General features: G+C 48.3%; 1 protein-coding gene across 1 annotated transcript; it reads right to left on the reverse strand.

The window, feature by feature from the left end:
- Positions 1–16,515: 16,515 nt before the first annotated feature.
- Positions 16,516–96,934, reverse strand: JAG1 (jagged canonical Notch ligand 1). The gene is made up of 26 exons (XM_060262249.1): positions 96,853–96,934; positions 96,080–96,385; positions 75,299–75,350; positions 60,096–60,350; positions 57,749–57,809; positions 50,347–50,477; positions 49,968–50,087; positions 47,977–48,090; positions 46,229–46,342; positions 43,182–43,295; positions 40,631–40,677; positions 39,338–39,511; positions 38,780–38,933; positions 35,950–36,114; positions 34,778–34,891; positions 30,662–30,775; positions 28,994–29,107; positions 28,756–28,872; positions 28,228–28,255; positions 27,629–27,714; positions 26,514–26,627; positions 25,790–25,899; positions 25,467–25,703; positions 23,381–23,512; positions 22,464–22,614; positions 16,516–18,711 (listed from the first exon to the last, which is right to left on the reverse strand). Exons 1-26 carry the CDS (start codon positions 96,928–96,930, stop codon positions 18,254–18,256), a joined length of 3,660 nt encoding a protein of 1,219 aa, XP_060118232.1. The 5' UTR covers positions 96,931–96,934; the 3' UTR covers positions 16,516–18,253.
- Positions 96,935–143,681: the final 46,747 nt, after the last annotated feature.

Raw genomic sequence — 143,681 nt, forward strand, 5'->3', positions numbered from 1 at the left:
TACCTCAGACAATATTGCCTCAGTGGCCACTGCAAATACCAAAAATTACCTCAGACAATATTGCCTCAGTGGCCACTGCAAATTAAGATTGCCATCATTAAAATCAACCGGGGTCGCTTCACGTGGAAGGTGTGATGGGGCAGGGGGGGAGCTGAGAAAGTACCTGGCCGCCACACCTGTACCCATGGAGCAGTATTCTGTTCTGCAAGGTGTACTGGACTTTTAAAGAATCAAAGAAGGGATGGTCATTGTGCGTGCTGCTGACAAGAAAAACCCAGTTTCCATTTATTTTGCTTGTGGAGTTTCCGGTAACCCTTTCTGCACTGCCGCAGCTTCCATAATTGGTGTACAAAAAGGACATTGCCGAACATACAGAATTTATGTGTGAGAAAGGACACTGCAGAACCGGAAAATAGAGGTTGGAGCACCTATCTTAGGAGGAAAGACTGAAAAGCCTGGGACTTGATATTTTTAGAAAAGAGACAACTAAGGAAGAAGAAGATATTGTATTTATATCCCGCCCTCCACTCCGAATCTCAGTGGCTCACAAACTCCTTTACCTTCCTCCCCCACAACAGACACCCTGTGAGGTGGGTGGGGCTGAGAGAGCTCTGACAGAAGCTGCCCTTTCAAGGACAGAGTCTCAGAGCGGCCTACAATCTCCTTTCCCTTCCTCCCTCACAACAGACACCCTGTGAGGTGAATGGGACTGAGAGCTCTGACAGAAGCTGCCCTTTCAAGGACAGAGAGCGGCCTACAATCTCCATTCCCTTCCTCCCCCACAACAGACACCCTGTGAGGTGGGTGGGGCTGAGAGGGCTCTCACATCAGCTGCCCTTTCAAGGACATCTCTGCAAGAGCTCTGGCTGACTCAAGGCCATTCCAGCAGGTGCAAGTGGAGGAGTGGGGAATCGAACCCGGTTCTCCCAGATAAGAGTCTGCACACTTAACCACTACACCAAACTGGCTCTCTGCAGGAGGAGGAGGAGCACAATAGAGATTTATAAAATGATGCACAGGATAGAGCGAGTTCACAAAGAGACCTTTTTCTCCCTCTTCCAAAATACTAGTGCATGCAATGAAGCTGAAGGGCAGTAGGTTCAGGATATGCTTCTTTACATAGAGAGGGATTAAAATGTGAAATTTGCAGCCGGAAGATGTAGCGATGGCTGCAGGAATAAACAACTTTAAAAGAGGATTTGATTCATGGGTGATAAGTCTATCAGTGGCTACTGGTCTTGGTGACGGAGGGGAACCTCCACATTCAGAATCCTCTCAATCCCACAGCCAGGCAACAACATCAGGGGAAGGCCTCGGCCTCTGTGTCCTGCTGCTGGACCTCCAGAGGAACTGGTCAGCCATTGGGTGAGACAGGAGGCTGGACCAGATGGACTATGGATCCAATCCAGCAGAGCTCTTGTGATGTTCTTATGACCCCTCAAAATATTTCTATTTCTATATGCAATCAAGCCTGAGTTCTCCCTATAATCTAAACTGAGGCTTTGGTGTTTTGGTCACGTTATGAGAAGGCAGCTTGCAAAGACAATAATGCTAAGGAAAGCTGAAGGCCCATGAGATGGCTCAATAAAAGAAGCCCCGTGTCGCCTGCAAACTTCCACGCCAGAGTGGTGATTCAAACCTGGGTCTCCAAGATGAACGCTCCAACCACCACACCACGATGGATTCCTGATATGACTCTTTACATCGCATAATGCGTGTCTTCATCTCCAATATCCAAGCAGGTGGAAGTGTGCACCCCACACATCACATCGCAGATCAGGTAAGTGTAACATCCGTGTGGTCTTTAGACCAGACCCGCAGCCACAGAGCATTTCTCAAGGGCCACATTCTGGCAGGTGCTTTGTAAGAAGGCAGACTGCTGTTTGTCAACGAAGAGGAGAATGAGAAAGGTATCCAGGTGGGCAGGTGCATCAGAATGCGTAACCCGATGTGCCTGCAGTGAGGATAGAAATCAGGAGAAAATGGAGACAAAATTGCATTACCACTGTCTAGGTCAGGAGTGGCCAAACCAGTTTGGGAGCCACATGTGGCTCTTTCACACATATTGTGTGGATCTCGAAGCCTTCATCAACACTTTGGCTAGGTGAGAGAAGGCATTTGTTTATTTGAATCTCTCCTCCAAACCAAGCCAGCTGGTGGTTTGAAGAATGCATTTAAAGTTGCTTTCTTTCCACCCTCCACCCTCCCCAAAAATATCTTCCTGCTTGCCTGTCTGCCTTGTGGCTCTCATACATCTGACATTTATTCTATGTGGCTCTTACGTTAAGCAATTTTGGCCACCCCTGCTCTAGATTCTACTTTTTCTCCCAAGATACTAGAACTCAAAGGCACCCAATGGCATGATAGAAGTTTATATGCACGGGGTGCAGGGAGATGACAGAGGCCGTTCCAACGCTAGATTTTAATCCTGGTTCAAGCTTGTCCCTGAACTGATGTTTCACACTACACTCAAGTTCACCCCTGTTTTTACCTTATTTCCCCCCTCCCCATATTACAATGAATTCACCCCAGCTTTGCCCCACAATTGATCCAGGATATATGGATGCTGTTTTGCCCAGCGTTTCCCAGCAAGGTAAGTGAATGTGAGTCAAACTGAAGAGAAAACTGAGGTGGAAGTCCAAGTATGTAAAGGGTCAAGTTCACACAAAAATTGAGACCAGAAGGGAAATGGGTGCAATAGCCCTCTATAGATGATATTGCATGTGTTGAAATTAATGTGCAGAGATAGAGAGGCAGGGCTTTTTTTTTTTAGCAGGAATGCGCAGGAACACAATTAGGGCTGGCTTGGCATCAGGGGGTGTGGCCTAATATGCAAATGAGTTCCTGCTGGACTTTCTCTACCCAAAAGCTCTGTGTTAAACAATGGTGGTGTCAGGGGGTGTGGCCTAATATGCAAATGACCAGATAAACCAGTTGCCTAAACTGTTCTTCAACCTGTGTACAAAGAGGCAGTTTCCATTAGCTGTGATTTTGGCAGGGAAGGCTGCTGTGGGAGGGATATTCTCAGCAAGGATTCAAAGTTCTGCTCTGAGCTAATTATAAAGTTTCACCCAGAGCTTATCAGTTGGATGGTGAACTTATTTGCTTAAGAAGGTTTAAACACACACACACACTTGAGTGACAGTATGCGTGTCACTCAAGGAGCTCTGCTCTGCCTTCCGGCGTTTCTGAATCCACATAATACATTTTTTTTTTAAAAAAAAATTGCATTATGAAGCAAAACAAGGATTTTGTTGTTAAGTCGCACAGCTGAGTCCGACTCTTTGCGACCCCATGGACCATGTCATGCCAGGCCCTCCTGTTCCACCATCCTCCAAAATCTGCTCAAATTCATATTAGTTACATCAGCAACGTTGTCCAGCCATCTCCTCTTTTGCCGTCCCCTTCTTCTTTTGCCTTCTGTCTTTCCCAGCATCAGGATCTTCTTCAGGGAGGGCTCCCTTCTCATTTGGTGGCCAAAGGCTTTGAGCTTCAGCTTCAGCCTCTGACCTTCCAGAGAACAGTCTGGGTTGATTTCCCTTAGGACTGACTGATCTTGAGAGTCCCTTGCAGTCCAAGGGACTCTCAAGAGTCTTCTCCAGCACCACATCTCAAAAGCATCTATTCTTCTGCACTCAGCCTTCCTTATGGTCCAACTCTCACAGCCATAATTTACTACTGGGAATGCCATTGCTTTGACTATACGACTTTTGTTGGCAGGATGATGTCTCTACAAAGATACAAACCCTCTAAAGAGGAGCTGTTCATATGGACAGAAATTATCCTGGGGGAGCAAAACACATTATAAGCCTTTAAAAGCTCTGCCAATGATAAAACGGGGGTGAGGGTGGGATTGTTAGTTGCAATAAGAGCATACTTTGAAGTCCAGTGGCACCTTTAAGATCAACAAAATTTAATTCTGGGTGTGCATGAACATGAAAGAGAGAGAGCCAATTTGGTGTAGTGGTTAAGTGTGCGGCCTCTTATCTGGGAGGTTTGATTCCCCACTCCTCCACTTGCACCTGCTGGAATGGCCTTGGGTCAGCCAGAGCTCTCTTATCTGGGAGAACCGGGTTTGATTCCCCACTCCTCCACTTGCAGCTGCTGGAATGGCCTTGGGTCAGCCAGAGCTCTGTTATCCGGGAGAACCGGGTTTGATTCCCCACTCCTCCACTTGCAGCTGCTGGAATGGCCTTGGGTCAGCCAGAGCTCTCTTATCTGGGAGAACCAGGTTTGATTCCCCACTCCTCCACTTGCAGCTGCTGGAATGGCCTTGGGTCAGCCAGAGCTCTCTTATCTGGGAGAACCAGCTTTGATTCCCCACTCCTCCACTTGCACCTGCTGGAATGGCCTTGGGTCAGCCAGAGCTCTCTTATCTGGGAGAGCCGGGTTTGATTCCCCACTCCTCCACTTGCAGCTGCTGGAATGGCCTTGGGTCAGCCAGAGCTCTCTTATCTGGGAGAACCGGGTTTGATTCCCCACTCCTCCACTTGCAGCTGCTGGAATGGCCTTGGGTCAGCCATAGCTCTCTTATCTGGGAGAACCGGGTTTGATTCCCCACTCCTCCACTTGCAGCTGCTGGAATGGCCTTGGGTCAGCCAGAGCTCTCTTATCTGGGAGAACCAGCTTTGATTCCCCACTCCTCCACTTGCACCTGCTGGAATGGCCTTGGGTCAGCCAGAGCTCTCGTAGGAGTTGTCCTTGAAAGGGCAGCTGATGTGAGAGCCCTCTCCAGCCCCACCCACCTCACAGGGTGTCTGTTGTGGGGGAGGAAGGGAAAGGAGATTGTGAGCCGTTCTGAGACTCTTCGGAGTGGAGGGCGGGATATAAATCCAATATCTTCATCTACCTCACAGGGTGTCTGTTGTGGGGGAGGAAGGGAAAGGAGATTGTGAGCCACTCTGAGACTCTTCGGAGTGGAGGGCGGGATATAAATCCAATATCTTCATCTACCTCACAGGGTGTCTGTTGTGGGGGGGGGGAAGGTGAAGGAGATTGTGAGCCGCTCTGAGACTCTTTGGAGGGGAGGGCGGGATATAAATCCAATATCTTCTTCTTCTATACCCAGAATTAAACTTTGTTGGTCTTAAAAGTGCCACTGGACTCAATTTTTTCCCTCTATTGCTTCAGACTTACATGACTATCAACTTGCATCTAGTTGCAATAAGGTTACATTTGAAAATGACTGTTGGTCTTAAAAAGGCAGGTAACAGTTGTTACCTGTGAGAGAAAATAGTGTTCATTTTAAGCTCAGTTAAACTCAAATTTATTAAAATAAATTTGAAATGTGTCAACAGAAAAAAATATCAAGCAAGTTCATACAGTATAGTCAAGAGGAAACTAAAGGAAGCATTGTATGACTATATAGTTTTTTTTTAAAAAAAAGAATAAGTCTATAAACAACTCAACAAAGCGTTAGTCAAGTTTCTTCATAAAAATGCCACCCACAGAAAAGCAGAAACATAGAGGCACCGTGATAAGGACAGAATCTTCAAGTTCAGGCATTCATAGTAGTCCAAAGCCAAGTTGCATAAAGTTATGAGGAAAAAAATAAAAACGGATGTGGTGAAAAGGGAAGTTTCTAAAATAGACTGTGGAAAAATTGAAATGATGATGTTGTGCAGATAGCAAAGAGAGAATCATAGGGGGATTTTGTACAATAGACAGAGGGTAGCTGTCTATATCTGGAAAGCAGAATTATATATATAAAAAAGCAGAAACATGCGAATAGGGTGGCCATGTAAGATGTGTACATGCATGACTTAGAAAGGTAGAGTCTTTGCCCCATCCGCAAATGCATGACTTAGAAAGGTAGAGTTATTGCCCCATCCGCAAAGGCAAAAACAAAGGGGAAATGCTGAACAGATTTGTATCTGTCAAGCAGAAAAAAGGATCAAGAATGTGGAGGACAGCAATATGACAAGAGTTTGTATATTACTGGAGCATACAATATACTATTACATGGTTAAAACCCCAGAGTCCTTCCACATACCAGATACATAATTAATTTTGGCATATTAGCCTATTTGGGAAGGATGGGATATAAATAAATAAAATATGCCGTTTGATAGCACGTGTGTGTGTGTATTGCTTAGTTTAACAGTGAGAGAATAAATGATTAGTTGTAGATTTTCCAGGGTGTATAGCCGTGGTCTTGGCATTGTAGAACCTGATGTTTTGCTGGCAGCTGTGACCAGCATCCTTAGAGGTATAACACAGAAGGTGAGTGTTCTTTCTGTGTCTTTTCTTCTCTTACTACCCCATCAGTTTTCCCATTAGTGCCTTAAGGCAGGATACTGCCCAGTATGTGGAAGGAGGTATAAAGATATGCTCTACTGTGTTAACAGTCAATCTTCCCAATCTCAACAGGCGTGGTAATTAGCTATGTGAGCAGGTTTCTAGTCCTAGAGTGCATGGACCTTATGATGCTGTGATGAGCTGCTAATTGTTGATTCCTCTTGTAGTTCCTTGCAAGCCCATAGTTTGTATGCTTCTAGGTATCTATCTTCCCACAAGGGTCATTACATAAGCTAGTTTGTGGAATGGTTTGGTCCAAAGCATTAACTTTAGTGAAAGTTCTCAGAATTTCATTTATTGGGGTGGCAGCCATATCTTTCATAGAATCAAAGAATCATAGTTGGAAGGGATCTCCAGGGTCATCTAGCCCAACCCCCTGCACAATGGAGGAAATTCACAAATACCTTCCCCTAAATTCACAGGATCTTCATTGCTGTCAGAGGGCCATCCAGCCTTTGTTTAAAAACCTCCAAGGAAAGAGAGCCCCCCCCCCCCAAGAGGAAAGCTGTTAGAATCATAGAAGAGTTGGAAGGGACCTCCAGGGTCATCTAGTCCAACCCCCTGCACAATTCAGGAAACTCACAAACATCTCCCCCTAAATTCACAGGATACTCATTGCTGTCAGATGGCCATCTAGCCTCTGTTTAAAAACCTCCAAGGAAGGAGAGCCCAGCCCCCCCAAGGAGGAAAGCTGTTAGAATCATAGAAAAGTTGGAAGGGACCTCCAGGGTCATCTAGTCCAACCCCCTGCACAATGCAGGAAACTCACAAACACCTCCCCCTAAATTCACAGGATCCTCATTGCTGTCAGATGGCCATCTAGCCTCTGTTGAAAAACCTCCAAGGAAGGAGAGCCCACCACCTCCTGAGGAAGCCTGTTACACTGAGGAACTACTCTAACAGTCAGGAAGTTCTTTCTAATGTTGAGCCGGACACTTTTTTGATTTAATTTTGTATGAAAACTGGTCCTTGCTATGCATTTGTGCACATGTGTTCCAGGAGAAAGGGCGGCTGTTTTCAAGATAGCAGAAGGAGATTGTTTTGCCTTTCCCTTTCTGGGGGAGAAAAATACAGTATGGGGGAGTAGTCTGGCAAAGTTTTGAAGACTGGGAATTGTATAGATCTGAAGGTTTAATCTTTGGCTCCTTATGCTTCTCCGAATTGCTAGCTCAAAACAGGAATGCATCGCTGGTGATACCTCCTTAGCTGTTTAGGTTGTGGAAGGTGACAGGAATATAGGCCAGTGCTCAAAATACTTTAAATTTGAGTTTCTGTGTCTGAGGCTTCTTTCGTGGTATAATTAAAGGCAATGATTTCAACTTGACCTCTTGAACTCCAGTGATCAGATCCCTTAGACTGGATTTTATTCACACAATACAAGGTCCTTGTGTCTTTTCTTCTCTTACTACCTCCTCAGTTTCCCCATCGGTGCCTTAATGCTTGCCCAAATGTCTGGAAGACCTCCCAGATGTCTAGTTTATCTTTTTTTTTTAAAGAAGACTGCAGATTTATACCCTGCTGTTCTCTGTGATTCAGAGACTCAAAGTAGCTTACAATCTCCTATATCTTTCTCCCCCACAACAGACACCCTGTGAGGTGGGTGGGGCTGAGAGGGCTCTCACAGCAGCTGCCCTTTCAAGGACAACTCCTGCAAAGAGCTATGACTGACCCAAGGCCATTCCAGCAGCTGCAAGTGGAAGAGTGGGGAATACAACCCGGTTCTCCCAGATAAGAGTCTGCACATCTAACCACTACACCACACTGGCTCTCGAATTAAAGTGCTCTTGAATTAGTATGCAGATCAGTTGAATTCAGCATGCATCACTTGTTGCAAAAATCAGAAATCCCCCAGATGTAGTTTTCAGCTGATTGCATAAATGGTCTTAGAGAGGGACTTTGTGCATGACAAAGCAGGAAGAGAAGGGCAAGAACATGGTGATGTGAATGGGGAAGTAGTCTCATTAGTTTTCATTTGAGCTAAAGGCTGTTACTGAGGAGGCTAATTAGCAAGAAGATTTGGGGTAGGGAGGCTGCTGTGTGGACAGCAGCCTTCCTAAGTGAGACCAGCCTGACCACTGTTTGATAATAAACCCCTAGAACTGTCATGAGAACTGCTCATCTCATGATGTGCCTCCAGATCTGGGGGAAGGCGGAGGATAGGTAGATAAGGAACTCCTTAGATGAGCATCTGAGCAAGGTCTGTGCAGTTTTCTATATGCAGGGGTTTTTTTCCCCACCTTTCATTTTGTCTTACACAAAAAACAGCTTCGGACTGTTCTTTATTTTTATGCCCCATTGGAATAGTGAGAATGCTTTCCTAATAAACCCAGACGTTCAGCGTTGGGACGTCAAACACACAGTTAATTGATATTAAACCGAGGCATGCAATAACCTGACTTGTTGCAAAGAGAATTCTGTCAAGAAACTAACTGTGCTTATCCACAATAGATTAATTCTGGCCTTGAATTCAGCAGGAGCTCACAGGAGCACAGCTCCTGAACCTTTCTGAGGGTTCCCCCTCCTCCTCGCCACCTTCCTTTTCCATTGAATAATAGGTGCAGCTGCATAACAATCGCTGGATGAGCTCCACCACCTATTTTTCTACAAAACAACCCCTGCATTAACTGGAGTTCAAACCTCTGAAAGAAGCTCCAGTACCTTAAACCAGGGTTTAATCAAGGTTAAGAAACTTGATTTATGGGGGTTAGTAACTGCAGTACTGCAGTCCGAACTCTCTGCTTACGACCTGAGTTTGATCCCGGCGGAAGCTGGGTCCAGGTTGCAGGCTCAAGGTTGACTCAGCCTTCCATCCTTCTGAGGTCGGTAAAATGAGTACCCAGCTTGCTGTGGGGAAAGGGCAGTTAATTGGGGAAGGCAATGACAAACCACCCTGTAAAAAATCTGCCAAGAAAACATCGTGATGAGACGTCACCCCGGAGTTGGAAATGACCAGTGCTTGCACAGGGGGCTACCTTTACCTTTTTAACTGGGGTTAGCTTCTAAGTGGGGTCTCCACATGAGAAGGGAAAGGGGAGGAGATGGGAGTGAGGTGTATATATCCCTCCGGCACCTAGCCAAACTCATGCATATTCCAGATTAATGTTGATGCCTTTTCAGAAGTTTGCTCAGTGACTGTTCCTACAACTACACCAATCTGGTGTATGCTGTTCCTTTGTGCTCCTCATTTTCTGTTGGTTCTAACTTTATTCCCTCTTGGAAGTCTTTTATTCTTAGAAGCCTAAATTAAACATAGAAGAGAGGTGTTTGCATGATATCTTTGTATTAAGTGCAAATAGCCATTTGGGTAGCTTGGTTTTGAATGGGAGGAATGGTTGGTTAGATATCACAGGAACAAAGTTTACGGAAAACAAGTTTGTTTGGGAAGTAACTGTAAAAAGCAAACTTTCCCTATCCTGCCAACATACAAACCTCCCTTATTTTGTGTGAGTTCTTCTCTGACAAAATGGCCTTGAGAATCTGTTCCAAACTTGTATACTGTGAAAGGGAAGTAGTCAATTCCTATATTTCTGTTGTCTCTTAATTGAAAACATTCTTTTCCTTCCTCTTCTCCCCCCCCCCCCTCCAGTAATAGAAATCACTAGCCACAATAGTAGCTTCATGTTTCAAAACCCTGTTTTGTTTTGATTCAGTCCCGAGGCAGTTTTGTAGCTGTTACGTTGCCCAGGCCTCTCTCTTACGTTCTAAATGCATGTTGGTCTGTGTGTGTCCAGTGGCACCTTTAAGAACAACAACGTTTTATTCTGGGTATCGGCTTCCATGTGCAGACACACTCCTTCAGAAGTTCTGTTCTTATATTGTGGCCCTGTTGAAGGTGCTGTGATTTATTTAGAGTCATTTTGTTTATTTTCTACCAGCCTGCAGATGGGAAATTGAACCTGTTTAGGGAATAGAAGATAGAAGGTCGCTAATCTAGTCCAGCATCGAGTTTCAACAGTGGCCAACTAGTTACCCTGGTGAGAGCACCAAAAAGCCTCTTTCCCCACTACTTGATCAATAAATCAAGCCCGCTTGCAGTCAAGGCAGGTCCAATTAAAGAAATATCTGGGGGCTTTGGGGGTGGAGCCAGGAAACTTTGGGGGTGGAGCCAGGAAACTTTGGGGGTGGAGCCAGTAGCAAGGGTGTGACAAGCACAATTGAGGTACAAAGGGAGTTCTGTCCGTCAAAGAGATTCTGGTGGCCCTTGCTTGGGATGACCTCTGAGAGAACTGACTGACTCCTATTCAGTGTCTCATCCTATCCCTCATCCCTTTTCATGAGGCATCAAGAGCCATGTTGTTTCTCCCTAGAGAGGGTAGAGAAAAGAACCATTGCAGAAAGACAGACTCACTCGCCATCCTCAAACCATTTCTAACTCAGCACCTCTACAGAGGTTCTTTGTAGAGGGAAGGGATGCTTTTTGCCTATTTCCCCCCTCACATTTCAAAAGGTTTTATTACATAGATATAGCCAAAGGGGAAGGGGGAAAGAAGGATGAGAACTTCTCATATATTTCTTAAAACAGTAAATGTCTTTCAGCCCATAAGTGGTAAACTTCCAGATTTGATAGAAAAATAACATCTCAACACCTATCAACACCTTTAAACTCTTTTTAAAAAGTTCCATATTCTTTATCCATTCATAAAGCATCTTCTTTATCCATTCATAAAAAGGAGTTCATCTCTGCAACACTTCTTGTTTAGATTTATCCTTTAAAATGTCTGTCAATATGTCCATTTCAGTTGTTTCTAATATTTCCTGTACCCGTTCTTCTATGGTTGGTATTTCTCTCTTTTTCCAGTATCTGGCAAAGATGATTCTAACTGCAGTTACAATATGTGTTATCAAATATCTACAATTCTTATTGGTTTTTCATGGCATCATATTCTCCACATTTATGACTGAGAGGACAAGCAATTGGTCTTGTACTTCGTAGTAAAAGTGGGGAGAAAGGATAAGATGGCACATTAGGGAAATATGGAGCAGGAAGAAATGGTGTAAACAAACAACTGCAGTTTGAGTCATTCAGAGCATCTTGGTGACTTTCAAAAAAGGAGGAGGGGTCTTTTTGCATTTGCTTCTTCTGCATTAAGTCTCAGCTGATGCATTGCCACTATGTTGCACAGCTAATTATGTCTAATTGGTTTGTTTGAACCAAATGCACACAGGTCTTGCAACTAGGGAAGATACAATCCGATGGGGAGAATAAAACTTTGGTTTGCCTGCTGAAGCGGGGAGGGGTGGGGGAGTTTCATGGGACAGAAACAGGGGCTACTTCTATAAGCAAAGGAGGTAGAAAAATTGGTGTTCCGATAGGGAAATCTAACCACTCTTCTTAGCACACATTTGCAAAGCTGCTGGAGATCCCACCGTATCCTGCTTTTGATAGAAACACACTTTGCCACAGTTGCCTTGTTAACCAGGGCTTGTGCCAGCACAGTGCAGTGAGCAGAGTGTTGTGTTTAGACATGAAAGACCAGTGTCGGATCTGAATTCAGCCAGAGAAATTCACTAGACATGTCATTACCTTTGAATTATCGCACCAAAGAGGATACAGGATAAACTGGCTTGATCCCAGTGCAAAAGCGATCTCAGTAAATTATACTTTTTTGTGTGTAAGTAGCTCTTTAATACTTTTGCAAAACTGCAAAACTCCAGCCATGACTGTTACTTTGTGGTTATCAGGCCTGGGGCTGACCCAAAACAGGGGCTCCTTCCCCTCATGTCTTCATGGTCCCTAAAAACTACGCTCACTTCCAGTAGCTTATCAGGAAGATGGGCCAGAAATGTGTAAAACATCCATGCTCTTAATGCAGTGACAGCTGGGATAATGATAGATCAAAACGGGTTGCTGTGTTAAGTCTGTCTGCAGCGGTAGAAAAAGCAAGAGTCCAGGAGCAACTTAAAGCTCATTTATTATGAGGGCTGGATCTGACATAAATGGGACCCTGTCGGGCCGGGCTGGGCCAAATCAGGGCGGGCCATGTGTATACCTATTTAAAGTTGGGTAGCAGATATATAGACTTTTTAAAGGATGCAAACGTGACTAAAGATTTTTTTTTTAAAACTTAAAATAAAACATGCTTAAAACAGTAGTGTTGGTCTTAAAGGTGTTTTCTTTGTATTTCTCCCATGGGATCCAGGAAACTGGGCAAAGGAAACTCTGACTCTTTCCCTCCCTCCCCAGAGGACCAGGAGGGGAAGGAGCCTCAACCAATAGAGAAAACAGAGGTTTTGCTCTGTAGCTCCTATGCGATTGAGCAAGTCTTGCAAAGCAAGCTGAGATGCAGAAGGAAGCAAGAGAGAGGGAGAAGGAAGCAGATGACAGCCAGTTGCTCGGGGGCCTGATAGGAGCCCTCCGGGGGCCTGATTCAGCCGCCGGGCCACATGTTTGACACCCCTGCCTTAAAGGCTAACCACATTTGCAGCAGGGGAGGAGCTTTCCTGAGTCACTGCTCACCTCTGCAGGTACAGGTAGAACGTCAGTCCACCCATCCTTATATCTTGGAAAGTGGAGCAATTTCAGATCCAAGATATGAGGACAGACAAACTCACGTTCTAGCTGCATCTGAAGAAGCAAGCAGTGACTCCCAAAAGCTCATCCCAACACAAATTTTGTGAGTCTTTAAGGTGCTTGTAGATTCTCACTCTTTTCTAGAGCTGAGATAATGGGGAGGGACGGTGGCTCAGTGGTAGAGCATCTGCTTGGGAAGCAGAAGGTCCCAGGTTCAATCCCCGGCATCTCCAACTAAAAAGGTTCCAGGGAAGTAGGCGTGAAAAACCTCAGCTTGAGACCCTGCAGAGCCGCTGCCAGTCTGAGGAGACAAGACTGACTTTGATGGACCCAGGGTCTGATTCAGTAGAAGGCAGCTTCATATGTTCATATGTACTTACAATGCATTTGCCTACAAGCTCATTCCTTCGGCACCCTCTTATCGTTCTGCGGAGGTAAGAACGGGTCCCCCTCCCATGTTAGGCAAGTTGGGCCTGTTTTTCTATGCTGGATTGTAGAAATTGGGCATGAATTCTCCTGAACAACAAGCCATGGACCACAGTGCTGGTTGCTCTGTGGCCCCCCAGTTCCTTCTGGCTTAAAGGATCTCTAAAAGCATCCTCAACAGCCTTGCTTCGGTCTTGCAAACTGGTAGCAATCTAGAAATCCTTCTCCTTTGAAGTAAAGGTAACATATGGTCTGCTTGCTTTTAGCAGCATCAGGGCCCCATTGTGATTGACCACAGGCCACTGGGATACCTACTCACCATGGAGCTCAAAATCTGCTATCCATCCCCAGACCGAGGGAGACCAGACTAAGCTCTATACGGCCCAGGGCCTTCTCAGTGGCAGCACCAATGCTGTGGAATGCTCTCCCAGATGCCATAAGAGCCCTGCGGGATCTCTCCCAATTCCGCAGGGCCTGTAAAACTGAGCTTTTCTGATAGGCCTATAATAACTAAGTGGGAGAAGGCTGCCTTTTCTATGCTGCTGAGCAATACCACCAGAAGGACCACTAACAGATAAGTCAGAAGAATGGTGACATCAAAAATAATGTGATCCGCCTATGTCAAAACCAAATATTGTGTTTTAAATTGTTATTAAGTTTTATCGTTTTAAAATTGTAACTGAAATTGTGGTTTTAACATGACTGTTAGCCACCCTGAGTCTGCTTGCGCAGTGGGCGGCATATAAATCTAAGGTAAATAAATAAATATATGTGATCTTCGATGGATAGGATTATCTAACGTGAGTGCCAGTGTAAGAGCTACTCGTGGTGGTAACAGCTGCCCAAAAGGGAATGTTAAGAGGGCCTGAGGGCCATTTTGAATCCCTCAATCACTCATCACCCACAGCTGTTCAGGGGTGAAAAATCTGGCTTCTTTCAAACCTGTGTGGAAGATACACAACAGGTGCCTCTGAACGGCTCTTCTATAAGGAAGTATTTAGTATTTACACCACAGAAACACGGCTGAGCATGCACGCAGTGGTACTGAAGAGCACAGCCTAAATACTTTGGATTATTGCAGCAATCCGTTTTATCCTCCCATATGCTATTTAACAGTTACATGAAACCACAGGGAGAGATCATGTGAGAATTTGGACTGAGCTGCCATTACAGTGTAAGTTTGATTCTTGACTTTTAACAGCCCATTTGCAAATTTGCATTGATTAGTTAATACAAAGCTGTTGCTAAACTGCATTGTTTTTCAGCCTATCACATAATTTTTGCTGGTTTGTGGAACTGTCGGTCAGCCATGATGTTTCACAGCAAACTATTTTAGCCAAAATGATGAGCTGTCCGTGAATGTACAACACAGCAGAGCATGTGTTGGTCCTGTTCGCGAGTCATTAAATCATTGAAGACTAAAGAACGAGTTAAATGCTTGGCTCCTTGATTTCTCCTGGGGTCTACGCCAACTATCAGTTCCTGGAACGCTTCCTGCTGGGTCATCATTTTGACAAATATCTTGTTTGAACAAAAGCTGTCGCTTCTATGACTCGTTGGGTGAATTTTGGTGTGAATGCTCTTACTCAGCAGATATATTCCTAAGGAGTCAAGAAAGCTCAGAATATGACTAAAGAAACCACCAGAGCCAAAGAGCTTAGGCTGAATCTACCCCCACTCACTTCTGCTGACTCTCAATAAGTTTTCTGGGTCATCCAGACTCACACAATGACGCACACACACGCAGAATTCTCCAGCCAAAGCTCAGCGCAGAAACCCATTCAGCCATGGTAGTTACTGGCCATGGGGAAGAAGCAAAGTCTTTCCACTGGAATACGTCGAAAAGATTTGATACAATACTTAGAACTCAGGACGATGGCAACGGCAAAAGCACTGCGAGACACGCTGAAGCTCTTTCCACCGCACTGCATCTTTCTTACCTCTCAATTTCCGATCGTGTGGAGCTTTTCCTCTCACGCTATGGAGTGTCTGCGAAGAGAACTCCCATCCTTATCAGTTTGATCTGCCAGGTCAACAGGTAAACCTACTGTGAAGTGTCTGGCTTTCACTTGGGCCAACAGACCCACCATGCAGAGATTATGGGAGTGTGCAGCACAGCACGTTGAGTAGCTGACAATCCTCAGGATTTCCCATCTCCAGCTGATACTAGCTTATCCTTGTCTTAATTCTTGGCTTGGGTCATGGAGTATATCTGAACATGGAAGGCAGTTACATTAGCAGAACAGAACTTCCTCTCTGGCCACAGCCTGACTTGCTACCCATGGGGGGCAGCCAAATCAGCATGAGGGACGAATTCCACAAAATTATCTTCTTCTTCAGTTAGTGGGAACTTATTCCATGGTCTGTGGCTCAATGGTGGAGCATCTGCCTGGAATGCAGAAGGTGCTAGAAGCAGTAGGTGAACAGGTAGATCACCACCTAAGACTCTGGAGAGCTGTTGCCAGTCTGAGTAGACAGTACTGACTTTGGTGGAGCAAGGAGGGCCTGGTTCAATATAAAGCAGATCCATGTGAACCTAACTTGTATATATGGGCTAGATCGAGGGCTCATTTTGTAGTAGGAGCTCCCTTGCATATTAGACCACATGCCCCTAATAGAGTCAGTCCTCCAAGAGCTTGTAATATGCAAAGGAGCTCCGGCTACAAAATGAACCCTGACTAGATCTATCTAAACTGTGGAACAGGACCTGGAAGAAGTGTAAGGACTTTTGAGTGTTTTGTCCAAACCTACACAAAACCCTGAGATACTAAATTAAGGTCCCAATTCAGAGACGGCTTTAGGAGGGGAAAAAAGACCCTTTCATACACATTTACAATTGTGTGGTATGGCACTTCTTATGCTGGCAATAAGCACAGGTTAAACAAGGGAGTGTTTTTCAAGACCAAAGGCGTGGTTAATCAACAGAGAACATTCCCGTGGAATATTTCAAGAAGCCAGGCTGAATGGGTATTGTTTCTTTGGAGGGTACTACTCTGTTGAATGTTCAAAACATATTGCCTATTGCTTCTAAAGCATTCAGAATAATTGCACTGGTGCACTCCCACTCTTAAAATAGCTAATGTCTCCCCATCTTGACCCAGGCACAGATACCAAAGGTCCTAACCCTTGAAACTGGTCCCACCAGCCACGGTGAGCTGGACACAGCTCTAACCTCCTCTTGCATTCCCCGTTCTAGACCGTATTGTGAGTGGGGGAGGGAAGCTTTTAGCTGACATTCAAGTTGGAAGTATATCTCAATGAAGCTGACTCAATCTTCACGCTTTTTATGTTTTTATACAAAAAAATTTAATAAATATTTTTTCAAGATTTATTGCCAGGAATAACACATCAGAGATGTATTTTCATGTTCACGTAACACTAATATTACCATACAAGATACCTTTTATGAGTTCAGTGGATGACCCATTGAGATAATTAAGCCTTTTTTAAAAATTTAGTTTTTTCTGATCTTCCAACTTTGTTAATAGCACTTTGATTTCCTCTTATTTTTTTCTCTTTCTTTTTTTTTTTTTAAGGCGGGCACCATACTCTGGCAAACTTTCTCCATGATCTTACTGAACATTCTACTGTTCAAGTATTCAGCAACTAGCTTATTAGAATACTTCCTAAATACAGTAGATTACAAAAGAAAAGAAATCAAACCTACAAGTGGTTCAGTATTACCTATTCATGGTGGGGAGGGAAAATCAAAAGAGTTTACAAAACAAGATTTCGGTGTTTCCAACTTCACACACTAACTTGATATTTTTTAATTACATACACCCACTCACATTTCTCATGTTTCATCTACAGAAGGTATAGCTCCTTTTGTGTTCCCTTAAACCGCTATGTAGCAGATTTTCTGCCTGTCATCTTTTCCTTTCCCCCACCCCATGTCCAAAGCAGCCAGAAAAAAAAAATTAAAAATAAAAACAGAACAAAAACTAGTCTATTTCTAAACTGCCTCAGCCACCAGTACTTACAAAATAGTTTAAAGTGATATTATGGAAGGTGGTTTCTCTTTTTTTTTAAAAAAAAAAAAGACCAAAAAAACCACACTTGACATTGTACAAAAAAAGCCAGCATCAAGGCGTGAAAGCCCATCCTATTGTTTAAAAATAAAAAGTTGATTTTCAGAACACCTTAAATTTTGGCATGTAGGCAACAAGTAACAAGGTGTGTGGGAGGGGAGAAGTCAAAAGAAGAAGCAGTCAGTTTACAACGCTACGAAAAACCTTCAACTCTAAACACATATGTATAAATAAAAAAAAGGAATGATATTTAAGGCTCTTGATTATTAAGTTAATAAATCAAATATACACAGTGATTAATAAAAAAAGAATTATTTACATAACTATACAAACTTCTACTTTTGACACATTTTCCTCTCAATTCTTCATTTTTTTACCAGCCACAGCTGACAAGAAGTCCCCCACGATCCCCGCCCTCTGCCCTCCCCCCCCAACAAAAACAATACAATAAAAAAATAAATAATAAACTTTTTTTTTGATAGTTGCTGTGGTTCTGAGCTGCAAAGGCACTTCCAAATACAGAACTAGTTGTACGTCACCATAAAACCAATATACAAAAGAACTCTAATTCAATAAATAAATAAAACGCATTTGTCTAAGACTGAAATATAAATCACGACATCTCGAGAGAAGAGGAGGGAAGAACAAAAATATGTGGGTTTTTTGCTACAGGAAAAAGCTAAATAAAGCTATACTATAACCTTATGAAACCTTTCCGGGATGCATCAGCTGCAGCTGAATCTACACACTGGGGCACTTCTGACTAGTTCTGCAGAGATGTGAAATGCAGCACTTGGTAAACCAGCCAACCACAGCAACTATCACTGCCAGTGTAGGCCAGCTTGTCAAAACTTAAATTAACACAGGGATTCTAAGCAAATAATAGCCTTAGACTCGAAAATATTACACAACCGTTTTAAGAACTACAAGCTCCGAGTTGCCTTGAAGTGATCGGTGAAAGGCCCTGCACGGCAGCACCTGCGGTCTGCTATACAATGTACTCCATTCGGTTTAAACTTTGTGCGCTTTCCAAGTCTCGGTTGTCCTGTTTGTTTGTCCAGTTCGGGTGTTTTGTGGGCGTGCCGTTGGGGGGCTTTTCCTCTCTGTCTACCAGCGTGTACGCCGCTTGTTTTGCAAAGCGGGTTTTCTGTTGGTGTTTGTCCATGTCGTCTTCCTCCACCTCAGAGTTGTGTGTCCTTATTTTGGCAATTTTTGTGTTCTTGTTTTCATAGTCTTTGATGGGGACGGCGTTGGCGCCGTGTTTCTCAATGGGGTTCTTGATTTGATTCAGCTGTTCCCTCACGTTATTGGTGGTGTTGTCGTCTGATGCTGTGTGGCTGTGGGCACTCTGCTTCCGGCGCTTCCGGAAGCACCAGTAAAAGGCGGTGACCAGGCAGCAAACCCAAGCTACTGTTAACACGGAGCTCAGCAACGGCACCAAGAAATCTGGAACACAAGTTGGACTCTTGTTAAATACCTCCAAAGGTGTTCAAGCAGCAGCATTTTAGGAAAACAGATGCCCCGGCCCATCACCATCTGCACCTTTTAGCACTTTATCTTTTTAGAAGTGCCCTAACAAGGTTACACAGTGGCCCCGTGGCGCAGAGTAGTAAAGCAGCAGTATTGCAGTACTATGATCTGAACTCTCTGCTCACGACCTGAGTTCGATACCGGAGGAAGCTGGGTTCAGGTAGCCAGCTCGAGGTTGACTCAGCCTTCCATCCTTCCGAGGTCGGTAAAATGAGTCCCCAGCTTGCTGGGGGGAAAGCGTAGAGGACTGGGGAAGGCAATGGCAAACCACCCCGTAAAAAGTCTGCCGGGAAAATGCTGTGAAAGCAACGTCACCCCGGAGTTGGAAATGACTGGTGCTTGCACAAGGGACCTTTCCTTTCTTTCCTAACAAATAATAAAATAAAAAATATTATTTTATTATTTGTTATTGAAATAAAAAAGAGGACAGTCCTGTGTGACTCTGAAAGCCTCCTGTTATCCACACAATAGATTTGTGACCGACTGCGTGGAATCAAAAACCTGAAGCATGTCAGGATCTCTCTCTCATCACAAGGGGAACTGGTTCCATAATTCATGAGGAGGAGGAGGAAGAAGAAAAAAAAGAGGAAGAAAAAGAAGGGGGGGGAGAAAAAGAAAAAGGAGGAGGAAAGGGAGGAAGAGGAGGAAGAAAAAGAGAAGAAGAGGAAGAGGAGGAAGGAGAAGAAGAGGAGGAAGAAGAGAAGGAGAAGAAAAAGAAGAAAAAGGGGAGGAGGAGGAACAAAAAGGAGGAAAGGGAGGAATAAGAGGAGGAAGAGGAAGGAGAAGAGGAAGAAGAGGAGGAAGAAAAAGAAAAAGAAGAAAAGGGGAGGAGGAAGAAGAAAAAGGAGGAGGTAAGGGAGGAAGAAGAAGAGAAGAAGAGGAAGAGAAGGAAGGAGAAGAAGAGGAGGAGGAGGAAGAAAAAGAAGAAAAGAAAAAGAAAAAAGGGGAGGAGGAGGAAGAAAAAGAAAAAGGAGGAGGAAAGGGAGGAAGAAGAGGAAGAAGAAGAAGAGAAGAAGAGGAGGAGGAAGAAAAAAGAAGAGGAAAAAAGAAAGAAGAAAAAGAAGGGGAGGAGGAGGAAGAAAAAGAAAAAGGAGGAAGGGGAGAAAGAAGAGGAGGAAGAAAAGGAAGAAGAAAAAGAAAAAGAAGAAAAGAAGGGGAGGAGGACGAAGAAAAAGAAAAAGGAGGAGGAAAGGGAGGAAAAAGAGGAGGAGGAAGAAGAGGAAAAAGAAAAAAAGAAAAAGGGGAGGGGGAGGAAGAAAAATAAAAAAGAGAAGGAAAGGGAGGAATAAGAGGAGGAGGAATAAGAGGAAGGAGAAGAGGAAAAAGAAAAAGAGAGGAAGAAAAATAAAAAAGAAAAAGGGGAGAGGGAGAAAGAGGGAGGAAGAGGAGGAGGAAAGGGAGAAGAAGAGGAGGAAAAAGAAAATGAAAAAGGAGGAAAGGGAGGAAGAAGAAAAAGTTAAAGAGGAAGAAAAAGAAAAAGAAAAAGAAGGGGAGGGGGAGGAAGAAAAAGAAAAAAGGAGGAAAGAGAGGAAGAAGAGAAGGAAGAGGAAGAAGGAAAAGAAGAGGAAGAAAACGAAAAAGAAGGGGAGGAGGAGGAAGAAAAAGGAAAAGGAGGAGGAAGAGGAGGAAGGAGAAGGAAGAAGATTACAGATTTATATCCCACCCTTCTGTCTGAATCAAAGTCTCAAGAGCGGCTTACAATCTCCTTTATCCCAAACAAACACCCTGTGAGGTGGGTGGGGCTGAGAGAGCTCTCACAGCAGCTGCCCTTTCAAGGACAACTCCTACAAGAACTATGGCTAACCCAAGCCCATTCCAGCAGCTGCATGTGAAGGAGTGGGGAATCAAACCTGGTTCTCCCAGATAAGAGTCCACTACACCAAACTGGCTCTCAGAAAGGGAACAGCAAGTCTAGACCTAAAAACTCATTTGCACAAGCTAAGGCCTATTTGAAAACCTAATCCACGCTAACTCTCTGGAGATGTGAGGAAAGAACAAAGTATATTTCCTCTTCTTGTGGCAATATATTTCCAACCAAGCCATTAGCTCAAGCCAATGGAAGTTTTAATGCTTACATCAAGTTGCGAAATCATAATGAAACAATCAATTAACACTATTCATTATAGCTAGAATGGGCATCTTCCTGTATTAGGAACAAATTAATTTGGATCCAAAGAAGCCTTTGCACAAGTTCAAACCACTTCTGCTCATGCTAGGGGCAAGCCTGAAATTTCTAAAGACCTTCCACTCAAGACACCCCCTCCCCTCCATCCCATGTTGAGACTGACAGCCCCCCAACTCCCTCCAACTGGAGGTGGGCTGAGACATCCACCTACTGATTGCAATTTCTGGCACTTTATGGACTGAGAATTAAAGGGACCTTTTTGCACAAGCACTTCATTGGACTGGATCACTGGCAGTTTCATTGCCTGTAAAAGATCCACTGGACTGTGACACTGCACGTATATACTTAAAGAATTCTATGAGAGTTCCGTACTTACCTATGAAATTGTTATTATAAAATCAGACTATATAGAAGACAATGACGACTGCAGCTTTATAGCCTGCCATTCTCTCTGAATCAGAGACTCAGAGCGGCTTACAATCTCCTATATCTTCTCCTCCACACCCTGTGAGGTGGGTGGGGTTAAGAGGGCTCTCACAGCAGCTGCCCTTTCAAGGACAACCTCTGCCAGAGCTATGGCTGGCCCAAGGCCATCCCAGCAGGTGCAAGTGGAGGAGTGGGGCATCAAACCCGGTTCTCCCAGATAAGAGTCTGCACACTTAACCACTATGGCTGACCCAAGGCCATTCCAGCAGCTGCAAGTGGAGGAGTGGGGAATCAAACCCAGTTCTCCCAGACATGAGTCTGCACACTTAACCACTACACCAAACTGGCTCTCTAAGAAGATGATACTGGATTTATACCCTGCCCTTCATTCTGAATCTGAGAGCAGCTCACAATCTCCTTTATCTTCTCCCCTCACAACAGACACCCTGTGAGGTGGATGGGGCTGAGAGAGCTCTCCCAGCAGCTGCCCTTTCAAAGACAGCCTCTACAAAGAGCTAGGGCTGATCCAATGCCATTACAGCAGCTGCAAGTGGAGGAGTGGTGAATCAAACCTAGTTCTCCCAGACAAGAGTCTGCACACTTAACCACTACACCAAACTGGTGCTATATATTCAGAAAATACTGGCATTAGTAATTATTAATGGTTGGAATGCAAGAGCGTGGCTGGATCAGACCAACGCTTGCGGAGAGGGCGGGATATAAGTCGAACGTAAGTCGAACGAACGTAATAAATCTAGCCCAGCATACTGTTTCTCCCTGGAGGGCCAACAAACAGGCCCAAGGCCTTTTCACTGATGCTGCCTCCCCAGAGCTCTTATTCAGAGGTTTACTATGTCTGAATATTGGTGTTCCTCTTTGGTCACTATGGCTAGTAGCCACTGATGGACCTGTCCTCCACGAACCTCTCTAATCCCCTTCTAGAATCGTATTTAAAGAGCTACAAAAATCCATTCTGGATGTGGAAAGCCTGCTCATGGGTCTCAGTATCTAGCAGTGAACCAGACTGTTTCAGGGCAAATTTGATATATATGGAACTTTCTCTTTTTTTAACCTGGAAAAAGTGGCTGCAGATATTCAGTCATCTTTTAAGACTCACCTGTTTTGCTTTTCACTGGCCGCTTCTGTACCCGGACTTCTGCAACCGCTGCAAAAAGTGTGCTGTTCCCATCACGCTTGCTCACAAGATCGATAATTTTATCGGTTATATCTTTTATGGGGTTCTCTTCCTCCTGGATATCTTCTGCAGACTGGGGAGGAGGGAAAGTATGGTTGAATATTGAGGTGAGCTGGTCCTTGAGACATCTCTAAGCCATCATGTGCAACAGGGGTAAATAATTTCTCAGAAGGATGCAAAACACATCCTGCTGTTTGGACAAATATGGGAAACTACTCACTACTACAATGCAGTAGAAAAGAGCAAGAGTCTGGTAGAACCTTAAAAACTTCCAAGTCCTACTGGTCTCTTTGCTGTTTCCTACTGCTGCAGATTCAGGTGGATAGCTGTTTATTGCCTGAAGCAGTTGAACAAAGTTTGAATCCAGTGGCACCTTTAAGAAAACCAAAGTTTAATTCTGGGTATAATCTTTCATGTCTGTGCACACTTCTTCAAATCTGAAGAAGTGTGCCTGCACCAAAAGCTTATATCCCAAGTCAAGCTTTCTCTACTGCTTCAGACAGACTAACACTGCTACCCATTTCAATCTATTATTAGTAGATGCAACTATCAGTCTAACAGCTGTAAGCACCATGTTATGTAAGCAAGCTACTATTCAAATTGGTGCCAGTTACACTCTATTAAAATGTGTAAACATGCCTTTTGTTAGTACACTGGAAGTTGCTAAAACGAAGCTTCATGGAACAATTGCATAAAGCCAATGCAAATTGCAACACTGAGAGCAGGAATTCTCTCTCTGGAACTCAATTCTCCTGAGTGGACGAAATTCTTGACCTTCTAGAATTCAGACTGTCAAACTGAGCAATTTACCTAGCTGTTCAATATGCTAGAAGACTTACAATTGCAACATGAATTTCATTGTTTGCCAAGTGTGACGGTTCACAGGTGATGAAGATGGAATACTCGGCAGAGACGTTCTTCAAGACGCTCAGATTCCTCAATTCACTACAGATATGCTCTGTACTCAGACCCTACAGGAGGAAGACAAAATAAATATATATATATATATGAGAACTGGGAAGGGTTTCCTATTATTTTTATCATCTGATCTAGTCTTGCCACCAAACGGACCTGGCTAGAGCTTGGCAGAACATCAATTATGTTAAAAATGTAAAGGGAAGCCATGTTGGATCAGGCCAGTGGCCCATCCAGTCCAACACTCTTGTGTCACACAGTGGCCAAAACCCAGGGACCATCAGGAGGTCCACCAGAGGGGCCAGAACTCCCCCCATTCTTGCCCCCCAAGCACCAAGAAGACAGAGCATCACTGGCCCAGACATAAGAACGTAAGAGAAGTCATGTTGGATCAGGCTAAAGAGCCATCCAGTCCAATGCTCTGTGTCACACAATGGCCAAAACTCAGGGACCATCAGGAGGTCCACCAGTGGGGCCAGAACTCCTCCCATTCGTGCCCGCCAAGCACCAAGAAGACAGAGCATCACTGCCCCAGACATAAGAACATAAGAGAAGCCATGTTGGATCAAGCCAATGGCCCATCCAGTCCAACGTGGGGAGGGACGGTGGCTCAGTGGTAGAGCATCTGCTTGGGAAGCAGAAGGTCCCAGGTTCAATCCCTGGCATCTCCAAAAAAGGGTCCAGGCAAATAGGTGTGAAAAACCTCAGCTTGAGACCCTGGAGAGCCACTGCCAGTCTGAGAAGACAATACTGACTTTGATAGACCAAGGGTCTGATTCAGTATAAGGCAGCTTCATATGTTCATATGTTCAACGCTCTGTGTCACACAATGGCCAAAACCCAGGGGCCATCAGGAGGTCCACTAGCAGGGCCAGAACTCCAGAAGCCCTCCCACTGTTGCCCCCCCCCAGCACCAAGAAGACAGAGCATCACTGCCCCACACTGGGAGTTCCATCTACACCTTGTGGCTAACAGCCACTCACGGACCTTTGCTCCAAATATTTATCCAGTCCTCTCTTGAAGCTGTCTATATTACAGCAGAAACCATAGTATTCAGATCTGGCATGATTTAAGGACCATTTCACACACTGCAGGTTGGATGCCAAGTGTACCCTCTCAACAGGGAAATACAGCCATGCAAAGCTGCCTGACAAAATGTACCTACATTTTTTGTGGGGGACTATCTTGCAACCTGCAAAGCTGCCTGAGTGGGAAGAAAGCCAGGTTTTGTTACTTGCTCATACTTAAAAATTCTTGCCCAAGTTAAGCCTCTCAACCTACTTTGTCTCCAAATGCTGATGCAAGGACACCGTGAAGCAGCCTCACATACGCCATCCTAAGCAACCCCGATGAATGAACGTTCCCACAAACATAGCAAAGGAAAACATTTCAGGGTTGGATTTAGATTGCTGATACAAATCAGTAGAAAAGACCCAGAGTCCAGTAGCACCTTAAAGAGTAACAAAATTTGTGTCTGGCAAGGAGGTTTTGTGAGGCACTGCTCACTTCATCGGATACAGCTAGAACGTGAGCCCATCTGTCCTTATATCTTGCAGAGTGGAGCCATTTCAGATCCAAGATATAAGGACAGACGGATTCACATTCTAGCTGTATCTGAAGAAGTGATCAGTAACTCACAAAAGTTCCTCCCTTGCCACGAATTGTGTTAGTCTTTTAAGGTGTTCCTGGATTCTGGCTCTTTTCTGCTTCTGTAGACAGACTGACACAGCTACTCATCTTGATTTATATCTGCATCTTGATCTACATTCTTCAGATATCTGAAGGAGTGAGCAGCGATTCACGAAAGCTCCTCCCTTGCCACGAATTGTGTTAGTCTTTCAGGTGCTCCTGCACTTTGCCTCTTTTCTACCGCTACAGACGGACTAACACAGCTACCCATCTTGATACAAGTCAGATTGAACTTGCTCTACAAACTGATTTCACCAACTACTCCAGTTTGAAACTGGCCAGCCAGCCTCAATAATTGTAGGCGAGAGGAGACCTACTTACCGGAGTCATCATCTCTTTGTTAAAGGTGAACGTGATGTTAGCACAATTGTCCTGATAGTAGGAGTCGGAGCTGCATATCTTCTTCCCCGGTTGTTGACTAGAAAGCCAGCATTCACCCACATTGTGACAAGGGTGCACAAAGCAGTTGTCCTCCTTAATAGGAACGCAGGTGTGCCCCGTGGGACATTCACTGTGGCCTTTAACACTGATCAGGCAAGGCTTCGGACCACACCAGACCTAGGAAGGATCGGATACTCAATTGGCAACTGGGCTTTTGCACAGAAAATGAGAAAAGATGGCAGCTAGAAGAGTTACAGCAGTACCTTAGAACAGGTGACCTTTCCATTTAAACACTGACAGCTATTGCATTCATCATCCCATTTAGATCCATCTGGAACGGTATGGCCATTAGCAGTGCAAGACCTTCCAGAAACTAAGAGGGGGAAAAAAGGAAGGAACATCTTGAAGGGATTTATTCAGAAAGACATCTGAATCTCACAGAGGACAGGAGGAAGAGGAGAAGAAAAGGAGGAGGAGGAGGAAGAGGAGACTGGATTGATATCCCACCCTTCTCTCAGAGCAGCTTACAACCTCCTTCCCTTCCCTTTCCCTACAACAGACACCCTGTGAGGCAGGTGAGGCTAAGAGACCTCTGGTCTTGAGAGAACAGCTCTGAAAGAACTGGGGCTGACTCAAGGTCACACCAGCAGCTGCATGAGCAGTAAGGAATCAAACCTGGTTCTCCCTGATAAGAGTCTGCGCTCTTAACCACTACACCAACTTGGAGGCACACCTTATGTCTCGCAAATGCCGAGAAAGCAGAAGGAACCTAAAAATATCATTCCATGCATCTTTCCTTCAGGGGTTTGCTCTTACACAGATATGGACCACTACCTCCCACCCCGTTCTTATCTTTCACTGATGGTATTTTCTGGGGAAAGACTACAATCTGCAGGGCACAAATAAGGGCCGAATTTCTGGACTTCCACCTATTGCCCAGCATACATTGCCACATCTACTATGCCTCTCTCTTTTATTATGAATTACCTTCTTGACATCTTGGACCACTGCGACCAGGTGGGCAGATACAACGGTATCCATTGATTTCATCTACACACGTGGCTCCGAAAGCACAGGGTGAGGATTGGCATTCATTGATATCTGCAGCGGGGAGGCAGAGACAGGCTACAGAGTTAGCTGTGAGACTCGTTCACAATTTTTAAAAACACTGAAAGACTGAGGCCAACAACTCTTGCAGAATCTCCAATGGCAAGGTCACATAACTGTGTTTATGAACGTATGAAGTTGCCTTTGTGTCCCAGTAGGATTCAGCAGTCCCTTCTCAGTTCTATTATCCTGAACTCTATGACATGGAAGTTCCGGTATAGAAACCTGGGACCTTAAACCTGGCCAGCAGGTGTTCCATCCGTCCCTGAACCGTGGGCCACCCTAATCTGCCCCATATAGCATTTACCAACAATATTATGGTTGTGAACAAATGCTTCTCTTTGCAGACTCCTGTTCTGAAGAGCAAGCCCTCTCCAAATGGTTAATAAATTGCCAAGAAGCAGATACGTCACACCAAAGTACAAAGACAACTTTTTTTTTTTAATAATCAGAAAACCCTTCGGGGGCTCCCCTCTCCTTTTGCCTTCAAAATGGAAGAGGTGAAAGGTTTCTGAAGCCTTTTAAAAGTGCTTTCTCTTGTGAAAGAAGCAGTAAACTCTTGAAAGCCCCAATCAGGGCTTTTTTTGGGAGCAAGAACTCCTTTGCATATTAGACCACACCTCCCTGATGTAGCCAATCCTCCAAGAGCTTACAGGGCTCTTAGCACAGGGCCTCCTGTAAGTTCTTGGAGGATTGGCTACATGAGGGAGGTGTGGCCTAATTTGCAAAGGAGCTCCTGCGACAAAGAAAGCCCTGGCCCCAATTAGAAAAAAATGTAATCAAGCTATAGTCTCGTCAGCCCTGATTTCCAGAAGGCTTAGGACCAACTTCCTTTCTCTAGGTCTGCAACGGGTCTTCAAGCGAGTTCTGATTTTAAGCAGACCCCACTAGAGTCTCTAGCCAAATGATAGAGAGAGGCCAACTGGTAGACAACATTTACCAAAACGCCGTTAAAGTCTGCATGTTTTGTTCAAATAAGGCTGAAAAATACGTACTTATCCTGCAATCTGGACCCGCAAAACCTGGAGCACACTCGCATCTATACCAATTGTCACCGTCCACACAGGTTCCGCTATTATAGCTTACGTGGAAAGAGAGGGGAGAGAAAGGGGAGGAAATATATTTACTCAACTGTGCCTATTAAAAAGAGTTGTTTTGAAAGCTCTTCCACAAATCACACACTCAAAATTAGCCACTATTGCCACTTTAAACTAGATGTGGCATGCCAGCTATTATATTTAATTTTAATAACTACTTAGAGATGCATTCTTGATGGAAACAGGCTTAGCTAATCAACTCATCTGTTCGTGGGGGAAGAGGCGCAAAAGAGCTAAATAAGGAAGAAGCTACAAGGCAGACTTGGGAACTGTCAAACTGATTCTTCAGAGGAAGAACAATATAATGATTCATTTATTTTATTTTTGTATTTTTTTTCCCTCCCAAGCCTCACCATTCTCTCCGTTAGAGCGGTTTCTCTGTAAACAATAACTGTTTCAGGCATTTATTGTTGGCAAAGACACCGTTTCTAACATACAAGACGCTCAATACATATGAAATAAGAATTCATAGTTGTCTCCTGGACTGCATTGCTTACCAAGGGTGAGGACTGCAATCATTGGTATCTGCAGGGACAGAAAGAACAAAGAGAGGCCCATGTTAAATCACAGCACAGCAGTCAGCTCTGAAATCCCAGATAACCCACTGGATCCTGCCATCATGTTCTACAGCTTCATTACCAAACAGATTTCCGCTATAAAGCAGAAATGTCAACCGCTGGAAAAGAATTCTTGTGAAGAATTCTCATGGGAAAGAAAAAGCGGCCAACATCAGACAGGGCAGTTGTTGTGAGAAAAAGGAGAGAAAGCTGGCCTGGCTGGGAAACAGGTAGCCGCCCCGACAGGGCAACATCTGTCTCCACTTATCCCCTTTGCAACTTTCTCATGCCCAGGTCAAAGCTCCATCCCTAAAATGTTGTTAAAGCCAAACAATCCAGGTGATGCTCCAACAACTTCCCCCTTCTGGTTTCAATCTCCAGTTCCCAAGGGCAGCCAGTGTTCTCTCATCAAACGGCCATCTGAGAAGAGTTTGGGAAGAGGAAACGGAGAGAGTGGAAGGGGCTTACTCTGAGTGCAAGTGGGTCCTTCCCAGCCCTCTTTGCAGACGCACGTAAAGGAATCTCCACTGACAACACACGTCCCTCCGTTGTGGCAGGGGTTGGGCAGGCAGCTGCTGTTTCTTGCTGCAACGGAAGAAAGAGCCAGTAAGGAACAAAATCTTTGCTGCCAAGCTGCAGAGCTAGAATTTTTTTGAAGAAAAGGAAGAGGGAGAAGGGGGGGGGGAGGTGTCATGCACTAATTTACCTATGTTGCAGGTGGCTCCTTCCCATCCGGCAGGACACATGCACTTGAAGGCATCTCCTTCGTCGTAACACGTCCCTCCATTATTGCATGTGGCTTCGTCACACTGGCTGTCACCTGCAAAAGGCCCAAACCAGTACTGCTTCCGTAGTACTTCTCTTCCAGCTCATCATGTTTACCCATTTACAATGATGGTGCATCACCCCTGCCTCTCTTTCCAGTGAGGGCCTAAAGGGGCTTTGCCTCATTCTCACAAAGTTGCTGCTTTATACTGAATCAGTCAATCATGTTCAGCATGGTGTACTATGACTGGAATTGGCTCTCCAGGATCTCGGGAAGAGAAGAAGAAGATTTATATCCCACCCTCCACTCCGAAGAGTCTCAGAGCGGCTCACAATCTCCTTTCCCTTCCTCCCCCACAACAGACACCCCGTGAGGTGGGTGGGGCTGAGAGGGCTCTCACAGCAGCTGCCCTTTCAAGGACAACCTCTGCCAGAGCTATGGCTGACCCAAGGCCATTCCAGCAGCTGCAAGTGGAGGAGTGGGGGATCAAACCCGGTTCTCCCAGATAAGAGTCTGCGCACTTAACCACGACACCAAACTGGCTCTTCACATCACCTACTGTCTGGTCTTTCACATCACCTATTGTCTGGTCTTCCATAACCGGAAATGCCTGGGATTGAATTTGGGACTTTTGGCATGATGAGCGGATGCACTACCACTGAGCTACAGCCCCTCCTCTCTTCCACTTTAACCTCTTAGCAACCTTGGGGAAGTAAGCCTAGGATGAGAGCGGGCAACTAGCCTCAGGTCAGCTAGGCATGTGGATTGATTGTACCGCCTTGCGGGAACTGTAATTTTTGTTCAGGAACTCACAGAGGAGTGAATCTGTAGCAAAAGCAGGTGCTGTGACTTCCACAGAAAGCGTTTTTTGTAGCAGGAACTCCTGTGCATATTAGGCCATGCCTCCCCTGATGTAGCCAATCCCCTCAGAGCTTACAGAAGGCCCTGTAAGCTCTTGGAGGACTGGCTGCATCAGAGGGGGCATGGCCTAATATGCAAATGAGTTCCTGCTACAAAAACAGCCCTGCTTCATGATACGGACATTCCCCTCCCCCACTCTTTATTTGTTTAACCCATTAAATTAAATGTCTATTTTAAAAGTTTGCATAGTTCTACAAGAGTAAGGCATTAATCTTTGTCCTGCACATGTGACTACAAGCCGGCTGGCTTTTTGAGATCCTTCCCTATGGAATGCCAACCTTACATGCACAGAATCTTCTCTTACTGTTCTGCACCAGAAAGTTCTTATAGCTGGCTTTCAAAAGCAATCGGACAAAGTCTTGCAGGGCAGTTTCCCCACCAACGGCTATTAGGCATAGGGACTAAATGAAACTTTCAAGTCATCCTCTAAATACCTGCAATTGCGAGAGGCTTTGGCGGTAACTGCCTCTTGGGGCATCTGGATGGTCAAGTGAGCAAAACAGGATTCTGGATTAGATGGAGCCCTGGTCTGATTTACATTATCTTCTTAAGGCCACTCGGGCGAGGCACGCTGAACTCACAGCACAGCCCCTAAAAAAGCTGCCCGAATCTGGGTATCGAACCGAGCAAACTGCAGATGTTGGATGCAAACCTTAAGGTCAGACCTTAAAAAAGAAAAACACTCACGTGAATGGCAGGTTTTCCCTTTCCAGCCGTTTTTACATTCACAGAAAAAGTCATTGACCAAGTCTTGACAAGTCCCTCCGTTGTGGCAAGGATTTTTACTGCAGTCATTAATATCTGGAAGAAACAGGAAAGACACGGAGCTTAGAGACAGAAAAATACTGTCTGCAAGACCAACAAACACCAGCAAAGCTGCTTTATCAACCCCAAGGGCTGCTCAATCTCTCTTCTCGGCCCCTGGCGTTCCAGGCACGGATTAAGCGCTTGACAGTCTTAATGCCATCACTGACGTTATCATGTTTATTCTCCACTGTACCCCACTGCTCCCTTTCGGCCCTTCTTGCCAGCAAAGGCCGCTCCAGTTCCCCTGGAAACAAACATACCCACAAAGCAGAAAGCTAAAAGAGGCCCTTATTACATAATTAGGCTGCGTCAAGGCTAAAGGCTATTAGTTCAAAGCTTGCTCTGCTTCCTTAAGGCACTGAACGGGGGGGGGGGGGACACACATCTAAGGCTGATGAATTTAGAGAGGAAGTAAATTCTCCATTCAGATTAGGGATTTTTTTGCTTGCTGTCAAGTCACAGATGACTTATGATGACCCTGTTGGGTTTTCAAGGGAAGAGACATTCAAAGGTGGTTTGCCGTTGCCTGCCTCTGCCTAGCAACCCTGGACTTCCTTGGGGGTCTCCCAAATAATCACATGGGTTGACCCTGCTTAGCTCCCATGATCTGATGAGATCGGGCTATCCAGGTCAGGTTAATTTACTCATCATTTAACAAACACAGACTGGAACACCCATGATCTAGAGGTTTCTCCCGATATAACCTTCAAATCTTTGCATAAGACGCGCTCCATCTCTGTAGGGGAGGGACGGTAGCTCAGTGGTAGAGCATCTGCTTGGTAAGCAGAAGGTCCCAGGTTCAATCCCTGCCATCTCCAAAAAAGGGTCCAGGCAAATAGGTGTGAAAAACCTCAGCTTGAGACCCTGGAGAGCCGCTGCCAGTCTGAGAAGACAATACTGACTTTGATGGACCCAGGGTCTGATTCAGTATAGGCAGCTTCATATGTTCATATGTTCTGTAGAGAGATGTAATATCTGAATAAATAACACAAAGATCTGAGAGCCCCAAACTCTCTTCCAATGACACCTTCAGTCAAGAAGACTGCCAGTGCTTAAAGCAACTACCCCTTTTAGTAGTTCTGATCTCAAATCACTGGAAACCAAAGTTCGCCTCCCTTTACAAGACAACTGTTTTTGAGCAATCTGCTCTTTTAATAGGGCAAACACTTAAATGGCTTTAATTAGCGCAGTTCTCTCTCTGACTCTGGTGACTAAAAGGCCAGTGGCACTGTTAACAGTAGCAAGAGAGCAAGGAATTATTCGGAAAAAGGGCACAGTGGCATAAGAAACAGGGCTGCCCTCTTATGTGTGGGAGCCGATGTCAACAGCTCATAAAACAAGACAGAGGCCCTGCTTTCAGCCCAACTGTATGGATTAAGTCCAGATCTGTTCTCCTGCTTCTTTGACCTCCTGCAGCACCTTAAGAACACTTAGAGAACGTAAAATATAGCTCTGGTGAGCTCTTCTGCAACACAGTCAACAGCTTTTCCTGTCCAGCCAGGACTCTTACCCTGTAAATGGGTAAGATTGGCAGATGCCCATCCATGTGACTTCTCAGTGGTGGTGCTGTCTGAGAAAGCCAGAAAGGTCCTCAACACTTCCACAGAATGTGCAAACAGAAATGTTCCAGAGAACATTCCTTAAAAAAACAGCTAGATTCCAGTCCAGGGCTATCTTAGAAGCCAACAAGATTTTTTGGGGGGGTGTTTTCAAAAACCTTGTTATTCTTGAATCTAGCTGCTCTATTGAAGACCAATACAACTACCCTCTGAAACCATTATTAAAATGGGATTAGATCTGCAGTGCAGAGGAAGAGTCCAGGAATGCAAAAACGTTTGCAATCAACCTTCTGCACTGTTTATGTATACCAGGCCTTGACAAATTTTGGTGCCAGCCCACAAATTTAGGAGCCATTTTTCACCTTCCAGGGTTCATATTAATGACTATAATATTCTAATAATTGCTACGCCAGATCCTAATCCTAAACTTTCCAGTTGCTCATAACCATTAAAGCTATGACAGAAGTATTTCAGCGTGTAAATAAACACTGGGTAACCCCACTTGTCATCACCAAAACTAAAAGCTGAATGCTAACTCTAGCCTAACCCCTCTTCAGCTTTTCATAATCCCATTATTATTTTCAAAAGCTCAATTTAATTGAGTATAGAAAGTGAATGCTTAAGAAGTGAATTCATCTACCATTGAATGGTGTAAAATTAGCTTACACACAAACAAGCAGCTACAAGAACCTTCTGCATATTTATTTTTTACATCTCGTAAAACACTGAATGCAAAATGATGAACTTTGGGTTGGATCCAGCCATTTTTTTTTGCTTAATCTCAGTCAACTCCTCTCCTTATTACAGCGCCTCCATCACATGATTGCTGTCCACGCAGGTCCCACAGTCTTTATGGTGGCCCTCTCATTTCACCAGTGGAAGGGGCTGGATCCAACCCTTCATATTTCAACTGCTGAAGCACTACAATAAAATAACTGCTGAAAATATTAGGTGCTGCAATTTAATTTCTAGGTGCTAGGATGACCTGACGCTTGGGCTTTGTCAAGCTCTGCAGTATCCCTTGTTTTAGAGGGTTCTTCGTGTTTTTGGTGTAGTGGTTAAGTGCGTGGACTCTTATCTGAAAGAACTGGGTTTGATCCCCCACTCCTCCACTTGCACCTGCTAGCATGGCCTTGAGTCAGCCATAGTGGTTAAGTGTGCAGACTCTTATCTGGGAGAACCAGGTTTGATGCCCCACTCCTCCACTTGCAGCTGCTGGAATGGCCTTGGGTCAGCCACAGCTCTGGCAGAGGTTGTCCTTGAAAGGGCAGCTGCTGTGGGAGCCCTCTCCAGCCCCACCCACCTAACAGGGTGTCTGTTGTGGGGGAGGAGATTGTGAGCCTCTCTGAGACTCTTCGGAGTGGAGGGTGGGATATAAATCCAATATCATCATCTTCTTCTTCTTCTTCTAATTCCATAATTCTAGTCTTATTGCATTGTTCACTGGTTGCCTTGTGCTGTCTGAATGCACTGTTTTATATCCTGTAACCTGCCTTGAGTCTTAGCAAGAAAGGCAGATTATGAAGGAAATAAATACAATATCCAGCCTATTAAAAGTTCCCCTCTGCTCCAGTTAGAAGCAGTGGGACCCCAATCCCCTCAAAACAGAGGGCATTTGTGAGTGTGAAGCCCGCCATGCAACTTCAGCTCATCACAGACTGCAAAAGCAGCAGGAGAGTCCACCTCTTGCCTAAAACAAGAAACAAAGGACAAAGATAGGGCCCCCAATGTGGTGGCGCCCACAGACACCAGGACAGCTGCTGACACCTCTCTGGTGCCTGCCTAGTGTTTTAGAGAGTGGGACTTTGGCTGTGCAGATTTTTAGAAATGTTTGCAGCTCCCTCCACAGGACTGGGATTCTTTACAGTGTGACAGTAGGAGCCCTATTATGGCTGGCTCTGTCTCCTGGGGCAGCGCCCACAATGCTGTGTCCAAATTCCAGAGGTGCCTGCTGGCTCAAAAATGTTGGGGCCCGCTGGACTAAGCAGCCCTGGGGTTGATGGTATTGCCACAAGAAAACATTGCATGCCCAGACCTGGATAGCCCAGGCAAGCCCCATCCTGTCAGATCTTGGAAGCTCAGCAGGGTCGACTCTGGCGAATACCTGGATGGAAGCCCTCCTTGGAATACCAGAAGCGGGAGGCAGGGGCAGGCTTTATTCAGCCACCTCCCTGAATATCCTCCAGGTCCCCAGTAGGGGTCAGTCACTAGAGGTCGCCATGACTTCCAGGTGCATGCACACACAATACAAAAAGAACCCAAAGAAAACATTGCATCTTTCTTAAGGAGACCTCTCTCTTCTTCCACGGATTCAGCTGAGAGTGAGTCATTGAAACAGTGATGAAATTTAGAGCTTTCTGTGGAAAAGAAGCCCCCTCCCCTCTTCCTGGGAAGGCTAACAACTTCTCCAGCCGCTGGACAAAGACGACTCACTCACTTGCTTCACAGAAGGTGCCTTCCCAGCCATCGCTACAAATGCACTTGTAGGAGTTGATGCCATCAATACACGTGCCACCGTTTCTACACGGGTTGCTCTCACAGTCGTTGATGTCTGGAACAAATTAAACAGCATCCGGTATAAATGAGAGAAGAAGAGAAGAGGAAAGTGGCTTTTGCCACAGCAGACTATAAAGCTTGACTTCTACTCCCCAGAACTTAATGGGCACATGAAAACATGAAGTTTTCATAAGAATGACTTGGACTTCTGGTCTGCTATGACCAATTTTGTCTGCTTAAACTAGCTGTAGCTCCAAGTATTGCCAGATGAGGTCTTTCCTAAAAAGGTAAAGGCAGTCCCCTGTGCAAGCACCAGTCGTTTCCGAATCTGGGGTGACATCACATTATGACGTTTTCATAGCAGACTTTTTACGGGGTGGTTTGCCCTTGCCTTCCCCAGTCATCTACACTTTCCTCCCAGCAAGCTGGGGACTCCTTTTACTGACCTCGGAAGGATGGAAGACTGAGTCAACCTGGAGCCGGCTACCTGAACCCAGCTTCTGCCAGGATCGAACTCAGGCCGTGAACAGAGAGCTCAGACTGCAGTACTGCAGCTTTACCACTCTGCACCATGGGGCTCCTTGAGTCCTAGCTTGGGAATAAGTGGAGATGCCAGGCACTGAGCCTAGGAGTGTCTGCATGCAAAAAAAGGCATGTGTGCCCTCTTTTTTTTTTTACTTGTCCCCCAAAGGATATAAAATAAGAGACTAATAAAAGCAAAATGTTATTCTTGGTATGCTTTGAACATACTTCAAAAGTAGGATCATAAACCCTCTCCATCCCCAATGTAAATTTGCTGTAGGCTAACAAAAAGGTTGCTAGTACATAAATTGTTTAAAAAGTCACAATTTATTTTAAAAGGTTATATGCACTCAAGGGCAAGAGCCTCTTTTAAAAAGAACCTCCAAGGCCAAGAGACTCCAGCCTCAATTCACTGGAAGAGAAAGGGAAATGCTAGAGTAGAGGCCCAAGGCTATTTTTGCTTGTGATTTCTAACCCACTCTTTCCCTCCCAAGGACAAACAAGTGGTTATTGCCAAAGTATTTTAAAACAGAAGCAGCCATTTAAAAAAAACAAAAAACAAATCAAGGTAACCGATTGTCCAAATCTTACTTTCGTGGCAGTAGGTGCCGGTGAAGCCTTTGTCACATTCGCAAGTGAATTTGCCCCCTGCCTGGCTTTTGCACTTGCCGTGTGGCCCGCAAACATTGGAAGAGATGTAACGGACCCCTTCTGGTGTGCTGTTGGAAGCCACTGCGACCGTGCAGCTGTCAATGACTGCAGAAAGGAAACACATGAACAAGGTGAACACTGGTTGCCCGAATCCACGTAACACCCTCAGCTTTGTGTCAGGAAGTGCACTTAGCATGGGAAGAAGGCTTTAAAAACAAGCCTTTTCTCGCAAGAACAGAGCGCATGCAGGGATCCAATCCAAGTGACTGGCCAATTCCATGACTTCCAGTTCACCAAGGAGACACAAAAGCACCATGGCCCACATATGTCAGAGAAGTGGAACAGGCTCCCTCGGGAGGTGGTGGGCTCTCCTTCCTTGGAGGTTTTTCAACAGAGGCTAGGTGGCCATCTGAGAGCAATGAGGATCCTGTGAATTTAGGGGGAGGTGTTTGTGAGTTTAGAGCAGTTCCTCAGTGGAACAGGCTTCCTTGGGAGGTGGTGGGCTCTCCTTCCTTGGAGGTTTTTAAACAGAGGCTAGGTGGCCATCTGACAGCGATGAGGATCCTGTGAATTTAGGGGGAGGTATTTGTGAGTTTAGAGTGGTTCCTCAGTGGAACAGGCTTCCTCCTCGGGAGGTGGTGGGCTGTCCTTCCTTGGAGGTTTTTAAGCAGAGGCTAGATGGCCATCTGACAGCAATGATGATCCTGTGAATTTAGGGGGAGGTATTTGTGAGTTTAGAGTGGTTCCTCAGTGGAACAGGCTTCCTCCTCGGGAGGTGGTGGGCTCTCCTTCCTTGGAGGTTTTTAAACAGAGGCTAGGTGGCCATCTGAGAGCAATGAGGATCCTGTGAATTTAGGGGGAGGTATTTGTGAGTTTAGAGTGGTTCCTCAGTGGAACAGGCTTCCTCCTTGGGAGGTGGTGGGCTGTCCTTCCTTGGAGGTTTTTCAACAGAGGCTAGATGGCCATCTGACAGTAATGAGGATCCTGTGAATTTAGGGGGAGGTGTTTGTGAGTTTCCTGCATTGTGCAGGGGGTTGGACTAGATGGCCCTGGAGGTCCCTGCTAACTCTAGGATTCTAAGCTGTATTTTGCTAGCTAAGGGTTGAACCCTGCACATCTCTTCCGTGAATGGAGACACAAAGACGAGAGAAGGTTCCTTGCGCTGGAAGGAAGTCCTGCCCTGAGCAAAATCTGCAGGATCCAGCCATTCCAGAATTCTAGATGCCTCTGCATTCTACCTTCTTTGCAGTCTAGAAAGTTGCTCCTGACAGTATACGATGTATTCCCACCGTCTGTCCTCCTTGTCTCCACTCAAGCCTTTGTCGGATAAGATTCCTCCAAACCCACTGAATAGAATCTTTGTACTCATCCCAGCTTGGCACAAATGTGTTCTCCTACTCAAAGATCTTCTCTCCAACCACTGGCACATATCCTACTATCCCGTATCCCCCCATATTCCGGCAGCCTCTTCAGATGCTCAGTTCACAACACTCTCCAAAAAGGCCCTGGCCTGAAACACCTCCCCCACCCCCTTTCCCAGCCTTATGGGGAAGTTTGGAGAACTCCAAGGTCAGCATGCTGTTTATTACAAAAGGCACTATATGGTTTGGATCTCTCTCACTGCTCTGTTTCCCTTAAAGGAAAGAACTTTTCTACACAACTGTATGGATTTCTTTGGTATGAGTTGCCGAGCGTTGACTTGCTCAGCTTCTGGCTGCCACATTCCCTCAACCCCTTCTTTTCATATTCGTGGTACTTATGTAAATATACCTACCTACTGGCAACACGACTCTCAAGAGCTAAAGCTGCGGTATCCTGAACCTTTTTGGCCTTGGATCTTGAGCCTTGTGTCCGCTTACACTATGTTTTGTCAGCTGCAGAGGCGGGCCCCTCTGCTTTGAAGAACATTATTTTGATTCTAGGCCTTACTCACACAAAGGTACCTTCTACTGAATCAGATTTTTGGTCCATCAAAGACAGTCGTGGCAGTAGCTCTCCAGGGTCTCAGGTGGAGGTCTTGCAGACCTCACCTATTATCTGGTCTTTAACATTGAATTTGGGACCTTCTGCATGCCAAGAAGACTCTCTAGCACCGAGCCATACTGAAAATATCAATCCAGTGTAAGTGCCTGGCAAATATGCTATACAACGGAGAACTTCTTCCACAGAGGAAAATGACACAATGCAAATGGAAACAAACCTTAAGATCCAAGCCGCAACAGGCTGTCTCGACTATCCGTTTGTAACTTTATTGAGGAAGACTGTTCTAAAGTTCTGAGAAGTCCCGCGGCACCCAAAAGACTGGCATCATTTATTGCAATTTGAGGTTTTTGTGAATCACAGCTCCCAAGACGAAGTGAAACGAAATGAAGTGAGCCGTGACTCATGAAATCTCGTCTTGAAATAAATGCCATTTGTCTTTCAGGTAGCACAGGTTTTTTTTGGCTACAACAGATTAATACAGCTACCCGTTTGCAACCAGAAAGTTCTCAGGCATCCAGTGGTCTGGCGAAGTAAGCAGCTGTGAATTCTCGGGCAGGACAAGTGCCATACAGAGCTACCTTTGGGGCATGAGAGCTTTGGCTATGAAGGCCACGTGCAAGAAAAGGCACTCACAATCTGCCACAGCTTCAGACAATGCCTTTGTTCTTCTTTCTGCACCATCCCTTCCCAGGTCACAAGTCAGCATACGGCTGCTCCACTCCATCCAGTGAACAACCCCATGCTGTGTAGCAAAGTGGGTTCACAAGCACCAACTGTCAAAACGTACCTTCACAAGGAGTAGAACGGCAGTGATCTTTCAGGTGCGAACAGTTCTTCCCTTCATAGTCTTCAGGACAGTTGCTACAGAAGTAATCGTTCTCGTAGTTGAAGCACTGGGCCCCGTTCTGGCACGGATTGGGTTCACAATAATCGATGTCCAGCTGCCAATGGCGATTTGGGAAGGAAAGTGGAAGACAGAAGAAACAGAGAGAGAGTTCACATAAGACAAAGGGGTTTGTTATAACTCTTTTCACTGTCACAAGCAAGACACCTGACGGAGCAGACCTTTTTATCTCCTGCACAATGTACACAATGCTATTCTCACTATCTGCAGGTTTTAGAAAAGAGGTTATCAGGCAGAGGTCAGAGCTGTAATGTGTGGAGTTGTTTGCACCTTGTTTCAGCATACACACACACGGAAAAAGCAGAGCTCCTCACCCCACCTGCCCATGCCAAAAAACTGATCTATAGCACCGCTTGCTGAATAAAGGCTATTCACTACACAGATCTCAAGGAAGAACCGCTTGGTGCTCTTATCTGGAGTTTGCGTTTCAGCAGCTCTCACCTGACAGACATTTCCTGAGAATCCAGCAAGGCAGAGACATTGGAATCCATTGATCTCATCTTGGCAGAGGCCTCCATTCAAACAAGGGTTACTGGCACATTCATCGATGTCCTTCTCACAGTTGTCCCCTGCATAGCCGGCTGGGCAGACACACCGATAACCATTAACCAAGTCCTAAACAAGGAGACGGATAAAAAGGAATTCGTTAACGTGGGCCCCACTAAAAGCGTTCAATAGACACATTCCACTTTTTACAGTGTAGGGTTGATTGAGACCAGTGGTGGGAGGGGAAGGGGAGGGAAAGAAACCTGGGTTTTGATTCAGTTTCAGCTACACAGTTCCCTGTGTGAGAACTTAAGTCACTTTCTCTGAGCCTAAATTATCTCACAGGATTCTTAGGAGAGTAAAAGCGAAGGTGAGCATTGGAGACCAACTTTACATGCTTTAGGGGGATGGGTGGGATTTTTAAAAAAGAGCAAAATGAAGAGAATTTATATTCCTTCCAGAAAGAAGACTGTAGATTTATACCCGCCCTTCTCTTTAAATCAGTCTCAGAGCGGCTTACGATCTCCTTTACCTTCCTCCCCCACAACAGACACCCCGTAGGGTAGGTGCGGCTGAGAGGGCTCTGACAGAAGCTGCCCTTTCAAGAACAACTCCTGCAAGAGCTATGGCTAACCCAAGGCCATTCTAGCAGCTGCAAGTGGAGGAGTTGGGAATCAAACCTGGATCTCCCAGATAACAGTCTGCACACTTAACCACTACTCCAAACATGGTGCAATCAACTTAAAAATTTCATTTACCCACAAGGTACAGACTTATATAAATAAACGTTCTCAAATTGCTTTCTAAATCCCCCAGAAACGGTGTGAGAAGGACCATTAGATGCCATTAGCTACTCCAGTACAGAGGCTGCTAATTACACTTCATTCTTAGGCACACTGAATATTAATGTTGCAATAAAGTTATGTGGATGGGAGGCGGGAGAAGACAGACTAATTGCTTGTTTTATCAATGGACAGGCAGCAGTGGCCCAGGGAACAGGCCAGGGTTGCGTGGTGTGGAGGGAACAATACAAAAGAAAACAATAACTGTGAGGCCAGTACAGTGAGAGAAGTGCATGAAATCCGATCCTTTGGAAGTTGCAATGCAGAAGGACCCAAACAGATACCTACTCGGGATACTTTGTTTTTGAGCAAGGGAGTTGAATTGGGCGATCTTATTGTGTACATGACAATGTCATGAATCTCTACAGTCCCTAAGCGGTGTGGACATTGCTACAGGGGAACTTACCCTGCAGGTCCCCCCATTCTGACATTTTCCAAGACAGTCATCAATATCTGCAATTTAAAGAAAGAAAATACACTCACAGTGAGCAATGCCTTACAGCAGCGGACACGCTTCCAAAGCCAAGAGAACGAACTGCAGTGGTTCCGTAATGGAGCGCAGATAAAAACTTTTGTCAAGTTTCCTGTATGCTTCCCTCCAGATAAGGTTTATTAGAATGGGTGGGAACCTTCAGCCATTCTTCCAGCAAAGCTCAGTGGCTACTTCACATCATTGTTTCGAGACATCTTATCTGAATATAGCCACGTTGTGGACAAATGGGTTTGATAAAGCTGCCCTCTTATTCATGCCAGGCTGACTACTCCCTTTCTAAAAACCTTAAATGCTCATTCTCCTTTTCCTCTTCTGTTGCCTAGTGCTAAAGGCTAAACCACAAACTCATTGGGTGACTTGACATAAGAGCAGCCCTGCTGGATCAAACCAAAAGTTCATCTAGTCCGGCATCCTGTCTCACACAGAGGCCAACCAGTTCCTCTAGTGGGCCAACAACAGGGCAGAGAGGCTGAGACCTTCATCAGAAGAGCCCTGCTGGATCAAACCACTGGTCCATCTAGTCCAGCATCCTGCCTCACATAGTGGCCAACGAGTTCCTCTGGAGGGACAACAGGGCATGAAGACTGAGGCCTTCTCCTGAGAACAACATCAGAAGAGTCCTGTTGGATCAGACCAATAGTCCATCTGGTCCAGTATTCTGTCTCACATAGCGGCCAAACAGTTTCTCTGGATGGCCAACAACAGGGGAGAGGCTGAGGCCTTTCCTTGATGTCAAGAACATCAGAAGACCCCTACTGGATCAGACCAGTGAGGGTCCGTCAAGTCCAGGTTCTTGTCTCACACAGTGGCCACCCAGTTCCTCTGTAGGGCCAACAACAGAGCAGAGAGATCAAGGCCTTTGTTTGAGAAGAACATCAGAAAAGCCCTGTGGGTCAGACCAGTGAGGGTCCATCTAGTCCAGCCTCCTGTCTCACACAGAGGCCAGTCAGTTCCTCTGGAGGGCCAACAACAGGGCAGAGAGGCCGAGGCCTTCCCCTGAGAAGAACATCAGAAGAGCCCTGCTGGATCATACCAGTGAGGGTCCATCTACTCCAGCCTCCTGTCCTACACAGTGGCCAACTAGTACCTCTGGAGGATCAACAACAGGGCTGAGACTGAGGCCTTCCCCTGAGAAGAACATCAGAAGAGCCCTGCTGGATCAGACTAGGGAGGGTCCATCTAGTCCAGCCTCCTGCCTCACACAGTGGCCAACCAGTTCCTCTGAAAGGCCAACAACAGGGCAGAGAGGTCAAGGTCTTCCCTTGAGAAGAACATCAGAAGAGCCCTGCTGGATCAGACTAGGGAGGGTCCATCCAATCTAGCATCCTGTCTCACACGGTGGCCAAGCAGTTCCTCTGGAAGGACAACAACAGGGCAGAGAGGCCGAGGCCTTCCCCTGAGAAGAACCTCAGAAGAGCCCTGCTGGGCCAGACCAGTGAGGGTCCATCTAGTCCAGCCTCCTGCCTCACACAGTGGCCAACCAGTTCCTCTGGAGGGTCAACAACAGGGCTGAGACTGAGGCCTTCCCCTGAGAAGAACATCAGAAGAGCCCTGCTGGATCAGACCAGTGAGGGTCCATCTAGTCCAGCCTCCTGCCTCACACAGTGGCCAACCAGTTCCTCTGGAGGGTCAACAACAGGGCTGAGACTGAGGCCTTCCCCTGAGAAGAGCATCAGAAGAGCCCTGCTGGGCCAGACCAGTGAGGGTCCATCTAGTCCAGCCTCCTGCCTCACACAGTGGCCAACCAGTTCCTCTGGAGGGTCAACAACAGGGCTGAGACTGAGGCCTTCCCCTGAGAAGAGCATCAGAAGAGCCCTGCTGGATCAGACCAGGGAGGGTCCATCTAGTCCAGCCTCCTGCCTCACACAGTGGCCAGCCACTTCCTCTGGAGGACCAACTACAGAGCAGAGAGGCCAAGGCCTTCCCCTGATGCTGCCTCTTGGCTTTGAGATGCAGAGGATCAGTGCCTCTAAATGTGGAGGTTCCCCTCAGCCACCATAACGAGTAGCCATTGATAGACTCATCCTCCATAAATCTACCTAATCCTCTTTTCAAGCTATGTCCGTGGCCATCACTACAACCTCTGGCAGAGAATTCCACCTTTTAATCACTCTCTGTTTAAAGGATTATTTCCTTTTGTAAGAACAGACATGTGGGTGCAACTTGAAAACATGGTTTCAATTTTATAACTATGGTCAGTTTTTGAAACCAAGATTCAGATCACAAAATGATCACTCCAATCCTGGCTTCATGCCATGGGTGCTGTTAATCAACACTGGTGCAAGGTGAGAGAGAAGTTTCAGGTCTGAACTCGGTATCTCAGCGGTTGTACGAGGTCTCTGGCACCTTCAGCTAATACCACAGTTGCCATAATACATGTTTTCTGTGTGACAGCTGAACTGAAACTTTTTGCCTTGTGAACCCCACAAAACCAGAAGACATGCGTATGGAGACACGTGCTTACTTATCTCACAGTTCTGGCCAGTCCAGCCAGCAATGCAGTCGCAATAGTAGCTGCCAATCAAGTTCCTGCAGGAGTTGGCATTGAGACACGGCTTCCCCTCGCATTCATTGGCATCTGGAGAGAGAAGATGAATTGGCCCCATGTTAAGTGGCAGATACCGAAGGGGGAAATGTGTACGCACCCAAAACACATTTTGTACAGCAAGAGCTTCACTAATGGGTTTTTAAAAAATGTACAGAGTGGATTAAAACAAAAAGAATAAGAGGGAATGCTGTTGAGCAGAGAACCTCCTGATATTACCCTCTAATTATGGTGCCCTGGCAGCCTGGAGTTATGAGCCACTAATTAAGAGAGAAACGAGTAAGGAAAGGGGGCAAAGAGAACAGGAGCAAGGGAGTTGGGGATTTCCAAAGTTGCATCTCTGGCCACTTGGATTAATATCCTGCCCCAAGACTGCAGGCTGCTCTTTCTTCAAGAGATCGTTTTGCAACTCGTGGGTAATTCCCCCAGGCCGAAGGAGTCGGCAGGGGCTGAGAAAATGGAGCACTGCTTTCCCACAAAGTTGAAAAGGAGGGTGGGAGAGACCACCCACAGACAGACAATGGCTTCAAAAGTGCTGCCATTAGAATTAGAAGTTCTCACCACAATGGAAGAGGAAACCACTTCAAATCTAAAGGGGCCATTTTGCATTATACCTAGCCAAGGTCCACGCCGAAGGTTACTCTGGCACACAGAAGCAGAGAGCCCCATCCAGTGGTTCAGGTGCCAGGCTAAAACCCAGGTCCCAGTCTCCAGTCTTCTATGAAGCATGTTGGGTGGCCCAGACCCCCTTTCCCACCCCACAGGGCTGTTGTGAAGAGGTTAAAACAGGAAGAGAGAGACCCGCAGACACCACCCCAAGCCCCACTGTTACCCAGAAGCCTTTGCTCTGATTGCAACCGCTAAACAAAAACAAGCTGCCACAATCAAGGGAAAGAGTTTCAGAAGGCCAAGGCTGCAATCTGCTTCAGCAGTGATGATGATGATGATGATGATGATGATGATATTGGATTTATATGCCACCCTATACTCTGCATCTCAGAGTGGTCACAATCTCCTTTACCTTCCCCCCACCCCGCTACAACAGACACCCTGTGAGGTGGATGGGGCTGAGAGAGTTCTCCCAGAAGCTGCCCTTTCAAGGACAACTCTGCAAGAGTTATGGCTGACCCAAGGCCATTCCAGCAGCTGCAAGTGGAGCAGTGGGGAATCAAACCCGGTTCTCCCAGATAAGAGAGCTCTGGCTGGCCCAAGGCCATTTAAGCAGCTGCAAGTGGAGGAGTGGGGAATAGAGTCCGGTTCTCTCAGATAAGAGAGCTCTGGCTGACCCAAGGCCATTCCAGCAGCTGCAAGTGGAGGAGCGGGGAATCAAACCCAGTTCTCCCAGATAAGAGTCCACACACTTAACCACTACACCAAACTGGCTCTCAAGTGCTGCTTCATCAGAGTCCCATCTCTCTCACACACACAGAGAGATGTTTGCATACACGGATGGATTCCAAATACATCCACATTACAAGCATTCACATGACTTAAGTATACTAAAAATTACAACAGAACACCCTTTTGTTTTATGCTCAAGCTTTTGTTCTATTCCAGTCATTTCTGCAGGTAGCAACTATCTCCCTGCATGCCACCCCCCCCCCCCCAAAAAAAGCCTGTTTGGTGTAGTGGTTAAGTGCACAGACTCTTATCTGGAAGAACTGGGTTTGATTCCCCACTCCTCCACTTGCATCTGCTGATGTGACCTTGGGTCAGTCATAACTCTCAGAGCTGTTCTGCTCAAGAGCAATTCTGGGAGAGCTCTCTCCGCCCCACCTACCTCACAGGGTGTCTGTTGTGGGGAGGGGAAGGAGATCGTAAGCTGCTCTGCGACTCTGAGTGAAGGGTGGGGTATAAATCCAACCTCTTCTTCTCGATTCCACATATATGCACATCCCTCATATATATTAGAACCACCCAGGGTAGATCCCACTGCTATTCTACCACTCCACTGAGAGCAGTTTGAAGCCCTCCTTCAGTGTAAAGAAGATTTCACTTAAGTGACTCTTCCATTGGAAGAGGAGCTGCTCAATTTGGTGGAAGAGTTCTTGGGAAATGGTTGGAACCACCCCACTGAAGACAGGAGTGTGGGAAAAGTCACCCACCGATAGCCACATTCTCAATATGGATCAGCATGCCGACCATCCCTACAGCGTGGCAGATTCCAAGATGAACGGGTTGTGATATCGACAGATAATTGCAGTGGCCACCGATGTAGTATCTGTCAGTGTCTTTCCAGGCACCCACTCACTTCACAAAGCAAACAAGGCAACTGGACTTCTTCCACTTTGCTAGAGCAGGAAGTGCTTTAGAAGAGTCCAGAAGGCACTGCCAATTTGGAGAAGGCTGCTTCCAAAATAGAAAGCTGCTTGGCTGGGAATCTGGCATTTTATGATGTATTCCAAACCTCGAAGAAGCCACACTGGTACTGACCCTGTGATAACCACTTTGTTACGGTATCCATTACCCATTCTCAAAATTCCAGGGCTGCCTACAGTCTCGCCAAGATTGGGGACTCATAGCTTAGGTTTCAAAACTTCTGTCTGGGCAAGATCATCAGGAAGAAGAAGAAAGTAAGAGATTGGATTTATCCCCTGCCCTTCACTTGGGAGTCTCAGAGAGGCTCACAATCTCCTTCCTCTTCTTCTTCCCACAACAGACACCCTGGGAGGCAGGTGGGGCTGAGAGAGCTCTCAGAAAACTGCTCTTGAGAGAACTGCTCTTCAAGAATTGTGACTGACCCAAGGTCACCCAGAAGCTGCAAATGGAGCAACAGTGGAGAATCAAACCCGGTTCTTCCAGATTAGAGTCCGCTGCCATATAAGACTGGCTCTGGATGCCTATTTGGTTTAGATCAGAACGGAATGAACACATGCCATTACAGGAGCAGCTGAAGTTAGACCCTCTACCAGCAAATTCAACAATAGCTTGTTTTCTGTTTTGTCAATCTACGGTCTCCCACTTACCGATCTGACACGTTTTGCCAGTCCACTGAGGTGGGCATATACACTTAAAGCCATCGACAAGGTCCTGGCAAGTCCCTCCATGGCCACAGGGGTTTGGAGAACAGTCATCGATATCTACCAAGAAAGATTTTGCTTTAGCACACCTACCCAACATCTGGTGGCAAGATTAGCAACCCCAGGGTAACTTCTGGCAACAGCCACTTGAGTTATGCCAGAAGAAATCCAGCTTTTATAAGCAGTTAGTGCCCCTTCTTCGTCTGGTTTCCTACAGGTGGCTCACACATCGTGCATCGTATGAACTGGAACGCGCGCATGAGCTGTGTTTATTTCCAAGCACTCCCAATGTTCACATGAGTAGAATTTTCATGCAAGTGAGCAGCCTCAGCAGAAAACCACATCCAGCCACCACAGCACAAAGGATGACCTACCGAGGATGCCCACTGAAAAAACTCTTGGACAAAGACAGTCATGGGAAAGAGTGAGAGTCCAACAGCACCTCCGAGACTAACAACATTTGTAGTAGGGGAGGAACTTCCATGCATCACTGCTCCCTTCTTCAGATACAGCTAGAACGCGAGTCCATCCGTCCTTATATCTGGGAGAGTTGAGTGATTTCAGATACACGACATAAGGACAGATGAACTCGCATTCTACCTGTACCCAAAGAAGTGAGCTCATGAAAGCTCCTCCCCCCCACCCCTAGATTTTGTTAGTCTTTCAGGCGCTACTGCATTCTTGCTCTTTTCTATTGCTGCAGACAAGTTAACACGGCTACCACCCATCTCGATCTAAAAAAAGTCATATTTGACTTACTGCAACGCCAGCCAGCTCCCCTAGGCTCCAATAACCATGGTTGCCCTGAAGCCGTTCCTGCCATCTCTCTCTCTCTGGACAAACTATAGAAGGAAAGTCCCAAAAGGAGACAACACCCCTGCCCTCCCATGAATCCGCCCCAAACTCAGCCACACTCAGGACATACCTGAGCAATGGGAAGGTGAAACCAATCAAGGCTCAATTTCTAAATTCCCTCCCCCACCCCCCGGGAACTTCCTCCGGCATCCAATAGTGGACAGCACAAGGACTTCCATGAGCACCTATTGGATGGTCTTTGAAGGACACTGTTTCAATGGCTACAGTTAAATGCCAACAGGAGACTGCTGACAACTGGGTTCTGGTATACATATTCAAGCTTGGCTATCTCTCCAGCATCTATCCAGATATAGACACTAGCAATCTAATCTGAGTGAACTGCAAGAATAATTAAGAGACTGGGGCCTTCTCTCTCGCTTTGAGTGCCATACACTTCACAATTACTGACCATAGGGGTGAGATGCTGGCATCCGTTAATCTAAAATTTCTGAAATGCAATCCAGAGAGAATACAGAAAACTAAGGGGTTCTAAAATTCACTCGCACATTTTATTGTAGCATAAGCTTTTGAAAAACACATAAGCTTTTGAGAAGCGCAGTTCTCTTCGTCAGATGCATCTGATGAAGAGAGCTGTGTTTCTCAAAAGCTTATGCTACAACAAAATTCGTTAGTCTTAAAGGTGCTGCTGGAATCTTCACTATCTTGCAGCAATGGACTAACACGGCTACCCCCTCTGGATCTATTAACTTCACCTGGACACTCTAACTGCAATTCAGGAATAAGGGAAAGACGTCAGCATCACAGTTCCACCCAAATTTGCAGGCCCTTGAGAGGTTCGGCCGAGTGAGGTTTAAAGCTGGACATTGCAGTGGACTTACTAAGGGTGCATGTTGAGGCTGCCCAGCCAGGAGCACAGAGACACTCAAACCCCGTAGAAGTTTCAAAGCAGCTTCCTCCATTGTGGCAAGGATCCGAAAGGCAGGCATGTTCCGCTGCAACGAGAACAGAACCCGGTTCAGCTCAGCCAAGGCCAGCAGTACAAGCAACCACCTCATCACCTGGTTGACGATCCCTGCCTCTCTCAGCCCAGCTCTCACACAACAGCAGTCCTCAAAACCCCCATCCCTATGGGACCACCTCTCCTGTTACAACTCCCCGTGCGCCTTTCGGTCATCTCGGGGCCTCTTGCAAGTGCCTGGTCCCAGGATGGCTCACTTAGCTGTCACCAGAGGAAAGGCCTTCTCAGTTGTGGCCCCTGCCCTGTCGAATGCACTCTCAGATGACACCTATTGCCCTCTGCAGAATTTGTTTAGTTTCCACAAAGCATGCAAGGCTGATTTGTTTTTGTTGAACTTTGGAGGGTAAACACCCACACATTTGGGATTTGATGACAGCCATGTATTTTAATATTTTAATGCTCATATTTTATGTTTTATTTTTTTATGTTGTTTTCACCTTGTTGGTTTTAATGTTGTAAGTCTCCACAAGACCCTTTGGCTGAACAGCGACTAAAAAAATCTAATTAATAAACAAACAAACATTGGCTAGTTTAAACACTGGAAGGCAGCCAACTCACAATCCGTACCCACTTTCAGCTATCTCAGTTCCAACCTGCCCTAACTGTATTATTTTCCACCAGGTACCAGCTACAAGAGGTAAAAGAGTCCTTTGAAGATCCTTGCATAACAGAGGTGCTTCTATAAACAACTATAGTTTCACGCTAAATGTGGAAGCCACATCCAAAAGCTCATACCAAACTCATCCCCCCCCTCCAACAAGCCAGCCAATAAAGAACCTTCCAAGGTTCCCCCCCCCCTTCCCAACTGTAATGTCCCAACATAGCGGAAACCCTCAAACAGGCAGCTACTGTATCTTCCTTCCTCTAAGAAAAATGCCATTGCCACCTTCTGCCCATCTTCTCATGTTATGCCCGGCATGTCCCAGGTCACACAGTTAACGCCTGCAGAACATATGAAGCTGCCTTCTACTGAATCAGACCCTGGGTCCATTAAAGTCAGTCTTGTCTACTCAGACTGGCAGCGGCTCTCCAGGGTCTCAAGCTGAGGTTTTTCATGCCTACTTGCCTGGACCCTTTTTAGTTGGAGATGCCGGGGATTCTGCTTCCTGAGCAGATGCTCTACCACTGGGCCACCATCCCTCCCCAAATACATGACCATATGAAGCTGCCTTCTACTGAATCAGACCCTCCTTGGTCCATCAAAGTCAGTCTTGTCTCCTCAGACTGGCAGCAGCTCTCCAGGGTCTCAAGCTGAGGTTTTTCACGCCTACTTGCCTGGACCCTTTTTAGTTGGAGATGCTGGGGATTGAACCTGGGACCTTCTGCTTACCAAGCAGATGTTCTACCACTGAGCCACCATCCCTTCCCAAATATATGAACATCTGAAGCTGCCTTCTACTGAATCGGACCCTCCTTGGTCCATCAAAGTCAGTCTTGTCTCCTCAGACTGGCAGTGGCTCTCCAGGATCTCAAGCTGAGATTTTTCTCGCCTACTTGTCTGGACGCTTTTAGTTGGAGATGCCGGGGATTGAACCTGGGACCTTCTGCTTACCAAGCAGATGCTCTACCGCTGAGCCACTGTTCCTCCCATATATATGAACATATGAAGCTGCCTTCTACTGAATCAGACCCCCGTGGGTCCATCAAAGTCAGTCTTGTCCACTCAGACAGGCAGCGGCTCTCCAGGGTCTCAAGCTGAGGTTTTTCTCACCTACTTGCCTGGACCCTTTTTAGTTGGAGATGCCGGGGATTGAACCTGGGACCTTCTGCTTCCTGAGCAGATGCTCTATCACTCAGCCACCGCCCCTCCCAACAAAACAGCAACAAGTGAGCCCCTGAGTACACTCTCACCGATTTCACAGTTCTGTCCTGAGTAGCCCTCTGGGCAGGAACACTGATATTTGTCGGGGCCGGTGTTGCTGCAGGTACCTCCGTTCAAACACGGCGGGTGAGTCCCACAATAGTTCAGATCTGGAATGCAACAACACACAGTCAGAAATAAGCAAAAAAAAGAGAGAGAGAGAAAGTGCACGGGAAAGGCCCTGCATGGTCCACAGAGTGCTCCTTGCACAGAGCCGTAAACCACCTGCGGGCTTGCCACTGAGCCAGGGACATAAGCCTGCAGCACAAAGAACAGACCGTTCCCTGGTTCAGTTGCCTCCCCACAGCCCTGACCCTGTTTACCAGCCCTCTGAGCCCAACGTTTGGCTCCCTGCAGACGCCTGCATACCTTTATTGCAGAACTGGCCACCCCAGTTGGTCTCACAGAGACACTGCCACGGTTCATTGCAAGTGCCATGGACACAGCCCGGGTGAGGAATGCACTTATCGCAGTATTGGCCTTGCCATCCGTACTGACACCTTCAAAGAAACAGAGCTGGGAATTAATTCCTCCAAAAGGATTTTTTTCTTTTTTCTTTTTTAAGATACTAGTAACTTTGAGATTCCCGGTTCTTGTTCTTTCTCCTAAATAAAATCCTTCAAGGACTAGTTGGTGGTTTCTCGTAAACAAACAGTGTTGGCTGCTCTGCAAGGCCTCCAAAAAAGGCAGCTGTTGTACAAAAGAAGAACTGTTCTGGGGGCCCCAGTGTGATGCCATTGAAGACAATAATAAGCTATTCTGAAGCTCATGGAAATGGGAGAGACAGAGAGAGAGAGAGAGAGAGAGGGAGGAAGGGTGGGTGGGTGGGGGTGCACTATAGATCAATCTGTGGGCTTTGACAAATGGATTATAAGGGGCGGGGGAACAGGGCAGGAGTCAGTAAGAACAATGATGCTCATGAATACAAGACTTTAGGACTCCACAGAAGAAACACAAACAAGCCAAGAGGCAACAGCAGCCAGCTACGGAGCATTTCCCTTGCATGCTAGTCAAATACTGTTTGTTTCGGAGCAACAGGGGTCATGCGCTGAATTTAAAAGGACGCGAGATATTAATCTGCCGGCGCAGTCACAGGACAGCTGAACCATGCTGACGTTTCCATTTTGACAAAACTGGGAAAGTGTGTGCATACAGCCACATGAGTCGCTGTTTGTTCAGAACGAACGCGAAGGCAACGCCGTCTTCTCCAGACGCGCTCCAGCCACAATGAATGCAAGATCCAAGGTGATTTTAATCTCTCCGCGTTGAATCAAATGCTTCTCTCTGTTTTAAATATTCATTTAGCCACGGAAAGCAGTTGGATGTCGCAAGACAAAGTGAGCAGAAGCCAACCCGGTGCCCAAGGAGTCACCACACACAAACATCCCCAAGAAAAAGCTCAAGATAAAAGAGGCTGCTGTTTTATTTTTTAAAAAAAATAATATTTGGAAAGGGGTGAAGGAAGGAAACAGGTTGATAGCATGAAATCAGGGGTTAACCCAAAAGCACATTTCATTACCAAGACCTGGGAACTAGAGATCAGCAACAATTATCCACTAATCCTCCCCCAAGTTATCATAATAAATGTTTTCCATCCGAACTCAGTTAGGCCTTTGATTTTTATTTTTTTTAAAGAAAGCTCCGCTCAGACCAGCAAATCTTTGTCATGGGAAAACTAGCCGCGATCCGGTCCAAAGCCTAAACGCCCACAGCAAGCAAGAAGGTCTTAACTCTCCATCTAAGAAACCTCAGATGACAAACCACTCCCCTAATTAATTATTATTTATTATTATTATTATTATTTAAGAACACTGCTTGGAATCTTCCCGGTTCAAAGCCTCAGGATGTTCTGATACACCCGACAAACATGGAACAGAGCACCCAGAGAGCAGCGCCTTCTTGATAGGAGACACAAAAAGACTCAAAGATCAAGATTCCACGGAACGCCGTGTGCACTGAGTCACTTCTAAACAAAACAGAATAGATGTATGAACATATGAAGCTGCCTTCTACTGAATCAGACCCCCCTCAGTCCATCAAAGTCAGTATTGTCTACTCAGACTTGCAGCAGCTCTCCAGGGTCTCCAGCGGAGGTTTTTCGCACCTACTTGTCTGGACCCTTTTTAGTTGGAGATGCCGGGGATTGAAGCTGGCTTACCAAACAGATGCTCTTACCACTGAGCCACCATCCCTCCCCAGACAGAGGCTGGACTGGCAGCCTTGGAGGTCCTGATGCTGCTCAGAGAGCAGGGGGCAAAGAAACTTCACCCCCCACCTCCCCTAGCCTGATTTTAGTAAAGCTTCAGCTGCCCAACCTTAATTTTTTAAGAAAAGGAAGAAAAGATTGGATTTATACTCCACCCTTTACTATCTGAAGGAGTCTCAGAGCAGCTTGTGGGGGAGGTGGGGCTGAGAGAGCTTTGACAGAAACTGCTCTTGGGAGGAACAGCTCTGCAAGAACTTGTGACTGATTCAAGGTCACATCAGCAGGTGCATGTGAGGAGTGGGGAATTAAACCGGGTTCTCCCAGATAAGAGTCCATGCACTTAAGAAGAAGATATTGGATTTATATCCCGCCCTATACTCTGAATCTCAGAGCGGTCACAATCTCCTCTACCTTCACTCCCCCCCACAACAGACACCCTGTGAGGTGAGTGGGGCTGACAACTCCTGCAAGAGCTCTGGCTGACCCAAGGCCATTCCAGCAGGTGCAAGTGGAGGAGTGGGGAATCAAACCCAGTTCTTTCAGATAAGAGAGCTATGGCTGAACCAAGGCCATTCCAGTAGCTGCAAGAGGAGGAGTGGGGAATCCAACCCGGTTCTCCCAGATAAAAGAGCTATGGCTGACCCAAGGCCATCCCAGCAGCTGTAAGTGGAGGAGTGGGGAATCCAACCCGGTTCTCCCAGATAAGAGAGCTATGGCTGACCCAAGGCCATTCCAGCTGCTGTAAGTGGAGGAGTGGGGAATCAAACCCAGTTCTTTCAGATAAGAGAACTATGGCTGACCCAAGGCCATCCCAGCTGCTGCAAGTGGAGGAGTGGGGAATCAAACCCGGTTCTCCCAGCTAAGAGTCCGCACACTTAACCTCTGCACCAAACTGGCTCTTAACCACTACACCAAACTGGATAGGTGAGGTCTAACACATTCAAAAAGTGCACAATGACCGATTTCAGCAGAAGAATTCATTGCCTTTCTGAATCAACAACACAGACAGCTCCATTTTCCTTGTGCAGCAGATTCACCCATCTCATTCCCTTTATCTGAACGGTCTGCATCACTTTCAGCATAGAAGAGGGATACATATGAACTTAGAAAGGGGAACATCTATGCATCATGCACCGGCTGGCGTTTTCATTTTAAAACTCTACTGCATCTGTAACGTAGCAGACAATAGCTCCTCCTGACTCAAACTGGGGCGGGGGGAGGGAGAATTATATGATCTTATTTCTTTGTTTGAACCCAAGGAGATCACGGAGGAGGTTGGGGGTATCAGGAAGGGCAGCTCCGCTGGCGGAATTCTCTGCAGAGGAAGTGTGGGAAAGTTGCACCTTAAGTAAATAAGGGCCCCGAGTGCATGTCTGGGCAGCAAGTGGGAGGCGAGAGCAGAGCCAGGCTTCGGCTCTGGAAACAAAGCCTGTTGTTCTGGCTAGAAAAGAATGCGGGCAAACCCTGGAAGGCACTTCGAGCCCAACGACAGAAACACAAATCTTCCGCGAGCTTTTGCACACACGCCTCTTGGGATCCGGCCCAGCTAAAAATGGCTCGATTCTTTGTAAGGCTGCACAGACAGATCTAGCTGCGACCCTGTTCCCTTCTCTTCTGATTGGGAGAGTCAGGGTTCTCCAAGGACTGCTTCATGCGTTATATCAAGGGGTGGGAAGAAGCAAGCCCAGGACAAATACAGAGTGTTTTGGTTCTGGGGGGTTTTGGTCACCAAATTGCAGCTGATTTCTGGTGACCCTGCAGGATTTCCAAAGCAAGAGGTGTTCAGAGGTGATTTGCTGCTGTCTGCCTCTATGTAGCGACCCTGGACTTCCTCAGAGCCCTCCCACCCAAGGTCTATCCGGGGCTAACCCTGCTTAGCTTCCGAGATCTAATGAGATCGAGCCAGCCTTGGCTATCCTGCCCGTGTGCTTGTAGATTATCACATCTTGCACTTTTATGTGCAAGATTATGTGCAAAAGTGAAGCATAAGTAGAAGAAGAAGTAGATGAAGATATTGGATTTATATCCCGCCCTCCACTCCGAAGAGTCTCAGAGCGGCTCACAGTCTCCTTTCCCTTCCTCCCCCACAACAGACACCCTGTGAGGTAGATGAAGATATTGGATTTATATCCCGCCCTCCACTCCGAAGAGTCTCAGAGCGGCTCACAATCTCCTTTCCCTTCCTCCCCCACAACAGACCCCCTGTGAGGTAGATGAAGATATTGGATTTATATCCCGCCCTCCACTCCGAAGAGTCTCAGATCGGCTCACAATCTCCTTTACCTTCCCCCCCCCCCCCACAACAGACACCCTGTGAGGTAGATGAAGATATTGGATTTATATCTCGCCCTCCACTCCGAAGAGTCTCGGAGCGGCTCACAATCTCCTTTACTTTCCTCCCCCACAACAGACACCCTGTGAGGTAGATGAAGATATTGGATTTACGTATATCCTGCCCTCCGCTCCGAAGAGTCTCAAAGCGGCTCACAATCTCCTTTCCCTTCCTCCCCCACAACAGACACCCTGTGAGGTGGGTGGGGCTGGAGAGGGCTCTCACAGCAGCTGCCCTTTCAAGGACAACCTCTGTGAGATCTATGGCTGACCCAAGGCCATTCCAGCATGTGCAAGCGGAGGAGTGGGGAATCAAACACGGTTCTCCCAGATAAGAGTCCGTACATTTAACCACTACACCAAACTGGCTAAGTGAAGTGAATGAATTTTGCACTTTTATGTGCAATATTCATTCACTTCACTTGTGCCTCACTTTTCTCCCCAAGGGAGACTTCCAGCAGCTTATATTGTCCTCTCCTCCATCTGATCCTCACAGGTTAAGAGTGTGTGACCGGTCCAAGGTCACCCAGCGAGATTCCGTGGCATACGAGGGAATTCGAACCTGCTTTCTCAGATCCTAACCACTCTTAAACCACCACACCACACCTCCTCTCAGTTCTGAATGCATGACAGCTTTAGGTAAACAGATGAAAAGCCGCTAAAACTCATTGCCTCTTTAATCCCAGAAAATGCTGAGATACAATTTTTTTTTTTTGATGAGTCAACAAGCACGGTTTTACTGATCCCCTGCCTATTCAAGGATGGGGCCACATTTTCTTCTTCCTCCATTCCCTTGATCGTACCTATCTGTGTGGAGAGCCCCATGGTTAGGTCAAAAGTGGCACAGGACATTCATAAACTCTTTGGGTCTACAGAATTCACAATCGGAGGAAGAGGATCGTAAGAGAACATAAGAACCTAAGAGAAGCCATGTTGGATCAGGCCAATGGCCCAGCCAATCCAACACTCTGTGTCACATAAGAACATAAGAGAAGCCATGTTGGATCAGGCCAATGGCCCATCCAGTCCAACACTCTGTGTCACATAAGAACCTAAGAGAAGCCATGTTGGATCAGGCCAGTGGCCCATCCAGTCCAACACTCTGTGTCACATAAGAACATAAGAGAAGCCATGTTGGATCAGGCCAATGGCCCATCCAGTCCAACACTCTGTGTCACATAAGAACATAAGAGAAGCCCTGTTGGATCAGGCCAATGGCCCCTCCAGTCCAACACTCTGGGTCACATAAGAACAGAAGAGAAGCCCTGTTGGATCAGGCCAATGGCCCCTCCAGTCCAACACTCTGGGTCACATAAGAACCTAAGAGAAGCCATGTTGGATCAGGCCAATGGCCCAGCCAATCCAACACTCTGTGTCACACAGTGGCCAAAAAAAACAGGCACCACCAGGAGGTCCATCAGTGGGACCAGGACACCAGAAGTCCTCCCACTGTGCCCCCCCCAGCACCAAGAATACAGAGCATCACTGCCCCAAATATAAGAACATAAGAGAAGCCATGTTGGATCAGGCCAATGGCCCATCCAGTCCAACACTCTGTGTCACACAGTGGCCAGAAAACCCAGGTGCCACCAGGAGGTCCACCAGTGAGGCAAGGACACCAGAAGTCCTCACACTGTTGCCCTTCCAAGCACCAAGAATATAGAGCATCACTGCCCCAGACAGAGTTCCAACAATAAGCTGTGGCTAATAGCCACCGATGGACCTCTGCTCCAGATGTTCTCCATAGGATCACCAGCACTGGAACTAGGAATGGGTGTGGACTGGATCATGGGCCTAGTTTTTCCAGGGATTTGGGCCCAGTTTGTGATTTGTGAGCCCGGTCCGTGCCATCCTACCAACATGGACCTCCCATGAGCCTCCCAGGAGGTTTGAAAGGTCCATGTTGGCAGGGCTTGCAAAAGCGATTTAAAAGGAATATGTTCCCTTTAAATGGCTTTGGCAAGGCCAAGCGGCAGCTTCACCCACTCGAAGTGGATGAAGTTGTTGCTCAGCCTTCATTCACACACCATGCAGCCTTGCAAAAGCCATTTAAAGGGAATGCATTCCATTTAAATGGCTTTGTAAGCCGTGCTGTGTCACAGACAAAGGCCACAATCCAGTCTGTTAAATGTGGAGATTTGTAGGCCGGGGGTCCATAAACCCCACAGACCTTGAACCTCCACTTTCCTGGTCCGGGCCAATCCCTAATTGTAACCACAGAGAACTAAGTCAGTCAAGGTGAGCCAGGATTGGGGCAGAGCTGGAAATTTCCTTCCCTGGGGTTCTCTTCAGCTGATATTCAACAGACGGTGGGGAAGTTAACCACTGGAAACAAAGAACATTCATGTCCTTGTACCCATTCCTACCTGGCTTCCGTTATGCGACAGCAGGCTGCCTTCGGCTCCTTTCAAGACTGGGGACACATTGCTTTGTTGGAGAAGACCCCAAAAACACATGACTGGTGTCGCCAACCCCAAAGACAGCCCGCAATAAAATAACCAAGGCATATGCACCCCCAAGATCCAGTAGCTTCCCTCCACCAAACAAGACTGAAATACCTGCTCTTTTATATTTGAAATAATGTGCAATAACCTTTGACTTTCCAAAACAAAAACCCTTCAACTGTTTGGCTGCATGTACTCTTCGTCCCCCCCCCCACCCGCGCCCGCCCCCCACTGTCTACTGGCCAGAACAGAAGAGACTTCAAAGAACAAGAGCAAAAACTCGGCCTTCATCAGTGCCTACAGACAAGATTCCATCCAAGCTATTAAGCTCTCATCGCTCTGAGGCCTGGCTCCCACAGCAGAGGAACTCAGCGGCTGCATTAATCCCATGCTAAAAAATGACTCAACTCTTGCTTATTGATGGGTGGCGGGGGAGACACTGAAGGAAGGGGAAAGGGGGTGGGGGGAAGCATTATTGAAATTAAAAATACTGAGGAAAATGCAATGAGGAGTCAAAAGAATTCATTTTGAAACAGCTGCTGATTTGGGGGCCTTCACACCCTCCCCGCTTTGCAAGAGCTGGCACTCGAAAGCAAGGAAGATCTCCAAAGAATGGCTACCACTCCGTTTGTTAAGCTTTTACTTCTCCAGGGCTGGTATGAAGCGCATGTTGCACTTAACAGCAAGAATGCAGGATAAGTGCCCGACTCTGCCTCCTCTCCCCCCCCTCCCGCATTGAACTTGAACAGTTTCAACGTGCTTTGAGAAAGAGAAGACTTGTTCGATTTACCTGCACTCTCCAGGAATTTTGCAAGACCCGTGTTTGGGGCTACAACCCTGACGACAGATGGCTGCAAAAAGAGGAGGGGGGGAGGAGAAAGGAATTAAAAGAGGGGTTTTTCATCAGCAAAAACAGACCCTTTCCTAGACCCTCACCCTCGTGGGAACGTTTTTAATCTCTAGCTAGCACTGTAATCCTGCTAAATCCAAGGTTCAAACAGATCCCAGGTCTCAAGTCTACTGGAAAAGAAACTGAGGCAGGTTAATGCCCGATGACAGCCAGCCCAGAATGCCAAAAAGAACGGCTCATAACACATCCCACCTACCCCTATCGAAGGCCCCCTATCAACAAGGCAGAAATCACGGAACCAATTTTCATTTTTAAAGAAAAGCCATTTTGTGCTCTACAGCATTCGAGCTGTATTTTAAGAAGCAATGACTCACAAAACTTCATCCCAGAAGTCTAGTGTCCAGATCACGTGATGTGATGGTATCGCTTTACTCTGCTCTGGTAAGACCTCATCTGGAGTATTGTGTTCAGTTTTGGGCACCACAATTTAAGAAGGATATAGATTAGCTGGAATGGGTCCAGAGGAGGGCAACTAAGATGGTGAGGGGTCTGGAGACCGAGTCCTATGAGGAAAAGTTGAAGGAGCTGGGGATGTTTAGTCTGGAGAGGAGGTGGCTGAGAGGTGATAGGATCACCATATTCAAGTATTTGAAGGGCTGTCATATAGAAGATGGGGTGGAATTGTTTTCCGTGGCCCCGGAAGGTAGGACCAGAACCAATGGGTTGAAATTAAGTCAAAAGAGTTTCTGGCTCAACATTAGGAAGAACTTCCTGACAGTTGAGCGATTCCTCAGGGGAACAGGCTTCTTCGTGAGGTGGTGGGCTCTCCTTCCTTGGAGGTTTTTAAACAGAGACTAGATGGCCCTCTGACAGCAATGAGGATCCTGTGAATTTAGGGGGAGGTGTTTGTGAGTTTCTTGCATTGTGCAGGGGGTTGGACTAGATGACCCTGGAGGTCCCTTCCATCTCTATGACTCTATGATTCCCTGACACAAATTTGGTTAGCCTTGAAGGTGCTACTGGACTTTTTGCTCTTTTCCAGGAAAGAGAAATGTTTGCATTCACTTCTAAGCAGCTACTACCTGCATCATGCCAGCATGCAACCAACTTACATATGTTGCAATCAACAATCCTTCTAGCGCTTAAGCAAAAGCACACCTGATCAACCTTCAGTTCGAAGCTTTATTATTATTATTCCAATGTAGAGCTGCCATAGGGACAGATGCAAAACAATCCAGCGTCTTCCAGGTCTCATTTCCATAACTGGAGAGAATGTCAGTCTTGTTCATGCTTTGAAATACCCTGCAGTTGATCAGTCCCATTTGCTGTATCGTGAACATTTGAGGCTGCCTTAGACCTGGCCCATCTGGTCCAGGAAAGTCTATTTGACCAATGAGAAGTTTCTCCAAAGGCCTTGCACAGAGACTTCCCTCCAGAGATGCTGGGCCCTGAACTTGGGACTTCCACATGCAACACCACCAAACTGAAGACTCTCTTGGCACTTGTCAAACCTAGAACTCTCCTGGCTGCAACTTGGAATGTCTCAATCTCTTTTGGTCAAAAAAATCTAGTGCACTGGAGTTAGTAGAGGAAACACACAAATCTACAACTTGGCTACAACTCGGAATGGAATCTACAACTTGGCTACAACTCAGAATGGAATCTACAACTTGGCTACAACTTGGAATGGAATCTACAACTTGGCTACAACTCGGAATGTCTCAATCTCCTTTGGTCAAAAAATCTAGTTCACTGGAGCTAGTAGAGGAAACACACAAATCTACAACTTGGCATGTCTCAATCTCCTTTGGTCAAAAAAACCTAGTTCGCTGGAGTTAGTAGAAGAAACACACAAATCTACAACTTGTCTACAACTTGGAATGGAATCAACAACTTGGCTACACCTTGGCATGTCTCAATCTCCTTTGGTCAAAAAAATCCTAATTCATTGGAGTTAGTAGAGGAGATACACAAATCTACAACTTGGCTACAACTTGGAATGTCTCAATCTCCTTTGGTCAAAAAATCGAATTCACTGGGGCAAGTAGAGGAAATACACACAATCTATTTCTAGACACAAAGTCCTCCCAAACCCCAGGAGCAAGGATCAGGGTGGAGTGACAACACAACTCTCTTCCTAGATGGCTCACCATAGTGCAACAAACTCGCATAATTATGACCACCAAAAAACCTTGATCTCTAGCATTCAAGTGACCCGGAGAGCCACGCAACAAGTAGGTGGGTAACCAGAGCTCCCGTCAGTCAGATTGGAAATACAATTACAAACCTTTGTTGCACTCGAGACCCATCCAGCCTTCCAGGCAAGTTTTGTTGCCATTCTGATCGCAAGTATAGTGTCCGAAGAAGTCGTCCCGCGGCCGGCAAAACTTGTTGCAGCCGAAGCCATAATAATGTTCGTCGCACGTGACTCGAATCTGGTACTCAAAGTGAGCAACGCCTGCGTTCTGCTTCAGGGTCTGCCACTGCCGGCTGGGGTTGATCATTCCAGAGTGAGAAGCTTTTTCGATAATGTTATCTCCATCTTTTCAAGAGGAAGAAAAAAGGAATTAGCCACTTGCTGCTCTCAACTGCAAAAGCAGGCATCTGTGAATGATCTGAAAAGGAAACTGGCTTTATGTATGCAGAAGATGCAAGAATGCTACACCGGGGTGTGTGTGTGGACCAGAAGTGTGAGGATACCTAGCAGACAGCAGCATCAGAAGACTTCAACTTTCTTCAGAACTCAAAACTGGCTGCTTCACACATCAAGGGGCACTTTCACACATGCCAAATTACAGTTTCAATCCACTCCAGAAACCATTCGCCGTTCCACGCAGTAAAATCCAGCTGCAAAGAGGACTGAATGTGCATTATTTCAAGCATGTGAAAGTGCCCATCTCTCACACAAGTATTCACTTCTAGACAGGAATGCCATGGGCGAATGGATGCGCCTATATCCATCCCACCATGGATGCGCTATGCCAGAGGTGGCCAAACCTGATTAACATAAGAGCCACAAAGAATAAACCTCAGATGTTTGAGGAAGGAAGGAAGGAAGGAAGGAAGGAAGGAAGGAAGGAAGGAAGGAAGGAAGGAAGGAAGGAAGGAAGGAAGGAAGGAAGGAAGGAAGGAGAGGTGGAAAGGAAGCATCTTTAAATGGATTCTCCAATCTGCCGGCTGGTTTGACTTGGAGAAGCAGATGATGAAGGCTTTGAGAGCCACACAATACTGCACGAAAGCATGTAGCTTCTGACCTACAGTTTAGCCATCCGTGTTCTATGCACTCTTTAGCCAGTCACTGGCTTCGTGCCTTCTGGTGAACGCTGATGCCGCTGTTATGCAAGAGAGGCAACAGTTAAGTGTTGTTTCATCTCCTCAAACAGTTGAATCATCAGGAGAGTTATTTATACAGGATTACTCTGACTGTGGGAAAAGCAGATAATTTGGTGCTTGGGACAGTAATAAATATTCTTATTTTTATAAACTTCCTTGTAGATTCAGGTACTGTACAAATATGTGTGTGTATATATATAATATATAAATACAGGGCCTTGCCTGCAGGCTTACGATATAACGATGGAGGATATAGTGCATTAGCTGTTTAATTAAGTACTTTTTAAAATGCCTTCTTTGCATTTTACTAGCTGTGATGACTACCCCGCTGCTGCACACTGAAAGGAAAAGGGAGTCTGGTCAGAACACCAATGGAAAAAAAAAAACTTTCACCTTAAACTCTTGAGGCTAGAAGAAACTCAAAACCAAAGCAAGACACACAACTAGCAATTAGAGGGTGGTGGGAAAAAAATAAATATCTGGAGCTCTCCAGCGATTCCGCCCGCACTTTGTTCTGATTAGCCATCTATTAACATGATGTCCTTTTGCACAGTATTTATAAAGCCCTCGGGCTGTATACAGCGGCTGCCTTGCTGCAGCCTATTTGCTCTCCACGGGGAGAGTTCCAGACAAGCAGGTATAAGTGAGAGGTGACCTGCCTTCTCAGCACAGCAATGACATTTGGCATTCCCTTCCCAGAAGTGACCGAGTTTTCATTTTATCTACCTTCACAAAAACATGCACAATCCATTTTTTCAGAGACAATTTAGAAGTTTTGAAGCCAGTTAGGAGATCTTTGTGGTCAGAACACTAGACACTTCCTCACTCCACAGGGCTTGGTTCCTAGGCACTTCCCCCCCACCCACCCCCTCAACTCCTAATATTTCACATTTGCTTGGAACATGGTATCTACCTGTGGTATTTCACTTTGTCGTTCAGTCTCGCGACTGCAACCATCTAACACTGCCTTATGAGGTGCATGCTAGCAGCACTTGGCTACTGAATGAAAATCTACCCGAAGGCACCTGAAGGCACAATGGTGCAGAAAGTGAGAAAGCCGTCTTCGCTAAGTGATCATTAAAAGCTGACCAAGAAGAGCATCATCCGAACTATTAAATACAATTAAGAATCACAACCACAACGGACCAGTGATAATTAAAAGCTGGCCAAGAACGGCATTACCTAAAGTATTAAATGCTATTATGAACCACAACAACGCAAAACAAGTTTGTTAAGTCTCCAAGGCGCTCCTGGATTTTTGCTCTTTTCCGCCGCTCCAGACAGAAGAACATGGCTACCCATCTTGATCTAGCTGAAGAAGTGAGCAATGGCTCATGAAGTTCCCACCCTGCCACAAATTTTGTCAGTCTCCTGCACTTCCCTACTGCTGCAGGCAAACACGTCTACCAATCCCGATCGGGAAACGTGAGCAGCGACTCAAAAAAGCTCCTCTCCTGTCACAAATTGTGTTAGTCTTGGAGGTGCTCCTGGACTCCGGCTCTTTTCTCCTGCTACAGACAGACTAACACGACCACCCGTCTTGAATGGTGCAAAGTAAAAATAAAATATTGGTTCAAATAATAACAATTTTTTTAAAAAAGATGGAGATATAAGGCCAAGCTACTTCCAGAGGCTGAGACACACCCACTTTTGCCACCCATCTCTCAATTATATTTGGCCTTTTCAGACACATATCCCGGGAGTCCACTAACTGCACATATCAGGAGCACGTGTGACCCGTAATCATCCCAAAGAGCATGGCCGTGTTGTGTGAACCAAGGCAACCTGCACACAGCTCCCACATATGTGAATATCAGCCCTGAAAAATCCAGTGGACAGTGTGATGTCTATGGTAAATACACATGGCCCAGCAAATATCATGACTGTGAGCATCACAAAGATCTACACAAAGATGGCAGGCTCATGTTAGATGGAATTGTAACAACAGAAAAAGAACTCTTATCCCAAATCACATTTCTAGTCAAAACATGTGAACCAAGAAGATGCTCAGATGGCAGATGACTTGTGTCTCCTCCATATATTTCCAAGACGCCACAAGAACACAGAGGAAGCCATCTTGCACCTAGTCACACCTTCAGTTTGTTCAGTCCCGTAGTCTACCATAACTGGCAACATCTCTCTTGAGACATCTGGCTAAGACCTTTACCTGACTTGCTTCCCAGAATCTCTTCAGCTAGAGATGCCGCGGGTTGAACCGAAGACCTCCTGCTTGAAGACTGACCTCTACCAATGAGCTACAACCCTTTCTGACAGTGAACTTAAGATGTATTAAACAAAATGGACAGAGGGTATCCCTCTCCCAGAGAAATCCCGTAAATGTGAGCGTTGTGTGATGAATGGGTTTGTTCTAAAGGAAGAAGGACAAGGGACTATATAGCAAAACAATACTGAAGAGACCTGATGACTCTTGTTTTCTTCTTTAGGAAGCCCTAAGTGTTACAAAATGATCCCTAAAAGTCTCTGTTCAAACACATGTACAGTGTGGGACAGGTGACCTTCCTCTGCAGCTAAAGGGAGAGAAACAGCACAGCCTGAGTTCAGGATGCAAGAAAAGAGAAAGCAGCACACACACTAAATGAGGTCTGCTCAAGCGTCCTGGAATGCAAATCTCTCAGTCTTACACAGTGCCTTTCTTGGTTATGACATCTCCTTCCCTAACTGCAGGGGTGGAATTCTAGCAGGAGCTCCTTTGCATATTAGGCCACACACGCCTGATGTAGCCAGTCCTCTAAGAGCTTACACAAAAGAGCCTTGTAAGCTCTTGGAGGATTGGCTACATCAGGGGTGAGTGGCCTAATATGCAATGGAGCTCCTGCTAGAATTTTACCCCCATCCGTGTCAGTATTTCTTGGGCCAATTCACAACAAACCGGGTCTTCTCTCTCCCTCTGCCCGATGATTCTAGGTACAGAATCATGGTCATGGAAACCCAATACGACGTGAACTGTGTGCACAGAGATAACCAATGACACCGTGATTTCTAGCCTCTGTGTTCATCATCCAGGTGGTCTGAAGCACCAGAACAACATTTGAGTCCAGTGGCACTTTTAAGACCAAGTTTAATTCTGGGTATAACGTTTTGTGTGCATGTACACTTCGAAGTGTGCATGCACACTAAAAGCTTATACCTGGAATTAAACTTTGTGGTCTTAAAGATGCTACTGGACTCCCAACTGCTCTATGTTCATGGTCGTCACTGAAGGCCATATCCACATACACGACCCTGTGGAGTCACAATGGAGTTCCTTGACATGGCCCTCTGCTTGGGGAGGCAGCCGAAAGGAATCACAAGAAGAAGAAAAAAATGGAGGAAGAGAACCTTCTATGCAGGCAACATGACTAGTCAACTATTAGCTACCACAAGGGAGGGGGGGCAGAAAGGAAAGCAGACTCTCTCATAGCCAATCTGGTATGATTTTCCACATATTCTTCCTTTTTCTTCCCCTGCTCACATCTTGGCAGCACAGCCCAACCAAAGGAAATTAGTTCAGAGTTCTGCAAACCTGCCATTAGCGGGCCACAAAGATGGAAGGTCAACCACTAGCAATCCCGTGGCGGCAGACGCCGTAGAGCCTACCAAGCCAAGCAGCCTAGAGAGAAAAGTGATTTTTATACTTCCTGTTCGTCAAGGAGGAATCACATGCTTTGAATTTAAATTTTGGGAAGGGGAAAAAAATAGAAATAGAAGGAATGACAGCATAGAGAAGCTGAATGAAAACAGGGAGTGGTGGAGAATATTTCAGACTAAGCTGACCACGCAAGTTCACTCATATTGCTTTAGGAAGTCAAGACTTCGCCAAAAACCCCTATGCGGTTTTGCTTCTGTGATACACTTTAATTCTATTACTCTAATTCCTCTGCGCTCACGCAGCAAAGAGACTAGCAGTGCAATCCTAAACAGAGCTATTCGCTTTTAAACCCATGGATGGCAATGGGCTTAGGACTGCACTATGAACTAGGCCAGGGGTGGCCAACAGTAGCTACCCAGATGTTTTTTGCCTACAACTCCCATCAGCCCCAGCCAGCACGGTGAATGGCTGAGGATGATGGGAGTTGTAGGCAAAAAAAAAACATCTGAAGAGCTACCGTTGGCCACCCCTGAACTAGGCTACAGCCTGATCAGCACCAGCTGCAGAATCAGCCTTTGGAGAAGAGGAGCCGGTGGTGAAGAGACTGAAAAAGATGGAGAAGATGCAATTAGCATCATTCAATTGTCCTAATGCACGTATGCTCTTGACAGTTCCATTTCTCAGCAGTTCTTCAGAGAGACTGGCTTTTAACTGGAGGTCCCAGTGGCTGAAGCTTGAACCTTCTATACACAGAGCAATCCCACCAAGTCAAGGCCTCTCCCAAGTATACTACGGGGGAACCCTCAGGTCTTTCACATAGAACTTGGGGACTGAAATTGTGATCTTCTGCATGCCAAGCAGCGGTTCTTCCACTGAGCCATGGACCTTCCCTCTGACTTCTCATCCAACTTCTCTTCCATTGTGGAGCCCAAGTTGGTACACAAAACAGTCTTCTGTACAAGCACTGATTACATCCCTCAATACCACAGCTTTACTGAAGCATATGACTTCTCACCGCATCACTTTCCAGCGTTGAAACTGAGAATTGGGGAAAACCCCTGACTGGCATATCCTGGCTAGCCCAAACTAGACAGATTTTGGTAACTAGGTAGAATCAACCTTCATTAGCACTTGGATGGCAGGAAGTCCAAGGTTGCTACTTGTGGGCACTCAATGAAATTGCTTAGCAGTCAGATTAAAATGGATAAAAGGAAGTACTTGTTCCCCCAAAGGGTGATTAACACGTGGAATTCACTGCCACATGAGGTGATGGCAGCTACAAGCATAGACAGCTTCAAGAGGGGGTTAGATAAAAATATGGAGCAGAGGTCCATCAGTGGGTATTAATCACAGCATATTGCTGGAACTCTGTCTGGGGCAGTGATGCTCTGTATTCTTGGTGTTTGGGGAGGCAACAGTGAGAGGGCTTCTAGTGTCCTGGCCCCACTGGTGGACCTCCTGATGGCACCTGGGTTTTTTGGCCACTGTGCGACACAGAGTGTTGGACTGGATGGGCCACTGGCCTGATCCAACATGGCTTTAGGGTATGGATTTACACTTATCAGACCGGAGATCAGTGTGTCATTTGCAAATAAAAAAGACAGCCAGACGTCCCTGAAACATACTAAGACAGGGTATAATGCCCAGAATTGCTCCTAAATGTAGAACATCCACGTTCTTCAGAAAAGCTGTCTCTAGGGCAATTATGGACATCAGCTGGTTCCATTTTGGAGCCAGTGATTAAGTGTGCGGTTAAGTGGTTAAGTGTGCGGACTCTTATCTGGGAGAACCGGGTTTGATTCCCCACTCCTCCACTTGCACCTGCTGGAATGGCCTTGGTTCAGCCATAGCTCTTGCAAGAGTTGTCCTTGAAAGGGTAACTGCTGTGAGAGGCCTCGCAGCCCCACCCACCTCACAGGGTGTCTGTTGTGGGGGAGGGAGATAAAGGAGATTGTGAGCTGCTCTGAGACTCTTTGAGTGGAGGGCGGAATATAAATCCAATGTCGTCATCTTCTTCATCTCCACATTTTCCAAAAATCACTGTTCCTCCGCCTTCAAGCACACCACCAAACTTTCTAATTCCAAACTCATTCCATGGCTGAAGGGGAAAATGCCACTCCTGCAATACCAAAGCCACCAACAAAACCGCTATTCTACGGGTTTCAATGAGAAGGAATGAAAAACCAGTACCAAAGCTTGCCTGTACCCAGGGAGAAAGTCACATAGAATATCCCAGTTGGAGCAGAAACAGAACACACAAAAAAGACATACTACTAGCAGTAAACAGGCCAAAACACATGGGCAACACCAGGCCTCAGATTCAGTGGGAGCTCACAGGAGCACAGCTCCCGAACCTTTCTGAGAGTTCCACCTCTTTGTCCATTGAATAGTATTGCAGCTGCATAACAATCTCTGGGTGAGCTCCACCACCTATTTTTCTACAAAACAACCCCTGGGCAACACTAATATACTGGCAACTACTCTCCTAAGAGGAGACTGCACACAGTCACCTTCTCCACCTTCCATCTTCTATTGTAGTAACTATACACACACAAAATTTGAACCACATTCTTTGGACACGCTCCAATCCTGCTTTCAGATCCAAACCGTCAGATACATGATTTGCTAACCAAACACCAAGCCTGGATTACAGAGGCCAGTCTGATCTTGCCATACCTTGGAAGCTAAACAGGGTTAACCCTGGTTAATGCTTAGAAGGGAGACCACCAAGGAAGTCCCAGGTTGCTATGCAGAGGCAGACAACGGCAAACTACCTCATAACATCTTTTGCCTTGAAAACACTACAGGATGAGTATAAGTTGGCTACAACTTGACGGATGCTTCCCAGCACCACAAAACACTGGATGAAGCTGCTCTGAAGTCCTGCCCTTCACCGCCAGCTCTTCCTTCACTTGGGAAAAGTTAATGAAGCCCATCCTTGACAATGCCTAAGCATTTTCCCTCTGCCAGAGATGAAGGAGGTGGGGAGTGAGGAACAGAACCAGCAAGGAACACCAAGAGCAAGGGAGTGAGGGACAGAACCAGCAAGGAACAGCAAGAGCAGATTTAAGTCCTCGGTCTTCCACTGCGCCCTTCTCAGAGGACACCAAATGCTCACCCACTCACACGCTCATTTTCAACCAAAGTTTGGTCACATATACAGGGTGCTGTGTTCAAATGATTAAACTTGCCTGGCCCAAGAACAAGATTAAGAAACCACGAAGCTTGCATGCTGTCCCCCCCCCCCCACCCCACCACCACACAACCATTATGCACAACTTGGCAGGGTTTTGCTATTGGGGGAGCTGTATTTATATTGAACAAAACTGTACCTTGCTTACAAACCAGGCTTAAACTAGGAGCTTCCAAGAAACTAGAGGTTGGCCAATGCTGTTTAAAACAAAAACAGATTAGATGTACTCTTGGCATGACCCTTGATTTCTTTTTCTTTTTTAAGGATCCAATTTTGGGGCAAGTTTGTATTTATTTATTTAGACTTTTTATATCCCGCCCTATCCCAGAAAGGGCCCAGGGCGGATAACATCATTATAAAAACAGTATAAATAACGATTAAAACATATAGATTAGGAGTCTGGCACAGTAAAAAGGTAATTTAATATTACAGCAGAGATGGCACCGCAGCATAGAGCCAGCCAGTGGAAGGAACGCCTGATAGAGTAGGATGCCCACTGTCTCAATCAAAGGCCTGGCAGAATAGCTCCATTTTACAGGCCCTACGAAAAGGTAATAGTTCAGCGAGGGCCTGGATCTCCAAGGGGACCTGATTCCACCAGGCTGGGGCCAAGGCCGAAAAGGCCCTGGTCCTAGTTGAGGCAGGATGGACGTACTTCAGGCCAGGGCTGGTCAGCAGATGTTGTGTGTCACATCATAGTGATCTCTGGGGCATATATGGGGAGATGCAGTCCCGTAGGTATGTCAGTCCCAGGCCGTGTAAGTTATACATCCATTACATTTCTAAACTTCTTAACTGACCAATCTTAAATGGCGTATCAAGTTTTTTAAAGCTCCCTTTGCTGAAATTTGGAGGACGGGGGAAATATACGCCTCTCCGCGTATTTCTATCAAGAATTTCTATGGATTTTAAAATGGGTTGACCTTGAAGCACCTTACTTCCTTACAGGAGAAATTTACAAATCACTGTTCTGTATCAAGATGGGTAGCCATGTTTGTCTGTAACAGAAGAAAAGAACAGGAGTCCAGCAGCACGTTAAGGACTAAGAAAATGTGTGGCGGGGGAAGAACTTTTGTGAGTCATTGCTCCCTCCATCAGACAATGAGCAGTGACTCACAAAAGCTCATACCCTGCCATAAATTTTGTTAGTCTTTAAGGTGCTCCTGGACAAGTCCTCTGTGACACACTGCAAATTCCCTATTGGCGAACAAGGCTAAGTACTAAGATGTGTTCACTGTAGGGTCACTTGGGTGACCCAATTAAAACACAAAAAATGTTGCACCCATTGCAAGTTTAATCATGAACATGTGTGAGTCCACATTTAAACATGGTCAGACATGTTGTTCGGGAAAAAAAAATGCGCTTTGACATTTTTGTTGGAAGACAACTTTGCCTCCAGAATGCGAAGAGAAATAAAGGGTTCATTGTGAAGCCCTGGAAATTTTCTATTTCATGAAATAAAGATGAGATCTATTCAAAAGCAGAGATAGTCAGGCTTTCAAATGAAAAGAACTTTGGATCCTCCAGCAAACAACAGCTCCCTTTCAAAGGCAGACATTTCTCAACAGAGTCCGCACGGCAGCACCTGTAAGCAGACTGTGCGCCTTCTTTCGTCTGCCGTTTCTGAGAAGACCCGCATAAATATACCTCTCAAATGATGGCCATCGATCTAGTGCCAACATTGTGCATTATACTGTGCAATCCTGAACAGAGAATTGCCTAATAACCTCATAGCTCTAGAACCAGAGTACTTGCACAGGGATCGTTTTGTAGGAAAATAGGTGGTGGAGCTCATCCAGGGATTGTTTTGCAGCTGCACCTACCATTCAATGGACAAGGAGGTGGAACTCTCAGAAAGAGGAGGTGGAACTCTCAAAGGTTCAGGAGTTGTGCTCCTGTGAGCTCCCACTGAATCTGAGGCCTGCTCTTGCACACTGCAATACTGTGAATGGGACATAAGAGAGCAATATTGGCCTACTCAGAAGACAGCCCCATTTTTGTACAGCAGGGTTTATTGATGGGAAAAGCATTCTTCGAACCGCACTGTCACTTCACTAGTGAAATGATCATATTTAATCAGAACAGGATCTCTTTGGACAGGTCAGTGTCACAGAAGCTCAGGCAGCCTTCACCATGATTTGGGAAGACAGGGGGTCCCAAGGCAGAGACGAAAAGTGCAAGAGTAATAATGAGTAAGTGGCCCCGCCTCTTGTCTGACAGGAGTCTAACATTGCCTCGTTTTGTCTTAAGCTTTGTTTTAAAGGTGCCACAGGACTCAAAACTGTTGTTCTTCTTCAGACCAACATGGCTACCCACCTGGATCTACCCTTACCCGGTTTCGTTTTTAAGCCCGTTTAACCCTCATCCATATAGTTACTGAATAATGTCATTCAGTCCCTCTTTGCGTCCCATGTGCAAGTGCAGTGGCTAAGAGCACAACTAGATTTCCCAACCTACTCACTCAACTAGGCCCTGAACATATCAGGGGGTCTTCAAGAAGTCAAACTGGGTGAGTGGGCGTCAACGTGGCAGATGCGGTTCAATGTGGCCAAGTGCAAAGTAATGCACATTGGGGCTAAGAATCCCAGCTACAAATACAAGTTGATGGGGTGTGAACTGGCAGAGACAGACCAAGAGAGAGATCTTGGGGTCATGGTAGATAATTCACTGAAAATGTCAAGACAGTGTGCGTTTGCAATAAAGAAGGCCAACGCCATGCTGGGAATTATTAGGAAGGGAATTGAAAACAAATCAGCCAGTATCATAATGCCTCTGTATAAATCGATGGTGCGGTCTCATTTGGAGTACTGTGTGCAGTTCTGGTCGCCGCACCTCAAAAAGGATATTATAGCATTGGAGAAAGTTCAGAAAAGGGCAACTAAAATGATTAAAGGGCTGGAACACCTTCCCTATGAAGAAAGGTTGAAACGCTTAGGGCTCTTTAGCTTGGAGAAACGTCGACTGAGGGGTGACATGATAGAAGTTTACAAGATAATGCATGGGATGGAGAAAGTAGAGAAAGAAGTACTTTTCTCCCTTTCTCACAATACAAGAACTCGTGGGCATTCGATGAAATTGCTGAGCAGACAGGTTAAAACGGATAAAAGGAAGTACTTCTTCACCCAAAGGGTGATTAACATGTGGAATTCACTGCCACAGGAGGTGGTGGCGTCCACAAGCATAGCCACCTTCAAGAAGGGGTTAGATAAAAATATGGAGCAGAGGTCCATCAGTGGCTATTAGCCACAGTGTGTGTGTGTGTGTGTGTATATATATATATATATTTGGCCGCTGTGTGACACAGAATGTTGGACTGGATGGGCCATTGGCCTGATCTAACATGGCTTCTCTTATGTTCTTATGTTCTTAACTCTCCCTCCTCTCAGCAATGCCTCCCAACCCCCTCATTTCAAGAGTAACAATGGGATTATGGGAATCCTTTCACATGTGGAATTCATTGCAACCACAAGAAGTGGTGGCAGCTACAGGCAGCTTCAAGAGGGGACTGGACAAACATATGGAGCACTTGTCTATCGGGGTTATTAGCCACAAGGTCTAGATGGGACACTCCATCTGGGGTAGTGATGCTCTCTACTCTTGGTGCTTGGGGGCCACAGTGGGAGGGTTTCTGGAGTTTTGGCCCTGCTGGTGGACCTCCTGATGGCACCTCGGTTTTGGCCACTGTGTGACATAGTGTGTTCGACTGGATGGACCATTGGCCTGACCCAACACGGCTTCTCTTATGTTCTTCTGGCTGGGGCAATGATGCTCTGTATTCTTGGTGCTTGGGGGGCAAGAGTGGGAGGGCTTCTGGAGTTCTGGCCCTGCTGGTAAACCTCCTGACGGTACCTGGGTTTTGGCCACTGTGTGACACAGAGCGTTCGACTGGATGGGCCACTGGCCTGACCCAACACAGCTTCTCTTATGTCCTTATGTGTGGGGCAGTGATACTCTGAATTCTTGGTTCTTGGGGGTGGGGGGCAACAGTGGGAGGGCTTCTAGAGTTCTGGCCCCACTGGTGGACCTCCTGATGGTGCCTGGGTTTTGGCCACTGTGTGACACAGATTCTTGGGCTGAAGGGACCACTGGCCTGATCCAAAATGCCATTTGTTTTTAAGGGCAAGAAGAACACATATAGCAAGAAAGCTGTATATACCTGATCTGAGCCCAGTAGCTGCAGATCAACTGCAGATCAACATGGCTATCTTCAGAAACTATATTTCTGAATACTTCTAACAAGATATGTCGGCTAAACCACAGACTTCCATTATAGTGACAGGGCCTGTCAGGACAACAGGCGACAAGAACTGATTGCTTAAGATGTCCTTGAGAACAAGCTCTTCCAAGAGCAGGGGGACTTCAGCCCTGCACAAAAAGTCACAGGAGGCAAGCCCCACTTAACATTTATGGTAAAAACGTTCCAGCAGCAGCGAGATTCTGAAAGCCATTTACTTTTGACTCTAAGCCAACTTCCAGCATTCACAGCAAGGTTCAAAGCACCGTGAAGCTTTAAACATCAGAGGTGAAGTTCTCCAGACTCTGCATTCCCTGGGAAGGTTTTCCAAAGGCCAAGAATGGTAGGAGGCTGCAGACAAAACCTGACTCATCTAGAGAAAGAGACGTTGATGGATGTCCTTTAAAAAAAAAAAAAAAACAACAGCCAACAGGCAGCTTTGACTACTGGCACTAGCATATGGGACCTTTCACAGCCCCAACGCCAGTTTTTGATTGTCCTGGTTGCTGGCTGTACTGGTGGATTATAGACTGGATCCACTGATATTCTTTGCATGAGGGGCTGGACAAAAGAAATGACACCGGAGACAATGGTATAAACCAGCCAAGATGAGAGGGAAAATGGGGATTCTGTAATAAACTAAGAAGGGCTTGTATGACTCAACCCAATTTCTTCATAGGTCACCAGAAATTGCTCCGGTCAACTACTATTCCTTCTACAGCAGTGCAAGGTTCTCTGAAAAATGGTATCCTCCAGTTACTTGTCGCCAAGACCATAATCCCCTATGCAGATGTGACCAAGGAAACCATTGTTTGCCTGTCTCAGTGGAGAGCCAGCTTCTGTTAACCAGATCCTATTCCAGAGATCCACCACCAGAACTTGACTTGCTCTGAGGCCAATCTGCAGACTTTGGCCTCTGACTTCCGCCTTCAAGGTATTAACCCTCTGAATCCCAGAGCCAGGAGGGAACATCAGGGGAACTGGTTGGCCACTATGTGAGGCAGGATGCTGGACTAATGGACCCTCACTGGTCTGATCCAGCAGGGCTCTTCTGATGTTCTTCTCAGGGGAAGGCCTTGGCCTCTCTGCCCTGTTGTTGGCCCTCCAGAGGAACTGGTTGGCCACTGTGTGAGACAGGAGGCTGGACTAGATGGACCCTCACTGGTCTGATCCAGCAGGGCTCTTCTGAGGTTCTTCTCAAGGGATGGCCTCGGCCTCTCTGCCCTGTTGTTGGCCCTCCAGAGGAACTGGTTGGCCACTGTGTGAGACAGGAGGCTGGACTAGTTGGACCCTCACTGGTCTGATCCAGCAGGGCTCTTCTGAGGTTCTTCTCAAGGGATGGCCTCGGCCTCTCTGCCCTGTTGTTGACTCTCTAGAGGAAATGGTTGGCCACTGTGTGAGACAGGAGGCTGGACTAGATGGACCCTCACTGGTCTGATCCAGCAGGGCTCTTCTGAGGTTCTTCTCAAGGGATGGCCTCGGCCTCTCTGCCCTGTTGTTGGCCCTCCAGAGGAAATGGTTGGCCACTGTGTGAGACAGGAGGCTGGACTAGATGGACCCTCACTGGTCTGATCCAGCAGGGCTCTTCTGAGGTTCTTCTCAAGGGATGGCCTCGGCCTCTCTGCCCTGTTGTTGACTCTCTAGAGGAAATGGTTGGCCACTGTGTGAGACAGGAGGCTGGACTAGATGGACCCTCACTGGTCTGATCCAGCAGGGCTCTTCTGATGTTCTTCTCAGGGGAAGGCCTTGGCCTCTCTGCCCTGTTGTTGGCCCTCCAGAGGAACTGGTTGGCCACTGTGTGAGACAGGAGGCTGGACTAGTTGGACCCTCACTGGTCTGATCCAGCAGGGCTCTTCTGAGGTTCTTCTCAAGGGATGGCCTCGGCCTCTCTGCCCTGTTGTTGACTCTCTAGAGGAAATGGTTGGCCACTGTGTGAGACAGGAGGCTGGACTAGATGGACCCTCACTGGTCTGATCCAGCAGGGCTCTTCTGAGGTTCTTCTCAAGGGATGGCCTCGGCCTCTCTGCCCTGTTGTTGGCCCTCCAGAGGAAATGGTTGGCCACTGTGTGAGACAGGAGGCTGGACTAGATGGACCCTCACTGGTCTGATCCAGCAGGGCTCTTCTGAGGTTCTTCTCAAGGGATGGCCTCGGCCTCTCTGCCCTGTTGTTGACTCTCTAGAGGAAATGGTTGGCCACTGTGTGAGACAGGAGGCTGGACTAGATGGACCCTCACTGGTCTGATCCAGCAGGGCTCTTCTGAGGTTCTTCTCAAGGGATGGCCTCGGCCTCTCTGCCCTGTTGTTGGCCCTCCAGAGGAAATGGTTGGCCACTGTGTGAGACAGGAGGCTGGACTAGATGGACCCTCACTGGTCTGATCCAGCAGGGCTCTTCTGAGGTTCTTCTCAAGGGAAGGCCTCGGCCTCTCTGCTCTGTTGTTGGCCCTCCAGAGGAAATGGTTGGCCACTGTGTGAGGCAGGATGCTGGACTAATGGACCCTCACTGGTCTGATCCAGGAGGGCTCTTCTGATGCTCTTCTCAGGGGAAGGCTTTGGCCTCTCTGCCCTGTTGTTGGCCCTCCAGAGGAACTGGTTGGCCACTGTGTGAGACAGGAGGCTGGGCTAGTTGGACCCTCCCTGGTCTGATCCAGCAGGGCTCTTCTGATGTTCTTATGATCCAACATTTGTTTGACCCATTTATGACTTTTTGTTGTCTGCAGGCCACAAACAGCTACAAAACATGATCCATCAGCGGTCCCCACCATACAGTGTGGAGGTCCCTTCACTAGGTAGTTAAAATCCCCCTCCAGGTAGTTAACCCAGCAGCTCAACAGTGATATGGAAAGAAAACCTTTCTGATATGTGTAAATATGACCGCCAAAGCTGCAGGAGGACCTGCCACAATTAGGTTGGACAATTTGACCATTTGTGGATCTTCTGAAGGACCTCAGGAAATGAAGGACAAAGGGTTTTTCTCTGCAGGGAAGGAAAACCAGGACAGATCTGTTTCACACCTGTTGGTCCATTCCCACAAGCTCATGCCACTTTGATCAGGAAACTGCCTGAAAATAAAACCCTTTTCTTCACTACCAGCTTTTAAGAAACATGGCAGGGAAAGCAAAAAGAAAGAAGATCCATACTTACTAACACTGTCGTTACTGTAATCCCAGGCCTCCACCAGCAACGTGTAGGATCTCTGCAAAACAGTAACAGATACCTATTAGTATTTAGAAGACAGGTGCTCACTCGGTCAGAGGCGTCTCCGCCACAGTTTAAAAGTGCTTAACGGGGAAAAATGACAAGCAAACACCAAGGCCTCTTCTCTTAAGATGGCTTTTCCTTGCCAAAGAGGCAATAGATTACCGCCTAGCCAAATGTGATCCTTCTCACAGCTGCCTGATCCAGTCTGACTCAAGCGATTTAAGGTGAAAGGTCTCCTTATCTTTGTCATCACTAATGCATCTTACATACTTAACCAGGAAGTTCAACAGTCACGGGCTGATGCTGTACTTAGTGAGGTTTTAAAGTTAAGCGCCGCAGTAGAGGGGAAAATGTTTTTGAGAAGGAAGGCAGCTTTGGCAGGGGGGGGGGATAGGAAAAGGGGGCCAGCATTCACAGAATATCAGCATTTCTCATTCAGGAAAGGGGGGGGGGGAGAGCCACCAAGCACGGTTGCTAGGACTGCACCGTCAGCGTTCAGAATCACCAGAGACGGTTCTTTTCAGCACCCCCTTTGAACGCTTTTGTCTGCCTAAAGCCATCGCTGCTCCCACAAGTATCAGGTAACTAAGGAAAGGATGAATTGGGGAAGGGGAGGAGGAGAGGGGGAGGGAGAGAAAGGGACAAAGCAGCATCAAAAGAGCGGGGGGGGGGGAGTGAGCGTGGCCTCCCTGCATGGGGAAAGAGGGAAGAAAGGGAAGAAACTGCACACTACTGCACCACTGGAGGCTACTGCACACTTAAGAACTCATCAAAATGCCCAGTAAATTTTCTCCTAAATGCCACCCCCCCCCAACCCTAAACACAACACAAACCAATTTGGGCTGGAAGGATGCCAGCTATTCTAGGTAAGCTACTTTTTATTCCTAGCCTTGACTGGGCAGGTGATGTTTAAAAACTGGTTGAGTAACCCCCATTTCCTATACCTCTCCAATGGCACAACACTCCCATTAAGGGACTGTGTGGAGTTCAAAAGGTTTGATTTAAGTGGGGACTTGGGACCCCTCCTCCCCTAAGTTATTCTGTAAGGAAAAAAATACTTTGCCCCTCACCAACTTGCTTTTAATTGCAGACTGCAAGAGGCAGCATGGCGAGGTGGGGGGGGGGGGGGCGGAACAAGTGGTTGACAAGCACTGAAAACTCCCAAGTCCCATTAAGTCATGAAATCCCCTGGGTGACCTCCAGCCTTTCTTGCTCTCTTCCCTCTCTATCTGCTTATCCTACCTCACTGGATTTTTGCCGGGATGAGAGAACTGGTCTCCCATCCTGTTCAGGCAGTGGCAGAATCAAATTGGACAGATAAGACCACCGTGAATCCAAAGGATTGTTCCTCTTTGGTGGAAAGCACATGTCACCAGGCTGGATCCAATCCAGAGTCTGCCAAAACCTGCTCCTGGGAGAGAGGGGAGTCACAGGGATGCGGAAACGCTCCTCTGCACCCAACCCATTACTCCTCATTCTAGCACGGACAGCCAGGGAGCCTCTCTCTACAAGACACACTAAACAGGGCTGGAATTCTATGCTCTCTGGGACCCCCACAGATCTTCAAAGATCCCTGAGTTGCAGATGTTATTTAAGTAGTTTAAAAACCACTCACTGAGAGCCCCCCTCTAGTCATCTGAAGCCATCTAAAGTATCTGGAGAAGCGCACGTGCCCACAAAGGCCTACACCCAGAATCAAAGGTGTCACTGGACTTTGTTTTGCTATCCGCCCTGAATCTAGGACAGGTGTTGAGTCTAACATTTCGGTCCCTGAATTACAACACAGTGCGAGTGCGAGTGTGCGTGCGCGGAGATGACCAGTGGGGAACCACAGGCTGCCGGACGTAAGGACTAAATGCAATCCGCCTATGAAGATCTGCGGCGGGAAGTTTAACTGGCCAGGATTGGACCTGGCCAGGGAAGGGGGTTGTTTCGGAAGATGTATATAATCGGCTTGGGAGCCACATGTGGCTCTTTCACATATATTGTGTGGCTCTCAGAGCCCCTACTGCCCCATTGGCTGGCTTGGAGAAGGCATTTCTCTCTCTAAATCACTGGCGGCTTGGAGAATGCATTTAAAGTTATTTTCTTTCCCTCCCCATCTTCCTTCCTTCCTTCCTTCCCTTTCCAACATCTGACGTTCATGTCTTGTGGCTCTCAAACACCTAACGTTTATTCTGTGTGGCTCTTGAGTTAAGCAAGTTTGGCCACCCCTGAGCTAGGAGCTATGGTTTTAAAAAGTTATGGTTTTAGAGTCAACTTTGGGTGGTTGTTTCCAATGACCTCGAGGGGTAGAATTTTAGGCACTTGCAACTGGGGGGAGAAAGGCCACAGGACAGGCCTCGCCGGATTCTGCAAGGGCCACACCTCAAGAGAAAGTGCCAAGCGTCCCAGTGACCAGTTGTGAGCATTAGGTCACCGCCAACTGTGTGGGAGGAAAGCAGCTCTTGAGATGCTTAACTCAGGCAACAAGAAAGAAAGTTGTGACTCAAGAGTTTCAATGCATCTTGCGCCGTGTGACGTTGTTAGCAGGCAGGATCCATCCTTTCCTACCGCAGCGGCGGAAGGGAATTAAATGTTGCCAGAAACAAACAGCTTTTGTGAAAGGAAAGCAAACAACTGCAAGGTGTAGGCATAAGGCTGCTTTTTTAAAAAAGGAAGGAAGAAAGAAAGAAAGTCAACAGCAAATTCATTTCTCACGACTTCGCTCAGCGTGCAGCCTCTGAACGAAGGGGGGGGGGAGTCAGTTTTTTTTTTTTTTAAACAGACACAGTGTTGGACAGCAGCCTAAATATGTTTCATACTGAAAGCAGACAAGGATTCCATTTCGTTCACTGATAACTGTGGGAAAATGCTTCGAAAAGTAAGCATATCTGGGCAAGCAGAGGCATATGCCCATCTTGTGAAGAGTGGCTGAATCCTTCTCTCTCTCCCCCACCCCCCACCTCTTGGCATTCCAATTTAGTTACCACCACACAACTAAAGAGGCTTCCTTCCCAAGTCACCACACAACTCAAACGCACAACTTTTAAACCCACAAGGAGAAATCCTGCGGGCCACCACACAACCCCCTCTTTTCTGCGTCACAACCCTGCGAGCTGGGAAGGGAACGCAAAAGCAGGCATCCCACACAACCTGAAGGCTGTTCTTCCTGTCAAGACACTCTTCCACCTTGGATTAATTGCTGCAGAGCTCTGCCCATGTCAAGGCACACAGCCGCTGAAACATGTTGGAGCAAGCTGGAGGTGTACCATGGAAAAAAAGGAGAAACCCCCTCCTCCCTGAAAAAACAAAGGCCCAATTATGGCCACTCATGCTACCTCCAGTGAAGAGAATGTTTTCATCCCAGTCTTGCATAATCGCTGGAGAAGATGTTCTGTTTAGAAGCATAGCAACAGCTCCTGACTGGGTCTTAGCTTTGTGTTTGCACGCCACACCCCCTCCGGGGAAAAAGGAATGGATCTGCTGGCAGAGTCACTCTTACTACATACCTGCCTTACCACTTTCCGACATGGCCCAGGGATTTTGCTTTGGCAAGGCGTGTTGGGTTCTAAAAAACCACAGCACAAAACAAAAAAAGAACAACACTGTCAGCTTAGAGAAGCACAGTTTTCTTTTAAACGTATCACGGAACTTATCTAACTTCTCGGTCAGCTGGTGGAGTCATGACACCGGGACAGGCAAGGCAAACCCTTTTGACCGCAACCCCCAAACTCAGTGCTCCGCCCCAGCACGACCCCTTGCATGCTGGTTCCATCACGGGTGCTCCATCTTTACAAAGATTTCTCCTGACCTATCTTTAAGAAGAGATGCCTGCTACAAACCCAGGACACTGCAGGAACCCATGTACAGCCCTTCCGCTTGCACACAGCCAAGATGCTAGAGGGTTAAGAGGTGCACATCGAACCCTGCTCCATAGATCAACAATTAAGATATCCAAGGAATGCAGGAGCACAGCAAAGAGGCTTAAATTTTCCCATGCCCGTGTCTGACCCTTGGACATCTCTGAATAAATACACCAGTCGGACACAAGAATCCCACATCCTGAGCCTGACGGCCATTAGATCGGACAAGGAGGCAACAAGTCTCGGTTGAACTGCAGACTCACCCCCAATTAATGGCCACAACTTAGACCTCGGCCAGAAGAAGAAGAAGAAGAATTGCAGATTTATATCCCGCCCTTCTCCCTGAATCAGAGACTCAGAGTGGCTTACAATCTCCTATGTCTTCTCCCCTCACAACAGACACCCTGTGAGGTGGGTGGGGCTGGAGAGGGCTCTCACAGCAGCTGCCCTTTCAAGGACAACCTCTGCCAGAGCTATGGCTGACCCAAGGCCATTCCAGCAAGTGCAAGTGGAGGAGTGGGGAATCAAACCTAGTTCTCCCAGATAAGAGTCCGCACACTTAACCACTACACCAAACTGGCTCTCCAGAAGACAGGAGACCAGACACAGAGACCAAAGCTGCTACCACACATCTGGATACTGCAGTATAGTCACGGTTTGCTAGTGCACATGCCTCGCCCACGATGAAAATCCAGCTGCAAATTACTGCTGTTGAGCAACAATATATCCAGCGATAAGTGGGGAAGTGGTGCAACTGGGCACACAAAAGCAAACCCAGAACTTGCGGGCAGGATGTGTAAGGATGGAGGAACAGAAAGGGAAAAGCTACAAATGTGGTAGCTAAAAAGGCAAAGGCAATTTTGGGCTGTATCAACAGAAGTATAGTGGCCAGATCACGTGAAGTGATGGTATCGCTTTACTCTGGTTAGACCTCACCTAGAATATTGTGTTGTTTTGTGCATCACCATTTAAGAAGGAAAAAGGCAAGCTGGAATGTGTCCACAGGACGGCAATGAAGATGGTGAGGGGACCAATTCTTATGAAGAAAGGCTGAAGGAGCTGGGCATGTTTAGCCTGGAGAGGAGATGACTGAGAGGTGATAGGATCGCCATCTTCAAGTGCTTAAAGGGCTGTCCTATAGAGGATGGGGTGGAATTGTTTTCTGTGGCCCCTGAGGGTTGGACCAGAACCAGTGGGTTGAAATTAAACCAAAAGAGTTTTCAACTCAGCATTAGGAAGAACTTTCGGACAGAGCGGTTCCTCAGTGGAACAGGCTTCCTCAGGAGGAGGTGGGCTCTCCTTCCTTGGAGGTTTTTAAGCAGAGGCTAGATGCCCATGCTGACTTTATGAACTTAGGCAGATCATGAGAAGGAGGACAGTGGGAGGTACTTGTCATTTCCCCACATAGTGCAGGGGGGTTGACTAGATGACCCTGGAGGTACCTTCCAATTCTATGATTCCAAGCTCAGATCTCCATGGAGAAATCAGGACCTACAACAGAAGTCACCTGCCAGCAGGGGCCTATTTATCACGTAGGCCTGAAATGCAACACCAGGAAAGTTTCCACGCGCTGCTAACTTGATCACCTCACTGTCAGCCAGGAGACAAACCAGAGCCTGAGGTGTACTCTTCAGGTGGCAGTGACAAAGCACTCACCCACACAAAAAGTATTACATCAGGGAGAAGGTTAGGAGAGAATTCCTCTCCAAATCCCCAGGGTTCCAAGAGAAGGGGATTCTGTTGCATTGTAGAAGTCATTCAAATATCCTCCCCATTTCCTTGTCTGAGGTGGGAAAAGTGCAGAAAAGGGCAACTAGAAGGATTCAAGGGTTGGAACACTTTCCCTATGAAGAAAGGTTAAAACGCTTGGGGCTCTTTAGCTTGGAGAAACGTCGACTGCGGGGTGACATGATAGAGGTTTACAAGATTATGCATGGGATGGAGAAAGTAGAGAAAGAAGTCCTTTTCTCCCTTTCTCACAATACAAGAACTCGTGGGCATTCGATGAAATTGCTGAGCAGTCGGGATAGAACTGATAAAAGGAAGTCCTTCACCCAAAGGGTGATTAACATATGGAATTCACTGCCACAGGAGGTGGTGGCAGCTGCAAGCATAGACAGCTTCAAGAGGGGATTGGATAAGCATATGGAACAGAGGTCCATCAGTGACTATTAGCCACAGCGTATTGCTGGAACTCTCTGTCCGGGGCAAGTGATGCTCCGTGTTTTGGTGCTTGGTGGGGAGGCACAGTGAGATTGCTTTTAGCCCCACTGGTGGACTTGGGGATTTTTTTTTGGCCACTGTGTGACACAGAGTGTTGGACTGGGTGGGCCATTGGCCTGATTCAACATGGCTTCTCTTATATTCTTATATCTGGTCCAAGCACAGGTTTACCACCTGAATAAGAACCAGGCCAGAAATTGCTACTAAACCAACGGCCGGTAACGGACAAACATCATTCACCGTAATCCATCCCAATGCAGGTAACGAGACTTACACCCTCGTGAGCATGCCATAGATCACATCTCTTCTTAATTACAGGGAGGGCCACCAATTACATATTTGCCAAATTAGGACCCAGTGACGGTATCAAAAATCTTCTGGTTAAGGTCTAACCGGACAATTCAACCAAGTTCTGTATCAATGGCTCTCCCATTTGGATCAGGACTTACGATGACAGCTGAAGCCCCAAAACACACCCCTGATGCAATTCTCCCAATCTACACCAGACCAATTTGGGAGTAATTTAGAGAGCCAGTTTGGTGTTGTGGTTAAGTGTGTGGACTCTTATCTGGGAGAACAGGGTTTGATTCCCCTCTCCTCCACTTGTAGCTGCTGTAATGGCCTTGGGCCAGCCATAGCTCTCTTATCTGGGAGAACCGGGTTTGATTCCCCACTCCTCCACTTGCACCTGCTGGAATGGCCTTGGGTTAGCCATAGCTCTCGTAGGAGTTGTCCTTGAAAGGGCAGATGCTGTGAGAGTCCTCTCAGCCCCACCCACCTCACAGGATGTCTGTTGTGGGGGGAGAAGATAAAGGAGATTGTGAGCTGCTCTCAGATTCAGAATGAAGGGCAGGGTATAAATCCAGTATCTTCTTCTTAGAGAGCCAGTTTGGTGTAGTGGTCAAGTGTGCAGACTCTTATCTGGGAGAACTGGGTTTGATTCCCCACTCCTCCACTTGCACCTGCTGGAATGGCCTTGGGTCAGCCATCGCTCTCACAGAGTTGCCCTTGAAAGGGCAGCTTCTGTCAGAGCTCTCTCAGAATAATAATAATAATAATATATTGGATTTATATCCCGCCCTCCACTCTAAAGAGTCTCAGAGCGGCTCACAATCTCCTTTACCTTCCTCCCCCACAACAGACACCCTGTGAGGTGGGTGGGGCTGAGACGGCTCTCACAGCAGCTGCCCTTTCAAGGACAACCTCTGCCAGAGCGATGGCTGACCCAAGGCCATGCCAGCAGGTGCAAGTCAGCCTCACCCACCTCACAGGGTGTCTGTTGTGGGGGAAAAAGGTAAAGGAGATTGTGAGCTGCTCTGAGACTCTGATTCAGAGAGAAGGGCTGGGTATAAATCTGCGGTCTTCTTCTGCAGTCTTCTCAGTCAGGGGGTATTATTTTCTCTGGTAGTGAAACGTGCATATATCAGCACGGAGATCTTGCCCTGGAACTCCCCATTATGTCTTCTGCTTAGACTCCTGTTTGCTGCAAAGGATAATTTTAGAAAGTTGTCCTTTCCCCCGTGGTGAACAGATTAGTGACAGAACTGTCCTTTCCTTTTACTGGCCTCCATCCACGCTGCACCTCTGGGCCACCTGTGCCACAACCCCTCCCTCTGCAGCACTTTTAGTGCTCCCCCCTCCCTCCACAAGCCTAGCTTTGCCCCCTCACCATAAAATACCACAGCTGTGGATCCTGCACTGCTGATACCGCTCACACGCCAAGCCTGCCACAGCTTGTGACTTAAGGAAAAAGGAAAGGTCCCCTGTGCAAGCACCAGTCGTTTCCAACTCTGGGGTGACGTTGCTTTCACAACGTTTTCATGGCAGACTTTTTATGGGGTGGTTTGCCATGGCCTTCCCCAGTCCTCTACGCTTTCCCCCCAGCAAGCTGGGGACTCATTTTACCAACCTCAGAAGGGTGGAAGGCTGAGTCAGCCTTGAGCTGGCTACCTGAAAACCCAGCTTCCGCCGGGGATCGAACTCAGGTCGTGAGCAGAGCTTAGGACTGCAGGACTGCAGCTTTAACACTGCGCCACAGGGCTCTGTGACTTAAACAGACACCTTTTTGCAAGACTTTTGCTCCTTCGCAGCACAACCGTGGAATGTCTTTGTTTTCCATATGGGGCACTGCAAACCCTCTGCATCCAACACTAAACCAAAAGGGCAGGTGTTTCCAAGGTGGGTCGGGAATTTGTCCCAAGGATTCAACAATTTTCAAGAGAGGCGCTGCCTCCTCTCCCTCCCCCACTGTTTTCTTAAGGCACTCCCCCCTTTTGAGGCAGGGGGGGGGGAACATTGATAAGCAAGAGAGGCACAATGCATTAGTACCAAAAGTTTCTCTCTCTTTTTACAAACCGGCTCACAGAAGAAATCCCCAGCACACCCGCCCCCTTCCAAAAACCTGAAACCAAAGCTCCCTTTCAAGTCATCTTACGGGAAGACGCTCTCCCCCCTCCCCCCCCCCCCCACTGGCACATACCTCTGTGGCCCCAACTGCATTCCTTGAGCCTGGGAAAAAAGCCCGGGCCTTGAATCTGACTCTCACTGACTGCGGTTCTCATTCCCACGCACCTCACCCTCGGTTTGTTTTCCCCAGCGAGAGCCATAATGACTTACAGTACTTTGTAGCTCAGATTTTATCTGAAGGTCCCAGGTTCAAGTCTAGCCCCATAGCAGATGATGCGGCATGTAGCAGATCAGGACTTTCCTGCTTGCAACGCTCCGCTGGGAGTTTTGCAGTAATTAAAGAACTGAAGAAGTCCAGCCGGATCAGACCCAGGGTCCCTTGAACCGAGCATCCTGTTCCCCACAGGGGCCAGCCCCCCCACGCCCTCCTGCAAGACCCACAGTGGAGCTGCTGAGGATAAGGCCTCTTCCCCCCAACAACTGCCTCCCACTGAGCCATCAGACTGTCTCTCCACAAATCCATCTAATTCCCGTTCTATTGCAATCTAAACTAGAGGCCATCACTACGTTCCAGTGGCAGGGAGTTCCACACTGTCATGCAGAAGCCTGAATATCTGTCCTGAATCTATAGCCCATCATTTTCATTCACCTGAAAACACAGACTTCTGGAAACACTCGCACTTAATGAGTAAGACGGTTTTCTAATTCTCCCCCCCCACCCCGGAAGTCCCAGCTGTTGTTGTACTTTTCTTGCCATGGATACCAACACAGCTCTCCTTCCCTCACCGCCTGCCCCAGCGGCTACTGGGTTAAAAAGACTCCTGTCAGTCAAGGCGGGACAGAACAATGTGGGTCGAGTTACAGAATACAGCAAGAAGAATCACATCGCTGGAGGACACAAGGACACTCCATTCTCCTTTGTACGTGGAGCTTCACGGCCTCAACGGAACAGTCCACCATTCTTAACTAAGAGCAAACGTACCCAAGCCTTTGAAGCCATGTATCTATTCGGAGCAAATGCATGTGATTTATACACATGCGTATGTTCCACACACTAGGTGATCTCCTGGTGCCTCAAGGGTGGCAGCCTTGGATATAGCCAGCAGGGCCTCTGTTTCCCCCTTCCCTCACACGATGCATCCCGCTTTCCTCTCTAACGGGGACCCAACACCCCTTACAACATTCTTCTCACTTCCTCCATTTCCCATTTGCCACAAACACTCACGTGAGGAAGGTTAGGCCAGCCCCTCATCCCAAAGTCACCCAGCATGCTTCTTCCAGGGTAGAGTGGGGATTCAAACCTCTGTCTCCTAGATCACAGTAGATTGCAATAAAAAAGGCCAACGCCATGCTGGGAATTATTAGGAAGGGAATTGAAAACAAATCAGCCAGTATCATAATGCCCCTGTATAAATCGATGGTGCGGTCTCATTTGGAGTACTGTGTGCAGTTCTGGTCGCCGCACCTCAAAAAGGATATTATAGCATTGGAGAAAGTCCAGAAAAGGGCAACTAGAATGATTAAAGGGCTGGAGCACTTTCCCTATGAAGAAAGGTTGAAACGCTTGGGACTCTTTAGCTTGGAGAAACGTCGACTGCGGGGTGACATGAGAGAGGTTTACAAGATAATGCATGGGATGGAGAAAGTAGAGAAAGAAGTACTTTTCTCCCTTTCTCACAATACAAGAACTCGTGGGCATTCGATGAAATTGCTGAGCAGACAGGTTAAAACGGATAAAAGGAAGTACTTCTTCACCCAGAGGGTGATTAACATGTGGAATTCACTGCCACAGGAGGTGGTGGCGGCCACAAGTATAGCCACCTTCAAGAGGGGTTTAGATAAAAATATGGAGCACAGGTCCATCAGTGGCTATTAGCCACAGTGTATGTGTGTATATAAAATTTTTTGCCACTGTGTGACACAGAGTGTTGGACTTGATGGACCGTTGGCCTGATCCAACATGGCTTCTCTTATGTTCTTATCACACTTTAACCACTACATTGTGTGTAGGTGCAGGGAGCAATCAGCGCTTTTTCTGTAGCAGGAACTCCTTTGCATATGAGGCCACACACCCCTGATGTATCCAATCCTCTAAGAGCTTACAGGGCTCTTTTTACAGGGCCTACTGTAAGCTCCAGGAGAATGGGCTACATCAGGGGTGTGTGGCCTCGTATGCAAAGGACTTCCTGCTACAGCAAAAAGCCCTGGGAGTGATGCCTGTGTACATCCACACGCAATGGACAGAGAGGGGCTAAAATTAATCTGCAAACCAACCAAGGCTATTTTAACAAAGCAAAGTTCCAGGGGAATGGCCAGTGGCTGAATCTTTCTCTTGTCTTTCTCCATGGGGGTTACATGGGCCTCTCCCCCCATTTTGTCCTCACAACAACCCCGTGAGTGCTGAGAGCATGCAACAGGCCCAAGATCCATGTCAAAGCGGGGATTCCAACTCTAGCCTCCCTGATCCTAATCTAAGACCCATTTCCCACTCACCTTATGCCGCTCTCACGTTCGTCTTCTCAGCGGGGCTTCCTTCCGATTTCACGTCGGCGTTTCCGCGTAGCAAGCAGAAAATGGTTTTTAGCGGTTTCTGTTTGCTGCGTGAAAACGCCGACGCTTGCCGCAGCCCCGGGGGAGGTAGTGTGAAATCGGAAGGAAGTCCCGCTGAGAAGACGAGTGTGAGAGCGGCATAAGGTGAGTGGGAAATCGGTCTGACATGTTCATGGGATTTCTCTCTCTCTCTCTCACACACAAACCCACTGGTAGAGACCACCAAACATTTAACAAGCAGGGGCAACACCATGCACCCATTCTGGCTTGCCACAATCCTTAGAAATTAGCTGCACCCACTAAAGCTGTCCATGGAAAATCACCTACGTTCAGCGGCCCAAGAGCCTTTTCGCTAAGGGGCGGGGAGCTGAAACGTGTTCCAACAAGGGGCTACATGGGCTTCCAGAGAGCACCTTTTGCTCTTCTCTCCTGGCACACGAGGGGCAGCCGAAACCCAGCCTAGCAGATTTGACTGCAGGGCAACTTCAGCTGGTCCAAATAATTTACAATCTGGGTAGCTCAGGCTTCAGTCGCTTCGCCACGTTGCCTCGAGCAGACCTTGCAGAAGACGACTGTGTTGGCTGAACACAGCGCACCTGGCCATGCCTCTGGAGTGGCCCAGCTCTTTAAAGAAATAAAAAAGCACCCTGAGCACACAATCCCGTACACTGTGCTCCTATTTCTCCAGGTTATGTTCACACCCTATCACAAGGACGTATGAGTGAGCCTGCACCAAAAACTTGGGAGGTGCGCAGGAAGGACGACGCAGCAAGGCCTCCAAGATCACATCAGCCAAGTAGAGTGAACTCTCTGATGAAAGACAACTCCACCGACTTTGCACCACATGGCTGGCTGTTCCTTCAAAGCCAAGACAGGGCAGCAAGCTTTTGAGAGCCGGTTTGGTGTAGCGGTTAAGTGTGCGGACTCCTATCTGGGAGATCCGGGTTTGATTCCCCACTCCTCCCCTTGCACATGCTGGAATGGCCTTGGGTCAGCCAGAGCTCTCTTATCTGGGAGAACCTGGTTTGATTCCCCACTCCTCCACTTGCACCTGCTGGAATGGCCTTGGGTCAGCCAGAGCTCTCTTATCTGGGAGAACCAGGTTTGATTCCCCACTCCTCCACTTGCAGCTGCTGGAATGGCCTTGGGTCAGCCAGAGCTCTCTTATCTGGGAGAACCGGGTTTGATTCCCCACTCCTCCACTTGCACCTGCTGGAATGGCCATGGGTCAGCCAGAGCTGTCTTATCTGGGAGAACCGGGTTTGATTCCTCACTCCTCCACTTGCACCTGCTGGAATGGCCTTGGGTCAGCCAGAGCTCTCTTATCTGGGAGAACCGGGTTTGATTCCCCACTCCTCCACTTGCAGCTGCTGGAATGGCCTTAGGTCAGCCAGAGCTCTCTTATCTGGGAGAACCGGGTTTGATTCCCCACTCCTCCACTTGCACCTGCTGGAATGGCCTTCGGTCAGCCAGAGCTCTCTTATCTGGGAGAACTGGGTTTGATTCTCCCCTCCTCCACTTGCACCTGCTGGAATGGCCTTCGGTCAGCCAGAGCTCTCTTATCTGTGAGAACCGGGTTGGATTCCCCACTCCTCCACTTGCAGGTGCTGGAGTGGTCCCCTCATCAAGGACCCCAGCCAATGGACTGCTTTAAGCACATGTCCATGTATAACAAGGGCGGCCAAACTGTGGCTCAGGAGCCACATGTGGCTCTTTCACACATATTGTGTGGCTCTTGAAACCCCCATTGCCCTGTTGGCTGGCAGCCTGGAGAAGGCATTTAAAGTTAAAGTTGCTTTCTTTCCACCTCAGAGTTCTTGCAAGAGTTGTCCTTGAAAGGGCAGCTTCCGGAAGACCTCTCCCAGCCCCACCAACCGCACAGAGTGTCTGCTGTGGGGGGAGAAGATATAGGAGATTATAAGCCGCTCTGAGTCTCTGATTCAGAGAGAAAGGTGGGGTATAAATCTGCAGTTATCTTTGTGCTTCCCTGTGGTAGGGAAGCATCGACCTCTCTTCCCAGCAAGAGGGAAACTCGCAAGTGAACCCCAAGTGAACCCCGCAAGACAACTCGCCCCCTCCAACACCGACAGAGAGGGGAGGCCACTTACCCGCCTCTGTAGCCCCACCTCTAAGCCAGTGCCATTGTGAGGCCTCGCTGAAGTGGTCATTGTCTGCAGCCAGGGGCCTGGCTTGTCCGGGAGCCAAACTATGCTGAGTCTACGGCTGTTTCCTGTAGCTTGCCCTGCACGCGCATTATTCTTGGATAGGGCTTCATTATGTCGGGTAATCCTCCCTGCTGTCAGTTATGGGCACACCATTGTTGTGGGGTAACATTCGCCACCACCGCCTCCGTCTGGGTGGCCGGACAGCAATTTTCCCCAGTGACCAAACTGGAGGGCTTTGAGCAAACAAAAGCGCAGAAAGAGAAAAAAAAAAAGAGAAACTGGAGCATCTCTTTCGTTTAAAGCACATTTTCCCAAACTGATCTTGGCTGGAGGAAGCTTAATCCAACTCCCACCCCCCCAAAAAAGAAAGAAAAGAAAACTCTCTAAGAGGGATCGCAAAGAGCAGGCCGGAATGTCAATGGTCAGTGCAAAGCCTGCTTCGCCAAGAAGATTACCCCACTATTCTCAGCGTTTAGCCTCCCTACCTGCTCAAAGCAGGGCTTTGATAATTAAATGCGCCAGTTACAACAGGGTGACAAGGTTAATAGATGGAATGCCTGCCAGTCAGCCAAGCACAAAAAAGGGGGGGGGGCGGGGAGAGAGGGAGAACCAGGGTTGCTTTTAGCAAGCCTGAACACGAGGAATCGCCATTCTTATTCATTTACTACTTTTGGAAAAAAAGAGGGCTAAGATGGTAGGGGACGCCCTGTTCAGAGATATGGCTTTTCTATGGGACAGCTGGATTTATTTTTTAAAAAGGTAACTATTTAAATAAGGTTAGCGAAATTCACTAAAGCTTCCTTGAGAGCCAGTTTGGTGTAGTGGTTAAGTGTGCAGACTCTTATCTGGGGGAACCGGGTTTGATTCCCCACTAAGAACATAAGAGAAGCCATGTTGGATCAGGCCAATGGCCCATCCAGTCCAACACTCTGTGTCACATAAGAACATAAGAGAAGCCATGTTGGATCAGGCCAATGGCCCATCCAGTCCAACACTCTGTGTCACATAAGAACATAAGAGAAGCCATGTTGGATCAGGCCAATGGCCCATCCATTCCAATACTCTGTGTCACACGGTAGCCGATATATGTGTGTTGCTCCACTCCACTCCTCCACTTGCAGCTGCTGGAATGGCCTTGGGTCAGCCATAGCTCTGGCAGAGGTTGTCCTTGAAAGGGCAGTTGCTGTGAGAGCCCTCTCAGCCCCACCCACCTCACAGGGTGTCTGTTGTGGGGGAGGGAGATAAAGGAGATTGTGAGTCACTCTGAGTGGAGGGCGGAATATAAATCCAATGTCATCTTCTTCTATCCCGGATTTAAACACTCTTAACTAGACTCATTTGCAGCGTAGCAGCCCTGGCTACTGTAGACTACACTAATGGGAAGGGGTGGGGGTGTTTTCTATGGGAAAATGTATTTTGGAAAGTTTTCCACCCCTCATCAAGGACCCCCATCCAATGGACTGCTATAATCACATGTCCATGTATAACAGGGGCGGCCAAACTGTAGCTCAGGAGCCACATGTGGCTCTTTCACACATATTGTGTGGCTCCTGAAGCCCCCATTGCCCTGTTGGCTGGCAGCCTGGAGAAGGCATTTAAAGTTGCTCTCTTTCCCCCTCTCCCTCCCCCCTTCCTCCCCATCTATTCTTTCCTCCCTCCCTCAAATATCTGACTTTCTTGTCTTGCAGCTCTCAGACATTTGATGTTCTTGTCTTGTGGCTCTCAGACATTGGTCATTTATTCTATGTGGCTCTTATGTTGAGCAAGTCTGGCCACCCCTGATGTATAACAAATGTGTTGTATTCTACTTCAGGGCATCTCAGTCTCTCTCCCCGCATCGGTCACTTGGATGGGAGATCTCATAGGATCTCGGAAACTAAGCAGGGTCACCTCTGGCTAGCAGCATCTGGACAGGAGAACTCCAAGGAATAGCGGAGTCGTGATGCAGAGGCAACAGGCAATGGTGAACCACTCAGATCACCATAAGCCAACTAAGACTTGACGTTGCATCCGTCTAGCTTACCCCCAATTGAAATCACGTGCCCTAAACAACGGGTCCTTCTAGCAAAACTGGCAATCTATGCTTTTCATCCACATGCAACACTTTTCGCTACTCCAGAATAAGACCATGAAATTCCGATGTCAGTTCAAGAATAAAACGCCTGAAATGGACAGCCTTCTAGTCTGACCCAACACCACATTCTCATGAAGAAGGAGAAGACCACCGTAGATTTATACCCCGCCTTTCTCTCTGGGTCAGAGAGAAGCCAGAGAGAAGTCAGAGAGAAGTCAGAGACCCAGAGTGGCTTACAATCTCCTATATCTTCTCCCCCCACAACAGACACCCTGTGAAGTGGGTGGGGCTGAGAGGGCTCTCACAGCAGCTGCCCTTTCAACGACAACTCCTACAAGATCTATGGCTGATCCAAGGCCATTCCAGCAGCTGCAAGTGGAGAAATGGCGAATCAAACCTGGTTCTCCCAGATAAGAGTCCGCACACTTAACCACTACACCAAACTGGCTCTCATGGAAGGCCATCACACTGGAATTGGTTCTAAGCAAGCCATTGGGTGGCAGTCTTCTTATAAGACACCGAGTAAGGGTTGGATGAACTCCCAACTTTCTGCACAGAGTTAAGGGGGACTCGGCCCTCTGACGCCAACACGCTTCAGATGCGCTTAACTCTACACAGGATCAATCTGTAAAGAAGGGTTTGAGGGGGCGGAAGGAGAAGCGGTGCCAGCTGAAAGATTTGTGCTTTTCCCAACAAGCTAATGGCAAGGAGTGCAAAAATACGATTGCAGCCAAATTTAAACATATGCTCTCTCCTCCGGATTACAAACCTCTCCCAATGAACTGAAATCCAACACCGGGAGAGCTGGTTACGTGTCAACACTTAATATAAACAATTATCTGCTCCACTGTAGATTCTGCCTCATTAAAAATGCCATTAGTATTTTCACATTCCACACTATTCTTTCCCACGATTTACTCCTCCTCTTTTCTTTCTTTCTTTTTTTTTTTAAAGCTGGATGCAGGATTTCTCATCACCATTAATTCCGAACGGGTGACCACAAATTTCACTTTCAAAAGTTATTTAAGCTGAATGACCACTCTTCCAAATTCTGAATGGGGAGAACGTTGACAGGCTCAATGATAATCTAATGCACCCCCCACACCCGCACAGGTCAGGCCTTTTGATAGATCAGACAAAAGGCTTTTGGAAAGACTGTCTCCAAAGAAACATCCAGCATAACTCAGCAAGATTTCGGGTTTCCTCAACAGCAGACCTTCCGAGAAAAGCCTTCCCAAAATGAAATAGGGTTAGCTAAAAGATGGGTACCTTCTACTGCTTTCCTAGGCTAAGTAAATCCTAAAGGTGAACATTTTGCAGTTTGCGGAACAATGGCGGAGATGCATTAGCACATCCTCAGATGCTTAGTAGGCAAATGCCATTGGTAACTCATAACTTCCATTTATTTCTATTCACAGAAGAGGCCCACCAAGGCGGCTTTTGCAAGCTTAAACAAAACGTATCCGAATCCTGAGCAAAATATTGGGGCCCAAAATCACATTCGCATCTTACGAGTGTGCTCAGAAAGCATTGTGTGCACATGGAAAGCATCAGATGTTCTCCATCCATTAGGAATTATAGAAAGTAAGGCTTAAAGACAGCTGATGCGAGTCTCATGCAGACACCCACAGCGACTCTGGAAAGCACCTCGAAGAATCAAAAGGGATCCAAGAGCAATCCCTTCGCACTGCAGCAGGGAACAGGGGCGTATCGGAACAGACATCAGAGCAGTGGATTCCTTCGGTTAAGGGGGTGGGGCAGTACCCTGCAGAACAGAATGCTCAAAATCTCACGAGCCAGTCCTGCTTTCCCAATAATGCCACTGCATTTGTGTTGCCCCTGCATTGTTGTGGTTGCAGGTGCAGGTCTTCTGGACGGCTCCTTTCCTTTCCTTTCCCTCCACGCTGCTTCGCTGTCCCGTCTCCTAGCAACCGATTCAAACCTCCAGTCTCTTAAAAGGAAATTTACAGCCGCAGCGGCCACCATTACTCATGAGGGCTTGCATCGATACCCAGGCAGGGCAAGAGAGATTAAAGCCAAACTTCAAATCCAAGTGTGCTTGCTTTGAAGAGGAAAAAAAGTTGGAATCTGGAATCAGTGCAGAACTTTTGGATGGGGGGTGGGGGGTAGTGGTGGCTCATAAAGCATCAGTGTGTGCTTCCATGTCGTTGTTGAAAATTATTTTTGGCAGCATGCACGCTGGAACACTTTGGGGGAAAGATAGAAGACACAGGATTGTTCTAAAAACTGGGCCCATTCTAGTCTGGGGACGGGGGGCTTTGTCTCACTCACAGAAGACAGAGACGGGATGACTGGGTGTGTGTCTTTTTGTTATGAACTGCCAGTTGTGCACCAGCAGAGCGAAGTGTGGGATTTGAACACGGCCTGTTTAACTTTTACTGGGCTGTTTTGCTGCAAGGCAAGAACGGAGGAGAGAGCAAGGCCTGGCGCCCTCCTACAAAAGGCCGCTGAAGCGATTCTGAAGTGCGGAAGGGCCGCGGGAGAGCGCGGAAGGGCCGCGGGAGAGGCACATCAGTGGCTCCACAGCTCCAGGGCAGGCTCACAGGAACGCCACACTGAGAGGTGGCGTCAGGGCCTTGAAAGAAGGTGGGAAGTACCCACTCAACCAAAAAAAAAAAAAAAACAAGGGAAAAAATTGAGAATATTGTATCTGGCCAGGCTATTTTGGCAACAGGGAAAAGAAAAATACCCTCAGGGCACTTTATAGCCCTGCGGAAAGAGCGACTAGCGTCCACACCCAGACTTACTGGACTCAGATTCCTCGAAGGAATGTTTTGCCGACTGAAGACTGCTTAGAGTAGGCCTTTCCTTCACAGTTTTGCCCTGCCACAACAATTGAATGTTTCACTGGCTCAAAAGCAATGGAGATCTTCTAGCAATCTTCTAGACAACGGCGCTTGGGCATGCCTCGGGTTACCTGGGGGAACCGACGGCTCACCTTAGGCTACCTTGTGACCAGCTCAGAGAGACAAGAGGCTCACGCAAGCCCAATCCTCCTGCAGACTTACTCCTAGGGAAGCCTCCTCTACAATGTGGCTTTCTCCCAGGGGAGGGACTATGGCTCAGTGGAAGAGCCTCTGCTTGGCATGCAGAAGGTCCCAGGTTCAATCCCTGGCATCTCCAGTTTAAAAAAAAAAAGGACCAGGCAGCAGGTAATGTGAAAGACGTCTTTGCTTGAGACACTGGAGAGCCACTGCCAGTCTGCGGAGACTTTGATGGACCAAGGGAGGTCTGATTCAGTAGAAGGCAGCTTCATCTATGATCAAGCACAAGGCCACTGAATCGGTGACCTTGTTCAAGTTGCTAAAAAGGTAAAGGGAGTCCCCTGTGCAAGCACCGAGTCATCGCCGACCCATGGGGTGACATCACATCGTGACGTTTTCTTGGCAGACTTCTTTGTTACAGGGTGGTTTGCCACTGCCTTCCCCAAGAACTCAAAGGCACAACACTCTAGTAGAAGAAGGGGGGGGGGGAACCCACTCATAGCAATCGCACCACGAAGTCCAGTGGTTTCTTTGTTCTGCTGCTTCAAACCAACCCACCGGAATCGATCAGCCACCCAAATCATTCACAGGAGGTAGACCTGAAGTGAGAAGCGACTCCCGAAAGCGCCTTTCCTGCCACAAACTGTGTTCATCTTTAAGGTACTCCTGGCCCTTGGCTCTTTCTGACTACATTCAAATAAAGAACATGAATGCTCTACGACAGGGGTGGCCAATGGTAGCTCTACGGATGTTTTTTGCCTACAACTCCCATCCGCCCCAGCCATTGGCCATGCTGGCTGGGGTAGATGGGAGTTGTAAGCCAAAAAACATCTGGAGAGCTATCGTTGGCCACCCCTGGTCTAAGAGAACCTGCCTGTGATGACGATGACGACAACAACAACAACCCGTAACAGCCCCTTGGCCTTTGATGGCCTATCTGATAGCAGTTTTTATCTCTTTCCAGCTAAACCAATCGCAGGGCTTACAGTTCCAAACAGGGAACACTTTTGTGAACTTGGCTATTATACTTTGTAATGCCGTCTCTTTAAATATGTGCACTCGGTTTCACCCTTTTAAAAAAAGAGAGAGAGAAGGGAAGGGAAGGGGGGGGGGGGGGAGAAGGCCAAGAGAAGAAAAATAAGGCCAAAGGATCACAAGCTGATATTTGCTATCCCGGCAGACAGGAGGCAGTGCCGGAACACGTGGCTGAGTTTTCCAGCGCTGAGCCGGAGAAGGCAAGGCAAGGGGTGGGGTGGGATTTCAAGACCCCTCCCACCCGCTCCTCTGCGGTCTCTGTTCAGAGGAAAAGAGCCAATAAGAAAATCACATCTTGCGGTCCCAAGCTTCTAAGGCAGGCACACTACAGCATCTTTCTCAACAAACAAATGAACACAGGGAGGGGGGGGCAGAGGGGGAGAAGGCCCTCCACCTCATCTCCTTTTCCCAAAGCTTCGCTTCTCCACACTCAGAACCTGGGTCTCTGGCGAGTAAGAGGAGGCGCGGCAGCGCCCATTCATGCCCTGATGCGGCCAGAAGTAAAACTGCATGGAGCGCCGGCTGCCCGGTCACTTTTCTCCACGGAAGTCAGCAGCATTATGGCACTTATGAAGAGTTCTATGCACTTGTGGAGGCAGGATCCATCCGAAGACCATCTCCAAGGAAACCCCCCCCCCAGGACATACTCAACCCCGTCAACAATGTCACACACCCCACCCCCGCAACTTTCAGGTCCTTGGCTTGTGCCAAGGGGGCCTGATCTTGCAACCCCAGCTCTCTTCTGAACGAGGATGCGGTGCAGCTGTGCGTCCACATCTGGCGCATGCGGAAAGACGGTCAAACGTTAAGCCTCCTCCTCCTCTAACCATCCAGAGCTTGGGAAGCACAAAGTGCGTTCACTTCCCCAGACCAGGCACGGGTGCCCCTTGGGCAGTGCCCCCCTCCCATTCCCTTTCCTGGCAAGCGACAGTTTTGCCAAGGGACCTTGGCACACGCCACTCCTCCCTCCCCCTTCGCCCGGGCATGCGAACTAATTGGGAAGAATAAAAAATAGACATCATGAACTTGTGACCTTTTAATTCTCAAGGGGCTTACACACCCGCCTCCTAGAGAGCGCCCTGCCCGCGCACGCCAGCAGTGTGCCCAATCCATTTAGGTTTCTCACGCTGCCAGGGCTGCTCCTCCACAAACAAACAACACCTTAGGGCAGGGCGCAGGAGCCGCAAAAGAGGTTGGCACCAAGCTGCCAGATCCACAGGTCCCCTGCAGGACGTCCTGGAACCGGCCCTTTCTCCATCCAGCCTCAGCCCAGGCAGCTGACACGAGAGGAAGCCAAGAAGTCCACCAAGGACACCCCCAGACTGCCAGCTCTCATGCACAGAACACCCCCGCCCTTGCACTGGAAGGAACACACACACACACACACACACGCCCGGGCAGAAGACTCCGTGGGGACTCACCGGCCAGGCGAAGCTGAAAGGCAGCACGATCCGGTTCCTTTCGTTATTCCGACTGTATTTCAAGCTGAAGGTATTCCCTCCGACGACGGGGGTAGTTCCGGCTCCAAAGCTGCAGGGCCCCCCCGCGGAGACCCGCAACTGATACTCCTTCAGGCAAACTTTGAAATAAGTGTCGCACTCGTCCCGGGTGCAGCGCCGGTCGGCCGGGTTGCGGGTCCCGTCGCAGCAGTGGCCGCTCTGCAGCTCCCCGTTGACATTTTGCATGGACAGGATCTCGAACTCGAACTGGCCCGAGGCGAGGCTCACCTGCTCGGTGGGAAACACCCCGCACACCCACCCCGCCGAAGGCCAGCGTTAGCGCACCGCTTCCAAACACCAGGGGGAGAAAGCGGCGGGACCCACCCGCACGTGGGATGCGAAGGCAGCCTTTCTCCTGCCCGCCACCCCCGCAGCCGACACCCTTCTTTCCCACAGTGTGGAACCAGCTGGTGGCCCTCGCGCTCTCCAAGCACCGGGCGAGTCAGCCCTTCCCACGGGACGGGACGGGCGCGTGTCCCCCAAAGCCCAACTGGGGCGCGCTGGGAGAGGCGCAAGGCCCCCTTTCTTGCGCTAGGGCAGGGCTAGGGGCAGAGAGCGGCTGGAAGAAGGGCGGCCCGAGGGGTGTGTGTGTGTGGGGGGGAGACCTCCAGCGCAAGCGGCTGCGGCGGGTGGCCCCTTCTTCTCTCCCCCGGGGGCGCCGGCTGCGATTCCCGCGGGGCAGGCGAGCCACGTACCTTGATCCGCCAGCAGAGGAGCGCCAGCAGGAGCCCCAGGGAGAAGTCGGGCAGCTGCGGGGTCCGTGGGAGCAGCATGCCTCCTGCCTGCCTGCCTGCCTGCCCGGGGCGCACGGGGGGAGCCGCCAAGGAGGGCGCTTCTGCCGCTGCCGCTCCTTCGTCTTGCGCCGGGCGGCGTCTCGCTGGCGCCCCAGCCGCCCCCGGCCGCCTTTTATCCGCCTCGGCCGCCCGCCCCCTTCTTTTCTTCCCTTGTCTTCTGCTGCTGCCGCCCGGGCGCCTTTCTTTTCTTCTGCGGCTCCTTCCGTCGGCGGTGGCGCACGGGCCACCTTGCGGGCGCGGCCACACAATGGCCCCCCTCCCCACCCACCGCCCCACGCGCACACAGCGCGACCCCCCTGCCCGGGGCAAGCAGAGGCAAGGGCGCGGGGGGAGGGCACCCCCGCGCGCGCGCGCACCCGCAGTCCCGCACCACCAGCCCGGCCCGGAGGGACGCGCCCGCACCGCCAGCCCCGCGCAACACTGACTGCCGCTGCAGCCGGCCAGCCCAGGGCCACGGCGGGAGGCGGAGGAGCGGGCGGCGCATGCGTTGCCATATGAATATGCATGACTTGGGATGGCAGCGGGGAGGGCCGGGCCCAGCGAGGCCACGAGGAGGAGGAGGAGGAGGAGGCGGGTGCTTTCCCCAGCCGGGCGGGCCCTGCCGCTAGGCGACTGTCTAGGGCGCCGGCCTTCTGGGGTTGCAGAAGTAGGGACCTCGGGTGACTCCGTGACGTTATCAGCTAAGGTGCCAGACAGTGCGCGGCTGGGGGATCCGGCGCAACGAAGGAGCAAGGAGGGGGAAAGTTGCAGCCCGGCCGGGGGCGCCTTTAAGGCCAGGCACCGCGCGCAATTCTGGGTCTTGAGCGCTCCGGCGCGTCGGCCCGCCGCTTCAGGTACTTTGGAGAGCAGGAAGGCGGAGGAGCGGGCGCGCCCACGGAACGCTCAGGCCCGGAATCGACCTCGGCGGGTCTTTAAAGGTGCCTGCCCGGCCTCGGGATTGCTTCTGCTACTTCAGAGCGGCCCGGCTGCCCACCTGGAGCGAGAATGGGTTACCAACAAGCCCAGCAGCTTCTGGGGAGGGGGGGGGGGGCGGGCGCAGCAGAGAGGAGAGCGGCTGGCTGGCCGGCCTAAGGGCGCGGTTCCGACGTGCAGTTCAGACACGCGCGACTCATGCCGCTGAGGGCTGTCCTGCCTGGTCTCCCCCCGCCCCGGCTTCCCCAATTCGGGGGATTTGCGACCCCCGGGGACTCCTCTTGTGGGGTATCGCGACCGGGCTCTCCCAGTAGGGTGATACAGTGGCTGGAGCGGCAAGTGCCCTATCAGTAGGGAGGATTGCCACTCTCCAGGTGGGGCCTGGAGATCTCCCGGAATTGCAACCGATCTCCAGACAACGGAAAATCAGTTCCCCTGGAGGAACTTTGGAGAGTGGTGACGCCTTACCCTGTGGAGGCCCCTCCCCAAATCCCACCCCCAAATCTCCAGGAATTCCCCAAGCCAAAGTTGGCAGCCCTGAGATATCAGGAGGGCTGTGTTCCAGAGGCGTTTCTCCCTCCAGCTGGTGCAGGACAGGCCTTTGGAGCCAGCCGGGAGAGGTGGCTGTGGGGCTTCTGCAGCCCCCGACCAAGACGGGGCAGCCTCTAATGAAAAGGGGGTGCGGGAACTGTGAGGGCCACGGGTGGTGCAGCCCTGGGCAGAACTCCTCCACTCTAAACCCGTGGAAAGGAGGGGGGGAGTGCAAATCTGCCTAGGATGGCATGGTAAATATTGTGAAAAGTGACCCTAAACAGGAAAACAGGTGAGGCCGAATGCCGGGAGAGCGCACACATGGGCTGCAGCGGTTGTGTGCAAATCAAAAGCACAGTTCTTTTAAAACCACCCTGGCATTTGTCCATCCTAGAGAGAATGTTATTAACTTTCCCCAAAGAAATTGGCTTCCACCCAAAACCACAAGGGGGAAAGAAACCTTTCTTGGAAGTCACAGGTGTGTCGCTTTGCGTTTAAGCATCTCCGACCTCCTGTAGCTCTTGGCCTTTGCACCACAGGTAGAAACAGGTTGGTTTTCTGTTTCTTTCTCTTCCCATGTGCAATGCATATAGAGCCTGCCCTTGGGACAGCACTTCAATGCATCTGACAAAGTGGGTTTTAATCCACAAAAGGGATTATTCCAACAAATATAGTAGGGAGGGACGGTGGCTCAGTGGTAGAGCATCTGCTTGGTAAGCAGAAGGTCCCAGGTTCAATCCCTGGCATCTCCAACTAAAAAAAGGGTCCAGGTAAATAGGCGTGAAAAACCTCAGCTTGAGACCCTGGAGAGCCGCTGCCAGCCTGAAGAGACAATACTGACTTTGATGGACCAAGGGTCTGATTCAGTATAAGGCAGCTTTATATGTTTCATATATATGGGAGGGATGGTGGCTCAGGGGTAGAGCACCTGCTTGGTAAGCAGAAGGTCCCAGGTTCAATCCCCGGCATCTCCAACTAAAGGGGTCCAGGCAAGTAGGTGTGAAAAACCTCAGCTGGAGACCCTGGAGAGCCACTGCCAGTCTGAGTAGACTATACTGACTTTGATGAACTGAGGGGTGTCTGATTTAGTATAAGACAGCTTCATATGTTCAATATATTTAAGGTTCTTTGATGCAAAGAAATGCAAACCCTCCTCAGGTTTTATGGATGGGGGGATAACCTGAGAGCCAGTTTGGTGTAGTGGTTAGATGGGCAGACTCTAGTCTGGGAGAACCGGGTTTGATTCCCCACTCCTCCACTTGCAGCTGCTGGAATGGCCTTGGGTCAGCCAGAGCTCTCTTATCTGGGAGAACCAGGTTTGATTCCCCCCTCCTCCACTAGCAGCTGCTGGCATGGCCTTGGGTCAGCCATAGCTCTCTTATCTGGGAGAACCGGGTTTGATTCCCCACTCCTCCACTTGCAGCTGCTGGAATGGCCTTGGGTCAGCCAGAGCTCTCTTATCTGGGAGAACCAGGTTTGATTCCCCACTCCTCCACTTGCAGCTTCTGGAATGGCCTTGGGTCAGCCAGAGCTCTCTTATCTGGGAGAACCGGGTTTGATTCCCCACTCCTCCACTTGCAGCTGCTGGCACGGCCTTGGGTCAGCCATAGTTCTTGCAGAGCTGTTCTCCCAAGAGTAGTTCTCTCTCTCAGCCCCGCCTGCCTCCCAAGGGTGTCTGTTGTGGGGAGAGGAAGGAAAGGAGATTGTAAACCGCTCTGAGACTTCGAGTAAAGGGCAGGGTATAAATCCAAGCTCCGCTTCCTCTTGGTCTACTTAGAAGTAAATCTCATATTAACCAGTTTCAGGTGGGTAGCCATGCTGGTCGGAAGCAATAGAACAAAGGTTGTGTCCAGTGGCATCTTTAAGATCATCCAAGTTCAGTTCTGGGTATAAGCCCTTGTGTGCACACACATGAAAGCTTATACCCAGAACTAAATGTGGTTTATAGAATCATGGAATCCTAGAGTTGGAAGGGACCTCCAGGGTTATGCAGGAAACTCACAAACACCTCTCCCTAAATTCACAGGATCCTCACTGCTGTCAGATGGCCATCTAGCCCCTGTTTAAAAACTCCAAGGAAGGAGAGCCCACCACCTCCCAAGGAGGAAGCCTGTTCCACTGAGGAACCGCTCTAAGGGTCAGGAAGTTCTTCCTAATGTTGAGTAGGAAATGCTTGATTTAATTCCAACCCATTGGTTCTGGTCTTACCTTCTGGGGCCACAGAAAACAATTCCACCCCATCCTCTACATGACAGCCCTTCAAGTACTTGAAGATGGTGATCCTATCACCTCTCAGCTGCCTCCTCTCCAGGCTAAACATCCCCAGCTCCTTCAGCCTTTCCTCATAGGACTTGGTCTCCAGACCCCTCACCACCTTTGTCGCCCTCCTCTGGATCCGTTCCAGCTTGTCTATATCCTTCTTAAAATGTGGTCCCCAAAACTAAACACAATACTCCAGGTGAGGTCTTGCCAGAGCAGAGTAAAACGATACCATCACTTCACATGAACTGGACACTACACTTCTGTTGATACAACCCCAAACTGCATTTGCCTTTTTAGCCACCGCATCACACTGTTGACTCATGTTCAGCGTATGGTCCACTAAGACCACTAGATCCTTTTTGCACACACTACTGGTTGGTCTTAAGGTGCCATTGGACTCATGCTTAGTTTTATAATTCAAGAAAGTTCACTCCCAGGAAAGTGTCCTTCAGATTGTTGCCTGACCATCTCCTCCAGAGCATGAGAAGATATATTTCCAGTGAATGGGGGGGGGGGGGAGGGTTCAGGGGTACCAGCCACCAGCTGGGACTGGGGAATCCTCCGGAATTGCAGCTCATAATCTCCAGATTACAAAGGTCAGTTCCCCTGGAGGAAATGGTTGCTTTGGAAGGTGGACTCCGTGGCAGTGTATCCCTCTGAGATCCCTGCCCTCTTCAGGCTACATCCCCAAATTCCAGGAGTTTTCCAAATTGGATCTGGGAATCCTATCCCCTCCCCTATCTCCCACTAGTGGCTCGTGGGGGGGACCTGACAGCCCTAGGGGGGGGGATGCATGTGAACAGGGCAGCCCTAGACTGTCTGGCACCCTAGGCAAGGCTAACTTCCGGTGCTCCCCCTACACTGATAACATCACTGAGTCACATGGGGGGCACCCAATTCAGCATCCCCAAAAGGCCAGCGCCCTAGGCAGTCACCTAGTTTGCCTAGTGGCAGGGCTAGCCCTGCATATGAACAAAGGTGATCCCACGGAACAGGAGAAAAAGAGATGCGTTCTAGTAAATGATTGGGGAAAATCTTCATCTGTGTGGGGGAGAAGAGGTCCTGTTTAAGGCCTACTTTCTCCTTGGGGCTTCTCCACACACCAGAGTTTCCCTGCAAACTGACCTCAGTGTTTGTAATATGACCAGGATGCTGGCAGAACTATGTGTGTATAGGAAGAACAAGGGAGATTTTGGAAAGGTGGCTTTCAAAGGAAGACGAAATGAGGACCTAAGCAGTTAGCCAGGGGCATCCACTTGGGCAAGAGAGTGACCTCTCCCCCTCATTGTGTTCTCCTACATTTTGCCTCTCCCTGGACAGGTGTGGGGAGTCCTGAGGCAGCTAATCTCCCAGTGGGAATTAACTCCAGAGCAGCTGCCCCCAACTTATTAAGAAGCTGATCCGTGTGAACTTGGCGGTGAGCTTGGCTGGGTGATAATTTGGAACGAGGATTGTGTGTTTTTAATTGGAACTGCCTGTTCACTCCTCTCAGACTCACATTTCTTCTTTGCTGGCTGGGAACTTGGGTTAAACTGCTTCAGAGACTGTTTCTCAGAACTTCATTCCAGGAAATATGTTACGGATGGGACAGAAGACCCCGGATGAGGTGGAACAAGCACATTGGGGGCTGTATCTCCTCAGTTTGTGTGTGTGTGTACATGCAGGGATGGCTGCTTTATTTAATGCATTTGTTATTTATATAGGTATGTATTTAGATAGCTATACCCTGCTTCCACCTCTAGAGACCCAAAGCAGCTTACATCACCCCCCCCCTTCCACAACACATTCACAGTGCATTATCCAGCATGTGTGAAATTAGCCTAGGTTTTGCTCCTGAGTGTACATGCAGAACTCATTACAATCGTAGAATCACAGAGTTGGAAGAGACCTCCAGGGTCATGTAGTCTAACCCTTCACAATGCAGGAAACTCCAAATACCTCCCCCTAAATTCACAGGATCCTCATTGTTGTCAGATGTCCATCCAACTCTTTAAAAACCTCCAAGGAAGGAGAGCCCACCAACTCTTGAGGAAGCCTGTTCCACTGAGGAACCGCTCTAACGCTCAGGAAGTTCTTCCTAATGTTGAGCTGGAAACTCTTGATTTAATTTCAACCCATTGGTTCTGGTCCCACCTTCCAAGGCCACAGAACACAATTCCACCCCATCATTTATAGGACAGCCCTTCAAGGACTTGAAGATGGTGATCCTATCACCTCTCAGCCACTGCCTCTCAAGGCTAAACATCCCAGCTCCTTCAACCTTTCTTCATAGGACTTAGAATCATAGAGTTGGAAAGGACTTCCAGGGTCATCTAGTCCAACCCCCCTGCACAATACTGGAAACTCACAAACACCTCCCCCTAAATTCACAGGATCTCCATTGCTGTCAGATGGCCATCTAGCCTCTGCTTAAGAACTTCCCAGGAAGGAGAGCCACCACCTCCTGAGGAAGCCTGTTCTACTGAGGAATCGCTCTAACGGACAGGAAGTTCTTCCTAATGTTGAGCTGGAAATTCTTGATTTAATTTCAACCCCTTGGTTCTGGTCCTACCTTCCGGGGCCACAGAAAACAATTCCACCCCATCCTCTCTAGGACAGCCCTTCAAGTACTTGAAGATGGTGATCCTATCACCTCTCAGCCGCCTCCTCTCCAGGCGAAACATCCCCAGCTCCTTCAGCCTTTCTTCAGAGGACTTGGTCTGTTTTCTTCATTGCAGTCGTGGGAGAAGGGATGGCTTTTGCAATGTTGTTGTTGGGATTTTTTTTTTTTTAAAACGAAACTGATGGTCTTAAATATGCCTGATCCGGCATCAGGTTGTCATGTGCAAAATACTTAGCCAGAGCCGTCTCTGCCGGCACCTTCCTGCCCGCAGCCGAGCAGCCACTGCAGCTTTTCAAGCTGTTTGTAATTATAACTTCATTGCAGTTGGCAGCTCCTTATGCCCAGCAAATCAAGCTCGCGCCAGACCTCTCGGGTTGGCTCCCCGAATCAGACGGGGGCGGGGGGGGGCATGGCTTGTGCAAAAACTAACCCAGCCTTAACGCTCACCCACCAGACCTCGGGTCTCATGCCATGGAGAGCGCCAGTGAAATCAGCAGAGCATCGCCAAAGAGGCATCCGCTGGGTTGCTGCCAACATCGCCAGGGAGGTTTTCAAGAAATCGCGCTGGGGGGGCTGAGTTATGACAGCCTTGGGACCCTTTTCACATCTCCGTTAAAAATTGGAATGGGCCGTGGCATGAGTGGAAGGCAGTCCCCCTCCCCCGTCCTCTGTTCAGCTTTCAGAGCTGAATCTAAATGGGCATATAATAACTCAAATGACATTTGCAAATGAGCAACATTTGTAATCAATTAACGTCTGTAATGTAAGACTCCCATGGCGCAGAGTGGTAAAGCTGCAGTACTGCAGCCGGAGCCCTCTGCTCACGACCTGAGTTCGATCCCAGGTTCAGGTCGCCGGCTGAAGGTTGACTCAGCCTTCCATCCTTCTGAGGTCGGTAAAATGAGTCCGCAGCTTGCTGGGGGGGTGGGGGGAGTGTAGATGACTGGGGAAGGCAATGGCAAGGAAAGGAAAGGTCCTCTGTACAAGCACCAGTCGTTTCTGACTGGGGTGATGTTGCTTTCACAACATTTTCATGGCAGACTTTTTATGGGGTGGTTTGCCATTGCCTTCCCCGGTCATTTACACTTTCCCCCTCAACAAGCTGCGTACTCATTTGACCAACCTCGGAAGGATGGAAGGCTGAGTCGACCTGGAGCCGGCTACCTGAACCAGCTTCCGCTGGGATCAAACTCAGGTCATGAGCAGAGGGCTCAGACTGCAGTACTGCTGCTTTACCACTCTGCGCCACGGGGCAAATCACCCCGTAAAAAGTCTGCTGTGAAAACGTCATGAAAGCGACGTCACCCCAGAGTTGAAAACAACTGGTGCTTGCACAGGGGACTACCTTTACCTTTTTTTAACGTCTATAAATGAGTCTCTTCAGTCCCCCCCCCCCCAAAAAAAAAAAAAAAATTACGCTCTCAGCCTGGCTATGACGCTGCTGTCCTAAAAATGCATATTTGGAAGGAAATCTGATGCAACCATGCTAAATTGAAAGCAATTATCAGTATAATCCTGAGTAGGGTTATTCCAGTCTAAACCCACTGATTTCAGTGGTTTTAGACTGGATTAACTCTGTGCAGGATTGCACTGTAGTACCATTGTATTTACTCCTGGGGTGATGTGGCACTAGATGTGAAGGAAGTAGCATCGCCTCCATGATCAAATGCCTCTGGCGTTACTACCTGAGAAAGGGATGCGGCAAGCTTTATGTAGGTTATTTGCTGTAAGGCTCGGAGAGGATAACAAAGTGTAAGTAAAGCAGCAGAACAAAGCAAGAGTCAAGTTGCACCTTTAAGACCAACTTTTATTCAGAACGTCAGCTTTCATGTGCTCTGTGCACACTTCATCAGACAATAGTATGGAATGGCAAGCAGTCCTAAATATAGAGAAAGTGGGCAGTGAGTTACTAGTATGTTATTGTCAATATGCAGAGTCATGGAAATGTTGTTTTTTTTTAGCAGATTAAAAGAGACACAAGTTGGTGTTAGTTTATGTTAACTTGGCTGAAACAACAACGAAGGGTAACGTAATTTGGAATAGCAGATTGATGTCCACATACTAAGCCCATTAAGTATCCTGGGTATGAAGTGCAATATATGAGAGTCTGTTGTAATGCAATGTAAAGCAATACAATCTGACTCGGTGTAAAGCAACTACACGTCTTTGTTTGGGAGAGGGATCTGTGACTCAGAGGTAGAGCATCTGCTTGGCACGCAGAAGGTCCCCGAGGTTCAATCCCCGGCATCTCCAGTTTAAAAGGAAAAGGAAAGGAAAGGTCCCCTGTGCAAGCACCAGTCGTTTCCGACTCAGGGGTGACGTTGCTTTCACAACGTTTTCACGGCAGACTTTTTACAGGGTGGTTTGCCATTGCCTTCCCCAGTCATCCACGCTTTCCCCCCAGCAAGCTGGGGACTCATTTTACCGACCTCGGAAGGATGGAAGGCTGAGTCTAGAGAAAGGAAAGTAAAGGAAAGTAAAGGAAAGGTCCCCTGTGCAAGCACCAGTCGTTTCCGACTCAGGGGTGACGTTGCCTTCACAACGTTTTCACGGCAGACCTTTTTACGGGGTGGTTTGTCATTGCCTTCCCCAGTCATTACACTTTCCCCCCAGCAAGCTGGGTACTCATTTAACCAACCTTGGAAGGATGGAAGGCTGAGTCAACCTTGAGCCGGCTACCTGAACCAGCTTCCGCTGGAATCGAACTCAGGTCATGAGCAGAGGGCTCAGACTGCAGTACTGCAGCTTTACCACTCTGCGCCACGGGGCTCTTCCTCTAGTTTAAAAAGGTGATGGGAAAGACCTCAGCCTGAGACTCTGGAAGAACTGCTGCCAGTCTGAGTAGACAATACTGACTGATGGACCAAAGGTCTTATTCAGTGTAATAATAATAATAATAATATAAACATTTAATTTATATCCCACCCTCCCCGCCAAAGCAGGCTCAGGACACCTGAGGTGTGTAAGCAGCTTCAGGTGTTCATGCAATAGACCAATGGTCTCTACTTCATATGTGTATCTTGTATTTATCCCAGAACCAGGAGGCAACATCAGAGGAAGGCCTTGGCCTCTCTGCTGTGTGGTTGGCCATCCAGAGGAACTGGTTGGCCACTGAGTGACACAGGATGCTAGACTAGATTGACTCTTACTAGTCTGATCCAACAGGGCTCTTCTCATGTTCTTATCGGTGAAGGCCTCGGCCTCTCTGCCCTGTTGTTGTCCCTCCAGGGGAAATGGTTGGCCACTGAGTGAGACAGGATGCTAGACTAGATGGTCTGACCAGAAGGGCCCTTTTCATGTTCTTATGTTGTTGGCCAACCAGTTCCTCTGTATGAGACAGGGTGCTGGCTAGATTAGCTACTGGTCTCATGTTCTTCAGGGGAAGACCGCAGCCTTTATATCCTGTTGCTGGACCTCCAGAGGAACTGGTTGGCTGCTGTGTGAGACAGGATGCTAGACTAGATGAACCATTGGTCTGACCAGCAGAGCTCTTCTTATATGTCCTGTTGTTGACTATCTAGAGGAACTGGCTGGCCACTGCGTGAGACAGGATGCTGGACTAGGTGGACCTCTGGTCTAATCCAGAAGGGCTCTCCTGATGTTCTTAGCTGCACCTGGAGGAGCATATTCATCAGTTACAGCCAATGATAAGCTTGCTATAAATATGCAGGCAACTTCTTAACGTTCAACTCCAGCCTTCAAACATTCCCCTCTCCCACCCTCTGAGCTTGGCAGGCTCCTGTTTCACACTTGCTGGAAAATGGGGTTATCCCAGTTCCTCCTCACCGACAGTAGATGATCATAGAGGACCTTGCCTTGCAATGTCCCCCCGTCTTCCTGTAGGGAGGAAAGAGCAGTCTGGCAAGCAGAGAAGGGGTGCCTTGGAACCTTCTGTGTTCTTTGGTAGTTCTCCGTTGGCACTTAAAAAGACAAAACCTTCATGCAAAGGAACATTCAGTTGCAGAATCTACCACCTGCAGCCCAGACCTTGAATGCTCTTATCATCTTCCCCTTTGGAATGTGCAGATTACTTGCAAACTGCAAACCCTTGGACAAAGCGGTTATTTTTGGAACATTTGAAAATTATATCAGAATTTGGTTTTAAATACTCTGTATGGCCCAGGCTATCCTGATCTCATCTGATGTGCGAAGCTGAACAGTGCTGGCCCTTTTCGAGCTGTTTACTCGTGTGACCATCACTACATCCTCTGGCAGCGGATCCCACATTTTAATCACTCGCTATGCAAAGTAGCAGAACAAAGGCTGAGTCCAGTGGCACCTTTTAAGACCCACAAAGTTTTATTCAAGTATAAACTTTTGTTTTATTTGAGGTATAACGTTTCCTGTGCATGCACACAAAAGCTCATACCTTGAATAAAACGTCGTGGGTCTTAAAGGTGCATGACTGGACTTCAACTTTGTTCTGCTGCTTGACACCAGCATAGCAACCCACTTGAAACTTTGGGACCACCTCCCCCAATATGCTCTCCAGAGAGCATTACACACATATATATGAACATCTGAAGCTGCCTTCTACTGAATCAGACCCTCGCTCCATCAAAGTCAGTATTGTCTACTCAGACTGGCATCTGAACTGAGTAGACAATGAGATCACGCTCATCAGAACAACATCCACTGGTGTTCTCTGGCCCAAAAAAATCCGCTTAGCCTTGACCAGAACCAGAGCTTGGTGGAACATGCTCCAAATTGAGATCAGGGCCCTGCAGGGGATCTATTGCATTTCCACATGGTCTGCAAAATAGCTGTTCCAATAGGCCTTTGGTTGAGGCGCTGGGTATGATCTACTCTAACCCACCTATGCAGCACACTATACCCATCTGCTGCACATTATATCTATCTGAAGAAGAAGACTGCAGATTTATACCCCGCCCTTCTCTCTGGATCAGAGATTCAGAGCGCCTTACAGTGAGGTCGATGGGGCTTAGAGGGCTCTCACAGCAGCTGCCCTTTCAAGGACAACCGCTGTGATAGCTCTGTCTGACCCAAGGCCATTCCAGCAGCTCCAAGTGGAGGAGTGGGGAATCAAACCCGGTTCTCCTGGATAAGAGTCCGTGCACTTAACCACTACACCAAACTGGCTCTCTGTGTCATAGGCAGTGGGCGGGACTCATCTGCTTAGTGTTCTGGCCCTCCTGGCCTGCTGGGCGTGTCCACAATGCACTCATAGAATCATAGAGTTGGAAGGGACCTCCAGCCCCCTGCACAATGTAGGAAACTCACAAGCACCTCCCCCTAAATTCACAGGATCTTCATTGCTGTCAGATGGCCATCTAGCCTCTTTAAAAACCTCCAAGGAAGGAGAGCCCACCACTTCCCGAGGAAGCCTGTTCCACTGAGGAACCGCTCTAACGGTCAGGAAGTTCTTCCTAATGTTGAGCCGGAAACTCGTTTGATTTAATTGCAATCCATTGGTTCTGTTCCTACATTTTGGGGCCACAGAAAACAATTCCACACTCTCCTCTATATGACAGCCCTTCAAGTACTTGAAGATGGTGATCCTATCACCTCTCAGCCGCCTCCTCTCCCGGCTAAACATGCCCAGCTCCTTCAACCTTTCTTCATAGGACTTGGTCTCCAGACCCCTCACCATCTTTGTCGCCCTCCTCTGGACCCATTCCAGCTTGTCTAGCTCCTTCTTAAAATGTGGTGCCCAAAACTGAACACAATACTCCAGGTGAGGTCTTACCAGAGCAATACCATCACTTCCCGTGATCTGGACACTATTGTCTCATGGACTTTGTTGTCTCATGGATCGCCATCCTGTAGCTATTACCTTGGTTTTAGTTAAAATTGAAGTTACGGAATTGTTTTGTTTTCACTAGTTTGCTGCAACCCTCCCTGAGTCTGCTTGCTGGGGAGGGCAAGATGAAGGTCTCATGAAACAAACAAGGCAGGGCTAGGAAGTTAAAATGAAACTGACCAAGGCGTTTTACTTTCTGAAAGCCTTGGTCAATTTCATGTTCCATACACTGTCTCAAGTATTTAATACAGGGTTCATATCTATTTGGTGGGCACCTTTTACAAAGTATAGCCCAGGGACGGCCAAACTTGCTTAACGTAAGAGTCACACAGAATAAATGTCAGATGTTTGAGAGCTGAAAGACATGAATAAATGTTACATACACACGTCTTTATTAAAACTCTTGATACCATTTTTGCACAGAATGATAAAATATGTATGTGCTTTACAGCATGGCTATGCTAGAAGGAGACTTAAAAAAAAAAAAAAGCTGAGAATAACAGTCCCCATAAGACCAGGACAGGAAAAGGTTAGGGGATTATTTTTGGCACCGGTGGGAGAAGGAAACACACAGGTGTACCATATAAATCACTGGCCACCATTTGCATCATTATCTCTCTCTCTTTGCCTTGTCACCAAGATTAGTAAATACAGCTCCTACAAGAGCTATGAAACTAAGAGGGATCCCTGTGCCACTCTCTTTATCCCTCCTTCCAGCGGCTCCCTCAGCTCTCATGCTCTCTTTCCCTGCTCTAGGTCTCCAGGCGACCTCTGTGGTGGAGAAGAAGAGCTTGCGAGCCTGCCTCTGAAATAGTCGCCCGCTAACTGATGTCCCAATGCTAAGCATGCTTACTTGCGAGTAAGCCTGCATTAAGTTCCTCCTTGAAAGAGCTGCGTATGGCTCCCGGGCCACAGTTTGGCCACCTCTGGTTTAAAACAGCAGCAGCAACAAAAAGACAGGCTCCTGGATGCAGAGAGCAGCGGGGCAGGAGGAGTCAAAGGAAGCCTGGGGAAGGCTGCTGGTTGGCAGAGGCCGAAGCATGCCTTGACTCCTCAGTTGTTTCCTGTGTGGTGCTGCGGTTTGAGAGTCAGACCAGAATCTCGCCAGGTCTGGACCCTCCCCCACTCTACTGCGGGAGCACATTGAGTGTCCTTGGGCTAGTCCCACACTCTCAGCCTCACCTGTCTCACAGGGTTGTCGTGAGGGGAGGAGAAGGAGGGAAGCCACATTGGAGAAGTGGGGGGGGGGGGCGGCGGAGGTATAAATGAAGTAAAGTAAATGAAGACATAGAAGAGACATCCCGTTAGGCTTCCATGATCAGCAAATAACCAACTAGCTGTCGCCCGGTCTGTCTGCACGTTCAGAATTTTTCTCTCGTTCCGCAGCCTGTTTTATAGTCTAAGTAACTCACGCATTTAAGGTGCTTTTTTGAAGGGAAAAAAAAACCCTCTGTGTCAAGCCCAGTTATAAAATGGCTGAACAAACGCACTCCCTAAATTTCACAGGCTCCTTATCAGTTCGTGCTGTAGTGTGAGAAATGCTTTTGTAGTAAAATGGATAGTCACTGCTGTGCCCTTTGAACCTTAGCTTTGAATGAAGCGCCTTTTGTAACGTTTTATGATACCCTGTATAGGCACCAAGTAACCTCTGGTATCTGGCATACGAAAGCTGACATTCTGAATAAAACTTAGCTGGTCTTAAAGGTGCACTTGCCTACTGCTTTGTTCTCTGGTATCTCAGTCTTTCCATGTTCCTTGGGGCACCTTGGAATTCCTAAATAAACCAGTCTATTTGAAACAAAACAAAGGACTTCATTACTGGGGATCTCCGGGCTTGGCACCCTGCACTGATTGTGGGCAATGCGGCATCCTTCCCCATTCCCAGCCCATCTTCATGCAGCGATTCCAGTGTCAGACAGGGTTTTGGGAGAGTCGTGTTCAAAAATCCCCATTTCTGGCATGGCAGCATGTTGGGTGACCTTGGGCCAGTCTATCCTACCTTGCAGGATTGTTGTGTGGGTAAAATGGGATGTGCTCAAATGCCCTACATAAATTCTCCCTCTCCTTCTTTTGGAATTGCAAGGAAGAAAGACTCAGGAAAGGTGCAAAGCTGAGACTTAGAGAGACCGAAAGTCTGCGTTAGTCAGACCGAGGTGCCATAAAACGCAGCACGCATTTCTCTGCATTGGGGGAAATGTGCAATTTCCTTTGCAAGCCCTGTGACTCACTGGGTTATAGCTCTGTGCTGCCTTTCAGGGCTGCTATAAAGATCATGATAACTCTAAGGATGAGAAGAGACCGTTGACCGCAGAGACCCCTCGACTTGAAAGGACCCTGGAGGCCTGATTCTGTGCCAAGAAGGGAGAAAGCTGGCAATTCAAAGGCGGGCCACCTTTCTCTGCTTTCCTGGCAGGCCTCTTTTACAGCTGTGTGACAGACTGAAATCCAGCAGGTGCTACCTTTTTCATCACATGCCAAGAAACACCGCACCTGCTGAATTTCTGCCTGCCACGTGGACCCTCATCTGTGCCACCCAGAAAACTAATCCTTTGCAAGGGCTTTGAACCACTGGATGCCAAGGGCGTGTTTTCATGGGGAACTCAACAGACAAGCAAGAGTTTCTTTTAGTTCAAGAGGCTGCCGTAAAAGCACCCCCCCCCCAGCGGCTTTTATCTTGCTTTGATGTTGAAACCGATCCTCCCTTCCCTTGAACCAACTAGATGGTGTCGAATATAATCATAGGGCCTATCGTGCTTCACGGTTGACCGGCACGCATTTCGGAGTTGGGCATTCCACCCGAGGAGTCCCATTTGCACAGCTGATTGATCGAAACTTGAAGGCTAATTTTGGTAATTACCAAGTGTGACTGAACTCCGGCAAAAGTTTTCATCACCTGTCTGGAGTGGGAATTTGGTCCTCCAGAACCGTTTAGCACGAGCTGCGGGGGACTAATTGGAAGGTATTTAACTGGTAAACCCCTTCCCCACTTAATTACATGAAACTTAGCAAGAAATTGGTCTCCATAACCAGAACACTGAGCAAAGTGAGGAAATTAGGGGGGAAAGCCAGTGGTGTCAAAAAGACAACCCAGTACATTCAAGGTTCTACTGGGCTTGGATCTAAGGAGACTTGAGGACCTTGCATTGTGCAGGGGGTTGGACTAGATCATTTCATTTCATTTTATTCAATTTATATCCCGCCCTCCCCACCGAGGTGGCTCAGGGCGACTCACAACATAAAATTCTAACAATAAGATTGATGAATATTAAAATACATTTAATAGTTTACAGCAGTTAAAACAAGAAAACAAGAAAACAATCTATCAATGTGCTATCCTACAACCTTCCTTTGGGCTTTTCAGGTACCGGTCAGTTATATGCCAACCGGAAGAGGACTGTCTTACATGCCCTGCGGAACTGCCCAAGGTCCCGCAGGGCCCTCACCTCTTCCGGTAGCTGGTTCCACCAGCAAGGGGCTGTAATCAAAAAGGCCCTGTCCCTGGTTGACTTCAGACAGGCCTCCTTCGGCCTGGGGATTGTTAGTAGATTTTGAGAACCAGATCTAAGCACTCTCTGGAGAACATGTGGGGAGAGACAGTTCCTAAGGTAGGCAGGTCCTAGGCCATATAGGGCTTTAAAGGTAATAACCAGCACCTTGTACCAAACCCAGTATATTATTGGCAGCCAGTGCAGTCCCCGGAGCCCCGGCTGAATGTGCTCCCACCTGGGGAGCCCTAATAACAGCCAAGCGGCGGCATTCTGCACTAGCTGCAACTTCCGGGTTCGGCACAGGGGCAGCCCCATGTAGAGAGCATTACAGTAGTCCAACCTTGAGGTGACCGTTGCATGGATCACTGTTGCCAGATCGTCGTGTTCCAGGAAAGGGGCCAGCTGCCTTGCCCGCCTAAGATGAAAGACTGCGGACTTAGCAGTGGCTGCTATTTGCGCCTTCATTGTCAGGGCATGCTCCAATAGTACCCCCAAGCTCTTGACCCTGTGTGCCATTGTCAGTGGCATGCCGTCAAAGGCTGGTAGGGGAATTTCCCTTCCCAGACCACGTCGACCCAAGCAAAGGACCTCTGTCTTCACCGGGTTTAGTTTCAATCTACTCAGCCTGAGCCATCTAGCCACGGCTTGTAACACCAGGTCCAAATTTTCTGGGACACAGTCAGGCTGGCTGTCCATGAGTAGATAGAGCTGGGTGTCATCAGCATATTGGTGACAACCCAACCCATACCTCCGGGCAATCTGGGCAAGGCGGCGCATGTAGATGTTGAACAACATCGGGGAAAGCACTGCCCCCTGAGGCACCCTGCAATCAAGTGTGTGCCTCCGGGACAGTTCACCCCCAATCACCACCCTTTGTCCCTGACCATCAAGGAAAGAGGAAAGCCATTGTAAAGCCAACCCCTGAATCCCCGCGTCGGCGAGACGGCAAGTCAGTAACCGATGGTCAACCGTATCGAACGCTGCCAATAAGTCTAACAACATCAGTACCGCTGAACTGCCTCGGTCCAGATGCCGCTGAAGGTCATCCACCAGAGCAACCAGCACTGTCTCCGTCCCGTGACCCAGGTGAAAGCCGGACTGATGGGCATCGAGAACGGAAGCATCCTCCAGAAAACTCTGTAGCTGCAACGCCACTGCCCTCTCAATGAGTTTATCCAAAAAGGGTAAATTCGAGACCGGCCGATAGTGTGCCAATTCAGCCGGATCTAGCGATTTTTTCAGGAGAGGGCGGACCACCGCCTCTTTAAGAGGTGCTGGAAAATGCCCTTCCATCAGGGATCTATTCATGATATCCCGTACAGGATATCTAAGCTCCCTCTGGCAAGCTTTAATAAGCCAGGAGGGGCAAGGGTCCAGATCACAAGTTGGAGGGCATGCAGACAAGAGGATTCTGTCAACTTCCTCCAGGCTGAGAACATTGAAACAGTCCAGAACATGATCCGAAGACAGGCATGGAGCCTCGGGTTCGCATACTATCTCCAATGTGGTGGGGAGGTTGTGGCGGAGTGACGCGATCTTATCTGCAAAGAAATCTGCAAAAGCCTCACAGCCAATCTCCAATTCCTTAGAATTTGGTCTGCCTTGTGGCAGCGTTGTAAGAGTCCGAATTGTATTGAACAATTGTGCCAGGCGCGAAATTGCAGACGCAATCTTAGCCGCAAAGTATGTTTTCTTTGTGGCTTTGACTGCCATCTCATAGGACTTCATAAACTCTCTATAAGATGTTCTAGTCGCTTCGTCTCGAGTATGCCGCCATTGCCTCTCTAGTTGTCTGAGTCTTCGCTTTAATTGCCACAACTCCTGGTTGTACCAAGGTGCTGGCTTTGGACGAGGGCGCAGAGGATGCCTAGGTGTGATTTCATTGATGGCTCTGGAGAGTCTGTCATTCCAAGACTCCACCAGGTCATTCAAGGAATCACCAGGAGGCCAGGGATCCCATAGAGCTGTCTGGAACCGTTCCGGGTCCATCTGGCTCCATGGATGAGCTAAAATACGCTCACCGCCTAAACGGGCTTGGGGTGGGACATCCACACAAGCCTTAAGGGCATAGCGGTCCGACCATGGCACTGCTTCAGCAGTAATATCGTCCACTAAAACTCCCGCTGTGAAGACCAAGTCTAACATGTGCCCCGCCTGGTGAGTGGGTGTTGTAACAATTTGGGAGAGTCCTAGCGTCGCCATGGATGACACTAGGTCCATCGCCTGACTGGAGGTCGTGTCATCGGCATGGACATTGAAGTCACCCAGGATCAAAAGCCTTGGGTACTCCAACGCCCAGCCTGCTGCGGCCTCCACCAGGGACGGTAAGGCGCCAGCTGGTGCGTTAGGTGGTCGGTACACCAGCCAGATCGCCAATCCCTCCCCAACGTCCCATGCCAGACCGGCACATTCAATGCCCTTGATCTCCGGGGCCGGGAGAGCCCGGAAGGAGTAAGCCTCTCGTATGAATAGATCAGGAGTGGCCAATGGTAGCTCTCCAGATGTTTTTTGCCTACAACTCCCATCAGCCTCAGTCAGCATGGCCAATGGCTGGGGCTGATGGGAGTTATAGACAAAAAAACATCTGGAGAGCTACCATTGGCCACCCCTGGACTAGATGACCCTAGAGGTCCCTTCCAACTCTATGATTCTAAGATTCAAGGACTCGCCCTCTTACTCTGAGGGGTGCTCCTCTCAGGTCTAGACTGGACCGGGGCAGTTCAAAAGGGAGGAGAGTTTGGCAGAATCTGACCAATTTCCCACTAGTGTTGAGTCTTATGTTTTCCCCTGGCTCAAGTGATCAATTTCCCATCAGTTGCTCTGCGGGCGCATTTTGACCCACAGTTCCCTGTGCCATTTTTAGATGCTGTCTTTTCAGGATGACGTTGCTGCATGCAGAATTGGAGGTTGCTGCAGCTCAGAATGCACCTGCGAAGCAAGTAATGGGACATCTATTGCTTGCTCTGAGGAAAACAGAATCCTTGGGGCGGAGCAATGCTAGTGGGAAATCTGTCTCCATTTTTAAGCAACCCCTTTCCTAGGCAGTGAGATTCCTTTGGGAGTTTTGAGAATTCTTCCCCCTTTGTCTCAGCACCATTTTAATAGCTAATTGGGGATGTGAAAGCCCTCCTTATTCTTCCCTCTTGACCCTATAATTCAAATAACAAAGGGAATCTCTCCTTGGGCCAGGTGTATAGAGAAACCGAGGGAAAAGGTCAAGAGGGCACTCAAAAGGATAAAAGTGAATAAGCCTGAATAGGCAGTCACAGACCTGATCAATATGAAAAAGGAATAGAGGCTTGTTGGGTTTTTAAAAACTGAGTTATAAAAAGCTCTTGCATCAAAAACATCTGTGATCTCTGAGTCCAATGGCACCTTTAAGACCAACGCATTTTAATGCTGGGTATAAGCTTTTGTGTGCGTGGATTTTATCTGCAGAAGGGTGCATGCACATGAAAGATTATACCCGGGATTAAACTTCGTTGGTCTTTAAAGGTGCTCCTGGAGTGAAACTTTGCTCTGCTACGGTGACCCACCTGAATCTATCAGTGATCTTTGAAATTCCACATCCTGTCAAAAGACAGTGTGACATTTTGGAAAATGGTCAGCTGGGTTGTCAAAAGCACAGAATTTTTTGTCTACGGATGGCTGGCAGCAGTATTTGCGAGGATTTCGTCTGTGAGGTTTCTGGCTGTGATTCACAGCTACCAGCCACTGTCAGGGTTAGGGTTCTGTTTATGCGTGGAAACAGAAATGTTACTGGCAGGCATCGGTACTTATTCAACGACTGGCTTAAGGTCTGTTTAAACTTCTAGGGCAGGGGTCCCCAGGTCTTTTTGAGCCTGTAGGCCTCAGCACAAAATGGCTGCCATGGGAGGTGCAGCTGAACAGAAGATTCAGTCTAAGGGGAGGAATGGTGGCTCAGTGGTAGAGCAGCTGCTTGGTAAGCAGAAGGTCCCACGTTCAATCCCTGGCATCTCCACTAAAAAGGGTCCAGGCAAATAGGTGTGAAAAACCTCAGCTGGAGACCCTGGAGAGCCACTGCCAGTCTGAGAAGACAATACTGACTTTGATGGACCCAGGGTCTGATTCAGTAGAAGGCAGCTTCATATGTTCATAAGATCTTCTCACACATCCAGAGAAGAAGGAGAGCCTGAGGGGAGAATGGAACCGCACACTCACTGAGGAAAACTCAGGTGCTCATTAGTCTTCTTGGTCTTCCATTGGAAAACTCTTACATTTGAATGAGGGCAGAAGGAAGCCCTCCTGTACAATGGTCCAACCAACTTTCTGAAAAGCTTGACAGGCGCTCAGGAAGGTACTTGGTACTATGTGGGGCAACCCTGCTCCTAAGCCATTGAAATCCTCCCAAACGTCTTGCCCAGTCTATGAAAGTAGGTTGGATCTAGCAGAAATTTCCTCTGTCAGAAAGGGGGCCCATTTTTGTATCCTTGAACATAAGAAGCCATGCTGGATCAGGCCAATGGCCCATCCAGTCCAACATTCTGTTACACAGTGGCCAAAACCCAGGTGCCATCAGGAGGTCCACCAGTGGGGTCAGGACACTAGAAGCCCTCCCACGAGCACAAGAATACAGAGCATCATTGCCCCAGACATAAGAACATCAGAGAGGCCATGTTGGATCGGGCCAGTGGCCCATCCATTCCAACACTTCGTGTCACGCAATGGCCAAAACCCCACTGCCATCAGGAGGTCCACCAGCAGGGCCAGAAGAAGCCCTCCCACTGCTGCCCCAAGCCGAGGAAGGCAAGAAGTGTGCCGTGCTTGGAACAACCAAATACTTTGAACCTTCCTTGTTCAGAGCTCTCCAATGTGGATGGGCACAAAGTGACTTTGCCTGGCTTGGGATGAAATATTGACAGTATGGTCACTCTGCACCAATTTGTTCCCTTCTATCCCCTTGCTTTAGTTCTTCATCTTTAATAGCAGCCTTACGCATTGCGATTTAGACAGGGAAGCTTTTCACGGGAGGGTAAGCTTAGCAGATTGCCTGCCTGGCTCTCAGCTCCGGCCTCTGCCATTGTAAGTGATATTATTGCATCACCTTTCTGAAGATGCTGGGGTTCAAGCCATAGAGCTTTGGCTGAACGCTAGAGTGTTGCTGGCAATGTGGTGCCATCACCTTCCTCCATGGGGTCGCAAAGAATCGGACTGTGCGACTGAATAACAAAAACAACAAAAATCTGACCCAAGGTGAGAGAAAGAAAGGAGGGAAGGAGGGAAGGAAGGAAGGAAGGAGGGAAGGAAGGAAGGAAGGAAGGAGGGCAGGAAGGAAGGAAGGAAGGAAGGAAGGAAGGAAGGAAGGAGGGAAGGAAGGAAGGAAGGAGGGAAGGAGGGAAGGAGGGAAGGAAGGAAGGAGGGAAGGAAGGAAGGAGGGAAGGAGGGAAGGAGGGAAGGAAGGAAGGAAGGAAGGAAGGAAGGAAGGAAGGAAGGAAGGAAGGAAGGAAGGAAGGAAGGAAGGAAGGAAGGAAGGAGTAGATAATGGGGCCCCAACATGTTGCCTGTGGGTGCCACAGCACCTGCCGATATCTTTTCCTGCCAAATGTCTTTAGAAAGTGGGGAGGGCCAGGTGGGCCTGTTGCCCAAGAAGGGTTCTGACTGGCCACTGGAGATCTGTGGATTTTTGAAAACATTGCTTTGGCAGCCATTTTGAACATATGAACATATGAAGCTGCCTTCTACTGAATCAGACCCTGGGTCCATCAAAGTCAGTATTGTCTACTCAGACTGGCAGCAGCTCTCCAGGGTCTCAAGCTGAGGTTTTTCACGCCTACTTGCCTGGACCGTTTTTAGTTGGAGATGCCGGGGATTGAACCTGGGACCTTCTGCTTACCAAGCAGATGCTCTACCACTGAGCCACAGTCCCTCCCCAACAGCATCACACTGTTGACTCATGTTCAGTGCATGGTTCACCAAGACCCCCAGATCCTCTCCGCACAGACCATTGCCAAGACAAGTCTCCCCCATCCCATATAACCATGCATTGGATTTTGCGCCTGGTTCTGCCTCCAGCAGCAGCCATCTTGTGGCAGCCATTTTGCAATTGTTCCCACCACACGGTGTAAGAATTCCACAGGCTCAAAAAAGTTGGGAACCCTGAAGTAGATTTTGCTGTAAGAATAATACCACCTTCCTTATGCCAAACCTAGGCCTCCATAATTCAAGGAAGTGTCAAAGTTCATTATTTCAGCAGGCTGACCTGTTCATTTGCAATCAGGAATTGTGACGTCTTTCTGACCTCCATTCCAAGTCTTGGTTGGAAGCACGTGTGAAGGAATTTGTGTCCTCACTATGCTAACACACACCAGGTTTGGGGCAATGTTCTGGGGGCTCAGATGCTGGGCAAAAGGGGCTGAACCCTCCGCCAGAAGTCCCAGAGACCCATCTGTTCAGGTTTTGTGGGACCACAATGATGCCAGTTGCTGCAAATGACAGAAAACTCTCCACCGGGAAGAGGGGCTGGCCTGCGATTAACTCTCAACAAGTGCAATCCAGTAGAGAACAGCTTGTGAGCTCAAGGTAGCCTTTGTTATCGCTACTAGATAATGTGAGCCTGAAAAGAATACAACTCCCCCCCTCCCAGCACCCCAGTTCAAAAGCACGAGAAGCCCCCTCCCCTCCTGTTTTCCTAACCCTGTCCCGATCAATAGCCGATCCCTCGCCACAAAGCCCGGCGTTCTTTTCTTCTCAAATTAGGGCAGCTGTTGCTGCAACAGCACAGTTCATTGGAAACCTTTTAGCCTTGGACAGACTTAATCCGGCTGGAAAACGCCGGTGCTGCTGAATTTCTCTCACACTCATTAAGAGGAGAGGCCCCGACACCTTGCTGGCCTTTCCCAAGCGCATCTTTTGCGCCAGGGCTTAGTTCTTGCTCCGTGCAGAGGAGAGGAAAAAATCACGGACCGTTTTAGACTGCAGCATGGTTGAATTTCCCTCAATAAAAATAAAAATGCTTCCACATAGAAAGCTAGCAGATCTGAAAGGGAGGGTACAGGAATCTTTTCCGTGACTGAGGGAATCTTCTGTCTCTTAAGTCTCCACCTGACGGCCAAAGTGCTATAGTCTGGAGGCAGGTCCTATTACCTCATCTGCTGTTTGTCAGAACTAAGCCCAAGAAGCCCAGCCAACAAAGTAGGGAAAGCGGTGGAGAGGATTCCTCAGGAGGAGTTGGTTGGTGGCTGTGTGAGGCAGGAGGCTGGACTAGATGGACCTTCCCTGGACTGATCCAGCAGGGCTCTTCTGATGTTCTTCTCTGGGGAAGGCCTCGACCTCCATGCCCTGTTGTTGGCCCTCCAGAGCAACTGGTTGGCCTCTGTGTGAGGCAGGAGGCTGGGCCAGATGGACCTTCACTGGTCTGATCCAGCAGGGCTGTTCCAAGGTTCTTCTCAGGGGAAGGCCTCCATGCCCTGTTGTTGGCCCTCCAGAGGAACTGGTTGGCCATTGTATGAGGCAGGAGGATGGATTCGATGGACCCTCTCTGGTCTGACCCAGCAGGGCTCTTCCAAGGTTCTTCTCAGGGGAAGGCCTCCATGCCCTGTTGTTGGCCCTCCAGAGAAACTGGTTGGCCATTGTATGAGGCAGGAGGATGGATTCGATGGACCCTCTCTGGTCTGACCCAGCAGGGCTCTTCCAAGGTTCTTCTCAGGGGAAGGCCTCTCTGTTGGAGCAAGAATCTACATAAACCCAGTCTGACAGCTACAGTATGACAGCTGGTGATCTAGCTGCCAGGCTAGGTCACAGTGACCTGATCAGCAGACCGGCTTGAGCCGGCAGAAGCCAAGTGATGCAATCTGCTGAGTCAGCATGGCCAGGATTGGCTGCTTGGACTATATATGATCTGTGTGTGCATCACACAGGTCTCTCCCTGTGAGATGGTGGTTAGGCGAAGCACTTTGTCCGTGGAGGTGATATTGTATAGACTGCACAAGAGAGCACTTGTTGTGTATATATGTTAATACACCTTTTGGCACTAGTTGCACGTGTCTGCCTGATTTTCTTTCCTGAAGCCCTGTGTCGGGCAAGTCATCTCCCTCACTCTGCTACTCCCGCTCCGACAGGGTTATGGGCCCAGCACGCTTCCGCTGCGCGGAGGAGAGAGTTGAGAGTTGAGCTGACTGTGAGTTTGGAAAGAGCGGAGGCGAGGAACGCCGGTGAAGGACACAGAAGCACCACCGTTCTCTGTTTGAGAGCCAGAGGGACGTCGGCAGCCAGCTGTGAGGAGGAGTCGGCACGATGGCTCAGCAACAGCTTGGAGTAGCCGTTGAGAAGCTCACCTCAGCCAACTACGCGGTGTGGAGCCTGAGGATGCAACACTACCTCAAGCGTGAAGGGCAATGGCTGTTCGTGAGTAACCCCCCTGCTGACTTATCTCCTGCCGAGACTGTGTTAACGGATAAGGCACTGGCCAACATAGTGCTATCTATAGGAGATGACCAGCTGGTTTATGTGCGAGGGAAGGACACTCCCAAGGCTGCCTGGGACGCGTTGAGTGCGGTGCATGTTAGCACCACTGCTGGTTCCCTCATGGCCTTGACAAGGAGGATGTTCCGCACCGTTATGCCGGCTGGAGGGTGTGTGAAAGATCACATCAAACGGCTAACGGACTGTTTCGTTGAGCTGGAGGCAAGAGGCAAGACTGTAGCTCCAGACGACAGAGTGTACATTTTGCTGTCGTCGTTGCCACCTGAGTACACTCCCCTGATAACTTCTCTGGAGACGGTGGACGTAGCGACCCTGACCATGGAATACGTCTGTGCCCACCTGCTTGACTTCCAAGAGAGAATTGCGGCCGTGAGCTGTCCGGGGGTGTCGGCCAGGCAGCGTGCTGTTATCGGTGTGTCCGGGAAGACAGCCAAGAACGAGCCAGCTTTTGCTGCTGGCAGGCGTCCGAAGGTGGAGGAAGTGGAGCCGACTGCGTTTGCAGTCCGTCGCTGCTATGGATGCGGGTCGTCGCAGCACCTGCTCCGAGCTTGCCCTGAGAGGGAGAAGAGGCGGGGGCGTGTGCGGCTGAGAGCGGAGGACCGCCAGCCCGTGTGAGGAAGCAACCCGGCTGGTCACGTCTGCAGTAGAGAGCACAGGGTCTGCTTGGATTTTAGACTCCGGGGCAACGAGCCATCTCTGCTGCGAGAAGGAGTTGTTGAAAAACATTGACAGTCCTGAGCATAAGTATGTGAGATTGGCTGATGGGACCACTGCCAATTCTGTTTGCTCAGGCAATGTGGAATTTCCTGCACTGAAATGTATGTTGCAAAATGTGTTGTATGTACCCTCACTGCAGTCTAACCTGTTGAGTGTTAGCACACTGTTTGACCAGGGATACCAGGTGAGATTTGAGAAAACCTGCTGCAAAATCCTGGGAGGTGGGGGAAAGTTGCTTGTGACAGGAAAGAGGGAAGGTAAACTGTATGTGGTCCAGAGTGATTGTGCCCAGGTGGCTCAGGTGTCGAATGAGCCTGTACACAATAATTGTATACATTTGCTCCATAGGAGACTTGGGCACTGCGGATTTAGGGCGTTAAAGAAAACCCTGGAGCTTGTGCCTAGTTTGAAAGTAAATCCTTGCAAATGTTACTTGGATTGCCAGGTCTGCAAGAAGACCAAAAGCAAGGCGTGTGCTGTTGCTAAAGAAGCTCAAGGGAAAGCACACGAGCCCTGGAACTAGTCCATTTAGACGTTATTGGCCCATTGCCAAAGAGTCTGTCGGGGAGGAGATACTGCTTGGTGGCCACCGACGACCACACGAGGTACGCGTGGGTTTTCACCATGGTGCATAAGTCTGAGGTGTATAAGACATTCACCAAGTGGGTCAAAGCAGTGGAGAGACAATTAGGGGTTAATCTCCTAGCTGTACAAACCGACAGAGGGGGGGAATTCTTATCTAACCAGATGAAACGTTGGCTGGAGAACAAGGGCATTGCCCACCGTCTGACGAACCCGGCAACGCCCCGAGAAAATGGGCATGGGGCTGTATTGCAGAATGTGATGTATTGCATGTTAGAGGACGCACAACTGCCAATGACCTATTGGGCAGAAACCATACATGCAGCTGTTTTTTTGCAAAATAGGGTTTGGTGTAATACTGTGAAAAATGTGCCTTACAGGTTACTGTTGAACAAGACCCCAGATTTGAGTTCTTTAAAAGTCTTTGGGTCACGGGCTCGGGTTGGCATCCACTCCACGAGTAGCGGGGAGGGGGATGTCCGGGCAGAGAGCCTAATTTTTCTGGGCTACAAGCCAAGGGCCAGGTGTTATCGTTTCTGCAATAGCAAATACAAGATAACACTTAGTAAGAGTGCCCAGTTCAATGAAGAAAGCAGCTGGCCAAGGTTGCACTCCTTGCAGAAACAATTTGTCCTGCTGCCAAGTAGCGATAACGATGTTGGAGCGCAGCCCAGAACTCCAGCCCAGGAGGTGGCACCCAGTGGGGCTGGAGAAGGTGAGCCGAATGCTGGCACAGAGCCTGACGAGCAGAGTCAGGAGGCAGAGCCTCAAATGCAGGAACTGGAGGTAAAGTGTGAGAGTCAGGAGGTTCAACACCCAATTACAGGGGCAGAGCAACCAGCCCAGGAGGTGGGAACAGAGCAACCCGAAGAAGACAAAGCTGGTCCAAGCACAGGGCCACGGGTGTCTGCCAGGTCCACCAAAGGCCAACGTCCCGCTAGGTACAAGTGTCCCTATGTCACTCTGACTGTCAATCCAGACCCACCCGGATTTGAGGAAATGTTAAAAGAAAAGGCTAAGAAATGGAAAGCCTGGGTGGCAGAGTGCGAGGCAAGGGAGAAGGAGGCTGAAGCCAAGCGTCTGAAAGAGCTGGCTGAACAGGAACACGATGATGTGTTTTACAATCATGATGAGTTCCTGAACGAATTCCGGAAAGGGTTCCGAGCTACGTAAATATGAACTGTAATGTTGCTAGTGAACATGAAAACTGTGTAAAGTGTTTGGGTATACTGGGTTTAAATAGATTAGGAGGTGTGTTGGAGCAAGAATCTACATAAACCCAGTCTGACAGCTACAGTATGACAGCTGGTGATCTAGCTGCCAGGCTAGGTCACAGTGACCTGATCAGCAGACCGGCTTGAGCCGGCAGAAGCCAAGTGATGCAATCTGCTGAGTCAGCATGGCCAGGATTGGCTGCTTGGACTATATATGATCTGTGTGTGCATCACACAGGTCTCTCCCTGTGAGATGGTGGTTAGGCGAAGCACTTTGTCCGTGGAGGTGATATTGTATAGACTGCACAAGAGAGCACTTGTTGTGTATATATGTTAATACACCTTTTGGCACTAGTTGCACGTGTCTGCCTGATTTTCTTTCCTGAAGCCCTGTGTCGGGCAAGTCATCTCCCTCACTCTGCTACTCCCGCTCCGACACTCTCTGCCCTGTTTTTGGCCCTCTAGAGGAACTGGTTGGCCACTGTGTGAGACAGGAGGCTGGACTAGAAGGACCCTCACTGGTCTGACCCAGCAGGGCTCTTCCAAGGTGGGATCTTCTTATGTTCTTACTAAATGGACCACTGGTCTGATCCAGGAGGACTCTTCTTTCATGCTGATTAGATGGACCCCTGGTCTTATGTTCTTACCAAATAGACCACTCATCTGATCCAGATGGACTCTTGCATTCTAACTAGATGGACTACTGGTCTGATTCAGGTGGGCTCTTATTACATTCTTACCAGATGGACCACTGGTCTGATAATGCCACTGAGTCCACCCTCCAAAGAGCCATTTTCTCCAGGAGACCTGATCTCTGAAGTATGGCGCTCACTTGGAATTCTAGGAGATCTCCTACCTGGCAGTTGGCAACCTCGCCTTTGGACACGGCCACCGCTTTCTTGCCTGGGGCTTTATCCTTGTGTTGCAGGGACTTCCAACACCAAATCTAGAGATTTCTAGCACAAAATGCAATGACTGAGGAAAGTTTGGGGGACAGAACTCAGGAAGGCTTTGAGCGCCTGCTGTGGAGGAAGACAAGGTGCGAATGGGTCAAGAAAAATAAATGGATGTATCTGTTGAATTTCTCCTTGCCAAGCACTTGCTATGGATATATAATATAGTGGGTTCAACGCATGGAAAAGACAAGGTGGCAGTGATCAGAGCTCCTTTATTGGCACAGGGCTGCACTCAAAAGACTAACTACTGGGCCAACAGAGCCAACTATATATACACTCAAGGTTCCCGCGCTAGCATGCTATTGGACCATTCAAACCAGCAGGGGGCCTGTGATTGGAGCAGGGATTTGGATTCTACTGCCCATCGTTCCCGAGTCCCCAAGCTCAGTCATGCAGGCTCCAATGAGCCAGGCAGAAACCCCCAGTACAATGCAACATACCTTGTGAAGCATATTCGAAGCAGCGGCATTAAAACGAAGTCAGTATTTGAAGAAAGCTTGTAGAAGCGCGAGTGCGAAACATGGGATTTGAGTACTACCGCATTGTTATATATAATCTATGTGCAGAAGAAGAGTTCTCTGGAATGGTATTTTTCACTGAAATCTTTGATTGGAAGCATCGTTCTTCAATGGAGATTTTTACCACTTGAATTTCTACCTTCCTCCAGCGATTGAAAGATTGTGGACATTGAGTTGTCTTTGAGTGACTTTGGGGCGAGGGTCTATGTTCTTCATCTGTATTTATACCCTATGACTGTGAATACACTTCGAATATTTTTCTAAAATTTGTTTAAAGTATGACATTTATATGTTCAGTCTAGAGGCTGGTTTTTGCAGAGGTGTTTCACCTTTATCCCCTCCTTTATTAAGTACAGCGGCCGCTTGGCGCAGAGTGGTAAAGCAGCAGTACTGCAGTGCTGTGGTCTGAACTCTCTGCTCACGACCTGAGTTCGATTCCGGCGGAAGCTGGATTTAGGAAGCTGGCCCAAGGTTGACTCAGCCTTCCATCCTTTTGAGATTGGTCAAATGTGTACCCAGCTTGCTGGGGGGAAAGTATAGATGACAGGGGAAGGTAATGGCAAACCACCCCATAAAAAGTCTGCCGTGAAAATGTTGTGAAAGCAACGTCACCCAAGAGTCGGAAATGACTGGTGCTTGCACAGGGGACTACCTTTACCTTTACAAGAGCCCCGTGGCACAGAGTGATAAAGATGCAGTACTGCAGTCCTAAGCTCTGCTCACAACCTGAGTTCGATCCCGGTGGAAGCTAGGTTTCAGGTCACCGGCTCGAGGTTGACTCAGCCTTCCATCCTTCCGAGGTCGGTAAAAGGAATCCCCAGCTTGCTGGAGGGAAAGCGTAGATGACTGGGGAAGGCAATGGCAAACCATCCCTAAAAAGTCTGCCGTGAAAACATTGTGAAATCAATGTCACCCCTGAGTCGGAAACGACTGGTGCTTGCACAGGGGACCTTCCTTTCCTTTCCTTTCCTTTCCTTTCCTTTCCTTTCCTTTCCTTTCCTTTCCTTTCCTTTCCTTTCCTTTCCTTTCCTTTCCTTTCCTTTCCTTTCCTTTCCTTTCCTTTCCTTTCCTTTCCTTTCCTTTCCTTTCCTTTCCTCTCCTCTCCTCTCCTCTCCTCTCCTCTCCTCTCCTCTCCTCTCCTCTCCTCTCCTCTCCTCTCCTTTCCTTTCCTTTCCTTTCCTCTCCTCTCCTCTCCTCTCCTCTCCTCTCCTCTCCTCTCCTCTCCTCTCCTCTCCTTTCCTTTCCTTTCCTTTCCTTTCCTTTCCTTTCCTTTCCTTTCCTAGTACAGCATGGCAATGGCTGAACTCAAAACTGGAGAACTGGGCCAGCGGGGCCAACTATATACACCTTCACGTTCCTGACCAAGGACACCATTGGACCATTCAAACCAGCAGGGGTTTGGATCCTCCTGCCCATTGTTCCTGAGTTCCCAGGCTCAGGCCTAAAGGCTCCAACGAGCCAGGCAGGAACCCCAGTACAATACAACAACATCAGTTCACATACACAACAGGATACAAGAGCTCTGCAACAACAGCAACAATAACAAAATAAAGATGTCAGTCCTGATGTGGATTCCTCCCGGTTTGCCCTTTCTTCCTTCTCCTTTTCTGTGCCTTGAGGGCTATTCAAGCTCCCTGCTGTCTTTAATTATCTCGATCCCACCCGTGTCTTCTCAGCTGAGGGTTTCACGCAGGGGGGGGGGGACAGCCATTCAGCAAGGCCCGGGCATAATTGAACGAGCTTTTCTCAGAGCAGGACAGAGCTGGAGATGGTATGGAGGTGATTATGCCCAATGTGGTGGAAAAGAGGGTGGCAGACATCTAAACAAAGCATCAGGCATCTAAAGACCTTGGGAGAGAGACTGTGTGAATATGCTCAGAAGGATGGGCAGCAAAATTCTGTATCTGGTCACTTGTTTGTTAAATGCAAAAGTTAAAATTCTGTGTTTGTTCTTCCAGCCTCTTTTGTATGGGTTGGAGTTCTGGAATGACATTATTCAAAACACCAGTCCTTCTTGATGCATAGGATAGCAAAGAACTCGTCCCTCTAAATTCCTGCCCCCCCCCCCTCACTGAGCAGAGCAATTCACATCCTGAGTCATGTTCCCTCTAAGCTGTGGAGTCTTGTGAACAAAAATTCTACTTCATGAGCTACTGGCGTCAAAGTTGTGCGTGAGTAATTTGGCTATTGAATACACGAGTTTGCTCTTGGGTCAGTTTTTTCTGAGCTGAGACAAAAATGTGTGAGCCAGAGGTTAAAACCCCCCCTATGAGCTAGCTCACACTAACTCAGCTTAGTACTGAACACTAATCCTGAGCAGGGGTGGAATTCTAGCAGGAGCTCCTTTGCATATTAGGCCACACACCCCTGGTGTAGCCAATCTTCCAAGAGCTTACAAGGCTCTTTTTCGTAAGCTCTTGGAGAATTGGCTACATCAGGGAGTGTGGCCTAACATGCAAAGGAGTTCCTGCTAGAATTCCACCCCTGATTCCTGAGTAAGATTGAACTGCCATAATCTTTAAATGGGCTCCGGACAGCTGCTGAGTGGGGCTTCCAGTTTCCATGACTGGCTGCTCATGTGCACAGGGACCAGCGAGGCAGCCGGTGATGTGAGTCTCTCATCTCCCATTGAAGATCCTAAGCACATTTTGCTTACCTCCAGCTTCGAAGAGCTACCCTGGCCACTGGCAGTGCCCCGAGGGTTCATAGCATGCCCAGATATTTTGGAAGGCACCACTCATTTCAGTATCACGAATGTACTAGAGGGCATGGCAGATTTTTTGGCATGGCTGCAGTTTCCATCCCAGAAGAAGGATCTTCACTGTGTGGCTGAAGGTCAGCTGTGGCGGCCATTTTGTGTCTGACACCGCCTCCTGAGGCAGACATTTTGTGGTTGCACCCTCCACTCTGTATCAGAGTTCCAAATGGGCCCAAAGTCTCAGAAAGGCTTGGGGAAGCTTGCCATAGAGGTTTGTTGAACGTAGTGGCCCACGGGCAGAAGACTCCAGGGAGATGTCGACTGGCCAACTTCACTCAGAGAACTTCAGGACTGGGAAAGGGCCTGAATTGGGGGGGGGGGTGTTTTCTTGGTCCTAGTTCAACAACAGAAGCACCCAGGACTTTTTTTTTTGTAGCAGGACCTCCTTTGCATATTAGGCCACACCTCCCTGATGTAGCCAGTCCTCCAAAAGCTTACAGGGCTCTTCTTACAGGGCCTACTGCAAGCTCCAGGAGGATTGGCTACATCAGTGGGTGTGGTCTAATATGCAAAGGAGCTCCTGCTAGAATTCCAGCCCTGCATCATGCCTCTCTGATGTAGCCAATCCCCCAAGAGCTTACAGGGCTCTTAGTACAAGGCGTATTGTAAGCTCTCGGAGGATTGGCTACATCAGGAGGGTGTGGCCTAATCGGCAAAGGAGCTCCTGCTACAAAACAAGCCCTAGAAGCACCGCATCTCATTTCCGACCTCGTCACTTTTTTCTCAGATGGGAGTTTCCCAAATGTGGGTGTCCCTTACTCAGAAAGAACAGTCTAGTGCCAGGATTAGGTACCATAGAGTTGCCAGGTCCCTACTGGCCACCGGAGGGGGGATTGTGGGGGTTGGGCTGTTTGACCTAGATTGGGAAACTCCAGGAGCTGGAGCTGGGGAGGGCAGGACCTCAGTGGGGGGTAAAGGGAAAGGAAAGGTCCCCTGTGCAAGCACCAGTCGTTTCTGGCTCTGGGGTGACGCTGCTTTCACAACGTTTTCGCGGCAGACTTTTTACGGGGTGGTTTGCCATTGCCTTCCCCAGTCTTTTACACTTTCCCCCCAGCAAGCTGGGGACTCATTTGACCGACCTCGGAAGAGTGAATCAACCTGAAACCGGTTACCTGAACCCAGCTTCTGCCAGGATCGAACTCAGGTCAGAAGCAGAGGGCTCCGACTGCAGTACTGCAGCTTTACCACTCTACGCCACAGTGCCCTAAAGTCCACCCTCCAAAAGTTCCATTTTCTCCAGGGGAACTGATCTCTGCAGCCTGGAGAGGAGCTGTAATTCAAAGGGGGTGGGTGGGTCTCCAGGCCCCACCTGGAGGCTGGCAACCCTACAGGGTGTTTGTGTGACTGGATCACAGTGCACCATCTGAAGAGCTTTGCAGCCTGTGACTTGGATGGCAAAGTCTTCTCCTCGTTTTTGTTTCTTGTTTTAGCCAAAAGCTATAAAACAGTCAGCATGAAATATAAGGAGCATGTGCAAACAGGACAGCCAGCCAAAAGAAGTTTCCTCATTCAAAATCCCCATTAAGACATAAGACAGTCACTTGAAGCTGTATATAATATTTTAAAGCTGTTCCAAGAAATACAAATATTATTACAATAGAGGCAGCGCGGCATAGAGGTGAGCAGGTCGCGCTAAGACGGAGGGGGTTCTGGGTTCGAATCCCAGCCATGAACTTTGGTCGGGTAGGTCTCTCAGCTTTACCTACCTCACCGGATTGTAGTGAGGGAGAAAGGAGAACCACATCCATGACCCTGGTGATTTCTATGTCTGTTTGGCACACCTGCTCAGCATTCCATAGGAGGATGGTGCTGACAATTCTAGCATAGAGAATGATGTTGAAGAAGAACGTAGATTTATACCCCACCCTCCCTCCGAATCTCAGAGTGCCTTACAATCTCCTTTACCTTCCCCCCCATACCAGACACTCTGTGAGGTAGGTGGGGCTCAGAGAGCCCTCCCAGAAGCTGCCCTTTTAAGGACAACTCCTGCCAGAGCTATGGCTGACCCAAGGCCATTCCAGCAGCTGCAAGTGGAAGAGTGGGGAATCAAACCTGGTTCTCCCAGATAAGTGTCCACACACTTAACCACTATACTAAACTGGCTCTCAGGAGATAGACAGCTTATGAGGTAGGTGGGGCTGAGAGAGCTCTCCCAGAAGCTGCCCTTTCAAGGACAACTCCTATGAGAGCTCTGGCTGACCCAAAGTCATTCCAGCAGTTGCAAGCAGAGGAGTGGGGAATCCAACCTGGTTCTCCCAGATAAGAGTCCGTGCACTTCTCTTGGGGGAGGGGGAAACGTGACAAATCAGTTGCTCATGAAGTCAGATCAAGGCCCTGCGCTCCTTTCCAAGCCCCCGGTGTTCCCAGGAAAGCTTATGGACCGTTCAAGGAGAGCAGAAAGTGACGGCGGGGTGACATCTCGTCTTTCTGTCTGCTTTTCTCTCGGGGACTTGGCCTTGTTTCCTGAGCACAAGGCACGTCTCATAACATTCTGTCCTGTTACTCAATTAAAATTTAAATAGGATATTTCCCCCATTTTTTTTTTAATGTTGAGAAACAAAGGCTCTTCTCAGCTGAAAATTGCACTTTCACTTCAGGACAGCTGCTTCGGCCCTCAAAGTTCAGCTGCCCAGACGGACATCCAAACTGTATTTATTTTTAGTTTCTTTTGTCATTCTGCTTATTGTCTTTCTTTTCTTCTATCCTTCGTTTCCATTGGTTTCCACTGGAAGCACATTTTCAGCTGTAAGTTCTAGGGTTGCCAGCCTTCAGGCATAGCCTGGAGATGTTCCAAAATCCCAACTCATCTCCAGAAGACAGAATCGGTTCTCTTGCAGAAAATGGGTCACGTGGAGGGGGGGGGGCTGTAGGGAGGGAGGGCTGACAGGTTCAGAGGGGACTTACAGGTAGAAAGAAGGAGGCCTATTGAGCCATGTTGTTGACACATGATATCACTTTTAAGTTCTAGGGAGGCAGTTTGGTTTAGTGGACTCTTATCTGGGAAAACTGCGTTTGATTCCCCACTCCTCCACTTGCAGCTGCTGGAATGGCCTTGGGTCAGCCATAGCTCTCTTATCTGGGTGAACCAGGTTTGATTCCCCAAACCTCCACTTGCAGCTGCTGGAATGGCCTTGGGTCAGCCAGAGCTCACTTATCTGGGAGAACCGGGCTTGATTCACCACCCCTCCACTTGCAGCTGCTGGAATGGCCTTGGGTCAGCCATAGCTCTGGCAGAGCTGTCCTTGAAAGGGCAGCTGCTGTAAGAGCTCTCTCAGCCCCACCTACTTCACAGGGTGTCTGTTGTGGGGAAGGGAGGCAATGGAGATTGTGAGCCGCTCTGAGACTCTGAGTGGAGGGCAGAATATAAATTCAATATCGTCGTCGTCTTCTTCTTCTTCTTCTTCTTCTTCTTCTTCTTCTTCTTCTTCTTCTTCTTCTTCTGCAATGCCAATAGGGTTGCTGTCCCACAACTGCTTTGTATTTGCTCGATGGATTTCATCCTTTTTCTCCCAGGCCAGCTGAAACCGAAACTGGCCACTAGAAGATTCCCCTATGCCGAGCCTGCGGGCTCTTTTGGAATTCTGGCTACAAAATGGTTGCTCTTGAGTGCTGGAGCCCGTCTCAAAATGTCAGGCACCTTCCACAGATCGTGGCAGCTGTTTCTGACTCGGTGCTCCCAACAGACACAGCACCGAGGTCTCTGGGGCTTCTCTTTGCTTTGAGGGCGAGACGTTTTGTCCAAAAACCTCAAGTGGCACCCACTTTGAGGAATCACTTTGGGGATCGCTAGGGCCAGGAAAAAAAAGTGTCGAAAGCTATCAGTGAAGCAAGAGGGGGGCAAGATTTATTCCCCCTGAGCCAAGCCAAGCCATCTGTCTCCATTGAAACAGAGATTGCCCATGCCCTCCCCCCCTTTTACACACGAGCAAGCAGATTTGGGCATAACCATGTGAGGATCCCGTAATCTAGGTCTGAACTAAAACCAGTCACCTGTCTTCTCTGCACAGACGTTTCCAGCAGTTGGTTTTTGACAAAATTGGAGACGTCAAGGTCTCAGATTGCATCATCCAGCTCTGCTCTCCCTGCTGAAGACATCTCCGATCCTTTCTAATCCCAGATGTCTTTCCCTCATGTGGGCCGGCCCTATTGTTGGGGTGGGGTGGGGAAGTGTTTGGTCTTTTCTTAGGGCCAGTAGGGGCTGCAGATGGTATTGAATGACACTACCACACAGTAGAACAAAGTAGGAGTCTTAGAGGGGATGCTTGACTCCTGCTATGTTCTATTGCTTCAAACCTGCACGGCTACCCACTTGGATCTAACCACTACACAGTGTTAGAAGGCCTCCCTTCCGCACTATTTCTTGTGCTGTTTCCCATTAAGTGGCAAGCGAGGAAGGAGCCGTTTGCACTCCTGCCCTGGGTTTCTTTATTCAGAAATGAGCCCTTGCTGTCTCCCAGGAAGAAAAAAAGAAGAGGAGGAGGTTTCTATCCCCTGCTTTTCTCTCCCCGAAGGAGTCTCAAAGCAGTTTACAATCCCCTTTCTTTCCCTCTCCCCAGACCTGGAATCTGAAACCTTGGAGCCAGTTGCCAGATTCTGTTTGCCTTGAAAACCCTACAGATTCACCTATCAAGGTCACCTTGAGAAGCAAGTGGGGCTGAAAGAATTCTAAGAGACTGGCTCAAGGTCACGCAGCTGGCTTCTTGGGGAGGAGGAGTGGGGAATCATACTCAGTTCTCCAGATTAGACTCTGCTGCACTTAAACGCTACTCCTTGCTGGCTCTAAAGCTGGGACATGGACCATGCTGGATGTATCCCTCAGCTGGTAGCTTGATAGCCCAATTCCATCCTCATATGTCATGATCTTCTCCTTTGAGAAGTCCTCTGAAATGCAGGCCTATCTTCCTCCTAGCCATTTGGGCAAGAAGAACATTGCAGTGCTAGAAAAGAGGTCCAAAGCGGGGAAAGAAGAGGCTGAAGGGTTTGGAGCACCTTTCCTAGGAGGAAATGTTCACCTCATTTATTATGGTCTCCTAATAATGGTCTCCAAGCAGCATTATTATGGTCTCCAAGCAGCATTAGCACTTTTATTATTAATTAATTAATTAATTTTAAATTTATCAGAATTTTAATGTTAAATGTAACTTTGTTTTTTGTATAACTGAATGATGTTGTTAGCCGCCCTGAGCCTGCTCCGGCGGGGAGGGCGGGATATAAATAAAATTACCTACCTACCTACCTACCTACCTACCTACCTACCTACCTACCTACCTAATAGCATAGAAGGGATCCCCACGGCGCGGGGGGGGGGGGTAAGTTGCAGTACTGCAGTTCAAGCAGTGCTCACGTCACGACCTGAGTTTGATCCTGGCGGAAGCTGAGTTCAGATAGATGACTTAAGGTTGACTCAGCCTTCCATCCTTCCGAGGTCAGGAAAATGAACACCTGGCTTGCTGGGGGTAAAGGACAGATGACTGGGGAAGGCAATGGCAAACCACCTCATAAAAAGTCTGCCGTGAAAACATCCTGATGTGACGTCAACCCATGGGTCGATAATGACTCAGTGCTTGCACAGGGGCCTACCTTTACCTTTTTTGAATAGCGTAGTAACCAGGGGTTGTTCCTTACCTAAAATTTAGAAGAAAAACAACCAAAGGATTTGGGACTTCAGACTTCAAGCACCTTAAGATTCCAGCAAGATCTCCTAAGGAGGTGAATTCAAAAGTCAAAGCTCCCTTGGCCAAATATTTTCTTTACTCAATGCGTAATTTGGTTGTGGAATTCAGTGCCAGCAGATGGCCAGAAGCTGGGATGACTTTAAGGTGGAGTTAGGTCCATGGTGGGGCGTTTTTGGCAGCCATTTTGTGACCGTATCCACCAAGCTGTATCAGAATTCCAAAGGCACCAGCAGGCTCAAAGAGCTTGGAGACCCCTGATTTAAATAAATAAATATCCCCTTTAATTTAAAGATCCCTAGAGTCCAAACCAGGAGGGAAGGCGGCATGGTATAGCCTGATCCTCTCAGCTGCTAAGAAGAAGAAGAAGATATTGGATTTATATCCCGCCCTCCACTCCGAAGAATCTCAGGGCGGATCACAATCTCCTTTACCTTCCTCCCCCACAACAGACACCCTGTGAGGTAGATGAAGATATTGGATTTATATCCCGCCCTCCACTCCGAAGAGTCTCAGGGCGGCTCACAATCTCCTTTACCTTCCTCCCCCACAACAGACACCCTGTGAGGTGGGTGGGGCTGGAAAGGGCTCTCACAGCAGCTGCCCTTTCAAGGACAACCTCTGCCAGAGCTATGGCTGACCCAAGGCCATGCTAGCAGGTGCAAGTGGAGGAGTGGGGAATCAAACCCGGTTCTCCCAGATAAGAGAGCTCTGTCTGACCCAAGGCCTTTCCAGCAGCTGAAAGTCGAGGAGTGGGGAATCAAACCCGGTTCTCCCAGATAAGAGTCCGCACACTTAACCACTACACCAAACTGGCTTTCCAACACCAAACTGGCTCTCCACCAAGAAGAGCCAGTATTTGCAAGAGAGACCACCAAGGAAGAGCCTGCAGAAGAAGGCAATGGGCAAACTACTTCTGCTCCTCACTTGCCTTGAAAGCCCCTTGCTGGGGGCACCATTAAGCTGGAACTTGGATGGGAGACCACCAAGGAAGACCCCGCAGAGGAAGGCAATGGCAAACCACTTCTGCTTCTCACTTGCCTTGAAAGTCCCTTGCTGGGGTCACCATTAAGCTGGAACTTGGATGGGAGACCACCAAGGAAGACCCTGCAGAGGAAGGCAATGGCAAACCACCTCTGCTTCTCGCTTGCCTTGAAAGTCCCTTGCTGGGGTCACCATTAAGCTGGAACTTGGATGGGAGACCACCAAGGAAGACCCTGCAGAGGAAGGCCATGGCAAACCACTTCTGCTTCTCGCTTGCCTTGAAAGTCCCTTGCTGAGGTCACCATTAAGCTGGAACTTGGATGGGAGACCACCAAGGAAGACCCTGCAGAGGAAGGCAATGGCAAACCACCTCTGCTTCTCGCTTGCCTTGAAAGTCCCTTGCTGGGGTCACCATTAAGCTGGAACTTGGATGGGAGACCACCAAGGAAGACCCTGCAGAGGAAGGCAATGGCAAACCACCTCTGCTTCTCGCTTGCCTTGAAAGTCCCTTGCTGGGGTCACCATTAAGCTGGAACTTGGATGGGAGACCACCAAGGAAGACCCTGCAGAGGAAGGCCATGGCAAACCACTTCTGCTTCTCGCTTGCCTTGAAAGTCCCTTGCTGAGGTCACCATTAAGCTGGAACTTGGATGGGAGACCACCAAGGAAGACCCTGCAGAGGAAGGCAATGGCAAACCACTTCTGCTTCTCGCTTGCCTTGAAAGTCCCTTGCTGGGGTCACCATTAAGCTGGAACTTGGATGGGAGACCACCAAGGAAGACCCTGCAGAGGAAGGCAATGGCAAACCACCTCTGCTTCTCGCTTGCCATGAAAGTCCCTTGCTGAAGTCACCATTAAGCTGGAACTTGGATGGGAGACCACCAAGGAAGACCCTACAGAGGAAGGCAATGGCAAACCACTTCTGCTTCTCACTTGCCTTGAAAGTCCCTTGCTGAGGTCACCATTAAGCTGGAACTTGGATGGGAGACCACCAAGGAAGACCCTGCAGAGGAAGGCAATGACAAACCACTTCTGCTTCTCGCTTGCCTTGAAAGTCCCTTGCTGGGGTCACCATTAATCTGGAACTTGGATGGGAGACCACCAAGGAAGACCCTGCAGAGGAAGGCCATGGCAAACCACCTCTGCTTCTCACTTGCCTTGAAAGTCCCTTGCTGGGGTCACCATTAAGCTGGAACTTGGATGGGAGACCACCAAGGAAGACCCTGCAGAGGAAGGCAATGGCAAACCACCTCTGCTTCTCGCTTGCCTTGAAAGTCCCTTGCTGGGGTCACCATTAAGCTGGAACTTGGATGGGAGACCACCAAGGAAGACCCTGCAGAGGAAGGCAATGGCAAACCACTTCTGCTTCTCGCTTGCCTTGAAAGTCCCTTGCTGGGGTTGCCATAAATTAACTGTGGCAATGGCACTTTATAGGCACACACAGAGTCCAAATTTTCTGCTAGTTACACAGGAACTATATAAGATTACCTTTAAGAACCTAAACCTTTTATACTACTTTGCCCAGCAGAGGAAGAACTGCCTTCATTATGCTGTCCATCAGAGTGGGAAGAGTCCCCACCCCAACCAAGTGATTGTAGATTTTCTTGTTTTTTCTGTTTATACTGTTAATGCTAATGTAAAAATAAATAAATGAATGAAAAGCCCGTTTATATTAATCTGTTTCCAAGCCATCCTCCCCTTCCCCCGCTTTTGTTTTCTTTTTTCTCTGACTTTTATGTTCTGCCATAAATTAAACGTGTTTAAGTGTTTTATTTTGATGTTGAACACACATGTTGGAGCTGAAGGCAGATCTTGAACTGCACCACGAATAACTTCTCTGCCTTGACATGATTACCGTTACAGTTTTCAAGAATTTTTAAAAGCCCTTTTATTATTTCCAACGTGTCCTCTTCCCCTTGAAAGGCAGAGTTCCGTGTCAGAAGCCCTCTCACTCGACTTAAAAATAGATAGCTGTTTCTACTCTAGGAACCTTCCAAATGGATCCTTTTTTTCAAACCGAGAGTTTTCTCTCTCCCCCACTTTTCATTATCTGAAAAAGAAAATTTCATCTTCAAGAGGAATGTACATCAAAAGGAACTCTCTAAATGATGCTGAAATACATACAACAACAAGTAACAAAAAGCCAACTGGGAAGATAGAGAGCCAGATTAAGTGGCCAGTGTCTTCATGTTATGTTGAAGGTCAACTTGCTAAAGGTTCAGGGACGGGGGAACGCTGCAAGTTGGCCTTTCAGATGAATGCATTTGCTGAAATGTCAGCCTCCTTTCCAACAATGCAGATGTCCTTCTACTCCCTTATTAATATCTGCTTTGTTATCTCTTTCAACGATATTAATGGCAAAGTTGCGGGGCAATCTAAGAAGAAGAAGAAGATATTGGATTTATATCCAGCCCTCTACTCCGAAGAGTCTCAGAGCAGCTCACAATCTCCTTTACCTTCCTCCCCCACGACAGACACCCTGTGAGGTGGGTGCGGCTGAGAGAGCTCAGACAGAAACTGCCCTTTCAAGGACAGAGTCTCAGAGCAGCCTGCAATCTCCTTTACCTTCCTCCCCCACGACAGACACCCTGTGAAGTGGGTGGGGCTGAGAGAGCTCTGACAGAAACTGCCCTTTCAAGGACAGAGTCTCAGAGCAGCCTGCAATCTCCTTTACCTTCCTCCCCCACAACAGACACCCTGTGAGGTAGATGGGGCTGAGAGGACTCTCACAGCAGCTGCCTTTCAAGGACAACCTCTGCCAGAGCTCTGGCTGACCCAAGGCCATGCTAGCAGGTGCAAGTGGAGGAGTGGGGAATCAAACCTGGTTCTCCCAGATAAGAGACCACACACTTCACCACTAGACCAAGCTGGCTCTAAGCCTCTCGACGGCTTCAAGAGGGGGATCGGATGAAGATGTGGAGCAGAGGTCCATCAGTGCCTATTAGCCATGGCATATTGTTGGAACTCTCTGTCTGGGGCAGGGATGCTCTGTATTCTTGGTGCTTGGTTGCGCACCCCAGATGGGCAAGGGGACCTGACCGTCCTAGGAACTGATCTCTGGAGTCTGGAGATGACCTGTACTTTGAGGGGATCCCTCCTGGAGGTTGGCATCTCTGTGTGCTCGCTGTACACACACAAAGGCGATGCCTTCTGAACTCTTCTGAAGCAGATCCTGCTGTGGTGAAGTGGAGGAAAGCCAGGTTTGGCTCTTTGCATTGGGGAAGATGTTAGTGGACACCAGGCGACCCGTTGGCCGTTGCCAAGTTGGCGACAAATTAGAGAACTTCCTACAATCAGGCCCACTGAGAACTGGCTGATCCACTCCTCTTTATAATTTAAAAAAGGTCATCCCCTGTGCAAGCACCAGTCGTTTCCGACTCTGGGGTGAGGTTGCTTTCACAACGTTTTCACGGCAGACTTTTTACAGGGTGGTTTGCCATTGCCTTCCCTGGTCATCTACACTTTCCCCCCAGCAAGCTGGGTACCCGTTTTACCGACCTTGGAAGGATGGAAGGCTGAGAACTTGGATCCAGCTACTTGAACCCAGCTTCCGCCAGGATCGAGCTCAGGTCGTGAGCAGAGCTTAGTACCACAGTACTGCAGGTTTAGCACTCTGCGCCACGGGGCTCTTTATATAGTTTAAGAAGCTACAAATTCTGCATCAAGTTTAGTACCACACTCCTTGTAAGAGGAAGCTGAGAGCCGGTGTGGTGTAGTGGATTAGAGTGCTGGGCTAGAGTCTGGGAGACCCAGGTTCGAATCCCCACTCAACCGTGGAAGCTTGGGCCAGTCACTCCCTCTCAGCCTAACCTACCTCACAGTGTGGTTGTGGGAATAAAATGGAGGGGAGGGGAATGTAATCCACTTTGGGTCCCTACTGAAAGTCCCATTGCTGCACAGTAATTTTTAGAGAAAGCCATTCCCAGGACTGCCTCTAGGAGGTCAGGGTTCGAGTCAGGCCAAGTCAGGGTGGAGGAAAGGAGACTCGTCTTTGGCATTGGGGATGCAAAGCCAGCTCCTCTCCCCTTCAGATCTCTTGCGGTGTTCTTATTAGCCTGTGCCAGCCCCCAGACATCCTCTGGCAGGGATAGTCCGTGAGTCACAAAAAGGAGCTCTCTCTCTCTCTCTCTCTCTTTTTTAATGCTGAAAAGAACAGGAATGCCTCCAGTGTGTGCAGAACAACCAGCTTTTGTTTGCCAAGTCAAAGCTGTAAAACTGAAAGGGACATAAGAGCAAAACAAGAAGACTCAGAAATAAGCGGAGATGGGAAAGACAAGGGGGAGAAATATGGAGGAATTCCTGCGTAGACAAGACAGGTGGCGCCTCACCAGCCAAAGCCGCCATTTTCTGTGTCGGTTTCCCGTGTGACGTCTGGTTGCATGGGTATCATTCTTCAGAGATACCTGCGCTCATCCAGATTTTTCAGTCTGGTTTGGGTTAGCGGAGGGGCTGTGGCTCAGGTGCAGAGCCACCTTTTGGGGGTGCTGAAGGTCCCAGGTTCTGTCCCCACCATCTCCAGTTTAAAAATCCAGGTAGTAGGGTGATAGGGATGACCTCTACCAGGAAAGCCAGCACTGCCTGTCAGAGTAGACAAGACTGACCCTGACGTACCAATGTCCTTACTCAGCAGCAAGGAGCTCAACATGTTCCCTTCCACCAAAAGAACTGGGTTCTCATGCGTTGCGCCCTCAACCACATGGGTGGCCACGGGACAATGGCACAGACACAACTCCGTCTTCTATTGAACCCGAGCATTGGCCCATCTGGTGTATTTTGCTGTGGAAGCGACTCTCAAGGATCTCAGGAACAGAAAGGTCTTCCTCAACACTTCTGACTTAAGATCCTTTGAATCAGACCCCTCAACCCATCACGGTCAGTGTTGTCTCTTCAGACTGTTGTTAGTGCAGCAATGGTGTGCAACCTGATTAAGGAGTCTGTTGTTGTTCAGTCGCACAGTCAAGTCTGACTCTTTGCGACCCCATGGACCAAGTCACGCCTGGCCCTCCTGTCTTCCACCACCCTCCGAAGTCTGCTCAAATTCGTGTTTATTACATTAGTAACACTGTCCAGCCATCTCCTCTTTTGCCGTCCCCTTCTTCTTTTGCCTTCTGTCTTTCCCAGCATCAGGGTCTTCTCCAGGGAGTGCTCCCTTTCCATTGGATGGCCAAAGGATTTGAGCTTCAGCTTCAGCGTCTGACCTTCCAGTGAACAGTCAGGGTTGATTTCCCTTAGGACTGACTGGTTGGATCTTCTTGCGGTCCAAGGGTCTCTCAAGAGTCTTCTCCAGGGAGTGCTCCCTTCTCATTGGGTGGCCAAAGTATTTGAGCTTCAGCTCCAGCATCTGACCTTCCAGTGAACAGTCAGGGTTGATTTCCCTTAGGACTGACTGGTTGGATCTTCTTGCAGTCCAAGGGTTTCTCAAGAGTCTTCTCCAGGGAGTGCTCCCTTCTCATTGGGTGGCCAAAGTATTTCAGCTTCAGCATCTAACCTTTCAGGGAACAGTCTGGGTTGATTTCCCTTAGGACTGACAGATTGGATCTTCTTGCAGTCCAAGGGTCTCTCAAGAGTCTTCTCCAGGGAGTGCTCATTGGGTGGCCAAAGTATTTGAGCTTCAGCTTCAGCATCTGACTTTCCAGGGAACAGTCTGGGTCGATTTCCCTTAGGACTGACTGATTGGATCTTCTTGCAGTCCAAGGGACTCTCAAGAGTCTTCTCCAGCACCACAGCTCAAAAGCATCTATTCTTCTGCGCTTGGCCTTTGGATTAAGGAATAAAAAAGGTAAAGGTAGTCCCCTGTGCAAGCACCAGTCGTTTTCGACTCTGGGGTGACGTTGCTTTCACAACGTTTTCTTAATTAGGAACTAATATACCTAATAGTTAAGAGGTGTGGTGGAGACACGATCCTAGCTAGGGGGGACAGAGGGAAAGAGAGGGAAAGAGAGAATATGTTTCCTGCTTAAAATTTAATAAAACTTGTAATTGAAGCAAGGGGGGGTGGGGGAGAGAGAGAGACTAAGTAAGTGTGGCATTTTCTCGAGGAGGGGGGCATTGCCCTGATAGTAGCAATCTGGGGACAGACAAGGAATGGCACTAAACGGGAGAGAAGGTGCTGACCTCACTGTCCCATCTAATTGCCTTCTTTCTTTCTGCCTCTTGTGGCAGCCATTTTATGGTTCACTCCGCCTCTTGTGGCAGCCAAAATTTTATGGTTGCACCCACTACTCTACATCAGATTTCCAAAGGTGCCAGCTTTTCTCTACTTATTGCCATCTCCCTCCTCTCCCCACAACAGGCACCCTGTGAGGCAGGTGAGGCTGAGAGAGCTCAGACAGAAACTGCTCTTGAGAGAACAGTACAGTTGCCAGGTCTGACTCTGGAAATATCTGGGGACTTTGGCGGTGGAGCCAGGAGACTTTGGGGGTGGAGCCAGCAGCAGGGTTGTGACAAGCATGATTGGACTCCAAAGGGGGTTCTGGCCATCATGTTCAAAGGGAACGCATGCCTTTTAAATTCTTTTCCTCCATTGGTAATAATGGATGATGGGGGCACCTTCTTTTGGGGCTCATAGAACTGGACCCCCTAGTCTAATCTTTTTTGAAACTTGAGGGTTTTCTTGAGGAGAGGCAGCAAATGCTAAGCTGAAAGTTTGGTGTCTCTACCTCAAAAAACAGCCCTCCCCAGAGTCCCAGATAGCCACAGTTCAATTCCCTATTATACCATGTGGGAACAGGTCTCTATAGGGTATAATGGAGTGCCTAGCAGACATTTCCCCCCCAGGGCCTCCAAACCAGGGCATCCCCTGCTCCCAGCTGGGGATTGACAACCCTAGACAGCTGCGAGAACCAGGTGTTTTTGTTTTTTTTTAAAGCAGGAACACAGCTCCAGCTGGCCTGATGTCAGGAGGTGTGTCTTAATAGGCAAATGAGTCCCTTTCGGCAAAAAAAAAGATCCGGTGTGAAACAATAGTGACATCAGGGGTGTGGCCTGATATGCAAATGAGTTACTGCTGGGCTTTTTCTACAAAAAAAAAAAACTTCCCTGGCGAGAACTGTGGCTGACCCAAGGTGGAGAAAGAGAGGGAGGAAGAATGGGGAGTTGAACTCCTGGTTCTCCACTCCTAACCACAATACCCCCAGCTGGCTCTCAAGATGGTAGCCGACGTGTGAGCGCGAGCGGCCCTTCATGTATGTTGTGTATTTGTTCAACATTTCCAAACTCATGATGTGCCTATTAGTCCGCTACAAGGCTTGGGGGTGTCTGGCTCCCACCCAACGGGCGCTTTCAGAAACTCCCTTCTTCTTCATGTGGTCGCAGCTCTCCTCCTGGCAGCCATCTGCCTGCCATGTCCTTTGCGCCATTCAAGGGGGCGAGGAAGAGGGAACCCATCTGTGTGTGGCAGAGCTGAACGGAATGTGATAGAGCGCTGTGGTCGTGGCAGAGAGACCGTTTGCTGTTTCCGAATCCTGCTCAGTGAGCCATAAGGGATCTTTGGATATTCCGCGGCTGGTATAGGAGTATTTGATAGGCAAATGATAACAATTCCCAGCCTAATTGAGTAGAAAATGATAGCATGATTTCAGTTTCCATAATAAGTAATTCAGTCTGTATATTAAGATACTCAGTTGAACTTAGAATATTACTATCTTTTCTTTTTTTAAAAGTCATGACCTATTAAAAGAATTCGGTTTTCTAATATGGTTGTTCTAACTCCTGGCTTAGATTTGGGTGAAGTCATGGGCTGCGGGAAAATTCTGTTAAGAGCCCCTGACTGAATGGTCGTTAACTATAGCAGGAGGAGGCAGAGATGAGACAAAACTTGTAGAACAGAGAGGGAGTTTGGTTCACTGCTAGATCTCTATAGCAGGGGTGGCCAATGGTAGCTTTCCAGGTGTTTTTGCCTACAACTCCTATCAGCCCCAGCCAGCATGGCCAAAGGCTGGGGCTGATGGGAGTTGTAGGCAAAAAACATCTGGAGAGCTACCGTTGGCCACCCCTGCTCTATAGCATGCAGTCCCCAGCTCCCCCCAGTTAAAAAAAATCAGGCATTAAATCACAGAACAGCCTAACTAGTCTTGACTAGCTCTATCTCATCAGAGCTTGGAAGTTAAGCTGGATCAGTTCTGGTTGGTACTTGGATGGGAGACCACCAAGGGAGTTCAGGGTTAGGGTTAGGGTCTGAATGTCTCTTGCCTTGAAAACCTCACAGGGTTATCATAATAGAATAAGGACTTGACTTCATCCTACCCTCCTTAGCCTGGCTGTCCTTTTCTCTTCTGACCTCCTTGCCTGCCTCACCTCCTTTATGATGTTGATGGGTCCTGTGATGTCATAGAGAGCTTGTGTTGCCAGGGAGCGTCATTGGCTGTCTCTAGTGGGAGGGGCAGGGGGGTCCTTTTCCCTTCTGACCTCCTTGCCTGCCTCACCTCCTTCGTGATGTCAGCAGGGCCTGTGATGTCATAGAGAACTTGTGTTGCCAGGGAGTGTCATTGGCTGTCACTAGTGGGAGGGGCAGGGGGGTCCTTTTCCCTTCTGACCTCCTTGCCTGCCTCCTCTCCTTTGTGATGTCAGCAGGGCCTGTGATGTCATAGAGAGCTTGTGTTGCCAGGGAGTGTCATTGGCTGTCGCTAGTGGGAGGGGGCAGGGGGGTCCTTTTCCCTTCTGACCTCATTGCCTGCCTCTTCTCCTTTGTGATGTCAGCAAGGCCTGTGATGTCATAGAGAGCTTGTGTTGCCAGGGAGTGTCATTGGCTGTCTCTAGTGGGAGGAGGCAGGGGGGTCCTTTTCCCTTCTGACCTCCTTGCCTGCCTCCTCTCCTTTGTGATGTCAGCAGGGCCTGTGATGTCATAGAGAGCTTGTGTTGCCAGGGAGCGTCATTGGCTGTCTCTAGTGGGAGGGGCAGGGGGGTCCTTTTCCCTTCTGACCTCCTTGCCTGCCTCATCTCCTTCGTGATGTCAGCAGGGCCTGTGATGTCATAGAGAGCGTGTGTTGCCAGGGAGTGTCATTGGCTGTCGCTGATGGGAGGGAGCAGGGGGGTCCTTTTCCCTTCTGACCTCCTTGCCTGCCTCATCTCCTTTGTGATGTCAGCAGGGCCTGTGATGTCATAGAGAACTTGTGTTGCCAGGGAGTGTCATTGGCTGTCACTAGTGGGAGGGGCAGGGGGGTCCTTTTCCCTTCTGACCTCCTTGCCTGCCTCATCTCCTTTGGGATGTTGTATTGGGCTTCTGATGTCAAAGAGACCTTGTGTTGTGCCGGAGTGTCACTAGCCTAGTTGCCCTTTTTTGGGGGGGGAGGGGGGAAGCACTGCATAACTTGGCCACCTTGATTGTGGCTTG

This window comes from Heteronotia binoei, chromosome 1 (assembly GCF_032191835.1).
Source record: "Heteronotia binoei isolate CCM8104 ecotype False Entrance Well chromosome 1, APGP_CSIRO_Hbin_v1, whole genome shotgun sequence".
Taxonomy (NCBI): domain Eukaryota; kingdom Metazoa; phylum Chordata; class Lepidosauria; order Squamata; family Gekkonidae; genus Heteronotia; species Heteronotia binoei.

Excerpts from the sequence above, each read along its gene's own strand:
- JAG1 (XM_060262249.1), bottom strand. The coding sequence starts at position 96,930 with ATGCTGCTCCCACGGACCCCGCAGCTGCCCGACTTCTCCCTGGGGCTC. Across the intron at positions 50,088-50,346 it reads TGGCCAGTTCTGCAATAAAG|ATCTGAACTATTGTGGGACT; the intron begins GTATGCAGGCGT and ends GTTGCATTCCAG. Across the intron at positions 29,108-30,661 it reads AGGGAAAACCTGCCATTCAC|GTGACAGCCAGTGTGACGAA; the intron begins GTGAGTGTTTTT and ends GGCCTTTTGCAG.